This window comes from Pieris napi, chromosome 21 (assembly GCF_905475465.1).
Source record: "Pieris napi chromosome 21, ilPieNapi1.2, whole genome shotgun sequence".
Taxonomy (NCBI): Eukaryota; Metazoa; Arthropoda; class Insecta; order Lepidoptera; family Pieridae; genus Pieris; species Pieris napi.
Window position 1 is genome coordinate 4,856,329 of NC_062254.1, and position 123,388 is coordinate 4,979,716.

Below are 123,388 nucleotides of genomic sequence, written 5' to 3' on the forward strand. Positions count from 1 at the left end.
ATAATCGTATTATCATTATCATAATAACGTAATAGTATTACATTACATAATATATAGTTTGGTGAAGAAGAAGAAAAATTTTATATTACACTATTTTAATAATTTCCTCATAATACATACGAGTACATTATAACCTACAAACAGGTATTTGTTGTATTCGTATGTATTATTAATCTGTTAATAGGTAATATTCTTCCTTAAAGGGAAACAGTGCACCGAACTACGATATAAAGACTCAAGATTTGACGGCGCGCTTGAGACACATATTATAAAGAAAATAACACACAGAAACAGAAATCTAAAGCCAAGACAGACTAGCGGTTAAAGCGTCACTATTTTTTACATAAAGTTTCGAATACGACAACTGCATTCAAATTATTTAAAATATTCAATAGCTTGGAGATGTAAATCCTTCAAAACATCAAAGGATGCGAATTAATTATCATTCGGAACTCGCATTTTACTAACTGTGAATTAAGGCTGAATATTCAATCTCAATTATAATTGCTAAAACGTAATTTATTTTTCATGAAGCGAGGAACGATGGGTAAAAAAGAGAACATTAATCAAGGAAATAAACAAAAAGATTTCTTTAAAGAGAATACGAATTAATAAAAATGTCTACGTAAAATCAGGAAAAGCCCAAAGTTTTTCTGTTAAAATGCTCCATTTATAAAGAGCAGCAGGTTTGGTTCCTGGGAAAATGATTGTTACTGCATATTGGAATTGGGAAATTGGACTTTTAAAATTCTAAGTTATCGACAAAAAGTAATGGTAATGAAAAACGTTCAAAACTAAAAAATATTTATCGATCTATTCAAATAAAAATGCTTATTTCAATTAAAGTAAATAATTAAAATATCTTTGAAATATTGAAGACATATAATTTTCTTAAAATTCAAAACGAATTTTAACTTTATCGCGTTTTATGTCGAAGCTACAATTACGTAGCACTCAGAATATTACTCTTAAGCACTCCCAGCATCATTAAATATTATGTTGCACCGTGTCTAGACAGTTATTATGGAAGAGAATATTAAAATATCGAGTTTTCAATATCAGAAGTAATATGAAACCGATCAAAATTAAATTTTTTGAAATTGAAAGGTAGTCATACATTTAAAACTTTTTTATCTTAATCATCGTCAATGGCTTTACAGCCTCTTATGGGACTTAGCCTCCGCAAGTATCTTACGTCATCATAATCTGTCGTGCTTCTTGCGTCCATCTTTGAACACCTATTGTTTCAAGGTCCTTGATAACTGCATCCCACGCAGCCTCGGTCTACTATGTTTTCACTTACCAGAAGGTTCAAAATGGACTTTGGCGTTCTCTCACCATTCGCTGCACATATCCCTACCATTGCACCCATATCCCTGTTGCATTTCATCTTTATTAAAAAGTTTTTTTAAGAGGCAGATGGGCACTCGCACTGCCAGAAGGCTTGCAAGCGCGCTGCCGGCCTTTTAAGAATTGGTACGCTCTTTTCTTGAAGGACCCTAAGTCGAATTGGTTCGACTAATTTTATCAATTATTTTTATAATATTTAAACGATTCGATCCCCGGCTGTGAACCAATGGAGTTTCTTTCGATGTGCGCATTAAACATTTGCTCAAACGGTGAAGGAAAACATCGTGAGGAAACCGACATGTCTTAGACCCAAAAAGTCAACGGCGTGTGCTAAGCACTGGAGGCTGATCACCTACTTGTCTATTAGATTTAAAAATGGTCATACAGATTCAGAAATCTGAGGCCAAGACTTAAAGAGGTAGTAGCGCTACTGATTTATTTATTTAATTGTAACAAACAAAGAAAACATTCTTCCTGTATTTCCAGAATCACTCAATAACTTAAGTTACTAAATATACCTGAGATTCTTAGAACTGTTGCTAGCTTTAAGCCTAGGAGATTTAAACTCTTGTACAAAGCGCAGCTTGCATCAATATAAATATTCAATAACTGCTAAAAGCTTTCTATCCAATATTTAAAGGAAAAATGCATCGAGCACTTGTGAGAGCTTCAGAAGTTTCAAGATGTAGTGCAATATATAACACTTTCCCTTTGAAATGTTCATTTCATGTATTACATTAGAATACATTTATTTATAATACGATACCAACAATCAGTATTATTACGTAATACCCTGAATCGCGATATTGAAATATTTCCCGCCGCATATATATGAAATCTCTCGATATCATCCTCTGGCCTTCCGGATAAAGGCCCAACATATACTAACGGATCCGGATGACATCATCACGATAGCTAATCATAAATAAAGTAGTCCGTAAAAAGTACACATGTCAGAAGTGAAACTTCTTTGTAAATTAATTATTGCTAAGGTAAAATACATGAAGTCGCTCCATGCGACGTTCGCTCTATCTCACTCTCTCTCGATCTTTCTCACTCGCTTGCTGCCTACTCTCGCTCCATGGGTTGAATTCATGCTACTTTCGCCCTTTCTCACTCTCTCTCAATCGGTCTCAATCGCTCTCTCCCTTTTCTTCGACAATAACGCTGCACATCTTCGTGACGCTAATAATTATGCGCCTAAAGAAGTTTCACTTCAAAAGCGTAGCGCCTCTTCAGACTAGAGCAAACAACATAAAGACCGTTTCCGGCAGAACCACGCCAAAACAGCCCGAGCTGAGCTGTCAAGGCTCTGTAGGACAAGATATCCCATTAAAAAAACTGCCACAGTCACTTTTTGGCCACCTAGTCAGTATTTAAACTGGTCGAGTAATCTCCTGCTTAGATTAGAGGCACAGCACATACTTTATTTCCACTAATACCAATATCACATAACAGTTAAATATAAAAGAAGACAAGGAATGTCAACGGGCTGTAAAGAGCAGTTTCTTCCAGACAACCCAGACCTAAACTAAACTTAAACTTACACTTAATAAAAAATATATCCGGAATTCGTTACATTTCATATAATATGAAGTACAAGTATACCTTATTACACAAGTATAGTATACTATAGTACATGTATTACGAGTAATACGAGTACAACGTTATACTAATTATTTTCCCTTTCATGGTACATAAAAGTGAGTTCGCTTTTCGGGTAATTAATTTTGACAACACATAAGTGGGTAAACGGTTTACTTTTATCTTTATTCTACATAAAGACTGTATTAATTGCGTTAATAAGTCTTGATCGTTTTTTATTTCTAAATGTTGAACGCTTTTTATTTTACCTATGGTCGTCCAAACCACCTTAATTCTCGCGAGTGCGTTAAGCTGCGTATAAATTAAGCGCGGCAGCCGCGCGAGCCAATGTTTGACCAGAGTTGACCTTCATTTGCCGCGCGAGCCAATATGAAGATATAAATTTAGTTGGACGTGACTGCCGCGCGCGGCAGGCGATCGATCACAAACAGACCGCGGCAGATAGTCAGACCAGTTCACTCTTGTAAACCTGCGAGTATGGACGCGCGTGGTCGGGCGGCTGCCGCTTTCATTGTGATTCACCATCTTATTTGTAAAAAAAATAAATATTTATTTATTTAATTTTTCAAATGTAAACTGAACTTTATTGACTATAATGACTCCTCTTCCAGTCTTTGATTATTTAATTGTATGTAATTAATTATTTGCATGCAATCAAAAACTATTTTTAATAATGCCATACCGTGTACATAAGTACACGCACCCATTTTTTTGTATGTAATTAATATATAATTGTTATATTAGTTACTTTATAAGTTATAGCTTTGTCATCAATATTTAAATCCAACTTTATATATGTACAACTGTATATGTACGCACCCTTTTTTACGTATTCGCCGCGCGAGCCAAATCACCAAAACTATAACCGTCCCAACTGCGCGCGAGCCAACGACTGAAGCTCCTTTGATGCGGTCTCAAAAACCGACATCGAGCGGATCGACCCGCGGCACGTTCGAGCGCGGCAATGTTCGAGTCGCCGCCCGCGGCGATCCCGTCTACATAGAGCGCGGCCGCCGCGCGCGCCAATGTTCGATGGTTTGCCGCGCTTAATTTGTACGCAGCTTTAGCGTCTTTAATAAATTGACACGCTCTTTTCTTGAAACCGTTTACATACATAAATGGTAGTGTGTGGCAGAATGTTCTTAAAGAAAGGCACAGTCGTGTAAATACTCCATAAATACTGATTATAATAATAAACCCGCTTCTAGTGGCGGGATGACGGAGAGTGGTGACCCCGGGGGCTAAATTCTTAACCTCCGCCCCTCCGCCTCTTCCATGCCTTAACTGGCTGTACAGAGTGAGTAGATCTAAACGTTCGGAGGTGTAATAGAGGCGAAACCGACTCCGGTCTTCTCTAAGGCCGCGTTGGTGAAACCGGTACCTCAGCCCTTATCCGATTCAGCTGAGCTACCCTCTGTTAACATATCTGGCAACCGTTTCGAGTACATACCTAAATGGCGAGTCACCGTCTGCAAAATTTTATTTTTCCTACTACCATAGTAAAAAGGTAGTTCCCAATAAGCCCTAATTCCAGTCCACCAAACCCGCATCCCAATAGACCGAATAATTAATTTTACGTGTTTTAATTGGATGCAATAATTACTACATCGAGCGTGAACTGTCAAAGGTTGTATCTACATAGTGCAGTCATGCGGCAGGATGGTGTTCCAATACACATTAAAAAGTGTGAGTCTCGAAACGACCTATGTCCCCACGAAATCCTTCTAAAATACCAGGCACTGCTTGGAAATAATACGAGATACATACACAGCAGGCCTTTCTATTGACCTTTCTATCTGACACGTCGTCGACTATTTGTGTCTAAGGCATGGTGGTATCCTCACGATATTTTTCTTTACCGTACGAGCGAGTGTTAAATGCGCAATAGAAAGTTCGTTGGTGCTCAGCCGAACTTAGGTTTGACAGTCCGACGCTAAAGCCAAAAGGCACAGTCATTGTCATTTGCGACAATAAACATTTGAACCTAGTTTTTAGTTTGCATTTCTCAACCTAACCTTTTTTTTCTTTTTTTTTATGGCTCTGGCACGGTTTGTGCATTAGCCAGCGTCAAGTATGAGATTTTTATCATTCGTGCTTTTTGCCTTAGAAATTCGATCATGTCCTCCATGTACGGCACTCGCCCGGTACCGCACAACCATCCCAAAGGCCGAGAGCAAATTTAAATTAAATTACAACTTGCCCTCGAACCGGGAATCGAACCCGGTACCCCTCACCTAGCTGCCACTTAATAAGACCGCTAGGCTATGAGGCCCCCCCTATGTAACCTTCCTATTGACGAAAATTCGTAACGTTTAATATTAAATTTATACTCAATATAGTATTTGAGTATAGATTTAATATTAAACATGCAAGTTCAGTTCAATTTCCATAATACATTTTGTATTGTAGTGTATTCGGGGTACATTAAAGTTATATCATACGGTTGCGACATCTGCGATCATAAGTTGCGCTTGGGGTTAGTACCGGATTACACGTTCTCGAATATCGCAAATCACGTTAAAAACGTTAACGTCGAAGGTGCATTTATTAAAACTACATTGTTTAGCTTATAATAGTATTTTTGGTGTTAGCAGTTCATTAGACAAAAATCAACAACAGCTTTTCCCATTTAAGTTTATACGACGAAATGTGTTTAGTGTTATTAGTTTGTTACGCGTCACATTTTCGGTTGCTACATAACTACTGTTAAGTTTGTTTATAAATTTGAGTCTATAATATTTGTCTATGATTTAAAAATCAAAGACGATGACCCAATCGTATATTAAAAAGTAGAATTAGTGCAATACTGTGACAATATAATAATGAACTTTTATATTGTAGGTTATCGTTTATTCAAACTCGTGCTAGCCCCACTGAAGTTCAGTTTTACCCCGATCAGACTATCGTTTGAACTGAACTCAATAGTTGGGCCAAACTTTTCGTCGAGATCAGCATTTCCTGAGTATTCGGGTTTGCGCGACTCTGATCTGTTTGAATTTGGAATTCACGGAAAACTATATCTGAGCCATGATTGCTGTCTTTTACTCTTATTTAGAAACGATATCCAGAAATAGATATGTAATAAAACTTTATGTATGATAACCGTAAACAAAATTATAATAATAAATTACATAATAATATATTGTAAGCTCTACAATGTTATAAAGCCTAAAGAGTTTGTTTGTTTGTTAGAACGCGCTAATCTCTAGTTTTTGTGGAAATTTATAATACACATAATATAATTATAACAATACAATTACAATACATATAATTGGCTGTTTGGACAAGATTTTAAAAACCATTTTAGATTACTTATAATTGATTTTAAAACGTATACAAAATGTTATTTTTAATTCTGTTAATTGGCTTTTAAAATTCATAATTTCAATAACCCGCCAATCCGCTTTTCTAGACAAGATGGCGTCGCACCAGTCTCTGTGACGTATAATTCTAAACGCAAATAAACGTCAAAGTATTTACGTGTCAATTAAATAAACATATATTATTTTTCTATCAAAAACGGTCTCCGACGAAATTAAATTCCAATATAGTATTAAGATTAGACAAGCAACAGTATAAAATATTTTTAGTATCGATTTTTTGATTAATTAATTATTATTTCCACATTATTTTAATATAACAATAAAGCTTTTTTTACAGAATACTTTCATCTTACATCACACATTATTTTCCACCGTCAAATAGCATATTCTTAAAATTATTTTAAGAGTAAAATGTAAAATTAATAACTTAACACCAAAGATTTGGTCCAAAGCCGCTTATGCAGTCGCATTAAACTCATCAAAGTTTCAACATTGGGGCGTCGAAGTTGCTAACTAGTAAAGTCTTACCCTAAATAAACGCCCATGAAATGAGGATTTTAATTTGCATTTTATATAAAGCGTGAATTTAATAAAACTGAAGTATGGGAGACGAAAATATATTTATCATCTTTTAATGCTTATGCCGAGGCAGCCGTGGACGCCGAGTATCGCTACTAAGCAATCTCTATTGAATTGGACAAATAACAAATGTGCAATAATTTGTTATTTGAATATGAAGAATGATCTCTTGGTGATAGTGTATGATTTGATCCAGTGGGAAAGTCTGTATAATGGCGTATTGCTCTTTAAACGTGCTGTAATAAATGTAATTACATTATTTTATGGGACATGAGGCACACTTTAAATTAAGTTTTAACCGCTGTCCGTGGATTCTAGCCATGCCGGGGCACTTGCGGGTGTGTTGCCGACCTATGAGTGAATGGTACGGTGTTTTCTTAAAGGCTCCTAACTCATATCGGTTCCAAAAACCTACTGGCACGTGGTTCCACAAAGATGTACGACAGAAGTTGCTTTAAAAAGCGAGGTGTTATGAGGCGTCTAAGTGAAAAGGGTGGAATTTCGCGTTTCAGATTATCTTTATATATATAATTCTTCTGTGAGTGTGTATGTCACTGAACTTCTCTTAAACGACTTTGATGAAATTTTTTGTGTGCGTTCAAGGGGATCTGGGAATGGTTTAGATTCACAAATCAGCCCGCCAGATGGCGCTGCAGTCGGTTCTTTCATACTTTGCTTTACTAATCGTTTGAAATATCATGCAGGACAACGTCTGTCGGGTCCACTAGTATGTATTTAAAATGGCAACGCATAACATAACCATGAAACTTATTTGTTTGTCTATTATTTAGGAAGACAAGCAAAAATAAATTATAAGCTATTTGTATTATTTCCGTTTCCATCGCGATAGTCATTTCCCAAGGACAATATATTTATAATCTTAGGAATATATTAGGAAAGAATTTGTAAAATACAAAAATTTTGTGCTACGTAGTTATAATATTGTGTGAATGGTAAAAAAATTCTAAATTTCTTTCTTGAATCGGTATTCGAAGGTAATACCAAGTTTATGAATAATGAAAACCTGTGGCGCTACAACCTTTGAGGTCTGAGCCTCAAATATCTGTTTGGTGATCATTTATTTTTCTTAATAGCTTTATGTGCCTGACACACGCTGTCGACTATTTAGGTCTAAGGAATGCCTTCTTCCCCGTTCGAGTATACTTAGAAAATATCGATTAGTGCCCAGCCGTGATTCGAACACACAACCTCAGGGCAGTAAGGCGCACGCTCAAGCCACTATACCAACACTGTTTATGTTTTTTTTTGTATGATTAATAAAGTATGTATCTAATTACTTTATTTGGCCAAATGGAAGTTCAACTTAATGTTAAATTATAAAGTCCATAGAACCTTAGCATAGATTTAATCTACGTTGAAATGTTTACGGTCTGTAACGTTGCTATAAGCGCCAAGTCGTAAAGTGACACGCATTGACCGTCGGATTAATGTACGGGATTATTGCGATTGCAGGTCAAAGGGCGCTAATAAATCCTAGCAGTCTCCGTCATAAGGTTCAATAACCTAAGAAATCATATACTATATTGTCTTTAATATGTTATTTATTTTATAACAGGGGGAAAGGTGCAGAAGGATCATCTGATGTTAAGTGATAACATGGATACTCACATTGCCTTAAGAAACGTTCTGTTTTGAACGACGGACGTCGAGGTGATACGGGTGGAATTTCATATTCTGCCTTGATGTCCGATGATGAGTCTCAGCTGCAGGATAATAGACTTATGGGTAATGTTATTAATAAAAATTACACGATATAATTATTATTATATATACAGTGTAACCGCTTTATAACCAAAAACTCTTTACAAGGCAATAGCAACGCATTCTCTATTACGAAGTAATATTTTCATATTTAGACATCAACAACATACGAAAATGTAACTGTTTTTATAATCAGCTTACAAAACTAAACTATTTAGATGCCTAAATTTCTAAGAAAGACACCTAAAGTCATGAACAGCCGTGTCGCCTTTGTTATTGTTAATTGCATTAACCCGTGTGCCATTATTCTTATTGCCTGTAGGAAATTTTGGTCGCAGTTACTAAACGTACCATCATCACACATACACTATCGTGTATTATCAGTCGTAAACGAGCTTTGAAACTGTCAAGATGGCTAATAAAAGAAAAGCGTTATGTGTTAACGAAAAGTAACGAGTATAATTAGAAATTATTGTAATTGGTTAAATTTGATTTTTTTTTCTCCTACCTCAAAAAAATTCGTTATAAATAGTTTACACTGTATATATATTTCGATTCATCAAATTGTTTCAAACTAAGAGGTGATCAGCATTCATTGTTTTATCGGAAATCAAACCGGGTACACGATACGCGTTAATCAAAAAGGGGATTCTAAAAGCGAAAATCTTAACTGAATCTTATTATTCAAAGTTATTTTCAACAAAACCGTTGTCAAAACCCTCATCATGTCTGGAGCAATTTACACTAACATAACAATACGCCTAACATATCTCAAATTCTCTCAGTGTTTAAACAAATTGTTTTTAATTTACACTTTCTTAGCGTTGCAACGTCAGGCGTTGAACTCGTATTAAAATGTATGAATTCCGTCAGGGTTATTCATATAAAGAAATGGAAAGAAAAATAAATTAACATGAAGTTATTTAGTAAATACAATTATCTATCTATAGTTAGATAGAACCTAGAACTTTTAAATAAAACTATTACTAAACGAACGAGTTGCCCACATTAAACTCATAAAGAGCATAAGGATTCTAAAGATTACTGTCCATGGGCGGTGGTATGCCTTAGGGTGGACCTTCTAATTTACCCCCTGTTGTATGGCAGTCAAGGTTTATAATAATGTACCAAAAACGTTCAGAGATCTTCCTACTAGAGTTATTTAAGATCGACTTAATAATTTAACTTTTTGAAAAAAAATATTATTATATTAATAATTATTAGCGTGATCCTTTATAACTAATTTGATAATGTTAATTTTAACTTCTATTCTACCTTTGAAGACAAATTGGCAAGCCATTATGTGTGGCAGGATATGCGAACTTTAGATTGTACCACCATAACATTTTTGTACCATATTCTTGAAAATAAATAATTATTATTATATTAACAAACTAGTTAAAGAGAGACTTTTCTCTTTAGCTAGAATAAGGCAACTGTTTGCATTTCACACTTTTGAGTGCACGCTCTTTTCAGCTGAAATTATTTCTTTAGACGTTATTTTTGTTGATGAGACCTTTGTTTCTCTTAGAAGTTTCCGAGAAGATTTTCCTTTAAAATTATGACACAAATTGCAGTCAAAAGTAACAAAGTCTGGTTGATTAAATATAAAGCTATTTACTTTTGCAAGAGAACTGAGTGTCAAAATTTTAGATTAAATCGTTTTGTACTTTTGTCTCATTTGCTCTAAAACTTGTTTATGTTTTATAGAAAGAGACAGAACATTGTTACAGCTATAATTTAAATTCGTTTTCCTTAGTAGGATTGAGGGTGAATAAAAACATTTAAAAGCTAACCTACAGGTTACTTCATGAATACTATTAATATTATTATCATAAATATTAAATCTAAAATATGAATTCCTATGTCGTGTACGAAAGCAGGACATAATTAGCTCGTAACTTCTATTAATTATAGAAATATTAAGGTCATTTGCATAAACTATGGAGAATAATGTGTTTCTAGGACTTGCTTTAAATAGTGGATTTCTGTCAGCCATAAAAAATTTATAAGGACGATAAGGAACACTTTACTATGTCTGAAAAGCTGTGCGTGTCAACAATCGGTACTAATTAAGTTCGCTGTAATTAATTTGTAGTAGCTTATGCCCGCTTACGAAAATTGAAAACGAAATTTATGACCAATAATTTACGAGGTACAAAATAAAGTTTAAGGAGGCTTAAAAATGGAAGAAACATTTTTTACAATTTGTATTAAAAAATGTTAATACTATTTCTATATATTTGTTATAAAAAAAACTTTCTAAAATTCTATCGTAATACTTCTTTTATACCTAAACCTCTCATTACATAATTTAATACCTTTTTAAAATAAGTTTAAAAACCTTATATTTCTTTCAGCCCTAAATATTAACTGTCTTATCGATTCATACATAATGCCTAAATATTAAAAACATAAACATAAACTTTAAAAACCTAATAAACAATATTTTATATTTCCTTGATAAACATAATTGAGAGTGATCGGACCCATCCTATTGTGCGTGTTAGGTACACGCACAATAGGATTGAGAAACAAAAACATTTACCTATTGTACTATCAGCTATTTAGATTTTTTGTAAAAAAGATTACATAAAAATCGTGTTGGTTGAGTAAGGAACTATCGGTAAAGACGCTAGTCTACGCCACGCCGTAAGTAATAAAGTCTATTGCGCTTTGATTACTAAACATTGTACATGCATTGTTAAAAAAAACAGCTTTAAAATATAAACTAACATTCACTAGATTTTCTCTAAAGCGATACTATCTTGAGCTTTGATCCTGCAATCCAATATGTTTCAATCACATTACGCTGCTTGCTAAGAGTCACATTAGCCTTTTGATCCCACAGAGATCACATCATAAAGGATCTAATTCAGATTAGTTCCATGTTATAGATAACATCTTCAATTGTGTTCACTATTCAGTATCCAAATGGGAATCAATTACTTTCTTGACTTATTCATGTGGATAGATGTCAATAGAGAATATATAGTTCAGAATGTAGTATTCAGTAAATAAATGAGGCCCTTACCCCGTTTTACCAAAGAATGTTTTCTAATGGGGTCTACCGCATCCCATAGACATCTTAGTAATGATAACCTTTTGAAGTTGGAGTTGATGTTCTGATTTTTAAAATAATTTTACTAATAGAAGTAATTATTTTATATTTTGAATTAATTCTTGTATCACTCACCCGTAATTTTAAACTTTAACATAAATATCCATTCAAACATACTTTTGTTTAATATTTTACTTTTATTATTGTTTCTAAAAAGAATCTTTCAAATAAAATGTTACTGGCTGGATGTAACCTAGCTATAATTAATAAACATATTATATAGTTTTATTAAGCGATTAACCTCAAAAGTTAACGGTCGTCTTAACTTCCATCTGTAACCAATTAATTCAAAGGTCAGGTTTGAATGAATTTTAGATTTTCATAATTTCATAAATTATAAGATAACATACCCGTTCCTATATAGTATACATACTATATATGCCAACATCAATTATATTACTTATAGGTAACACCTGTGTCACCTAGTTTTAAGAACCGATAAATATTATAAGTATTTTGTTACTCCAGCGTCGTAACGCCACTAATTTTATGTTACTTATAAGCTCTTGTTCCATTAAAGACAGTTGGGCTTAGCTTGGCTTAGCTTCGAACAAAGTGTTTCATTTATTTGAGCATCCAACCGAACTCTGTTAAAGTCCAGTAATATTTTAATGCTACAATGATTTAATGTTTTAACCTGTGAGGTAAGGTAATACAATATTCAATGAGCAAACATTTCCCTGATAACCCCATCGCAAAAACACCCAGTTTTAATATTAACGTCCATTGTCTGCGCATTGCACGATACGATGTGAGCGGAAAATCCTAATAATATCCTATTAATCATTGCAACCAAAAAATTACTGTTTTCTTAAATGAAATTGAAGAAAACATAAAGTCTATTTGTGACGGAGAAGAACACGGAGTATCTACTATAATTTCTATCTCATAGACTTTTTACAAACAGTTTAATTTTACGTGGAATATATTTTTACTGGGAATATAACCGTCCAACTGGACGTAGGTTCAAACGTAACCTAACGTAGGTATGTAAATTAGGTAAAAAATCATTTAATCACATAGGTATCATAATGTACACTTATGACTTGTCAATAAATAATATTGCTTGATAAATAATAATAAATATTAATGCTTCTAATTTTACATTTACTGTCAGTTCTCAAATCAAGGGCGTAGGACAGGAGAGAAGAACTAGCAATAAACTCTCCGCCACTCTTTTTAATCGCCATTTTTTTTTTGTTTTACAAAATGTTTGTAAGGAGCTGCAACCATTACACCATGTCCCATGTGACATTTTAAGTAATTAATAATAATAACATAAATTAAATACAAAGATTTGTCCTCTATCAGCAGGAGGCATGGTGAAATAGGAGCATGCACTTACATTCTCGTGGGAACAACCCGCAAACACATAGTCGAAATAATCAACATCACCGCATACACGAATTCAAGTACGACCAGTCACCACAAGCAGCACCCGTTCACGAGCATGACGCATGGCCAGCCATCGGCCCCCTCGCCATATTTTAGGGAGCGAGACAACCCGACGCATGGACGCCGCCACAAGCAATGACATTTAATCGAGCATGACGATCCTTGAAATGTGAACTTGGCTACATAAGAAAATAATAATAATACTGAAATAATTGGATACCACATGGATCACGGTTTGTTCCCACTTTACATTAAAACAGTCGTGGATGTTGACGATCGCCCCAAATATATACATAATGTAACAAATATATACATAACTGTTCCTTTCACGAGTAATATTTCTTAAAATATGTTTTTCAAAAGCGAATTAATAACTCATCACCACGCCTCGGAAACTTAATAAAGCAACGTGTAGCTACGCAATCTGTACGAAAACGATTTTCTCATTAATTTTGCATTCTTCTTATCTCATAAAAAGCTTCACATTCAGCCTAAATAAAACATTTCCAGGGCAGGAACGTCAGAATACATTATGTAATGATGCGGCATTACACAGGATTGCTTCGTTTTATCCGTGAGGTATAAACCTTCTTATATCTTTTCATAACTGAATTGTTTTAATTTACACAGGCTAAGCCTCGATTTCATTATACTGTGAATACTTATTATATACTACTATATTACTTATAATGTCTTGGGATCTATTTTTGGTCAAATACCTGTTTTGGATTTACTGACGGATGTGACAGAAATGTCCTAGAGTCTGGGTAATGAAAGAAGATAATTGAGTTATTTGAAAACTTACGGATGGCAACAGAATGTTATTGAATTTCTTAGGTTAGTATGATTTATTGTCATGATACTTCATGCAATTACTCATTTTTATATCGACACATTATATATTTTTTCCGAATTGTTAACAGGTATAATAGCCTAAACTTTGTTTTATAGATTTTTTGGATTCTGATTTTGATTATTCCGAATAATGTTGTGTTTTTTAATAAATATAGGTTTAGTTTTCCATGCAATGCTTATTATTGTAAGTATCAATAGTAAGAGAATTAATACGTATAGTATTTAAATTCATAGAAATACAGTTACTATCAATGTAAAAATAATAAAATAAAATCAAGTAAGTTTAATCCACAAAATATATCGAAATTTTAGGGATACCATACTAAATTGTTTTGAATTGGCCGCGCTTTTTCGTTATCTTCTTTCATTAGCCAGACTCTATTATGGTACAATCCCCATCATTAAAGATAAGTTTTATTAAAAAATGAATAAGGAAATTCAGAAGATATGAAATTCATCAAAGTAATGATGAAATTAGACATGTCGATACGTATTGTTACATAAATTACATTATTATTACCTATTACCTATTTCTATGTTTTAGATAAATTCTCATTTGTTTAAATATAATTCATTATGTTAGTGTTTAATTACTTTACATTATATTTATTGCTAGATGAAAATTACGTTAAACCAAATAACAACAAAAGATACAAATTTAACAGCTAATTAAAAGCTGACTAGGTTGGGATAAAAAAAATTCTAAAGGGATATATTACATATGTAAATAAATTACTTCAAGTTTATATAGATGTCTAAAGGGATAGAAAGGCAAACGGTTCGTTAGATACTCTCATCGTTTTGGAAGGCAACGTTGTGAGGTATGCGAGGGTTAAGCCTAAAAAGAATGTTCTGGTAAAGAAAACAAATTGCTACAAGCGCACGATCGTGTGGGATATTAAATTCTTTCTCTTCGGTGTACACATTATTTCAAGTCAAATACGATATTGAAATGTTTTCTCTTTAATTGTAAATTGAACATTAAATTTTTCAGAAGTTTTAATTAAAATCGGAACGGAAGCAATTAAGATAAGTGGGGTAACTTATTTTTAATTAAACCCCTATCTTCGGTATCTCTTGGAATATTTTGTTTTGAATATTTTATATCTAAAGCTCTAATTGGCTTTTAAAAATGGAATGCTTTACGCTTCACTTCGCAGAGACAGTAATTAAATAGTCTCTGTTTACCTGACGTCTGGGCTCTCTACAAAATGTCAACATTTATATATTTGCATTTTAATAATTAGTAACTTAACGAATTTTTATTCTTGTTCAGTTCTAATTAATTTTAAGTGCATTCATTTTCTATTCTAACCATGTTTAGAAGAATATTTCTATTTAAATTACTGTGATTAATTTTAATTTAGATAGCGTTATCTATACCGTTGGACAGTCGTGAAATAAAAATTTTCCCTTATAAGATTTCCCCTGAGTAAAAGTACATTGTTCAATGACGGTTGAGAATCCGACAATTTTCGCGAAGTTTGGTTTTACCTGCTGAGAATATTAACGGCCATTCCAAATAAGATAAAATCAAGTAACGGTTCTTCACCTTTAGTTATTCTTCTCATTTCATAAAATGTTTAAGATATGGCAAAAATTCAGCATATAAACTTTTGTTTTAAGTTACATTTAATTAAAATTGCGTGTGTATATGTATATTTCTTAGACTGACATAGGGAAAAGGTTACGTAAGAGGGATTCGTATTCGTAATCCTGTACGTAACTTAATAATAGGCTTAGATGGTAATAGTAGGGTGGACTAGTCAACGTTATAAAAAAAGAAATTTTCTGACAAGACATGTGTAGCAGAGTAGTAAGATATGATTATATGAAGAAACGTTTATATTTTTTTTAAATTTAGATGAAATCTTGTTGATGGTAGAAACTGATGTACTTAAGAGAACTAAGTATATATTGTCATTATCAAATTACACTAAAATGTAAAACATAATAAATTCCTACACAAAACCGGGAGAACCTTTAAAAAATATAACCTCATCTTCTGAATACTGTAGACCGAGAACTCTTTTGCATTAAGAATTCCTCAGATTTCCTCAGCACACGAACCGTAATTGAAAACATTTTTCTGAGAAACTCAACTCATTTTTTATCGTCCCCTAAAGGTACTTGTCCTTGCTATAACTTGCGAAGGTTACAAGTGCTGTCAACGTAGAACTTGTTAGATTTAGAGAGGTTCCACTGTTCCATCTAGCCGCACGCCACTTAACACAACTTTCCTTCGTATTTTCAGACCATAAGTCACTGGAGGGTTCGATACTCCATTGGACTGTTTTTTCAATACTTTTGCGAAGTTAAAGTACGTTAATGGGTAACTTTGTTTGGATAGGAACGATTTACTTTGCCAAGTACATGTTTCCCTCTTTTTAATAAACATTGAAGTCACTTCAATGCCAAGGACTAATATTGTTTATACTTCTATCTCGGTGTAAATCAGCCAGTTAATTAATTATATTCTTATCTATATTTTCAATATTTTTCACCAAGTGAAACCATAAAATATTTAACATTTGTTATTGTCTATGACTTTATATACCAAAAGTTTAATCGCGACAAAGAGGAAAATTTTAATGACAGCACGTAGCAGGTACATGATTTAACAGATATATATTAATTTGCAACACTGTACTTTTATAATATTATTCCTAGAATGTCTAAGTTAGCCAATAAATTTTACCCTAAAATAATATTCCACCTCCCTTTTTTCGAATTATCATTTATATCTCTCGCTGTTAAAATCACATATTTATAGTTAAGATTCTGTTAATTAGCAATAGTTAGTTATTAAGTAAAGCATGCTGTGTTTGACTGTTAAAGGCGTTAAACCACTTTTTTTTTATTTGTTTGATTCTTGATCTATTATTGCAATGGGGTTGGCAAACATTTTTTAAATAATTATTGTCGTCAATAAATATAATTACTTTGCACACACGTCCTAGTTGTGTAATTACTCGTAGCGTTTACACAGTAGATTGCACAATACTCGTTCAGTCTTATCTCACTTACAGCGACGAACACTTTACGACACTTTGCAAGAAGGCTTTGAAACAAACCTTTGAATCCTAGTACTAAAACCACAAGATGAAGACGAAACATTCACACACTGATAATATTCAAATAGAAGCACATTTAGATACCATTGTATAAACATTATACATATTGCATACAATGCATTTGCACTCACTAATACTGTCATTACCTGTAATAATTCCTACTTATATTTTGATTTTATTTAAAAAAAATTAATTCGTTATGAAAAAGGTAACATATGTTGTCAAGGAGGTGTTGATTTTCATAGCTATAGAAACACATAATTTTCATTTTTTTCTCTGATTACTGTTTTTTTAGAAACGTTTTCTTTTAATAATTTGTTTTCTTTATGAATACTACATATTTTGTAAATTGATTGACGTTAAAAGAACACGAAGAAAATATGAGGTGGCTGTCTTTAAAGTACCAAGTATGTGAGGTGAGATTCCTTTGTTATTTATGAACTAGAAAAGCAGGTCAGGGTAATAAAATAAAATGTAGTAAGCAACAAACCGTCAGTTCGCGCGGTCGCAGCTATGTGGAGTATCCTAGAGGTGTCAAGAGGCTTGGCGAGGTGCCAGGGATTGCCTCCTTGAGACCCTCACATCATCTAAATATAACCTAACTACGTATGCATTGTTAAAAAGGTGAATAGTGGTATTAACGTTTAAGAGCCCATTAATCATTAACCTCATTTTTAAGGCTTGGAGGCTCACGTCGCTTCAAAGAAAAGTAGACTAGACGGTTCGTGCGAGTAATATACATTTAAACGACGGCTGCAATTTCCCCGTAATAGACTATCAAATGTTAGTAATTATTTTTTGGCAAAAGGGATACTCTTCTTTAATAAAATCCCAGTGGCCTTATCGCTGCCTTTTAATAAATTTGAAAAATGTATTAAAGAAAAGCTGTGTAAAAAGACTTACTATAAAGTTAACGATTATCTAGTTGATAAAAGGGCCTGGGACTAGTGCTAGACAGGCTACTTCCAATTAATTTGCGATATTTGTTTTAAAATAAGTGTTGTTTGATGATTTGCTATTTTAAAAGAGTACCGAGAGTTTTCTACGCCGGCTTTATCTCTCGGCCTACACCCTCTGTCTTCTTTGCCGATGAGTAGGGATGCCTACAGATTCAAATTTAATGACGTGGCGTTTAATGTTAAATAATAAACATATTTTTTATTTCTTTATAAGAATAAATCAGACTTGAACAATGATCTGTCGTATTCATTTCTCGCTTCCTTAAAAAGTGATGGAGAATCCTTCAAGCCCTTAATTATCGTGGTGCTTTGAGCTTTGAGAAAACGGCACCACTTTGAACTTCTGATTCTACCCTCAGGGCTCCTTCTTCCTTTACACACAAGATTTGCTACACAAACTCCTTGATCTTAATATATGAAACAAAGTTTTTTTCGAACACATAACACGTTTTATTGATGGTTTTTTATTTGTTGTATTTTCCGTCCCGAATAGAAGAATAACTAAAAACGTTTTTTTGAGGAGGAAAAAGAAAGGAAAAAAATCCAATACAAAATGTTCATGGGTTTAGTAACTGTCAAACATTTAATGATCACTCCGTCGATACGGTAAACTCTCCCCTCAAATTAAAAAACGTATTTAAATTAAGGTTTTAAATCGACGAGATACTTCCACATTATTCGGATAATTGCATATTTTAAGTTTTTAAAATGTAGAAGAATAATGTCAGTAATTAAAAAGGATTTTAAAAGGCAGGCAACGCACTCGCGAGCCCTCTGGCATAGTATTTTTTTTATAGAACAGGGTGCAAACGGGCAGGAGGCTCACCTGATGTTAAGTGATACCGCCGCCCATGGACACTCTAAATGCCAGAGGGCTTGCAAGTGCGTTGCCGGCCTTTTAAGAATTGGTACGCTCTTTTCTTGAAGGACCCTAAGTCGAATTGGTTCGGAAATACTTCAGTGGCAGCTGGTTCCACAAAGTGGTGGTGCGCGGCAAAAACTGCCTTGAAAAACGCTCAGTTGTGGAACGGCGGACGTCGAGGTGATACGGGTGGAATTTCATATGCTGCCTCGATGTCCGATGATGAAACTCAGCTGCAGGTATTAATCCGAGTGTCCGTGTGCGGCGGTATCACTTAACATCAGGTCAGCATGCTTGCGTTCAGAAATTTATTTTGTGTAAACTAAGAAAAATATATCAAGCTATTGAAATAAACGACAATTTTTATTCATTTATGAACTTAATATTTATTTTGAATTACTTTGATAACATCATAAATTAAGTTCAGCTAATCTGTAATTTGATTCATTGATTTGTAGGCAGTACAAAGTTTGCCGAATCAGCTAGTTACATATAACTTTAAATACACATTTCACTTGCTGGCAAGCTATACATTATTGATAACACAAATACTTAGTCAATGTAAGTGGATTAGTGTATTGCTATCTCATGTTCCATAATAATGAAGTTTATTACATCAGTATTGTACTTATTAAATTTTCCATGTCACTTAGCAGTAGAGTAGAAATTCATCAGCATACATCAAGGAGATTATTTATAATTACCGAAGTATGCCGAACTAATTAGATACCGAAATTTGCTCTCAAGTATCACCTCTTTGATTGATTATAATAAATGAAGCGTAACTCGGAATATTTTAGATGGAAAATAATTTGATTTAAACTTATTTGATTGAAAACCTTCTTTCGCAGAGAATTTCAGGTAAATTGAAATTTTGTCGCTGATTAAAAATTAATGTTATTTGAAACTCTAATGTTGCTATGGTTTATTAGAATAAATAATTAATAGTGATTGCCGATCCACTTCCGTGGCTAAGTAGTTCATTCCGGTGGTCGTATACAAAAAGAGAAATTAATTTTCCAATTTAAGGGAATATAACAATACTTTACTATAAAATCGACAAAATGTATTTCCTGCAAAAAATCGGAAATCGAACCAGAACAACAGGGATGAACCCCACATACGTTAACTCAATACCGTCTTCACCATAAGGGCACACGGGGCCCGTGCCCTGGGCCCCATTCTCAGGTGGCCCCGAAGGACCGACAATTTCTCTCCCACATTTATTCTCAAAACATTTTTGTCGGGCACATTACACTTTTTTCACAAATCAGTAATCAAAAAAGTTATCAGAAGATATTCATAAGGCATATACTACGCCATTATATCGATAACTGCGCCTATTTCTACTGTACTAATTAATAAGGATATAATAGAAGACTCAACAGAAATCTCGAAAGAAACCGTTATCGTAATCGTAACCAAAAAACCAGCAGCATTGTAATATCATTAATGACATAATATATCATACTGTATTTGATGACCTAAATGGTCATACTTAGTCAAATTTTTTTACTATAATTTTGTTTACTTTCCAAAAGGGCCCCAAATTCTTGTGTGCCCAATGGCCTATAGCCTAGTTTAAGACGGCCTTGGGTTTTTTTTTTTTTTTTTTTTTTTTTAATATATCACTTCTCTACTCCCCTGCCATTGTGTCCAGGGACCTTTGCACATCACACGTCTCGCGAAAGACGCCCCGGCTACATCTGTAATATTTTTGTTAACAATATTCATGGGCGAGCCGGGACGCAATTCCTCGCGAGACCCGTTCTTGGGGTTTTGTTTGCCGCCTTTATATATTCCACAATTTTTTCGCAGAACCTTTCCAGGCACGATCTGTGCTTTATTAACATGTCCTGTAGGCCGTTACGGTCTACAGTCATCTGCATTTGTTGCTCCAGGTCGTGCCTGGACGATGCGAAAATAGGGCAATGTATGAGCACATGTTCTACTGTTTGTTCTTCATCGCCGCAGTCACATGCTGGGCTTGTCCTAATTTTAAACCTATGAAGGTAATGTGCAAAGGCTCCGTGCCCTGTAAGAATTTGCGCCATCTGGGGTGTGAAACGCTTCTCTTTTATTAATTTGTACGCAGTTCTAACATTTGCGATAAATAATTTTGTAGTTCCAGCTGTTTCACCCCCCAGGTAGCGTTCATTCCATACATCTAGAGTCTTTTGCCTTATCTGATGTTTTACATATGACAGGGGGTATGCGGCGTATTCAGGTTTTGACCTTAGTCTTTCCGCCGCTTCTTTTGCTAACGTGTCCGCCCTCTCGTTCCCTGGTGTACCAACGTGCGCCTTTACCCAGAAGAGGCTTATATGAGTTCCTCTTTTGCGGCACTCTTCCAGGCTCCGGCGGATCTCGGCTACCTGGGGATCGAGAGATCGTCCACTCACAATAGCATCTAATGCTGACCTAGAATCACTGTATATTTTAGCGTCACGCTTATTTTTATTTATGTGGCTAGTCGCGTTTCGTAGTGCCGTCAATTCAGCTTGAAAAACTGTGCAGTGGGGCGCCATCTTAATCATTTTGCTATTTATTTCCATTCCATCTTTCCATTCCGTCCAAGCGGCACCCACTCCTATACTTGTTTTGCTGCCATCCGTATAGATTTGTGTGCCGCCGTGTCCTTCGATTTCTTCCGGATTGGTGAGCATCTTGTAGTCCAGTTTTGTTTGTTTCGCCGGGTGTGGGAGATCTACGTATTTCACTCTCCTCTCTAATTCTTCGCCCTCCAGTATTTCCGTGCTGACCCCCCTTCTTATCTCGTATAAGGCAGCGGCTTCTTGAATACGGAGGTCTAGTGGAAGTATCCCGGCCAGTAGGGTTGCTGCGTGTAATGATGTCGTCCTATAAGTTTTTGCTACTTTTTGGGCAAAGCCCCTTTGAAGATGATTTAGTTTTCTGCGTACACAGATTTTATTTGTCGCGGGAGCCCACACCGCGGCCGCATACATTACGATTGGTTCAATAACGGCAGTGTACGCGGTCGCGATAACTTGCTGGTTTAGTCCCCATTCGATCTTCGCGGCTTTGGCCAGCTGCTTATATATCTGGATGGCCTTCCGGCATACCCTCTCCACATGTCTGTTAAACGTGAGTCTAGCATCCACATCAACTCCGAGAATTCGAATGTGGTTATCCATCTGTATCGGTACATTATTCATATTTAGCCGTGGGGTATCATACTTCAGTTTGCGCGTCACCACCATGGCTTTGGTCTTGTGTGGCGCAAACTTCAGTTTGTTTAGGATACCCCATCTATGTATCCGGTTCAATGTTAGGTTGAGGTTCTGCTGGATCTCACTACCGGTCTCTCCTTCCGCTATCAAAACGACGTCATCCGCAAAAGCCTGGACGTACTCACCACCATTTCGCAAGTCCTGTAGGAGCGGGTCCAATATTAGATTCCACATTGTTGGTCCCCCTATTGAACCCTGAACGCAGCCTTTGTTAGTTACTTTTTCAACCGTTTGTCCAGCGTAGGTTAATTTTATTTGTCTTTCGTGTAAGTAACTATCCATTACTTTCCTTAGTTTTAATGGGCATTGTTCTTCTGCCAGTCGGACTCTAATTTGCGGCCACCAAGCGCTGTCAAATGCGCCCTCTATATCGAGTGATACGATTGTTAGTATCTTCTTTTGTTTCAGCTTTGCGCGTATATGTGTGACTGCGTCATATAGGGCGTCTTCAGTGCTCCGCTGGGGCATGAATCCGTATTGGATTTTCGAGGTTTTCGGGACTAGATGCCACTTTAGCCGAGCGATTATCATTTTTTCGTATACTTTGCCTAGAAGAGGTAGTAAGCCTATGGGTCTGTAAGACTTCGGGTTTGTATAATCTGTCTTACCAGGTTTGCGCAATACAATTATTGTAGCCTTTTTCCACAATTTGGGGAAGTACCCTAGCTCCAGGCATTTATTTAGGACGGTGAGGAATAAGTTAGGCGCCGCGTTTATCGCGTGCCAACTTATGTCCGCCGTTATGCCATCTTCTCCGGGGGCCTTCCTCGGGTTGAAACTGAGAGCGGCGGTTTCGAGTTCAGTCATTGTAAAAGGGGGATCATAGACTAAGTTATGTCCCTCTTTATTTACTGTGTTTGCTCTTCTTCTTATCAATTTGTGGTCTTCAGTTTCATCCTCACTAGTGTCTTCCGGGAAGAAGGTTCTTGCCAAGGTCTCCGCTGACTCCCTTTCGCTAATGTATCTACCGTCCCTGCGAAGTGGTAAATCCTGGACTCTGGTCTCTGTCCCTCTTATCACTCTATATATACCTTCCCACATTGTCTCTCTTTCCTGTTTCTCGCAGAACTTTTTCCAACTCTCAGTTTGGGCTTGTTTGATCCGGTTTTCATACTCTTGTTTTAATGCAAGGTATTCACCTACAACCTCTTGCCTTCTGCGTGCTGCGGCACATCTTATCCTTCTCTTTCTAGTCTCAACCTGTTTCTTGAGCACCTGTAGTTCTTCGGTCCACCAAACCATTTTTGTTTTCTTCCCGGTTTTAATTTTTGGAATTGCTATTTCACTTGATTTAATTACTACATCTGTGAATTTTTCTACAATTTGTTCCAAGTCTTCAATTTTATCTATCTTTGTTACGACGTCCTCTGTTAACTGAGAATTTTCTATATTTCCTAACATTTCTTCCTTGAATTTTACCCAATCAGCTTTTTTACTGTTGTAAATTTTTGTTTTACTCTTTCTCTGGATTCCTTGATGCATTTTTGCATTAATTTTGAATAATATGGCATTGTGATCCGATGAAACCATTCCTATGTCTACTCTCCAATCTTCAATCTTTCCCAGTAGGTCACTCGTGCACACTGTTACGTCTAAGTGGCTGACTATTCTGGTTCCTCTCCTTATAACCTCAAATGTTGGTTGCTTCCCATCATTGACGGCCTTGGGTTAACTACTCATTCTCAAAGGTTTTGTTGAACCAGTTTACAATTAGTCAGAAAAAATTTTTGGTTGATTGGGACAATCCGACCGAAGCATAAGTACACCTTATAGTGTCGCAGACAAATACCTACAAAATATATATTTGAATAATAGAAGCTTCTAAATAGGATGTTAGTCACTGGTTATTCCAAAATAGGTGCGAGGCTAAAACATTATCGATTTTACACATGAAAGCCTTCCAAATGGAAATTCGTAATACACTGATTGAAAATAGATTGGCTGTTTATTTGATAATTGGCTATTTAAGTTAATTGATGATGAAATTCTTATATTTAGGTCCCATTATATGTAATTTGAATGTTTTATAATTAAATATTCCCTACTCGTAACATTACGACATAATAACAGAGTGTTATTTAATACGAGTTTAATCTTCGAATATGTTATTTGTCTTTGAATTGTCCTTCAAGCCTTTTCTAAGACTTATGGAACGAGCGTTGCTCTGTACGATTCATGTACTTTAAGGGTCTCTTTCACAATGTATGGATAACGTACCCAATAGCTATGCAACACATAAATTATTTTGAAGATAAATTGTGCTATTTGACATTCATCGGACTCATAACTTATGATGGACTTTATGTGACGAATAGCGCTATCTGACAGTCGTGAAACGCAACAAAAGTGTTTATCCTACCAATAAGTAATAAATAGCTAATATGAAACTTATATAGAACTTATCCGTACATTGTGAAACACGCCCTAAATATTCTCTTACAATTTTATGTTTATTATTCGTTCGCTATTATGAATGTTAATGAAAAGTTGCGATGTTAGGACTTCATCAATTCAACTTGATTTATTCGTCTGCGTTATGAACCTACTGAAACTATACCATTAATTATAATAGCATTTTTATTACACAGTTTTAAGATTTAATTTACAATGCACAAATTGGTAACGATCACTATATCATCGATTTAACTATTAAATTCAGTCGGTGGATCACTATAACTGGCAGTACTGTGAACCGACTAAGGTTTGGCAATATCTCAACTTTTTACTAGTCGTTTTTTGGATGTCAAATGCCCTCTTTATAGACAAATTGACGCCCTAGCAATTACGAGTCGTATTTTGAATATGAAATAGGCTCCAAAACTAGCACTAGTTTATTTTCTGGTTTAATATTTTAAACAATAGGTTAGAGTGTAACCGTTACACGAAAAGAGTTGTTACTTATTCTTCAATGTCTGAGGCGGTTAAACAATGCTTTGTTTTAATTATCTAAGAAATAGAGTCTAAATTTAAAAATTAGTTCCTAAAGATTTCATTAGTATGGCCTTTTTAGGGTAAAACAAACTCCAAAGAACTTATAGTAACACAACTAATACTTATATTAAGAGCTGTAAAACAATTGCTAAACAATTATTGTATGGTTTAATTAAAAAAGCTTTAACAATAGTAATAAAAAGCTTCCAGGCCGTATTACCTTTATGTTTCAGTTCTCTGAACTGGATTTGAGGCCGAGACCTAAAAATTTTTAGGGGAAGAAATGAAGTTTTTTTTATATAACAGGCGGAAAACGGGCAAGAGACTTACCTGATGTTAAATGATTCCATCGCCCATAGACGCACACACACGCTCACATTTCGAGAGAGTTCGCAAATGCGATGCCTTTTAAGAATTGGTACAGTCTTTTCTTGAAGGACCCTAAGTAGGATTAGTTCGGAAATACATCGGTGGGCAGCTGGTTCCACATAGTGATGGGGCGCGGCAAAACTGCCTTAAAAAATAGCTCTTTTTAAAGTTTATATATACAATTAATACAGATACTTATGTAACCTTTGTTATATTTATCTATTATATTTGACGTCAAACTATAAATTAATAATCGGCAGATATAGATTTTTCTACATACTTACTACATCGAAAAGAAGTTTGTTCAATAAAAAAATATATTTTAAACATTGTGCGTCGCCTCGAGTATACAATAAATCTATTATCTCTTACCTAAATATAGAATACGTTAACATTGTTTATCCGTAAATTTTCTAGTCGAAGGAGCACATTCTCATCACGCCCTAAGTAGCTTATCTTTAGTAAACAGCTTTTCGTAGACGGTGCGCCGAAATCACCAATTTCTTACTTGATTGGACGGCTTGATGGCTTTTCTAACAAAGAACTCCATCTAAATGATAACAAAACATGCTTATAAATCCTGGTAGCATTATTAGGTAGCAGTTAAGATGCGCAATTTTATATAATACTTTTTTCGACGAGTTTAATTGAATTGAAATTTTTAAAATTACGTATATCTTGCAAGGCTCAAAATGGGATTTAGTACATTTAGTATCTCAGTTCATATACTGATACATTGAATAGAAATATAATTTCAAAACCCGTACTACAAACTACAAGAAAAGAGCGAACCAATTCTTAAGGCCCATTGAGATGGAGAGAATTTCTCGTCTCGAAGGTACGATTATCGAAAGAATAGAAAAAAAGTTTCTTCGTTTAAACAGTAATAACAATTGCTCTTCCACTTTGGCGACAATTGCCTCGCAATGGAATATTTATTGTGTCCGTGTAAACAGATTTCCAAAAGCAATAATCGTATTTCGAGGTTTTGTGGCAGTTGCTACCATGAGTGTAGTGTGTGAGGGTGTTTCAATTATTAATACAACGTTATTTATATAGATAATAATAATTAACAAAATTTAAGTAAACGGAAACGGAAAAAAGATTTTGGGTTAAAAAATGGGTTTTTATAATTTATTTTTTCCGTGTTCCACAAACACTCGTAAGTTCTAAAAAGTTTTATTAACTTAATATTATTGGCAGCCCCAAAATTAAAAGGATTTTTATGTAATTTTTGAGACAAAAATCTTATACAATACCCTTGTAATCACTAAACTCGAATGAAACATCTCGCAATAAAAACGGTTCAAACCGATCTGTACGATACTTGTATGAATATAAAAAAATGTCATACGAGATCGTGTTTATACTAGTCGAGATTCTCGTAAGTAAAAATCTTCTTACTAAAATGTCGATGTGATGTTCCTGCGTCTGGAAATTATCGCCCAGCGATAAATCACTGGCGGATCTCGTATAACATAAACGTAGGTGAGAATTAAGTTCTTGCCTGTATGTAAACATTTTGATACGATAATAGACATAGATTAGATAAGATAGACATAATGCTAAGGAGATTTTTGCTGGTGATAGTCGCGTACGATTTCTCGCACCAAAACGTGCGAGAAACTCTCTCAATCTAACGCCCGAACCCAATAATCAATCCACAACCTCAGATTACAAACAATCTGAGATCAGACCGTGACTGTCGTTCGATCTCCTATCTGTATCCCAATAACCAAACCCTACGAAGACAATCCATTTTACGGAGTTTTCAGTCATATTTGATAATCAATGTAAACCAAATGAAGTAAAATATAAAATCGTACAAATAACAATAAAATATACATGTGTATGTTTATAAAATAACAAACAGTTTTTTTAATTGTTTAAAAAACTGGTGTAAGTTAAAATAATTTACTGTCATTTTCATACAAAGGTCTATCCACAGACACCGATACGACCTCCCATGGATAGCCTGTATCGACAGATGGCTATTACAATCTGTCGAATGGTTATTGGCACACTAGTTAAAACATTTGGATTAAGATTACTATCTCTGTTGGTGGATTATGGATTGAGATAGGTTATTGGGTTCGGTCGTAAATGGGCCCTTATGGCCGGCAATGTACTCGCAAGCCCTCTGGCATTAAAAGTGTCCATGTACAGGGTGGTATCACTTAATATTAGCTAAACCTCGAACCCATGTTTTCCCATGTTTTATTGCATTGTTTTCGCAGTTTGACATTGGACAGTGATCAAACGAAGATCACTGATATTACATGTATTTATCGATTTATTCGTTCAATCGATGAAATTGTTTTCCTAAGTTTGTTTTGTAAATCATCAATCATCTTTATATAGAAGACTATCATTTCTGAATATGAATAATATATAAAAACAAGTTTCCTCTTCATCCCTTGATTTGATAACGTAAGAATAAGTAGAAAGAATAAAAAACAACGAATTCTGCACTGGCGATCAATATATATTAAGTTCATTATTATCTTTATTAGATGTACTGCATAAGATAACACCCATTCTCTATTATTAAACTAAGCATAGTTGTTAAACAAAAGAAAACACGCCGTTATTCAAGAGCCTTTAATTAACTTACCAACGCGTTTAAAATCTGAAACAGAATCTTCGGTTAGATTGTGAAACTGTGCTGTTAAGTTCGTGACGTCACCAATGATTTTGAATCCCGATGAAATAAAGTATTTTTTGGATTGGCAGGCAGCAGGCTGAGATCACCAACTCTTAAATATTACAATAAAAAAGCGGGAGAATCGGTCTTCAAACACATATTATAGTTACCCAAATATTATTATAATATCATGATTAATAATAATCCTTTATATTGTGTTTGACACAACGGTAATACCGTTTAACCTTTACATGTAGGGTCTTTGACTCAATGTCGAATGACCCCTGGATTTGACAGAGGGCGTCCACATTAACCTCCATCGCGTTCGGTCTTGAGCTTCTCATTTTGTCTTTCCAGCTACCTTTGCCTCATCTTATGGGTTCCTAATTTTAAAAAACCCATGCGAATCCAGATTTCTTCTAATGTGTAGGGGTAATATTGGCGCACTGTGTTAAAAACTCATTACAAATGCTTAATTATTAATTACGATACGCGGTGTATGTTATTAACTGTAACACAACATTCATTTCATAGTTAGCCCATTTATAACGTAGCATAGAGAACGTTAGATTTGGTTTTTATTTGAATTAAAGTTTGTCAATAGTTCAATGTTGGTAAAACAAATTATAATTAAACATAAAAACAGTACACGTAGAACATTGTTGCTGTGGGCAGTATCAGTAACAATATACTTGTGCCTTCAGAACTGTCTTCGAATGGCAACGTGGACGCATTAAAACAGCGCGGCAGTCGCACCAACACTCTAGAAACATATATATAGATAGCATTCAATAAGATAACAAACATTAATAATTAGCTACACGGCGAATTGAACCCAAGAACTTTAGGTATGACACTGCCATCTAAGCTGTTAAAAACCTTTTTTCATTCAATAAAAAACCCGTCTATTTTATGTTTAAATATTAATAGGATTTGTATAACTCATTTCGGTACTGTGTGTAAAGTACAAAAGTAAAACAACGTATTAATTCTATTTCATTGAAAGCCCCAGGCTCTCATATTCTGTTGAGGTTCGTTGACCTCTACAATATACGTTGTATTTTCTGAAGCTCGAGCAATGTTGTGTTTGTCCTATTATAGTTTGTTCATGTAATCAAAATGTTTATCAAACTCCACTTCAACAATGTTTTGTTATTGTTTATTTCATAATGTCTAGAGGATATTTTGATACTATCAAATTGTTCGTAAATTAGTGTTTACACAAAATTTTAAAACAGATCAAAGAGATCGAACCTCATATTACAGCAATGAAACATAAATTTCTGAAGGCATCTATAAATATATGACAACCAAGAGACAATTTTAATTTATAAAAGGACAAAAGACATCGAATATTTCCCACCTAGGAACAGTTTTTAGTGGAAAATTCAAGTATGCATTCCACAGAACATGCCATGAACTTCCTCGAATATTTCAAAATCATAATGAGCCAAATCAGACCAGCCATTCTCAAGTTTTAAATAATTTTCAATCTTAAAAGACAAAGATTTTTTCCAGCTAGGACCAGTTTTTATTAGAATATTAAAAGGATTTTAGTATTTTTCTTTACTTTTTATATTTTATGTTTCCCACTCTTTAAACCCTCCCTGAACTTTGACTTATTTGACTTTGATGTTATTAAATTATAATGACAATGACAGCTGACACTAAGGCCCTTGGTCCGACATTAATAATAATGACTGAAGTTAACTATTACTACAGACTATCAAACGGTATAGTATTAATAATATATATATATATTATTAATATTGACAAATCAAATCAACCACTTAACAGTTTTGAACTAATTTGACTTTGATGTTATCAAATTATTATAATTGCAATGGCAGCCGATACCAGCGACATTGCTTTGACATACTTATATATTGTATAATTACATTCAGCCCCTGTGAAAACGATGAACATCTTTTTTGATAGAAAATTACGTTCCCGGCGTCAATATCGAATACCTACTTTTATTATTAAAAATATAATTATTTTATAATCACAATAAATAAATGGTATAATAATTATTCAATGTATCCAATACAATATCAAATTGAATAGAACTCGAATTCAATCTGCTTGCTACCAAAATATTCTCATCAACGATTTAATTGAAATCAAAGTGCAGTTGCCAACTTGCAAATCAAACCGATCGCCTGCCAATTAACTGTGTTGACCCGCACTTTACTCCATGATTGGTTTGAGCCAAGTGTCTTCCCTTTGACCATGTTATATAGTACTACTATTCTCAATTACTGGCATTAAGGATTTAATTGCTCAAGGTTTTTTAATTTATTTTATAGTACAGAAATCTGTTTATGTACTCGCCTTGTCGAAATATATATTATTTTTAAATTTTTAGCACATATAAAACTAAACTTGGACTAAAAGTTAAGTGGGGACTTATTGCTCATAAGCAATCTTTTCTAGAATTTTTTAATACTAATAAAACATATAATGTATTCTGGAAACACCTATTACAAATCAATGAATGCGTAAAGCTCGTACGTAATATCGAAAAATAAATCAAGTTAGCTTAGTATAACGTTATATACTATCAGATTTTTTCTGGAGAAACAACAATTATTTTGGCTTTAGAGGTAAGACTGATTTATAAGTGTAACCAATCAGAAATTTGTCTGGGCTAGATTATAAAGTCAAATCGCTTTTTTGTTGATTAATAGAAAGAATAAATATATTTTAATAAAAACAATAAAATCCAACTTTAAATAACGAATAAAGATAATTAGCATAGACAGACAACAAAAGTCATTTAGAGTTTAATGCTTAAATTTACTCTGATAGAATCTTAATATTCTAGAGATGGTTCGTACGGTATAAGTATAATAAATTAATGAGCTCAGTGGGCTTCAGTTAGATTCTGGATGTTTATAAATAATTAAAGGCACGTCCGATCTGACCCGAGACAACGTCCCTACGGAGAAACGGAACATTTTACGGAATTATGAAAAATAAGCATAATTTATTATTAAACGAAGACAAACGTATAATTGTCTATATTTATAGCATCAATTTTAATGTTACAAAGGTTTCTAGGCTGCGAACATCTTGTAGATAGAAATCTGTGATGTTGTTAAACCGACTATACACATTTTATTAAATAGAAACTTACATAATTATTTTGACGTGACAACGTCTTATAATTCGATGGAGCCGGCTCCACGCACGAAAAAACATGACGCATGCGGCGTTACCTCGCTTTGAGGCATTACCTCGCTTTGAGGCGTTACCGCGCTTTGAGGCGTTCCATTTAAGGCTTGAAGTGCAAGTGAGAGCGTCCGCGCTCTCACTTGCACTTGTGATTTCCATTTACCTCCTTCACTATATGCATACAAAATATTTATCAAACAAATAAAATTAAAATTTTCTTTTGAAAAATGCAACCATTCCATCAGTATTTTCTCATGACGTTGTCACGATCAACTATCGTCAGTAAACCGACTATACAGACAACAGATTTTTTTGATTCTAGTAAAAAAAGTTTGAACTAAATGCTCAACAAAAAATATAAGACTACCGCCTTGGGTATTTTACGAAGTTCTGCGCACAAAGCACCTCCTTATGCCAATTCTTTATTCAATGAAAATTAAATAATAGCGATCATAAAACTTATAAGCTAAAACAGCACTTACAAAGGCTCCGAAGAATAAAAATTATGAACGAAAGACAAAAAAATTCGTACAAAGGGAAAATTATATTTAATGTCTAACAGCCGTTCGTCCTACTTCAGAGAAAAAGACATTAAGGGCCCTTTGTGACTTCGTTTTTATTATTTTTCTTATTCTGCCTCTAAGTGGGGGTCGTCTATTAAAATATTCGAACCGTAAAATAATAGCGGTGGTAATTTTAGGTCCTCATTAAGCGATGTGACGCTATGTTATTGTAGGAAAAAAGAAAAAATCATTTATAATTTTTCCTCCTAATTATCATGGCCTCGTTATAAGAGCTTTCGTAAAACGTTTCAAGACACGTTTCTCATTTTCTTTTTGTTTTGTTTACGTAGTAATTGTTTTACTTCAGGGATGACTTTCAAGTGTGAATGTCGCGAACTCTTTGGAATAATGGTATTTTTGACGGTACTTAACCGTATGAGAAAAGTTAAAAGGAAATTTTTAAGGGAAATTAGGAAAATAAATAAATTTAACAATATTTTTAATCGTTGTCTTTGATGAAGATATAAGGCTGCCCTTCGCCGATGGAGATTTGTATTAGCGTCTTGTAACCTGTCCTTAACTCCCATAACACGTCTTACAGGCTTGCCTAGAAAGTGTCCTGATATTGAGTGTTTAAACTGATATAATATATTTAAAATTAATAAAATGTAATTTTGTGAATTTGAATACAGCGCCATCTACGCCTTGTATGTATAACTAAAACATGCTTGTAGAGGTGATTCTTTTTACTACCGAATGACTTTCTTGCTTTACTTAGTACACTATACTTCCGATAGATGACCAAATTGACTAAAAAAAATATTTTATTCCTTTCTCAATTTAGTTACTCTCTCGAATCGTTCACGCCATCTTGTTTGTATAAAAAGAAACAGTGGGAAGTAGAATATAGCATATAAAACAACCACACATAAATTACAACCTGAAACATTTGAAACATTCTTATGAACTGATAGATGGCGTTATTTACAAAAAATAAATTTCATGATACGCGCTATCTCTGTCGAAATTGTGAAACTTTCAAGCCAATTATAACAATTGTAAGTAGATTATATTTTTCTTTCATAAAAACACATAGAGGCGCTATTACTTCTTATTTGCATTCAGAATTATAAATAATAATTTCCATAGTTACGGAACTAAAGGGAAGGGATTTACGTGAATTTCATTAATTTTCATTAAATTATTGTTACATTAAGCATTATCGATATAAACAATATTAGAAAACAACATAGATTCAAATAAAGCAAGCAAGCAAAGCAAATCATAGATAGGCTATTTTAAAGACAAAGAAAGAAAAAGATTTTGTAATTTTTTTTTAAAAATAGAACTCAATTAAATATCTTACTAAAAGTTTCCTTAGCCGTAAATCGTTACTAACTCATATGACCCATATAATATGAGGTCATGTACTCCAAATACCTCAGGTACATTATTGAAGTACCATGGAGGAGGTGGTACATAATTGACAAGTCTGCAGTATTTTAGATTTGAGTCGGCGTCATACTTGTATAGCTAAGATATATCTAAGTGCTTAGCTCTGTTTGTAATACTCGTACTATACATTCATTTTAGATTATTAGTATGAAGTCTTGTAAGCTTTGGACGTGGAGCAGATATATTTCTACATCACATAAGGTTTTAACTTTTAACTATGCCTAAAAAAATGTTTTATTTTTCTTTTTTTTAAGTATATAAAAGCGTGTTAGTCAAAGCATCGAGATATTAAGATTACGATAGCCGTAACTTTATGTATCTAGTCCGTAAGGATCTTGAAATGTATGGCGCTGTGTCTACGAGTGTGTGCTGTGTGTGTGTGTGAGTAGGCATAATAAGAGAGCCGTAGACCGCATTATGTTTGCATCGCCCCTGGCTCGCCGCAATTGCGTCTGATAGGATTACCTTCAGCTCTTTGTTAAATCAGTGGTAGTTATACAGCTTGACTCTGACTATTCTAAGCTTAAAAACATTTTTCATAAAATACTATTCAAGATAATTTCCAAATATTTATTGTAAAGAATATTTTCAATAGCTTTTCACAGTCGATGTAATTTAGAAAGAGATAGAGATACATTAGTTTGAGAGAGACTTTTTTTGTTGTCGAATTAGAGATTCATGAGTCGAAAATATTTATATGAAACCTATATTAATGTCAATAAAATTAAATGGGTTAAATGTTTAGTTAAAACAAAGTCTTCATAGATGCATTCTCATTTCAACTTCAAAAGGGTATTATAATGTCCTACAATCGACTATTTATATATATCGGTAATATAATTACTACAAAGAGTCGACGACGTGTGTGATTGCTATTAGAAAGAACAAAATGATTACGAAACAGATACAGAAATTTAAAACCCAGACCAAGAAGGTTGTAGCGCCAATGCTTTTATTTTGTCTAATATTCAGTTGCATCCTTCCTTAGATATATAATATACCATTTTGTTATTATAGCTTAGCTATTTTTTCTTTTTTTAATTTATCATTAAATACTTGCACTATTATTAAATCGTCACATTAAAATTTCTAAAATCATAGTTTCTTTTTGTATTGAACTATTTGTAATGCCTTAATAAATACCGTAAGAGATGAATGGAAGAATTTTAAATTAAACACATAATTTCATTCTCGAACACGTTATCCCGCATTCTTATCCAAACATTTCGCCTGTGAATAAGCCAACGGACCTAAGGCGTCGACGATTTTCGTCAATCGCAACAAACAAAAGAACGTGTGAATATTAAAGAGATGGCAACACTCGACGTGGTTTTCCATCAGACGAGACCAATGCGCTTTTCATACTACCCCTTTTTAGATCCCGTTTAAGATTAGGCACTACTTCTTGGCCTGTTCCGGGCTTAGGGCGGAAATAAAACATCGATGTTTTGGTAAGAGCTAACAAATTCTCTTAGGTTAATAAGGCAATCTATATTAAAAATGAAATACAAATTTAATAACACTGTTAAGTTCGTGTTGGGTTTAAGTAAATAGGGTTAATACAACTGTATTGTTGTACTCAACCTAGTCAGTATAAATACCAAATATATTGTGATGTAGTTATAATTGGTGTAAATAGTTCCCATCCCTGTTTCCCTTTATCTTATCATTGGTAGGTATTATCGAATTGACGTTAAAAACACATAGATAGATTTTATTATATAATTCGAATTAATAACCCCACTTTTTGACAAGTTAAAAAAAGCCGCGAATTTCAGTTTTCACGCAGCCAGTAACAATTTTTAGTCGCCAGTGTTAAACGTGTTTTTTTTTTTAAATTTAAGGTTTTAATGTAATTTTCTTATAACTCGAGCATCAACTATAGTGTAAAATTAATTTTGTAAGATTTGTGAGTGAATTTAAAACAATACATAAGACATTCTTAGCATAATTTGTTAGAAGAACTATTTTTTATCTACTTAAGGCAAAGTATATTACCAAAGTAAATACTGTATATTACCTAAAAAATTTATCGACAGCATTACATCCTTAGCTCGTTATTGCACGTCAACGCTTGTAACTTGTGATGTGAAACTAGATACACTTCAACGCGATGATTCAGCATTTTCAATACGCCATGACGACTGCACTCTTTCATCCTCAGATCCTGTCACGACCTCATGCCGTAACAAAGAAATACTATTTCTGAAAAAAAAATACATAGAACAAAAATAAAACAACGTTTTTTAATAACTATTTCTTTCAAATGAATTATCATTTCAACACTATTATAAAGTTTGTTAAACTTGCAAACGAATTGGTCCAGGCTATTTATGAATAAAAACATTAGTATACATTCCGTAATTTGAAAAACAACGAATATAAATAATCTTGAATTTTAAAAATATATTTTTTACGTCAGTCACGTGACAATAAACGGTCACAGTTAAGTCGAAACGACGATGATGTAGTATGCTTGTAAATAATGATTTCATCAAAGATACGAAGACAATTTTTTTTTCATATATTTATATTATGACATTTTAACACCTGTCACAAAACGATATACGTAAAACTTGACGTTTGTTTAAGTGTTTACAAGCATGGTTCGTCACAGGGACTTGGCATATTGCCAAGAGAAGCGTTTCTTAAAATTATCAATGTTTAATTTGAATTTTTAAGTCCTTGAGATACTTAGCAGAATCAAAAATAGCAAATTGTATGGGTTTTATGGTCACTAAAAAAATATCTGATTTGGTTTTAAAAACATGTTAAATAACGTAATATGTAATTAGTTATATGAATAACATGCACACAGGATTTTCTAATTATAATCTTTTTTTTATTTTTAGAAGTAATAATGGCTCTGAAAACAATACATATTTATGTAATTTTTATGCTGTAAATCTTCGATATCAGTTTTAAGGGCGTTAAGTTTTTATGCAATTTATTCGGCGTCACAGGGCCTATATCCTTTATATTGTGTGAGTAGGTTCGTGAAATAGACCATTAAATATCGACCATATAGTATTTTTTTTCCTATATAGAACAATTTAAAAACATGAAAATACTTAAGTAAGAAAATTCCATTCAAAATTTTTTTAACGAAAATTCAGTTTTTTTTTTACACGCTTTATATTAGCTTCACCTGTATGTTTGTATGTATGTATGTAACCGACCCCTTCGGACTCGATTTTGAACCACTTTAAACGGACAGACTTAATTCAAACTTTGTACTCTTATAAAGAATCAGCGACAATATAATAATTTAATAGGTTTATCTCGAAAAAACAATGAATTTTTTTTTAAGTCCACAAAGTAATACGATTAAATTGAGACAACACGTATTGCTGCTACTTGCTAGGACTAAAAAGTGGAAAATAAATATAGTTAAAAAAAACTATAAAACACGCTTTTAAAGCACATCAAACTAAAAAGTGAAAAATAATTCCTAATTTAGTCTGAAAATGGTAATGAACAAAAAATACTGGTATTATTGTGAAAAAGCGTGGGGCCCTTTTTCAGGAATTATTTTTCACTTTTTAGTTTGATGTGCTTTAAAAGCGTGTTTTATAGTTTTTTTAAACTATATTTATCATCTAAAACACCTTTCTAGTAAAGTGATACCACCGCCTGTATTATTAATAACATCTAGCACAAATACAATAGAATACATTCAATTTCCATTTCCATAATGTTAAAAAACCTAAAGCCGCGATTCAAAAGGAATCGAAGTTAAAAAGTGAAACGAGAAAATTGAGACAGTTTCGTAGTATGCGCCGAACTTGGTACATTACAGAAGTTTAACCCGGCAAGCAATTTAAGTTCCGATGGACGTTTAACATAGTTCCCGCTTGTTAAATCGCTCAAATCTGCTATATGTTGGCTTTTATTCAATTTTCGTGTATTACACAACGTCGGCATTTATAGCGTGCATACACATCCAGGGGTCTCCTCCACTAGTCCTTAGCGAGTTTTCGCCAATATATAAGGGTTTTCATTATTCTTAAATCCATATACATATCGCTTGCCGGGAAACAAAGTCGTAAAGCATTATTACGACTGTTTTACATTTTTGACTTCCTTTGGTGATGTAGGTAATATAACTGTATTTTTTTTTAGCAAAATATTTTTTCGTAAACAACACGAAAAAGACGTCATCTTCATACTACGGAAATTATTTTGTGCCCAATGTTAGTAATACTCGTTTATCTAATTTTACTTTCCTGAAATAGATAGCAACAACCACAACGATAGTTTTAGAACAGATTGTAATTCTACCAAATAATCATAAAAGTTAATGCGACAGTTTAAAAATAAGTAAAGTGTGGTAATGTAATCTCTGTTTTACCAACGTCATATTGCCGCGAAAAGAGTGGTAATAAATTATTACGTTCTAGACATTCGTCAAAATGTGCCGTCTTAATATGCGGTTACTGTGTTGACCGTAATTATGTTTAAACAGTGAAATAATCGTAAAACGCTTTTGCTCTTCAGTCTAAATAGATACGTTACTGTAATAAACATTTTGTTATTTTTAAACTATTTACACTAAATATATAACAACAATTTTTTTATTCGTCAAATAGGAAAAAACCACCTTTCATTTGATACATATATATATATATACATATATATATATATTTGTATCTTATATATAATGTACTCAGTACTTATCCTAATAATAGATTTTACTTTTACGACTGTTCACCAGGGCAAGCGATATTATAGCAATATTTTGTAACACTTAACAAGTCTGAAGCTGTGATGTCTTCGACGTGCGACTGTTATGCGCAAGGTCGTAGGTTCGAATCCCAGCTGTGCACCGATGGGCTTTCTGTATATGTGCGCATTAAATCACTCGTAGGGTGAAGGAAGACATTATAAAGAAACTGGCATGCCTTGGACCCAAAAAGTAGACGCCGTTTGTCTGGCGCAGAAGGCTGATCACCTACTTGCCTATTAGAAAAAAAAATATGCTTTTATTTTATTTTAGATACATTAAAGGTTGTAACGCCACTGTTTTTTTAAGTATAAGGTAAACTATCGGAGGTACCTAACTAAACTTATTTTATTTTCTTATTAAATTATATGTAAAACTGATACAATAATATATCGACAATTTGTAACTAAACAGAACTGGGTAATGGAATGAATAAAAGTAAGCCTCTTAAATATGGAAAGAAGGTTGAATCTGATAAATTTCTTACAAATAGGACCTTATTCTAGTTAATTTCTTGTCAATGGTACATTAATTAGAATAATATGCTTCTTTCAAGGCAGAAATTGTGCTTTTGAAAAATGCGAGCAAGGGAAAACTTAAAATATCGAAGACTTATCGACTATAAGAACAGTAACTTGAGTGCGTATTTAGCATACTGCCCGTACGGTGAAGAAAAACATATAGTCCGAATAGTCGACGGCACGTGTAACCAAGGCTAATATCGCCACAATTTTTTTTATTCACTATATTACCAAAGGTTACCCTTAACGAAATAACTATTGCTGAGTGTCCTACAAACATCAGACTACACTTTAACATACCCGTTTAAAAATATCACCCAAAGATGTTATCTATAAAAGAGGGTAAAAAATCTTAATAAATCACAACATCAATCAACAGTGAACCAGCGATGGAAAAATGTACGCAGAATTACAGTGGCGCACGCGACGTACTGTGCAATTACGACGTTTATCATCAATCATCTTTCTAGGGTTTTTCTATCAATATTAAAGTGTATGGTGTTACTACAATCAACCCGCTATTTTATTATTATGCCATATAGGTTAATTAAAGTACAGTGACCTCTGCATCAATGCTTTTGATATTGTAAGGAGAAAAATAAATGTTAGAAAAATATTGATAACTAAATGAGTAGCTAATGGAAATTCGTTAGTGTTTTAAACAGCGTACATATCCATGAACAATGGCTAGTGGCATGATGGCTGACAGTTTTCCACATTCCGCTTCATTTGACTTTTTTTTTCGAACTAGCGAAATGTGGAATCGACTCCCGTTGGGTGTCTTCCCTGGGAGATACGATCTCAAACTGTTTAAAAAAGCCTTCCTCAAAGATTGGCAAAGCACCCACTAAAATTTAGAGAACAATACAATGAAATACAATGGGTGCAAAATCAATTCACTTGTCAACATTGTATATATCCATAAATTTCATTTCAACAGTCGAAAAAGTAATTATTTCATAGTCTGTTTAAGTTAAGAATAAAGAAATGTGTAAACACAAACTTAAAATAGAATTATTTTATACCGAGAAACTTTTTATAATAAGCATACAGGCAACACGTTACTTATATATACATAGTTATAGCATATATAGTTAATACAATTAAAATATGCGAAACGTCTTGTGTTAAATATGATCATATAATCACCTTCGATCCCACGAGACATTCTTGTTGAGTTGAACATGTCTCATCCGCATCAAGTGCTGAATAACTAGAACAAAGTTTTGAGTTAAGCGTTAATATTCAGTGGAAAATGCCTGAGCTCGCGATCTACACCTAATCAGGTGTATGCACTTTGCTTCATTGCATAATGCTTTGAACATCGGAATTCAAAGTGCTCAAGCAATTAGTTTGAAATTAAAATCGGTAATTTTTTTTATTAAGAAATCGGATACATTTCTTTGAACATTATTTTATAAAAAGTTGCCTCTGTTGTTTCACTTGCGGTATAGTAGAATCTAAAGAGACATCTTTTAAAAAAATGTTTAAAAGAAGTAATTGGGAGATAGACAAGTAAATAAAAAAATCTTGCGGTCCAAGAAAGAAAGAATGTTGGTTCTGTACGGTTTGGTCTTACTACAAATAAAAAAACTTACAAACTGTGCCTGTATAATATAAGTATTAACAATGTCTACACGGGCAGTAAATAACAATAATAGTTTCAAATCCGATTCTAATTTCGACGGTTTTAAGACTTTTATACACATTCTAACTGCGCAATTAAAACTTTATGCTTATAGTTAAAGCAAACATCGTGAGGAAACCGGCATGTCCTAAACCCAAAAAATCTATGATGCAAGATCAGATCAGAACACTAAGAGTCAACCCAAGCTAATACTATAATAGTAAAACATACACGAATTAAGCCAGTGAAACCAAAGGCCAAAGCTCGTAAATAATATATTTATTTCCTTTCCATTCAAGCCATTAACAAACGCCAGGTAAAGGGAAATAGATTGGCTGTATTAGTGCCCTTAGGTAGTGTTTCCCTTTGACGCTAGAGCGTGATTTGAAGGCATTCCCCAATTTCCTTCAACCGCGGTTAAAGCAGTTAGATCAAGCTACCATTTGAAGAAAATATTAGAGAGGTTGCCAACCGGGTGTTTAAACATTTATTTGAAAAAAGTTATTATATGAGATTTACGTTTGTTAAACTAACTTTTAGTTAAGAAAATTGAATCTTTCGGAGACCATTTTTACATACTGAGGAATTATAAAATTCATAAATAAATGTTTTCTTGACTACGTTCAGCCATGCTTGTGATGCGGTGCTTAGATCATTCTTAAATTTAGATTGCCTGGTTTCGATTCCCGACGAAATAATATAGTTTTGGTTTAATATATAGTCTGGGAATATAGAAAATTATGACAGATACATTGGAGAGTTACCTGTTTTGATTACCATGTTAAATATATTTATATAAATGGTTAAACTATATAGAAACCACAAACACGTCAAATAGGTTTTATATTGTTTAAAATATTCGTATAAAACACCGCTATGAACAGAAACAAAGCCTGCGTTGGTTGTTAATTCTTTGCGCCGGTTATGATTTTGCAAAAGGATTTCCACTTTTTAGAATTTACCAGGCTCCGAGCTGAATGCGTCAATAGGAAATGTACATGCAACGCGACGTCTACTTTATCGCATAGTAATTTATGAGAATCATGTGTTCTATTGAAATGTTTTAAAATGTATAAACAATCTAAAACCGATGAGTTACAGCAAATCTAGCGTTATACATAAAGTAACTTTATTTATATAATAAAGGGCAAAAAAAACATGCAATATCGGAAACTATGCGTAGTCTATATTCCAGTAAAAAAACCGCTATTCAATGGAATAAAAAAATAATTACCAGAAGAAACGATTATATGATTTAATTTCGTGTTATTTTTCCATTCCCTATTTTGTATTTATATCAATTATACACAACCTATTAGGATGTGGTCATAAACCTTAGAAAACAGTTTCACTTACCTAAGTTTATTAATGGATTAACATTAAATTTTAACATTTAGTTTGTTTTCTCGATTTAAAACGTCACACATCTTTCCCGTCATAGTTTCCCGCCAATTATTTTTTTAAGTTATAATTTAATACTATTTATATAATAGAAACAGATTTAAGATCTTACAATATATAAAATTTGCACAGTTATATATTTTTTATAATTATCAGAATATTTATATTACTGCACACATTTTAGTATAAATAATATTTACACGAACAAATCGAAAACAAAAATACATCACGCAACTTTTCTGCCATAGATTCCCGGGAATTCTTTCTTTTTTCAATTATATTGGTGACTGACATTTGACCGTTGTCACATTGTTAATATTTATGCTCTATCATATTTAGCCACTATCTTAAGTAGTTTATTACTTCAATATTTGTTTAGATGAGTTTAAGATTTTTTAGAAATAGATTTTACTAAACATAAAATTTGCGCTGTTCCGTTCATATCCATATTTTTAATAATTATCAGAATATTTATAATTCTTAACACATTTTTGTTTAAATAATATTTACACAAAGAAATCGAAAACAAAAACACATCACGCAACTTTCCCGCCATAGATTCCCGGGATATCTTTTTTTTTTCAATTATATTGGTGACTGACATTTGACAGTTGTCACATTGTTAATATTTATGCTCTATCATATTTAGCCACTATCTTAAGTAGTTTATTACTTCAATATTTGTTTAGATGAGTTTAATATTTTTTTTGATATAGATTTTACTAAACATAAAATTTGCGCTGTTCCGTTCTATCCATATTTTTAATAATTATCAGAATATTTCCATTCCCACACACATTTATTGTGCTAAAAAGCTCTCTTACCAATTTGTTACAGTCTTACAAAGGAACCTCTTTTAATAATATTTCACAAGCTGCCTCTTAAATTAAACGTTACAATGTCTGCGGTTTTATATCAAAATTTTGAAGATTAATTATCCTATCTTTGTATTTTTTAATAAATTTTTAAGATGTTTTCCTAGAACAGATGCTTAAAGTGTCTTAAAATTTATAAGTAAAATATAAAGAAATTTAATGACGCGAACAGATAAATTGATTTATACATAAATTAAAATATGAACAGAATTTATGTTCAAAATGTCGAATTGCACTTGACATGATGAAAGGCCTTATTTATCAAGTAATCAATCAAACACACATGCGCCCAGGATCACGAAAGAATGGCTTTATCCAAATATGTAAAGTATTCCTTTGTTATTGTCATAGGTATTGTCGTAAGTATTTTTCAACAGCATAAGATGTTTACAGTTCTTATAAAAATAATAAAGCATTCAAAAAAACTTAAATTATCGAATATGTGTAATGGGGTAATTTAAGTAAATATTAAATGCGATCAAATATGGAATCCATAAACAAAATTTGATATTTTCCCTGTCAATTACTATTACTTCGCGGGACAAAAATGTTCTAAATTTAAATCGAGTTTTTTCTTTTTTTTTGCCTCGGGCACGGTCTGTGCATTAGCCATTTATTCTGGTTAATGAATTTAACTCAATAAAAACAATATTGTTACCATAAAAGAAACTTAGTAATAATATGGTAAATTTACCATTATGCTTATATCGAAAACCTTTTGTTTATAATAATTCCAGAAAATATTAACCTTAATAATTCAGGTTAATTGTACCATTTCCGTAAAAAGCTTTTCAAAACTATAAGTTTCCAGTGATGTTGACATCCCACCTGACGCTCACGCTCACGCTCGCGTGAAAAAGACTCTCTTGACCACATTTTAAAGTGGGACGTATTTATGTGCTCGACTATAGAGGTACTAGAAAATTGCTACACAGATGAGGGGACCGGCCTTTTGTTTACGCCCTTCTTGTGTTTAAAATAATTGCTTAAATTTTACCACTTTAAAATAATATTGGTAATCCTATAAATCTTAACCTTGGTGCTGTTTAAAGTATTTAACTTTACTCGCCAAGCTGGCGAACGGAAACAATTTTGTATATTTTTTATTTATGGTATATAGAGTCCTATAGAAACGACAACGTCATTCCACTCTTACTTATACATGTCACGGTTATATCAATGACTTATGTAGATATGTCTATGGTCTATGGTCAGCTGTATTGCTTAGTCTGTGGTATTCGATTTTACACGTGTAGTAAAACCGCGCGCTAGTAACAAAATATCGCATATTGGCACACGAATTAAAACACGACAGGCAACATTGCACGAAACTGAACCGCGCAATAAAGTTTTCGATCGAAATGCCCAAGTTGGATATAACTTGCGAATCCTGTAGTCCACTTCGTATTGCATGCACTCGATGGAGCACGTCCCGTGATGGTCACGTTATCCGACTTTATCCGGGTAAGCCTGGATAACCAGAAAATCGATTTCTGTTGGGAATAAGCGATATCTATGTCAGAATTTAGTTACAGTTGAAGGTTGGGTTCAATTGTCAAAAGATACCTTATAAAAGTAAGGCGAGTGAGTTGTGGCTGAAGTTTAGACAAAGGCCGTTGTTATTTTAGCTGTTTGTAAGTAATAAACAAAACTTCTTAATGTTGGTTTTGTATTCATATAAATGCCAAACAGTCAATTAAAAAACTTTTTCTTTCAGTGTAGGAATATTTTTTTTCAATTACTGAATTACTGAAACAATGTAGGTATACATGGAGTTTGTGTGTAAGGTCAGTTACAAAAATATTGCATATTACTTTTATAATGAAGTATTATAAAAGCTATAAAAACTAACGATATACTTTCTCAATATTTTTTATTGTCATACAGAAAATGACCTTACCATAAGAACTGAAAATATAAATTCGGTGTCCTAAAGGTACGAAGGATAGTCAAATTTCAAAACCACAATTGGTATCAAACTCGATCTCACTAACCAAGTTTAGTGCAATCAAACGTCACTATTACTAGCGTAACTCATGAACAACCACAACATTTGTACAATAGTCGTAACTCGGTTTGCGATACGGAATTTTGGTGGCAATATCTGGCTACAATAACACTTGCTCCATTAACCCTTGTACCCACAATGGACGTCAAATGAGGGAAACTGACTAGAACGTAATGACGATGGGGGTTTAAAAATATTAGCGTCGTAAGAGGTAAAACAAATTTTCTCGATTATACCATTTTTTTATAGAAATTTTAGACAAATGACGATCAGTAATGGCGCCAAGACTCATATGTAAAATCACTTAAATGAACATTTTAGCTCTAAGTAGTAGTATATTAATTAGAAGACGTTTATCGTTTGTTTAGGACCAAGATGTTCACTACGGCGGTGATCACTTACCATCGCGTGACAATCTGTCTTGGTACTCCATACTGGAAAACTAGTCGATATTAAAATACCAATCAATAGATGATGATCTATCTACCGTCACTGAACACTTAGACAATTTGCTACTCAAGTAGGTCACCGTCCTTTTTTTCGATCAATACTACTCTTATTTATGTATAAAAAAATATTTTATTACCTTTCCATTGCTATTCAGTGAGTGAGTTAAAATTACTCGCAGTTATGTTAATGTTCAGTATCTTAATATTCTACAGTTGTTGCTAAAATTTAAAATATTACACTTAAATAATATTCCTATTAGTACAACCATTGCTGTTATTTTTACAACGCTTTATATGTATTAAGCACGTTTTTATGTATGTACATATAAACGTGACGTGTATTATATAATAAAAAGGTATATATGCGACACCTCTTATATAAAACCGCGGCACTTCTTATATATAACAGCCCTATTGGCCTAGTGGCTACAGCTTGCACATCTCATCCCTGCGGTCGTAGGGTTCGTTGCTGTGGACCAATCGATTTTTCTATTATTACTTAAATCTTTATCTAACAAATACTAAACAAAATGATATAGGAAATTTAATGCTTTGCGAATAGCCTTATAATAAACGGTTATATTGTGTCGATAGCCATTAAACTATAAAATCCCTTTGTTTACGTTCTTCTGGACATATTTTACGAGCCATTATATGTCGTATAGACCAGTGCCGATAATTTTTGAAACCAAAAAAAATTACAGTAGGATGAAATCCATTAGAAAAGCAGGGGAATATGATCAAAATGAAAGGAAAAATAAATTACGGTCGATCTGAGGTCGGGAAGGGGAAGGGGGGGAGGTTTAAGGGTAAAAAACGGTTTATCTCGATTTCCGGCAAAACTAAAAGTCCTATCGAAGAAAACTAAATGGCAAAGTTGTAGGTCATAAAAAGATCTACAACTTTTGTATTCACACATTTTTCACATAACCTCAAAATTTATGTGAAAAATTCAAAAAACCAACTTTTTGGTTTTTTATTTCTATCTTTTTCAAAAATTTATTTTTTTAAACGAAATTTGGTGAAAACTTACCTTATTATGTCCCAAATATACTGTAATTTATTTGATTAAAAATATTTCTTTTTTCACCTTATTTTGAATTAATATCGAAAAAACACCCTAATTTTCAATCGAAAATTCTGACGTCAAAATTTCAGCTTTTTTCATAAAGTTGGTGTGCTTTCAGTTCGTTGAAATCTCTACTTTTCTATGGTAAAAAATATACATATATTACCATAGTAAATTTTCTCAGAAAACGCAAAAATCGTATGCAGTAACGCCCAGACCTGTCATCCCCTTCCTTACTTCTCTATGAAATACGAAAATTTTAGCCCATCTAAAGGCTAATTTTTTTTTAGGTCACTCAGGTATATATAAGTTATCTTAAAATAGTAATAAATAGGCATCTGATTATAATTTAAAGGAGATTCATAGAGAAATGAAAAATTCTGGGCGTTACTGCATACGATTTTTTGCATTTTCTGAGAAGATTTACTATGGTAATATATATTTATTTTTTTACCATAGGAAAGTAGAGATTTCAACGAACTGAAAGCACACCAACTTTTTGAAAAAAGCTGAAATTTTGACGTCAGAATTTTCGATTGAAAATTAGGGTGTTATTTCGATATTAATTCAAAATAAGGTGAAAAAAGAAATATTTTTAATCAAATAAATTACAGTATATTTGGGACATAATAAGGTAAGTTTTCACCAAATTTCGTTTAAAAAAATAAATTTTTGTAAAAGATAGAAATAAAAAATCAAAAAGTTGGTTTGTTGAATTTTTCACATAAATTTTGAGGTTATGTGAAAAATGTGTGAATATAAAAGTTTTAGATCTTTTTATGACCTACAACTTTGCCATTTAGTTTTCTTCGATAGGACTTTTAGTTTTGCCGGAAATCGAGATAAACCGTTTTTTACCCTTAAACCTCTCCCCCTACCCCTTCCCGACCTCAGATCGACCGTAATTTATTTTTCCTTTCATTTTGATCATATTCCCCTGCTTTTCTAATGGGTTTCATCCTACTGTAATTTTTTTCACTTTTTATTATTTTTAAAGGCTATCTGCACTGGTCTAGTAGGCGCACGAGGTGTTTGAACATATTTTATAATGCTCTCGATATTTTCATTATACATTTTATGTCACCTTTCTGTTTTAATATTCGAATAACTAAATAAGAAAGGTTTTGAAGCGTAATTATGATTGAGTACCTACATATTATAACGATATTTAGAATTATATATAATTATACATACAACTTTGTAAGATTAAAGCACGTCAAAGACTGAACAACTAAAATATTATTCATCCTGATACGCCGTATCTTTATATATTAATAACTAGCTGACCTGGCAAACGTCGTTTTGTCATGTATATCATTTATAATAAAAAATAGGGGTTAATCGTAGAGGGATGAAAATTAGGGGTTGTATGTATTTTTTAATGCTGTAGATATCATAAAAAAATATATCTAAAAATTAAAAAAATAATAATTTAGAAGTGGACTACCCTTAACACTTAGGGGGATTAAAAATAGATTTTGTCCGATTCTCAGACATACCCAATATGCACACAAAATTTCATGAGAATCGGTCAAGCCGTTTCGGAGGAGTTGAAAGAGAGAATTTTATATATTAGATAATAAATGTTTTTGTATGCAATGCAATAAATGATACATTTTACGATACTAATATAAATCGTACTTAAAAAATCGCAGTTGCAGTAATAACTTTTCTCTAGGAAAACTGTAGACTGTCGTGAGCAATTTGAGCACAAATTATTTTCTTCCCGCCACTTGTTAGTACGGCTGCCATTTAAGTATCGAATGTCGTGTTCTAAACAAAGGTTAACTTTACTCACCTCTTTATGTACTCGAGTTTAAGCGTCCTTTAACCATTATTCTCACTCAGCATTTTGAAATCATCACCTCTATGCATTATTTCAAACTTCACTTGCCTAGCAAATTATTGCGATTTGAAATCCTTGCTCTTATATCCGAAATGACAAATTTTAATATACTTTTTTACACGCTTTATATTAGCTTCACCTGTATGTATGTATGTAACCGATTCCTTCGGACTCGATTTTGATCCACTTTAAACGGACAGATTTAATTCAAACTTTGTACACTTATAAAGAATCAGCGACAATATAATAATTTCATAGGTTTATCTTGAAGAAACAATGAAATTTTTTTTAGTCCACAAAGCAATACGATTAAATTGAGACAACACGTATTGCTGCTAGGACTAAAAAGTCGAAAATAAAAATAGTTAAAAAAACTAAAAAGTGAAAAATAATTCCTAATTTAGGCTGAAAATGGTAATGAACAAAAAATACTGGTTTTATTGTGAAAAAGCGTGGGTTGCTCGATAGACGAAAAATATGGCACAGAGCGCCCCACGCTTTTTCACAATTATAAACCAGTATTTTTTGTTCATTACCATTTTCAGCCTAAATTAGGAATTATTTAATACTATAACATTCACTAGTGATTTACTTATCTTTTTGGCCTCATCAGTAAAGTTAAGTGTATTTTAGAACGTGATATTGGCATTTCCTTTTTAATTTGATCTTATATTGAGGAGCGTACCAGACTTCAAGGCCGCTCCCCTGCTCTCTGGATGGATCAAATAACGTCCCTTACATATGTTAACATCACCCAGGTGCTGACGCTTGCTAAAGACAGGGGAGGAAATAGTGCAGCGACAGTTATATACGTTTCAGAAATGAGAGGCGCGATTGAAGAAGAATATTAACTTAATTTAATTTGTGATTTAAGTAAATAACTTCGACTATACACAACTACCATCTACTGTCTAAAATTATATACAATGTGTGGGACCTTTTTAAGTAAGGTCTACTTGTGCCCAGCATGTACGAATATTACACTGTGTGTGCGTTTGTACTGACTTCACTGAAATGTCTGGAGGTAAGGTAAAGGCTAGTAATAATGATAACAAAACCTGTCGTCTAACAAGAATGCAATAGATAAAAAAAATGATGTAGAGCTTTGATTGATAATAAATTTTTAAACTGAAGATTACAGAAACATGCTATTTTTATTCATTCAGAGTATAATAGAAATATACATTCCTCGACATTTGGTGACATAGATCACTAATTAAATAACACAGTGCATAATATACTGGAACACTCACCGCTTCATATATGCCAGAATTCTATAACTAAATTATTTGGTTAGCAAAATTATTCAATTGTCAACAAATGTAATGCTTTCTGGTGTAGCAATTTCATACAATTTAAACACTAAATTCGCTTATTTAAGTATATTTATCTTACTAATTATGATGATTTAATTTGCCTAACATTGTGTAATTGGAAAGCATCTTTACACACGCAAATAATTATTTAACATAAGTGATTGATATATAGTAGTAGATAGTAATTTATATCTATATTTTTATAAGCTGTAATAAACGCTAATTTCATACCTTTTAATTCGTTATTGTGTTGTGCAATGAACTGTGAATAAATAAATATACATCAGCTAAACCTTATAACATTTTGTAAAGTTGTAAAACAGACTTGTAAAGTTCTAGATTATACAATTTAGTATAATAATGAATTACAGATTTAAATTAGGTTCCTGTTTAGCATATTGTAAATGAAAACTGGCCACAGTTCACTGCACAACGTGCATTGGCTCAATATCAAATTAACATAGTGGATTATTTTCATTTCGATCAACCCATTGAAGTTAGATGAAATGAAGCGGATGCTTGATCACATTAGGTTTATTGAATGCAATTAAAAATTCTGAATTGCGCGTACAGTATTTTTATTGCAAAAAAGACCTTTAATACTACACCGTCTAGGGTCTTATCATCGAAATGAATACTATGAAATATTTCATCTTTTTAATTCAATGAAAATCTTTTAATGCACACGTATTTAATTATTGTTTCGGGTCGGTAGTCATAGCCTTAAAAATAACATACTTTATATTTACGTTTTACTGGACTTTGTCAATATGAAAAAAAAATGTTGCTTGTAGCACCCACTTTAGTTCAGCCGTACAAGCACTTAGTTTCATTCAATGCGTTATACCCGAATTCCATACAATTTCATTTCCGACAAAAGAATACACAAAAGACACACACTTGCCTCAAAAGTGCAAAGAAGTTAGGTGACATTTTTTTAATGCATTTTTGTGAAAACTTGAGAACATCTAGTGCACGACTCATTAACTATTAAAACTTAATAGGAGTTGAGGTCGCTATTCTGTTGAGAAAAAGTTAAACGAAGCAAAATCAACTGTAATTTTCATTGCATAAATTAATTGTAAATACGAAGGAAGGAATTATATTTTTCAATTTCTTGTTGTATAATTTTACCGTCTCCTATGCTTCTAAATTTTAATTAGAAGCCGGTGCTCTTGCTAGTCACCTGACGGTCTTCAGGTAATTCAAATAAGTGTTTAGAAGGTAAGTATCCAATTTGTAGGAGGAACTTGGGAAATGAACACTTTGTCGACTTGATAAAGTCAGCACGAGGCAGGTAGGTACAAAGGCGCCTTATTGAAACCGGATAAACGGTTATTATCTAATACCTAGACTAGCGATGGATAAAATACTGATTATATTATTAGTATGCAAATGGAATGTCTAGTTAATATTTTATATTTAAAAGTGTTTCTACTTGAAGCGAACGAGCTTTACTACGTGATAGACTGTTATTATGGAGATCCTCTGTGTATGTCGTAAAAGTATTGTAAGTAATTACAATTGTAGAATGGCTTGGGTTTGGTAGTATGACTCTTTTTTATATATTTTTCTTTAAAACTTTTATCACCAAACACAATCCAAATTGATTAACAGTTAATAAATTTAGATTGTAACTTTAGTACACACATTTCTCAGTACATTTTGATTACTTAATCTTCGTTCGAGGCTCATTCAAGACTTTGAAATTGAAGTAATTATTTCTTGATAATTTCTGAATACATTGCGAGAACATCACAGACATAATATTCATTAAAACGTATATTAATGCTGCATTATTATACAAAGTATACATAATTAAAAGTGCCGGGAACAGCTATCCCAATTACCCACACCATTAATAATACTTTCATCAAACCGCAATAAAAACATATAATGTTTTATAATTCTGTATTTATTTTAACTTTAATATAGAAAATAGGAATAGGAATGGGGTGCTGATAAACTAGTGACCTACTTGTTAGCTAAAAAGAACTTTTTATTCAATATTATCTTTAATTTAACGTGCCGTAGTTCTATTTAAATTAACAAGATCTAATGATGTTATACAAATTACTTCCACTTAACAACTGTAATCACTAAAGATGTTTTTAAATTCAAAAGAAGGGACTCTTTATAATTAAAATATCATAAATTTATTTGATACCATCTATTTTTAATAAGGTAGTCGGACTCAATGCAAACGTATAATCTGGTTTCGCTGATCCTACAGCGGAATATTTTAAGCTTAAATCAGATATTTTAAAAATTATTCAAAGGTACCAAGATAAGTCGTTAGCGAACAAATCAAAGTGAATTCCTGCTTCAAATAATACGTGGTTAGTTCCGGGGTTTTCCATTGCATCGTCAAAATATTCTATAACTCGTTCTATTTTATAACATTGAATGTGGGCCGAACTATAAAAGAAATTGTAAAGTCGAAACGATTTATTGAATACTGCGCTGCGGTATTGTTATCGAGTGAACTTTATTTCATCTTTAACTAGATAGTATCGTAGTTAAATAGTTATGGGAAGAAATTTAATTCGTTTTGAACATGACACAATTTTATATTTTAATGTGCAAAATTATTATCAACTTTTTACAACCTTTTTTATATCAGCATATAAAGATCCTGGGACAAAGACATCCACTGAAGGGTTTATTTATGCCCAAGGACCAAAATATACAAGAGGCAAGAGTGATTTTGCTAACTTTTTAATTTTTTTTTATAGAACAGGGGGCAAACGGGCAGGAGGCTCTTCTGATGTTAAGTGATACCGCCGCCCATGGACACACTCAATGCCAGAGGACTCGCGACATTCCACTAACCTCCCAAGGTTTTTTCACCGTACGAGCATGTATTAATTGCATAAAAATATAATTTGTAAACGGACACTATGCTGATATATATGTTTTAACTAAAGAAGTTAACATTATATTTAAATTCAATGTAAATAATAAAGCTATTTTTATCTGTGATTCTGTATATGTTAGGTCAATTGTGTTACACATCATTCTCACAATAATTGATATTCATGTAAAATATCTTTCGCAAATGGTCAACAGCACTCCGCCATTAGCAAATTATCTATTTATTAAATCTGCTAATCCAGCGGGTAGCACTTTGATACGGCAATAATCGCGCGAAACCCCAAAATAAATCCTCTGAAAGCCTATAACGTTTTCATTAAGATGAAAATTCCCTTTTCTTATCTACATTTAAGTCTACTTTGATTATTGTAATTTATAGTTCGATATTCGAAATTCATTTATCACAAAAGGTAGGCTACGATAAATTAGCGTAAAAAATCTATTGTCTTTCTCTACTTAAGTCCCTGACACGAGTCTAGTATTTTTGAGAAATTAGTTTGCATATCCCAATTTTTCGTAGAACCATTAAATCCAAATATTCGTCTAAAGTTTAGGGATGAATAAAATACATTAATCTCGTTATTTTCGAGTCACATCCCATATCCTAACCCGATTTTAGAACGTTCATTTATAATCGTATTATTCGAGTTGCATGAACGATGTAGCCCGTAGCATTACCGCGCGTAGCATTTCGTAGCAACAGTTGCTCGCTGAGCCCGCTACGTTGCACTCGCTTGGAGTGCTATAATAATTTTAAAACGCAATGACATTATAATGCGCTAAATTAAGCAAATTAATTAGAAATGTGAATTTTAACTGAGAGAAAATGATGTTCAGAATCGTGTGTTTATGTTTCCTTGTGTTTCATCTAAAAGGTATACAAGTTTTATTTTACTCATTCTATGAAGTTAATGCATTTTTTATGTTTATAATTATTTTTGTAATTTTCATTTGCGTTTTATATTTTCATATTAGATTTTATATTTTAAATACTTTGTACTTCCTCCAATTAATTTCGTATCTTTCTCAATAGTCGTTATGAAAGACGTTACACCGTTACACTCGACGAATTCTATTATTTTAAGTGCAATTACGTGTTAATTAAATAATAAACTAACCTTTTACTAAAATTGGGGCTCTTAAAAACCTCCTATATGTATTCATATTACGTAGTACACTTGTATGTACTAGACTTGTAATTATGTTATAATTTAGAATTTTGATTATATATGATTATCAATAAACTGTATAATTAATAAATACATTTGTAATTGTTTATGTGTTTATACAAAAAATTTCTTGAAAGGTTAAACCAAAAGACAAATCTAGATGATTTCAATTTAAGCAACAGTCTAAGTTTTATTAAAATCAGTTCAGAATTATTTGAGCTATAGCTAAGTATTTCTGGATAGAACTTATAGAAAACCAAGCAACAAACCTTAATAATTCATAAAATTTATCGTTCTATAATTTCCAGTGTCACACACCCTTCAAATCATTGCTATATCCGTACCAAGTATGAAACAACGTGGGGAATCCGTCACTCTAACTTGTGACTACGATTTGGAAGGAGGGAAGTTATACTCAGTTAAGTGGTATAGGGATAATGAGGAGTTCTACAGATATATGCCGCGTTTGAGGCCTCCACAACACGCGCATAGATTGGAGGGTGTTAAAGTTGATGTATGTATGATCGTTGTTTTACCTAAAATTGTAATATCTTGAAAAATATTCATTAAAAATTACAAGTTTTAATTTAATATCGTTAATAACTTCTTGGAACTTTAAGTATTTATATTTAATGCATTTGCTTACTTGGTAAGACATAATTCGTGTGTACAGAAGAACTTGGGTTCGATTCCCGACAAAGCAATAGTTATTTTGTTGGACAGTATTCGTGTAGATTATAATAATGTTCGAGATTTCAGACGGCATTGCTAATAATGAAACCATTATTCACAGTATGATCTAAATAAAGTTACAGAAATGACATAAACAAATTAACTTTCACAAAATATACTGTAGTAAAAAATGCGAATCACGCGAATACTACACATGTAAAACTTTTTTATTAATCGAATTTACGACATTAAAACCGCCAATCATTGGTTAGTTAATATTAATTTAGAGTTAATAATGTATTATTTTCAGCCAGTCAACTTGCTCATACATAATTAACTAATATAAAAAATAGTTATTGAATATTCCGGTCCTAGTCAATATTTAATATAGATATTAAATATTGATTAGCCTACATATAACTTTGCTATGTGGACATACGTGAGTTCACCTTTATATAGTATTCTTACCTGTGTACTAAAACTGTAATATGTGGCTAATGTAACTTCTGCTTATTATATTAGAAATACTGTGTAAAGTTAGCATTGTTTATATTAATAGCTTAGCATTAATATAAACATTGAACTTTAGATTTCGTCGAGCCTATACGAATATCCTACTTATACGAATACTTAGTATATACGTTAGTTTTACCATCTTGTCATATCTTGTTTATATGATCATTTGTTTTTTGTCTAATAGGCTAGTGTCTCACGATGTTTTCCTTTACTGTACGAGTATTAATTGCGTATATAAAAAAAATCCATTGTTTCACCGAGTTCGAATCAACGACCACAGAGATAAGAGTCGTACGATGAAACTATTAGGCCAACACTGTTCTCGTCTTTATTCTTTACGTTTGGTTTAAAAAGTTATTTAAAAACGCGTAAATAAGTGAAACGCAAACTATACATAAATTTATTATTACCAATCATCCAACAATTCGTTTACCTATTGATGTCTAAAACCACGATCATTCTTATAATCTTTTTTTTTATTTTTTATAAAGACAATTCACACCAATTGACCTAGTCCCATGCTAAGCTGGTGAAGCTTGTGTTATGGGTACTAGGCAACGGATATACATACATATCATAGATAGATAGACATATAAATACATATTTAAACACCCAAGACCTAAGCACAACACCAAATGCTCATTACATCGATGTTCGTCTCAGCCGGGGATCGAACCCGGGACCCATGGATTCGCAGTCAGGGGTACTAACCACTAGACCAATGAATATATTATTATGAGAGTTTAATCTTATAGTGTACATAGTCTATCTAGTTATTATGAGATAAATTAAGGAAGTAATTATAAAAACTAATAAAAACCTCAACAGCTGGAGAGGTCAAGCGCTCGCCGCGTGCACCTTCGGGACCTGACGTTAAAATCCCGAGGCCTCTACCGCTGCGAAGTGTCTGAAGAGGCGCCCTCTTTTCACTCCGCACAATCTGAGGCATTCATGGAAGTTTATTGTGAGTCAACTTACGCTTTTAGGCGTGTTTAAAACTGAATACCTTAATGCGGTATAAACATAATTTGGTTGAAATGTTTAGTCATGATAAAAGTTCATGTAGGTAAAAATGTAACCTACTTTCCAAAGTTTATTTGTATCCAATTAAAGGTTAGTAAAACCCAATTCTCTATAGGAACGATGACCTGGTAAGTTCTGAGTTAGCCGTCGATTAATAATGGCGCGTTCCACTGCGAGCGGAACGGACCCATTACGGACTCCGCTATACTCGTAACGATGATTTTCATACATGTGCTTCCACCAAAGCGGAGACGAGCGCAGCGGAGAGAGCGAGTTGAAAGTGTCAGATATGAGGTTAGCGAGTTGACCGAGTTTCACACGGAAATGAAAATGTATGAAAATCATCGTTACGAGTATAGCGGAGTCCGTAATGGGTCCGTTCCGCTCGCAGTGGATGGCGGGCGTAATTGTTAATGTCCCTGTTTGGCACTACCTCTAAAGGGGGCAGGGATATGTTTACCAACGTTCACTGTTATTTTTTCGTTTGAGCTACGGAGGTTTGAGATACACCAGTGCGTAAACCAGTCTGATTGACGCCTATTGATGTTATGAATCCCATAAATTTTTCAGATTTCTCGCGCGAAAACCCACGCATAGTTGGCCATGAACGAATATATGAATTACATGAGCCACTGGACGTCAATTGCACATCGGCTAAAGCATTTCCAGCACCGGCTTTAGAATGGCACATGGATGGACATATGGTAAATATTTTAATAAATTAAATAAATAGTTTTCTATGTATCTGTATTTAAAGACATAATTATTGCTAAGAGGCTGTGTTGGACCTGGTTCGAAATAGCCAAAGCCCAAGGCGCTGTAATATGTTGATGACACACTAAATTCATCCATATTGTTGCTCATCGTAAATTTGCGTGTATAAAAAAACTAGTAGTATTATAATTTCGTCTGAGGAAAAAAGATTATCCTGAATGATTTTTTTTTAAATTGTTTGTAATAGTAGAATTTGAATCAGAAGTTTCTTGCAGTATGAACTTTCTACTAAACTTCCACTTAAATCAATATCCTTGTACTAACAATTTTCAAGTCACTTTTGCTATATCGTAATTTCTTAACAAAAAAGAAACGCTCTCAATCTGAATTGATTTTGAAGCTATCTCATATCGAATGGAATGTCGTTGAATGGAGCTAACCGAAAACAAAAAGGGTTTTCAGCTTGAGCTCTTCAGTTGGGTATTTTTAAAATCTGAAAAACGTCGAATTTCCAGCTTTCATAAGTATTTGAATGAAAACTTTTTCCGTTGTACTTATTTTAAAATATATAAAACTCTACCACTTTCAACTGCCGCATTCGGTTTTGAGAGGAACTTTAATTGTGGAATACAATACTTTAGTTAAAACAGCTTGGTGCTAATTAAAATATAACAGGTTAATCTCGATCCGATACAATATTATAAATATAATTGTTGCCATCGTATAGTTAATCTTTTAAGATTACGTTTTTAAGGTTCGTTAACAAGTGATCTATACGTAGGTTTTATCGTATTAATAGATACTGGGTGCTAAGATCGTATTATGAGTCAAAAGATTTGTCGAGTATTTTTTGGTTGTTCCTTCAATAACAAAAAAGGTTATCACATCCTACGCCTGTCACATGATCGAAAATATTCAAAGATTGAGGGTCATATTTGCGGTAAAAAATTCGCAAACTTAATAAACCCAAATAAGTATTGAAACTTTTCTTTGTCAATTTATAAATAAGTAAAAGTGCTGAAAGTTGCCTTAATTATTTCTCGGCCGTACTGAAAGTCGACCAATAATTTATCGCTATTGGTTTACCATAAGCTTAGCTTATGAAAAATTAAAATGATTGTTTTGATGTTGTTTTACTTTCCTCTTATATATTATATATATGCATTTATTGGTATTATTGTAACTATTATTTAAATTTGTATTTACGTTTTTCAGGTAACGGATAGATCGATGCTGATAGAATACGATCCTGAACCAGTACCACAAGGCTTTTATATTTCAACTTTGGGTCTTCGAGCGCAGGCCAGGCCTCATATGCGGGTGCGATGCATTGCTAGCATAGGAAATCATAAGCGAGAGAGAACAGTTATAATAGGTAATTCATTAAAGCTACGGTTTCCTAGAAAAGCGGTGCCGTTAACTAACGGCCATCATTTTAAGGTTGTTAATAACGGCCGTCTTTGCGGTGGCCAAGCTGTGGTTTCCTAAAATGTAGTGCGATCGTATTTTTGAAGTGTTATTCCAATTTCTTTCCACAAATTTTGCTTCATCTGAGCTTGTCTGTACTCTTTGGATTCGATATTGTACAAAGCTTCATGATTTTTAACAAAATCAATTAATTGTTCATTCAACAAAATATCAAAATCAATTAAATATGCGCACCGCTACACGCGAAAAACGTTGAACTACTGTTTAACCGCTATGACGGCCATCATGCAAATGATAGCACCGCTATTTGACGTTACGGTGACACTCAACTCTAGAAAACGTTACATTACGGCCATTAGTTAACGGCACCGCTTTTCTAGGAAACCGTAGCTTAACGATGGAGTTGTTATTAACATAAACTTTGTAGCGACACCTACAATCAAACCCTGAAACGCGATAAAGGGGTTCCTTTCGTCCGCTAAAGATATACAACTTCTCGACATCAGCCACTGGGACTAGTCGACGATCCTTCCTTTAAGTCGAAGTAAATAGCAACTTCCTTTCTCCTCAACTTTAACCAAGTAGTCGCGTAAATATTATACCAAAAGGTGAATAACAATATACGAACTTTTCATATCTCCCTATGTAGACATCTAAAATAGCAAGTAAATAAAATACACCTACATAATGTTGATAATAGCGTAACCTTACCTACGGCCAATAAAATGCAGGGGTGGAGAGTATTAATATCTAATTATGGGGGTTGATGATTGAAATGTAACGGCAAAAAATCTTTAGGATATACAAAGACGAATTTCATTTAGGGAAGTCTTTCAAGGCCTGTTTATTGCCTTTAATAAAAGTTGCTTACCTTAAGTCGTACTTTTTACATTGAATTTTATTATTAAATTATCGTTAAAAACACCATGATTTTTTGGGTTAGATTATAAATACTTTATGTATAATCAATCTCGACTCGAGTGCGTCATCGAATTGCGAATTGAGTTTAAACAATGTAGTCGATTTCCCTAGAGTGGAACCATACAATGTTCTAAATCTATGAAATATGTTTGTCTATTCCCGTAATCTTAACTTTAGAGATAGGCGTAACCTCCGATTGTAATTCTATTGAGTAATTTTGCTAAAAAGGCAAGTAAAATTTATAAGTATGCACTTTTTAACATCGTCGATTATAGTGTCTAGACTCTAGAACATGACGCTTTCAAGGATTTCATATGATTCTTTTCTTATATGGTTCAAGCTAATTAGCCACAAGGCTAACATTGATATTACACTAAATCCAAAGTTATTAACACTTTATTATTTTTATTACAGAAACCAATTCATCGAATCGCCAGATAGAAACGAGCTTTAGTGCAATAATTATTATCATCAGTAATGTATTTTTATATCAAAGTTTATCATGATAAGTATATAAAAAATGTAAATAAATTTTTTTGACAGAAAATCTTTACTAAAGTTAGTATTATGAATTTTATTTTTATAACCGCACCATGAATATTTAAAAAAATTGTTTTAATATACGAAACTCAGTTATTAAGTTTAATTAACTACCTACCTACTAAATTACAAGATACATACTTTTTTCATGTCAATATGCCAATGACTGTGTTCTGTAAATATATTATAGAATTCACATTTATTTTTCCATAATTTTTAAACATACCGCTATTTACTTTTTATTTTGTCTGACATGGAAACTGCAACGGTTATCTATCTCCGTCGCTAAATCGCTCTTCACAACGTGGGTTCATAACATTGCCGCCGCCATGGTCACACACGCGAATGCGGCAAATCGTAGAGGAAGGTGAAGTGAGTTCTGGTAGAAATCGAAATCACAGAACCATCCTATAGCATAATATAAACTTTCCCAAATAATTTGTGTATTGCTGCAATTATATTTTAATGTATGCACTACCTGAACCACGTGTATGGGACGAGGGAGCATTATAGATTTTATTTTAAAAAAATCAAGAGGATATAGACATAAAACGCCCACAATTATTAAACGCCATGGTGAATTATTGACCCTTTTTATGAGGAGAAACTCCAATAATCTTTCAAATCAAATATTTATTATCATATTTTAATAAAAATAAAGGAAATTACCTCTATGTTAAGATACAATTGAGAAAAAATTAAGAAATACATTAAATTATATCCAATTACAGCAAAATATTTTGAATACCTAACATTTGAAATTTAATCAAAATGCTTTTATAACAAATATACTATGCCGTTATCATCAAATATAATTTTATTAAATTTAATTACTCATACACATCTATAAGATGATATAACTCAGTTATATAAAATTATCCTCTATGAAATCTCTCAATTCCAACATTGGTCTTCAAATTGAAACATAAATTCATACTTAATAAAATCACAATTTTAATTATATATTGTTGTTGTAACTACTAGAACATAATAATAGAATTTCTTTAATATATAAATTAGTACATACACCCTACGTTTTGAATTTTTTGATTCTTGAAACTTAATAACTAACTATGAATCTACTTGTAAGGCTTAGCTCAATCTTCAAATATTATGCAATATTAAATATAAGTTGTAACATTGCAAATTTAATTATAGCAATAATTGTTGGTTTACATATTATGCTAGCAAAGGTTAATTCCTTTAGAAAAGATTGGCTATGAAATGCCAAATCTATAAAAAATATACAACTTGAAGAAGATGCAGCCGTTTTTTTTATATAAATTAAAAACTTTCATGAATTCTTCTATCTATTTAAGCATAATGGTTTTATAAAAATCTCAAGATGTATTTCATTAAACAATCTTTTTTATAGGCCTTTTATCCCAAGAAATTAGAATTGCAAAAAAACTTACATTATGAAAGTAAGTAGCATGCTATACAAATATAAGCTCAGTGCTTTATAAGATTTATAACAATTATTAATATTAACCTTCCTGACCAAAGTCTTCCATGAACTTCTTCAACTTGATCATATCTTCATCATTTACAGTTGGCTTGGATGTTGCAAGGGAACGTAACATATCGGACATTGAAACTGGTGGCTCAGCTAATTTGTCACCTGGCACATCCATCCAAGTCATTTCCATAGCCCCAGGATCGCCAGGGGAACATGGGGTTAATAAATCATTAGCAATAATATTGGGATCTGTAGGGCTAGGTCCAGTCACTTTTTTGAAGTGTGTTGCAGACTGCACCTTACGTACGGGTTGCATTAAAGCGTCTCTAACTACAATACTTATATCAGCTCCTGAATATCCATCTGTTTTAGATGCTAACACTTTCATATCTTGTTCTGTTAGCACGTGTCGGGTATTTCCTAAATGAAGTTTGAACATATCAAGTCTAGCATGTTCTTCAGGCAATGTAATGTAAATTCGTTTTTCAAATCGCCTCCTTATAGCTGCATCAAGAACCCAAGGTATATTTGTAGCGCCAAGTACAAGAATGCCATCCATGTCATTACCAACACCTTGCATTTGCACAAGAAACTCTGTTTTAATTCTCCGGGCTGATTCTGATTCATTGTCAGATCTTGATGAACATAAAGAATCAACTTCATCAATGAAGATGATACTTGGTTTATGTTGCCTGGCCAGTTCAAAGAGATTCTTAACAAGTTTCTCAGACTCACCAAGCCATTTTGATACAAGATCAGATGAAGAGACTGAAAAAAATGTTGAATTGTTAGCTTCAGTAGCCACTGCTTTAGCAAGATATGATTTACCAGTACCAGGAGGACCAAACAAAAGGATACCCTTCCATGGTATTCTTTTCCCTGTAAATAGGTGCGGAAATTTAATAGGTAAGATAACAGCCTCTTTAAGGGCTTCTTTGGCTCCCTCAAGGCCAGCCACATCACTCCACTTGACATGTGGCTTTTCAACCACAATGGCACCTTCTAATTTTCCTTGTAATTTTTTCTTTTCTGGATCATCAGAATCACTATCACTGTCACTTTTTTTCTCATCACTTTTAGAGTTTGACTCTCCAGCCTTCATGGGCTTTTTCTTTTTATCTTTTTTAAGATACTCTTTTAGTTTTTCAGCTCTGTCTAAATATTGTAAACATTTTGCTCTAATGCTCTCTTTAGCCCTTTCACCTTGAGCTTCATATTTAACAGCATGAAGGAAATATTCTACACCATGTTCATAAAGCCTCAATGCCTCTTCATAGTTTTTGTTTTTATCTTCTTCTGTAGCTTTAGTGACAAGATCGATTGCCTTTTGTAAAGTATTTGATGAGGCCATTTTTTGCTTAATTTATTAACTGTAATACAAAAGTCAAATTATTTCACTAAATTTGTCAAAAAGCACACACATTTTTAAAAAATTCACAAGCTTTCCCGCTGTATCTCCTATCTTCATGAGTCAATGAGTCATGTATGAATAAAACTATTTTTTCATGATTAGAAACATTACTTGCCAAGGTAACAGGTAAAACTTTTTGATACTGACAATATTCTTTGATCGTATATTGTCAAAAGGCAGCATTATTTATATTGCAAGAATGTTGTGTTTTCATTTCATAAACTAAGAAGACTGGTAAAAAATAGCCATGACAAGACGGGAAGACTATGGATGAGTTAATAGAATTCATACATATACAACTTACCTACTTGAACTGGGCAATAAACTACTATTACACATTAGATTACGTATTAAATCCAAAATTAATCTACCTTAAACGGGCTAAAACTTTAAAACAAATATTTTATAATTACTAAGAAATTCAGAATTAGAATTAATTCTTAACTAGTTGTCGGTCAAAAGTCAAATTTCAAAACTGATTTGACATTAGTAGTGATGTCACTGAATCCGAATAAGTCGGTTTGCGGATAGGTTCTAATCGTGGATCGATTGAAGTGGTTAAATATCGAATTGCAATACAAACATTTTGGTTTGGACACAATGTAAAGGTATTTTATTATAGAGGAGTCAATCAAAGAACAATCTAAATCTTTTTTATTAATCTCGGAATTCCTAATGATTATTTGAGTCTGTAGTATACTCTTATCTGTATTTACAGTGTGTCCAAGATTTAGTGTTTATCGATATTACTTACCCAATACATATTTAAAAAAATATTAATATTTGAGTATTAATGACCCTTTGAAAATCGGATAAGGCTGAAAAGAACCAAGGTGACTAAATATAGATAACGCTTTTTAAATTATTCCTGCGCACAAAATATGTTTAAATTTTAAATGTTAAACGTATTAAACGCTTGTTTATTTTAGATTGTTTAGTTAATAGTATTACAACATACAGCGCTAGACGGCATTAAGGATAAATTTTTCTCGGGACAATAACAGTAGTGTTAAGTGTAGATAGGCGCGCCAGGAGATATTCGGCGCTTACAATGTTTCAACATTTCAACATCCGACGTATTTTGTTCTATTGCGTACCATAGAAGCCACATAAAACAAATGATACAGTTTACGAGACTTACATACACGGCTATGTTCTCAGAACATTGTTCAATGTTCTGTGAATAAGTGCTGGCCAAGCAAAGATATTGCAGAATGCAGGTCCACCTAAAAGTATTTCACTTGCCACGAGGTGGATCATTGTAAACGCTGTTGTAGAAAATGGCTTTGAACCAAATTGTTGTGTGGTAAATGATTATTATATTGATAAAAAATGTTAAACTCGCGTCAGGACAAATTCGTAAGACGGATGTTTTCTTAAAGGATTATGAACCTTCGTGCTATATAGTTACGGTTTTAATTCATTTGTCTCTTTCCTCAGATACATTGATGCATGGGGAATTGGACCTTAAGTCAATACTCAAGGTTTCATTTTGCGAAACGTCTAAAGCTTTATTATTAACGATTTGGTCACACTGACGAGTTGACGACGGATGGAGAGTAGACAGCTCACAGCTGGCGCAGCGTATTATATCTAATATAAATTGTCATGTTTGTGTACGATAGTGCAATAATTAAATATTGTATTCTACCACATAAATGATAGCACTTTTATACTGATAATTAAAGCAATTCGTGCAAAATTATTCCCTAACCATTCCAAAATATGAAAAATGCGCAACGTTAATATTCAAGTTTTCGCGTCTGCCGGCACTCTCGGAGTGCAACCCGTAGTTTTGGAGGAGGAGCTCCTTCAACTAATCATACAAGGCAAAGTGGCAGGTAGAAGGAGACCTGGCCGCAGACGCACGTCCTGGTTGAAAAACTTAAGACAATGGTTTGGTCAAAGCACCAAGTCATTGTTTAAAAGTGCGGCATCCAAAATGAAACTAGCCATGATGATCACCAACCTTCGCAAGGAGATGGCACTATAAGAAGAAGATATAATTTGATAATGGGTAGCTATTAAAATGATAATTCACAAAATTAGATACAACTTCACTTGTATTAAGTTTACAATGTCATATCATTTGTTTTGTACTACATAGTTATGAACCTACAAACTTTTGTAATAACAATCAAGCGTGATATTAAATAACTAAACTTACATTGTTAGTATTTTAAACATACGCTTTGCAGAAACAATAGAGTGGAGTAAAAATGAAATATTTTCAATAATAAAAAAATCTACTTGTTTAGATAAAATCATTATAGCCTTAGCATATTACAGTGGTTCTGTATAACTTTAGTTTTCCAACATATTTTTTTACTTCTTCTTTGGGATATGGTTTCAAAGCTAAGCAAGTGGGTATGTTTTCTGGATGTTCAATCCACAGTTTATGGTCAATTGAATTTTCACTGAGCTCTTCTGCTTTCTGATTTAGTGCTTCTCCATTAGGTACCTGAATAAACATTTTGGTTATTGTAAAAAGAAAAATAAATTCACTATCTGTAATACTAAGATGCAGATAGTAAATATTGTTTTAACTTTTCTTTAAGAAATGACCAACTATGATATCAAAGATAATTTACAGTACCATATGAAAGTTAAATAATACATAATATATTACAGTAATATATCAAAAAATCTTTTTGTTTGGAAATTTTTATTTTCACATAATAGTGTTGAAGGAAAATATGTTATCTTATGAAACTTACTTCCAATACTACTTTGTGCATGTTGTCTAAATCTGATAAGTATTTTTTAGTATAATCATCATCTTTATAAAGATGCAAAGCAGCTGTTGATGCATGACATGCTTGTGCTACAACGGAGCCTACTGACCATGCCATATCCCGTAATAAGTCGGTACGTACTAAGATGTATTGGACTATAGCATTTGACATTGTTACTAGATGTAGTTGTATATACCTTTTTCCTGTGTTTCTGGTTTCTGAAACAATATTTTTATTTTATTATATTATTAGTAATATGTTTTTTAATGTAGTTATAAAAATTACATTTATAACTTTGAGATACTTTCCTCCCTATTTTTTTAAATTAAAAATGTTAGAGTAAACCAGGATACCTCAGATGTAGCTGTCGCATGCGATTCAAATGCGATGAACGATACAATAAGTTATCAGAAATAAAAAAATTGTAAATAAACAATTTGTTCAGGGACAACCACAATTATTTATTGATTATTCTTGAAAATGTACAGTCTGAACTCTGAATATAACGTCCACAGATACCAAATACCAATATAGTTTATGCATATATATATGAGTGTGTAACGATAGGAAGGAAATCTGTGCTTTTTAGTCATAGTATAAGGACAAAGAAAAGAAACATTGATAGAGCATTATCAACTGTCGTCTGTCACGTCTTGGAGCCTGGACTCTGGACTCTGGAGGCTGTTTGTGTAAACTGTAAATCTAGTCTGTGCGTTATGCCGAATGCTTATCGCTTAAATTATTATATGTTAACTTTTTGTGGACTTTTAACATTTCATTATTAATTAATTATTAGTTTGAATATAACACGTACACGTGCTTTTTTACTATGGCGTCAGGACTGGAAAATTATATTAACCAAACAGTGTCAGTAATTACCGCCGATGGACGAAATTTTATCGGCACACTCAAAGGTTTTGACCAAACTATAAATATAATTCTGGATGAATCTCACGAACGAGTATTTTCCTCATCTTCTGGTATCGCACAAGTTGTTCTTGGATTACATATAATACGAGGAGATAATATTGCTATAGTGGGCCAAATTGACGAATCTATAGATAGTAGATTAGATCTAGGTAATATTAAAGCAGAACCCTTAGGACCTATTGTACATTAGTAAACTATTATACGTGTAATTAATAAGAATAATAATAAACTTTGTTATCAATTTTATTTGTGTTTTCCATTGTCACAAGATCTTATTACACCAATGTTTGAAAATATGAATACTATGCCCCAAGTTAATGCCATTTTCCAATGAGTTAAAAATAAAACATTTTTTTTTACTTTCTAAGGTATATTTTTAACTAAAAGTTTGTCTATGTAGATTTTTAATATTTAGTACATAATTATGATAATAACACTGCCAATAGTCATGTCAAAGACATAATAATGAAACAAATTTAATGCAATATTTTGCTTCGAATATACAATATAATATATTATAACCATATACAAATAACATTCTTTTGTAAAAGCAACTAAAACTTTTAATACAATAAATTATTTTTTACATTACAATTTCTATGTAATTACTACATAACATTTGTTCCTGTACACCTACTTATAATAAATCTAATATACTTTGCTTTATATTATTTTTAAGAATATTTTACAGCCATTAAAGTTTTTGTTTTCGATGTCCATTTGCTAAGAGTAATCATTTCCACCTGAACTTTGACTCACTATTATTATATCCTTGTGGTGTCTGTAATAACAAAGCATATAATATATTGTTAATACAGAATTAACAGATGTATGACTTATAAAAGTCAACATGAAATAGTACCATAATCAACCCATAGTTTTAAAAAAATACTGCTATTGGCTACATACTATAAGGCAGTACTTTTTAAATGTTTAAAATACTTATTAAGGAATGCCTTGATACATTTGTAAAACATGACTCCACCTCCATATTTGTTAAAAGTTACACTATGTGAAAAATAAAAATAATTATACCTAAATACCACATAAGCTTTAAGCTTAACTCATGTTTTGAAGACTATTCACTTTTAATAATTGTAAGATCTACACCTTGTCTGAAATAAAAACTGGATTAAGGAATGTTGTAATGGATTAAGGAATAGCCAACTAAAGTAGGAAGAGGCCGAAAAATCATAATTTAGTAAAAAAGGATCATGTTGTAAGCTGCATTTATATGAAATCAAGGATATATAATGACATAGATTGACATAACAAATTCTTTTAATATATCAAAGATTTTATTTACCGTTGCATCATTTCCTTATATTGCTGGGAGTTGTACTTCTGGAAGAATTGTTTTCCATATTCAAATGTTGCAATCATAATAGCACAAGCTGGTGCTACTTTGAATATACGAGGTAGGAAACCAGTAAATAAACCTTTGATACCATGATTCCTATAAATAGTCTTGGCTATATCATTCATGTTTGATGCTCTTTGTCGTGTTTTTCCATCTAAAAGCAGAATACTTTCTATTTATGTCTATTAATAGGTAAGTAGTCATTATGTAAGGCGGAAAATTGGTAATTTTTAACTTTAACATCATTGTCAATAAACTGCAAATCTAACCATTAACTAACCAGTATAGATTTCTTTTTCACCTAATTCAATTTGCTGGTGTGTTTTAATTACATCAAATGGTAGAGTTACAAAAGCTGCCACCTAAAAAAAGAAAGAGGTTTATTGTTGGTAACATTAGAATAGTTTATCTAATACATTTTACAAACTTAGAGAGCTACTGAGGACATTAGTCAAAAACTTTACAACAGATGTGACCTGCAAAGACCAGTTGATTACGTATAAGATTTTGTCTTTTTGAACTCTAGGAATTCATTTATGGAATTAAACAAAGCTTGCTAGCTAACAGCTATTTTAAAAAACAACATGTGGAATTTAAAATTTCTGTTGAAATTCTTATTAAATTGACTGTAAAATTAAATATTTTTGTGTATCAAATAACTTAAATATTTTATATTCTTATAATATTATAGCCTATTATACTTACACTTCCAGCAACTGAACCACAGAAAAAATTAAATAGAAATGTATTTTTTTCTGAGTCAGGTTTATCAAAAATTCTCTTTGTTTTTTCATATGTTGTCCAATAAATTCCTGAAAAGAAATATGTTAAATACTTTAGACAATATTAATGGGGTGTGTTCATTAAAAACATTATTTTAAGTAAAAAATACACATTTGAGGTAGTTCTTTAAAACTTTCTCCCAAGTAGTGGCAGTCTGGAATAGGCTTCCGGAAAGTGTAATAAGTGCACCATCTCTGAACTCCTTTAAAAATAGATTGGATAGTTTCTCCAAATCTCAAAATACGCGCGCATCAGCTTATTAAACTGCTAGTGTGTTTATATACATAATAATAATAACTATAATTAATAATTATTGTATATATAATATGTATATATATATATATATATAATAGATATTGAAACCAAATACCTGAAAATGGCACATCTCTCAAGAGTGTTGAGCTAAGTCCTCGAAACAGTCCTTTAAATCCTTCATATTTTAAAACTTGTTGTAAAGCTATAGATATCTCTAAAAAATAATTGAATTTTAAAACATAATACTTTGCTCATAACTCAATTTATTTAGTATTAATAAGCTTATTCTCCATTCTTTAAGGGTAAACTTTACAATGACATACAAAAAATTTCTGTTTAATTGGTATCGGAGTAAAGTTCCTAACATTAGAACTTTATGATATATACCTGAATAAGTCAATTTCTGAGATTGCATTTTGGTCCTAATAAGTTCTACTGGGCTAACAAGTGTTACAGCAGTCATTCTAGCAGTCGCACCGGCAATTAATGGTATCCACATTGGTTGGCCCACTGAAAGTTAAAAAGATAGTGTGTTAATTAATTTTATTAAAATGGCCAAGAAAATCATAATTAAGAACTAACTAACATTAATATCAGAAAATTAAACCTTGAAAGCAAGGTTATATTTATTATGTTATATGTCACCTAACAAGGTTATAAGACTATCAAATAACATAAGTTATTAAATAAGAAAGAAATTAATATACAAGAAAAAAAAATTGTTGTAACAAACCATTTTTACTTAACAATACTCAGATATAAATGTGGCTGTTAGTATTATATACATTAAACAAAGCTTATTTGCTACATTGTACTTAAGTTCCTACCAAACAGTAAATACTAATCTAGAAAACTAAATTGATTAGAAAAATGCTTAGAAAAGAACAGGTTTTTTTCCCAATTCTATTGAGATCTCTCCTACAAATCTTTTCACCTGAAGCTTAATATAAACAACTGTCTTGGAAAGATTGAGTTTATATTATTTTATTTATCTAATGAAGAATACTATTCTTGTTATTATTAACTAATGGTTTACAAATAGATATTTCTAGATTTTAAAAAATTACTTACTGTTTCCAGTTATCGTATTGTATGTTGTTTTCATTTTGTATCTTAGCTGTTCATATGACACAAAATAGATAACAGTACAAGGAAGAGCTAAAGCTAGAGTAGGACTCAAGCCAGACCATAATGCAGTAACACCTTCTATTTTTGATATTTTGTAGAAAGCATCCTGGAAACAAATATAAATTATATTATGTAACTGAAAACTGGGATTCTTTGTTATTTGGATTATGCAAAAAGTTGACTTGTGTATATGGTATAATCTATGAAGTTATTGCAAGAAGTTGCTGGTATCAACTACTAATACTAAATAAATAATATTAAAAAATACCATTGTTCCGTGAAAATGAACACGTCGTGGTATCCATGCTGCTTCACCACAAGGACATAAATGTTCCATAAGTCCATTACAATATAAATAACATTTGTTAGAAAGCAGTGCTTTCTGTTGAGCTTGTAATCTTATTTTCACTACATCTAATGGTGTCACTGAAATTATAAATGAAGTCCGTGTTGTTTACTTAAATGTGTTGTTATATTTTTGTTGTGAAAATAAAGGAATTACTCACTAAATAGCGAGGTTATCAGGGCACCGGAACATGCCGATGCCATTTGTTGGACAGGTGTTATCCGAAATTGAGGATCGTCTTCGCGAATCATTTTTATATATGAGCAAAGTTACTAAGCAAGATGTTACTTCCATAAAAAATTAATCCAAGCCCTCTGCTATAATTAGTTCAAAATTGTAAGAAATTTCCATTCTATCACTGTTTAACTTTAATACTACCCAATATTGTTTTTAATTTTTATGATTGACAACTTTTTGACAAAATCAAAATTGACATTCTGTTATAGTCAAGCACTGAGCACAGCTCAAGACCAACTAGTTACTAGAGTCTAGAACAAAAGTCAAGAACTAAGGGTATGTTCCGATATACACTGCGACCACTGTACAGAGTACCGTCAATTTAGTATACTGTGAAACCGTTTCTCTATAGCCAGCTATACTGGTTACAATTTAAAACGGAACGCAGTCCAGTATACTAGTCAGCTTCGTTTTTCGACACAGTTTTCAAATGAGTGCATCAAAGTTTTTCAATTCAACAAGAAAAACTATTATTGGAGTATTATCGCATTAAAAAAATCTATATTAATATTAACTGTCAATAGAATTAATACTACAAAGAAAGTAAGTTAGAATTTTAAATGTTTGTTATTAAACTGTAAGTTATATCAGCCGTTAGGCATTCAAGTGGTTTTGATTGATCACGTGATCAAAGCACTGCGAGTACCTTACCTCGAAAACGCCAGTGCTCGCAGTAGAAGTATAGCGGGGATTTGTGACGTCATATATTTCCTAGGACGCTGCGGCTGTATACTGCAGTCCATAGCGGAACAAATTTTTGAACAGTGGGAGCACTATACAGTACTCGCAGTGTATATCGGAACATACCCTAAACCATAAATGCCATAAAATGACGTAAAAAATGGTAAACGAAGGAAAAGGTTTATTATTTTAAAATCTAACGTTATGGTTAAAAATTAAGTTTTACGCATATAAAATTTCGTAATATTTTATTTCATGTAAGTTAACTGTAGTTTCTTTCGGGCTAATATTGCTCTTTTTCGACAAATACATTTTATTGAAAAATAACTAATAAATATTTTTTTAATATAAGCATTATTCTATAAATTACATTTGTGAAGTAGGTTCCTTAGTTGGATCTTGGGTCGCGCGGTTTTAATTATTATTGTATTTAAATGTCGGTAAAGGATGACATTAGCCCCGAACAAATACTACATAAAGAAGCCTAAGTAAATTAAAACATAACACCATTATTGAAACAACGTATAGAACGATATTTCATCGTTTGCTATTTTGGTGCGGTTTTAATGCTAGTACTTATTCTAAATTGTTATCTATTAGGGGGTCTAGTCATATTAATACCGAAAAGTATTCTACATACACTACCGCGTAATTGTACATATATTGTCGAATACGCTTCGTTCGCAACCAAGATACACGTTACTACAGTCTACACTATCGCAGTCGACAGCGTAGCTCCTAAGTGCTCTTCGTTGCACCTTATTCCGTCATATTGTCTCTGGATTCCTAATGTCACATTTCTAAATCAAATAAAAGTAAAAACTTTACAACATTAATGTACATTTGCAATAGGAAGCTGCAAAATGGACATAAGAATGCGAGCAAAGTCGGAACAATTTTCGATTTAAGTGAAATTTATGGAAAGATGCAAAGTGGCATAATATATGAATTTAAATTGCATGTTAAAATTAACTATGGTTTGTTTCATGTTCTCTCAAAAATTTCGCAATATACAATATTAGTAGTACTCATACTTTATATTTATAGGATTTGATATCACAACAACTATATAATCTGCAAAATGAGATGCATCATATTTTGTTACCGCTTTGAACAAATTTGAACAAATACATGGTTTTAATAATAAATGTCTCATTCACATTAAAATAAAATATTAAAACTCTTTATTTTATTCTAAACTTAAAAATATACTTAATTTGTCACTTTGCTGCTTATTGTCAAGTTTTTAATAACCAAACAATGTCAGTAATTCCTAAGAGACTTGAACTCAAACTTCTGATTCATTAACAATATTATAATATTCTTCTCTATATGAACTTAGTAATAAATAATTAAAGAAAATGTCTGCTTACTTATTGTTCACTAGATTTTATATTTCCGAAATTCATGAAGCATAAGGAAATCCACTTGTTTTGATAAATTTAAATCAATATTACATCATTAGCTTCTAATATAATTACAATAATATATTTAAAACTTCTAATTATGTTCATTAGTGTCTGCTTTCACATCTGAAATATACAAATAAAATGTACTATCATGTTACTTTATGATTATAAGCAATATTAAATGGTATAAAGTTTACAACAAACAAGTATCTTTAACTTACAAGCTACATAATGTATTTTTTAAATTAAAGAACAATTTAATTAACTTACATGCATATCAATTAAAGATATCCAATATAACTAGGATGTTCGAATTTCAGAAAACTATGGCTTATAGGAAAAGTAAGAAATATTTACCTGTTCTAATTAGCTGATATTTTTGATATTTTCATATTTATCTGCGTCTTGATTCATTGAATTTTTTTATTATAATTATCCTCGCATTGATTCATTAAAAAACTAAAACTCTTAACTAAATAAAACGAACGAAACGAAGAGCGTTAAAACGTCCAAAATATAACATGTTTTAAAACGGTAGCCATTAAAGATGGCGACAGCTGTACTGAATTATTGCAAACTGCAGCTTTTGAGATTTTCTACACTGCGGAAACATTAAGTGGCCGCTGACCACCGAAAAGCGTGAGCGTTAATGTGTGTCTTTTCATAGCAATGTTATGGCGACACTTATTGTATCCCAACTCACGCCTATTGGGCCTAGACTACCGACTGTCAACACGTTACATGAGCTATCATTTTCATACAAATTTAGTTTTCGACTTTATACATACACTACTGTTAAGCCATCTTGTCTAAGCCCCCTGTGAACGACATGAATCTTTGGATTCTTTATTGTGGCAGACTTTACTCTATTCTCTATGGAATTTAGAGGTTTACAATAATTATTAATTTTATAATCTATGGGAAGCCGAACTTCCTACCGTGCTACACATGGAGGACGATAAAATATTTTAAAATAAAAATTGTAAAACAGTGAGCGATATTTCTGTGCTTTTGTTAAATTATAAATGAAAAAGAATCTCTGAAAATGTTTTCTAATATCTCCAAATCCTTGCTGTGAGTATAGCTTCTCGTTTATTTTTGGAGTTTACATAACGTGACACCTTTATTTTGCCCAATTTGTAATTAGTTTTTTTATGAACTCTAGGTTGCCATGGATTAGTATAATATTCTTCGGATTTTTAATTTATACAATATTCATATCGCACATTCATTAGCCTTTGGATTAGACTCATTAGACTAAATAAAATATATTAATTTTATTGAAAAAATATATTTATAACATTTATGTATTTTTCGCGAATGCTTGTAAAAAAAAAAATTGTACTTTATTCTTGAATTTTTTTTTAAAACCTTAAGTTTGAAATTATTGATCTTATACATAATATATCTTTAGTTTTCGAAACTTATATTTATTTATAAATAATTTGAATGTATTGATGTGTGTGTATTGTAAGTGTACAAATATATTTATCATTTCTTAAATTTTATGTAATACATAGGAGTTATCCATTTCCTTAAATGAAAATGTATTTAAATTATTAATATTGTTTATATGTCTATATGTTGGCATTATCATCACTTTCACAAAAATACTGCAAAATTAGCTGGATGTTATTATTCTTAATACATATATAATATTGTTGTGTTCTTTACATACATACATGATATTTATCCTATTATAAAATTTTGTAAGCTAATCTTCTTATTTTTGGCTAGTGCTATTTATTCATTCTTGGCAACAGCACTGGACATGTAACTCAAAATATATAATATTTGTAGTTACAGAAATAGACTGTGTTTCATTGTTTACTAATATTAATATTAACACAATAATAAATATCTATAATTTTATGTAGTATTTGCCCATCATAGGTATTTTTTTCTGGTGCTGATGATTATAAACTACAGCATAGCAAATAATATTATTACAATTTTATTAAATTTGCTAGCTGTTGATTTATTACTTACTTTTGTTTATATTTTTATGTTAATCTATAGCTTTTTTCGGTATCTAATAGAAAACAATTTCAATCAGTTTTTTAATGTATTCTACTAAAGTTAATGGTAAAGTTTTTAACTGTTATACAAAATAAATATTTTGAAATAATATTATTTAGCTTAAGTTTAAGTTTTCTATTATTCTAATATCGCCCAAAAATGTCTAATTGTATTTAAAACTGCCTTCAAAAGTAATAGTGTCTAATTACACTACGAAATGCATGAAATTTCAACCCAGCTAAGTTTCTGGACATCATATTGTAGAACAATAATATATATAAATATAGGTTTTTAGAACCTTAATTTTGTTGATAATGTTTTTATCAAAATTTCAATTACTATTAATGCACAAATACAGGCGTGGTAATTTTTTGTAATGATAATAATTATTGTGAGATATTTAATGGGAAATCCCTATTATGTTTCGAAAAGTCATTGATTATTCATAATGGATTCTATGATGTACCGCTATATGAGTCACAATTCAATAAATAATTTATATGTTTATTGATGACGTGTTTACTAGTGATGACGAAATTGTAATTTGTGTGTAGTGGATATAACCTTAATGTTCCGAATCGTGTATGCATAGTAATGCATCCATAAGGAAAAATCCAGCAGAACCCAGCAGGGGTTCAAACGTTCCATTCTAGTAGTAATCCCAAGCTTAATGAATTGGTTGACCTTAAAAAATTAACGCGTTGACTACAATTTTATAATTATTAAATCTGGAATAAAATAACTGTCCAGAAGTCAAATTCATGAAACTATAAAGCGCGAAACATTTAATACATAATTTTTATAATTTCAAACTCAAGTTAAACAGTTACAATTGAGATGAACCCGTTTTAATGCAGTCAAAACCGAAAGTTATTCAAATATGTAACACAGTTAAAAAATATATATAAAACTAAATGTACAAAAACGTACTGATTTTATAAGGCATTTTGTCTTCATTAAGGTGAATGAGAAAAGCGGTCATATGTGTGTGCTTATATATCTTTGTATCGGTAACCGAAACGAGTTTTAATCAATTAAAATTATTTTAACAATAGTTTAGCTTTAGTTGTTATCGTTATTTTATTTTTTATCTTTTTAGTTTTAGTTATTATTGTTTTTATTTTATGGTTGTTTGTTTAATTTTTTCCCTTGAGAGATTGCTTAAGTTCTAATTTAATTGAGGTGTATTTGTGATGTCATATTTTCTTGTATTTTTTACACATTTATGTTAGAACGTAAAATAAATAAATCATATTGAATTGTTAGTTTAGGTGTTTTACTACATGTATAGATAAATTTATGTTAAATAGTTCCTCAGTATTTGAAATACCGTAACGAACACTAGACAAATATTCACGAGATTATGAGACAAGAAAAATAAGTGGAAATTTTGATTTTGATTTCAAACTCAGAGCGGGATAATAAAAAAAAATCCAATAAATAAATGTTTCGTTTTATTTCTAAATAACACCAGGAAACTAATCATTAGAGTCGTTAGAATCCATTAAAATCCATAAATGTAGTTTACAAAATTAGGTCATTCCTTGTGTTTTTACATATACATTAAAATTATACTAGCCATTTTAAAGCAAGGTTTTGTATCTTATTTTTTTGTGATTATTTATTTTATTAGAAATGAATAGGATATTATAAACCAATCATAATATGAATATAGTTTAATCAAAAAAAAATACAACCGTAAATATGAAAATTGACAGTTTTTCAAACTTTAAATTTAATACTAGTCCGATTTAGACATTCGAAGGTACATAAAGTCCCAACGTGGGACTGGTGAAAAACCATACACGGGAATGATGTGGAACTTTTAAATATTATTTACAATTTTACTGATTTTCAGCTTGTTGGGACTTTATGTATCTTCACTCTCATTTTTGGTCTAGATTGACCGGACTACGCATAACTGAACCTTACTTGATATAATTTTTAATCTGATAGACAATTTAATCCTCGATTGTTTTAGATGCTGCACAAACGCTATAGGCCCGAATCGGGCTCTTGCGTACGCACTGACCAAGTGTCCAGTGTTCCTAGAACCACCTCTATCACAATGCCGGAACTATCACGAAGTAACTGGCGACATTGTCTGTCCGAACATGATTCGAGGCATCGACCATCTAAGAGACCCTCGGCTCAACAAGGTAAGGTTCAATAGGATATACTGTTTAAAAGACCTTATTGACTCTGGAAAGCCCTAGTTGGGTGGAAAGGGAGCATATTTATTTATGCGTGCGGGTTCGGACTCATTTATGCCTTCCGACCCAAAACAGATCTTTCTAGATGATTCTCGCGAGTTCCTGATTGTGATTTTAAAGATTTTATGTAATACATTGAAAGTTATTTTGAATGTCCGGTACATTGAAACTGGAATTGAACTGGTTACCAAGAATTGAAAAGAGAGATATTACCCTGATTAAGACCTATAAAATCTGGAATTTGCTTATTTCAACGTTTACTGGGCCAATTAATTTTTATACGAGGTTGGCAAAGTTTCAATTAGTAATTTCGTTAACAGCTTCATTTGTTCATAAATTTTCTGCTTCACTGAAATGTAGAAGTGTTATGTCATGGCTGTATGTTACTATAACAGTGCAAGTCATTTTGTACTTGCGGCTTTCTAAAAGTTCCTTATATTTAATACAAGAGAAACGGCAGGAGAATACCAATCCACCATGCTTTTTTGGTGGTTATGCCATTAAATTGTAGCTTATGTGAAACGTTGGTATTTATTTTGATAAGGATCAATACCTAGGTACGAATAAAGAGCCTTTTCTAGAGGTGGTATTTTAATAAAAAAATAATAATAAAAGGACGCTTATTGTGACGTAACTATAAAAGATGCTGTCGCGACATTTTTTATAGATAGTGATGTGTCCTGAAAAATTGTAATACGTCATTTTGTTCTATCAGTAATAGTTTTCACAGCGCACGCGATTGAAGGAAGTTTTTTGTTAATTTTTTACACCTTGGGTTAAATTATTCAAGTTTTAGTAAGCATCCCTAATTTTTTTGAAAACTAAACATAGCCTATGTCACTCGGGAATAGTGTAGATTGCCAACGGTGAAATCGGTCCAGTAGTTTCGGAGCCTATTCATTTCAAACAAACAAAAAATTAAATCTTTCCTCTTTATAATATTAGTATAGATACTTCCAGTAATACGTCAATAATTATTACTAGTACTGTACTAGTAATGTATTAATCACACTTTTTTGGGATATCATCAAAGTAGAAGAGTAATGATACTATTAAAAATTTTCGTGTAGTAATAAGATAAACAAATAAAACTAGCATTTTGCATGACAAAGTGATAAATCAATTTACACGACGATTCCATATTATGTAGTCCTTCCTTTTTAAGATTTCTGAGATAGATTTTATTGGAACATCTTTTAGGGTCTTGCATTTACTTTAGAGGAGCGTCAAGCCCTCGGAATCCACGGTCTTTTAGCAGCCAAGTTCAAAACGCAAGAAGAACAGCTGGATATTTGCAGGATATCTATTGACCGATACGAGGACAACCTCAACAAATACCTCTACCTCGTTGAGTTACAGGTGATTAGACGTCGTAAAGGTACCAGTTATTAATTATTTACATTGGCCGATTACTCAAGCATTTAAAGTTAAATTAATTCTTCTTTTAATTGTACACATAGTATAGATTTTAGTACTAGACACGCCCAGTCGGTTCGTAAACTGTCTATGTTTTAGTACTGCACATAAAGAGTATACGCAAGAGAGTGCACGTACGGTTAGGTTATTTGTTTGTTCTCACACAGTCTTTAAGTCATCTTTACACTGTGTCATATTATTGTCTAAGAATAATTTACTTCTTAAATTAAATTTGATTCTTTTTTTATCTTAGAACACACTAAGGAAACTAAAGTACCGAACAAAATCGAAGAATTGTAATCGTTGAGTAAAGACTTTAAAGACGTTTTTTCTGTCTTCCACACAATTAAACATTTTTGTGCGTCCAAACTATCAAGCAAGGATTACATTTAATACTATTCTGTTATACGATATTTCGGAAAGAAGTATTTCTATACTTCAGACTTATATAGGTTACTGCTCTGGTTCTGCTTCCCAAAATGTATGTTCTGTACCTGCGAAACGGTACCGTCTCGTAAAATTACAGATTCTTTGATATGTTTTAGTGTATTTAGATTTTTTATATGCTTAAGTAATCGACTAGGCTACGGGGATAGTATGCATGTTATTTTGCGTGAAATATTTTACATATTAAGTATGTTAATCTTGAACGTTTAATATTTCAAATTGCGCAATAATTAAATTGTGAAATATTTGGTAATATGATTTAATTATTACAGGATCGAAATGAGAAATTGTTTTTCCGTCTTCTGTCGGAGAATGTGGAGAAGTATCTTCCAATTGTGTACACTCCGACTGTCGGACTCGCTTGCCAACGGTTCGGTCTCATCTATAGAAGACCTAGAGGCCTCTTTATTACCATAAACGATAAGGGGCACGTATTTAATATACTTAAAAACTGGTGAGTGCCTCTTTATATGGTAATACTGGCTTGTGCCAGCGATTAGGTCAAACTTATTTCTTTTGTGTATATTTGTACTAAAAGTATTATTATCTGGTTGGTTTAAGCCGAATCTGTGTTTTGATTATTATTTCTACTAGCTATTATTTATTTGGATATCAATAATACTTTGCGAGCAGTGTTGGCCAATGGCTTCAGCCACTCTCATCCCTAAGGTTGTAGGTTCGATCCCCGACTGTGCACCAATGGATTTTCTTTATATTTGCGCATTAAACATGGTGAAGGAAAACATCGTGAGGAAACCGGCTTGCCTTAGACCCAAAAAGTCGACGGCATGTTCTTGCCTATTAGGTTGACAAAGGATCATGAAACAGATACAGAAACCTAAAAAGCTTGTAGTGCCACTGATTTATCAATAATACTTTAACACATGAAGCTGATATATTTCTGATTTCTGATATATATATCTCTTAGGCCAGAGCCAGACGTAAGAGCCATCGTATTTACGGACGGCGAGCGTATATTGGGTCTTGGTGATCTGGGCGCGTATGGTATGGGCATTCCCGTGGGAAAGTTGTCCTTGTACACCGCCTTAGCTGGAATTAAGCCTCACCAGTGCCTACCCATCACATTGGATGTGGGAACAGATAACCAGGTAATTGGAATCTCATTTTTAATAATTGTTTTTGGATGTTCGTTTTAAGTCATGAGAAATTCCTCCTCTAATTCTGGAAATTTATTTTGGGTCACTTTCATATTATTTATTCATACTTTGTTGCTTTATCATATACAAATTTAACATGTAAAGGAATGGCAACTGGCGGCCTTATCGCTTTCGAGCGGTCTCTTCCAGGCAACCAATGTGAGAAAAGAAAAAAAAATGTATTAAATTACATAATTATATTAATATCTGTAATGGACTATTTTTAGCGTCCATAATTTGAATCCTGGTCTTGAATATTGTAAATTTTCGTAGTGATTCTTCGTGAATTGTTTAATATGTAAATAATATAAAAAGTAGACTTGATCATCACTTCATAAAATGCAGATAATATAGAGGGATTAAAGATAATAATTATCTGCGTACTTTGGTAATAATACGTTCTATTTTAGTTTTGTTTCTAGAGAAACAAGTTGTATATATGTATGTGTCGACTGTGTATCAACTCTTAATGGTATTAATCTATAAAGGGCTTGCCCACCGATAAATTTTCAATGTTTGCAAATGCAAGCTGTTTCATATCGATCGAGTTTGTATTTTGTTACGATGACCCTGTTATTTTTGGCAAGAATTCAAAGCTAATAAGCAAAATAAACAGTATTTTATATTTTTTCGCAATTGTATTTATGAATTACTAGCTGGCCTGGCGAACATCGTACCGTCTAACACTCGATTCTTAATTTTTTTTAAATACTTATTCTGCTATTCGGGACACCCGGTCTAGCTAGTAAGATAAAAAAAGAAAGTTGATAATACAACAAATACATTATGTCAAAAAATAAAAAAAATTTACCTTCCCGGAACCCCTCCACTAACACTTGAACTTTATGATATGGTATTAAAGTTCAAATTGCCTTTAAATATTATTACGAATATTTTGTATGGGAATATAGAAAAGTGTTGTTTTTAGACTTTTTCCACTCAATTTTTTTTTTAATTTTTCTCTCCGTAAGAACCATCCTCGTACTTCAAGGAATATTATAAAAAAAGAATCAGACAAATCGGTCAAGCCGTTTTCATGTTATGTCGTGACAACGAAAAACGGGTTTCATTTTTATATATATAAACAGCTTATACCTATGCTATTACGACGTATAATATTAGATAGATAACAGATTGATAACGCGTATAGATTTACGCGTGCGTACTGGTACTCTGTAACGTTCAATATCGATATTGATTGAGATCCCGTCATAAATGTTGTATCACTTGAACCAAAGGTGATATATGCGCTGATCTAACTACATCGAAATTACACATAAATTAAGCACCGGCGCTGAACAGAGAACTTAATGCGCCATGTGTGGCTACTTAAAATTCCTAATAGGTTTTTTTAATTTTATACACAATTTAGTATTTAAATAAAAAAATCAGATATATTTCAAAAAAAATTAAGTTATGACGAAAAATGGTTTAATAATTCGCTTTATTCAGAAAATAAAGTCTAATTTGAGCTTGACTATTATGATATATTGATATTGTTACGTAATAATTCGACAGTAGGTACTCGTACGAATGAATAATAATAGGCTATTTTATTTACTATACTAACTCTACTTACTTTACTAAAATTTGACAGTATATGTTAGTAGTTTTAAAATCTGACTATTAACTTAATAATAATGTTAAATTGTTTTTATAGTAAACCCCACCCCATCTTGGGTAATCTTCCATCTTTCCAATTAAGTTTTTTTTTGTTTGGTACAGCCACATTCTTCAACATCATGGAAATCATCCGCCCACCTTTGCCACAAACTGCCAACGCATTACCCAAACTTGGGCCGTTCCGTAGATACTGAATGTAAAAAAATTTAATTTCACTGTACATCAATTATTTATATATAAAATGATGCGCAGTTAATAAGAATAAGACTAGACGCTGTTACTATTTCATATAATCTGGTTCTATTTCCGCTCTATTTATAGTATATAATTGGTAAACATATGTCACAGGATCTATTAGAAGACCCACTATACATCGGGCTTCGTCAGAGGCGCGTGCGAGGCAAGGAGTACGATGAATTCATTGATGAGTTCATGGAGGCGTGCGTACAGAGATATGGACAGAACACATTACTCCAGGTCAGTTTTATATGAGTTTTATAGTCTGTGAATATTTTATTACACTCCTAAAACCTTTTGGTGTACTTTTAAAAGAAATTATTTATTTATACGAGATTGGTCGCATTCGTGCTATTGTAATTAGGACTTTTTGTATTCTTCCAGCTTGTTATAATAATATGTAGCTATATACTACATAATAGCCAAATATATACAGGTAAAAAGATTTATTATTTAATAAAACTGCGCAATAATACCTATACCTGGATAATTCTATCATTAAATATACAATAAAAATAATATATACCTAATACCTAATACCTTAATAATAAAACAAGCAAGAACTCCACCACCAGCCACAATACAAATTTCTACCTCCATTGAAATAAATTAAATACAAGATAATAATTTAAAATAAATCATTAGACAAAATACAGGTCTACTAACATTATTTTATTTACTAGAAATAACGAGAGGCTTCAATAAAATTGACATGTATACGATGCATTGTTCATTATAAATATTCTTATTTTTTTATGGCTCTGGCAAGATTTGTGCATTAAGTATAGGTTTTTTATAATTCGTGCTTATCTTTAGAAATTCGACCGTGTCCTCCATGTACGGTTTAGGCACTCGCCCGGTACCACAAAACCCTCAGAACAACAAATTTAAATTAAATACAGGTACAGAACAAATTTAACTTAAATTAAAACTTGTCCTCGAACCGGGAATCGAACCCGGTACCCCTCACCTAGCTGCCACTTAATAACACCGCTAGGCTATGAGGCCCCTAGTAGTATTATCTTTATTTAAGTCATGCAGAGAAAATACGGCATTTAAATTTACGCTGGGCTGAAATTTAATAAAGTCAAACAGAAACAGATAACTGTAAAAGTATAGTTACCTACTTTGTTTGTCATGAACGAATTATTTAACCTAACGAGTTTGAAAATTTGCAATATAATATCATGTTACTGATTAACTTTTAAATGTAATGTTTTGGAGTCAAATAAAGTAATTTTTATTTATTTATACTGACTATACTGTATAAGTCTAGATCAGAGTTCCCCAAACTTTTTTGTGTCGTAGACCCCTTGCCATGTTTTTCCGTGTTGGGTAGACCCCCTACTTACTGATATTGATTTCCAGTAAATTTCAAAATGTATTGCGACCACAAAGCGAATACCAACATCCTACAATGTACACAATTTTATAAACATATATAATAGTTTTTTTACTTCATAGGTACTTTTATAAATAACGTATATGTTTTGTTTTTATAAGATAGTATGATGTAAGTAAATAGGTTCTATCAGTGTATGTGTTGAGAACCACTATCGTGGATTTCTATAATTTTATAATATATATAGTAATATTTATAAACACCATTTTCATTTCATGGACCCCCAAATTTTTTTCGCTAATTTTTTTTCGCTGACGTAGACATCTTGCAGGTTGTCATAGACCCCTAGGGGTCGAAATAGACCACTTTGGGAATCACTGGTCTAGATTGTCTCTCGCTATTTCGTATTCCAAATACTACACGGTAAATTGAATCCAATTTTATCGCTTCGTCCAGACAGTAGACGTGAGTAAGCACGTTTATTAAGAAGCTTTTTGAGTACGACTCGATCTTTTATTGCTCGTATTATTTTATTGAAGTGCCCCGAGTTTGAACATGAACAGAGTTTTATTTGTGTACAATGCATAATAACAATAGTTATGTATGATTGGTTATTTCAGGTAAGTTAGGTAGGTATACAAATACCTAACGCTCTTACCTCTTATAAACTTATATTCAAAACATAATGTTTACCTAATCGACTTCGAAATTCGACATAGACTTTTTTACTGTTTGCGTATAAAACGTATATAAATTAACTATGTTCCACATGTGTAAGAAACATGCAAAATTAAATTGTATAGTGGGTGTAATCTCATTTATTGCAATGTCAATAGCCATGCAAGGCGCCTAAGAAGGGCCTATAAGTAGGTGTAAAGCGATTCGATCTAAAAGTATCATTTTATGAATACGAAACGAAAAGGTTTTTTTTTCATACAGGTGAACTATGCAACATTTCATTGTTACTGGTGGTCCTCAAAAAAAAGATTTTTAAACAAATACTAGGCTGACCGGGCAAACGTCGTTTTGCCATGTATATCACTTATAATAAAAAATAGGGGTTGATCGTAGAGGGGTGAAAATTAGGTGTTGTATGTATTTTTTAATGCTGTATCATAAAAATAAAAAAAATTAGGGGTGGATTACCCTTAACATTTAGGGGGATGAAAAATAGATGTCCGATTCTCAGACCTACCCAATATGCACACAAAATTTCATGAGAATCGGGTAAGCCGTTTCGGAGGAGTTTAACTACAAACACTGCGACACGAGAATTTTATATATTAGATTTGAGGTACGACATTACATCAATAATGCTTTCCAGTGGTTAGTTCTTTTCTTAAACCGTTCTCGATGTATTGGTGCGGAAATGCGTCGATAGGCATCAGAATTGTTCAAAGAATTTTAACTACGATGTATCTGTTTATAAACAAAGTAATAAAGTTGCTTTACAATACGGTATTGCGTATTACGTGGTAACAACTCCAATATGTATTGTCTGCGTATATTGATATTAGAGGCATATATACCTCTAATAACTGGGCTTTGAAATGATCACGCTGATTGTATGGAATTTATTTATGTAATATTGATAATGTTTGCAATCTTATATCAGCTGTTGGCTTATCAGTTTTGATACGACAGTATTAAATCAAAATTATCAAGAAATTGTAATGATTGTGATTTTCCCTAACCCTAACCAAACGATTTTTTTCTTCATCGATATTTTAATTATCATCATCGAGTCATCTATACTAATATTATAAAGAGGAAAGATTTGTATGTAAGTATGTTTTTAACGGATTGGCGCAAAAAGTACTGGACCGATTTACACATTCTTTTACCATTTGAATGCTATTATGCAAGATAAAAATTAGGATCCCTACTAAAATTACAATAATGTCACCCAAGGTGTTAAAAAAAATGCCTATAAAATATATTTCATCGCATGCGCTGCGAAAACGATTTATGATAGGACAAAAAATATTCCACAATATTAAAGAACAGAAAATGAATCCGTGTGAAGTCGGGACGCGCCGCTAGTCAGGAATAAAGGCAATAAGCAAACCTAGACTTCTCACAGTTACAATATTATGTATTTTATCCTTAATAATAAATCGTCATTAGGCATACAACAAATTATAAAATTACACAAATATTTAATGTACCAACGATGGTTTAAACATTTAATTAAAAAAACTTGTTATGTTTGTTTTCATGTTTAGTACTCCTGATGTTTCGCAATTAAAGTTAGTAAGGTTGTTATTCTAAATTCAAATTATGATAAAATTATGCCTATACATCCCAAGTTTTTAACTGAAAATTTGTGTAATCTCTTTGATTTTAAAATTAATAAAATTTTAGACAACATATGTATATATTACATGTTACATTGACTATGATTTTATTATTTTTTTCCTTCTATTTGTAAGACCAAATATAAGGAATTTAATAAAACATAAATGCTTCTGTGACCTTGTGATTATTCATAATAAGAAGCTATATCCGGTTACTTTTCTAATTTATATTTAAATATACAATGTGACATATCTATTATCGTAAATGAGTCTAACCTTGAATTTAATATTACAATTGCATTTTACCTTTAGTTCAAAATAACTAGTCACGGACATCGTACTTTATTTATTAGACCTATTATTAATTAGACCCAGTATTTATAATTTTCAATTTCGTACATACACCAAATATTTTTTATAAACAAATTTTATTGACATTATTAACCTATATTTCTATAAAAAGTAATGATATTGGCTACTTCATAAATGAAAAAACCGTCTAAATAAAGTATCCTTTCGTCTATTTTTGCCAAATACTGGGATTTCATTGATTTTGTTTTTATGACTATAGTCATGAAAACTAAAGGTTAGTCATATAAAGCTTTGAAAGAGGTTGCTCATTATAATGTCTACATTTAAACCTGTGGATTGCTACCAGCCCACACTCGCGCATAATGTATATTTTACCATATTGTCTTATGGGACACACGAATTTGAGATGTGAAAAATAATATCGTAATATTCACGTGCACTACAATAAGAGTAAGGTATTGAGTAGTGTCTGTTTAGAACAGAGTTCCCCAAACTTTTTTGTGTCTTAGACCTCTTGCCATGTTTTTCCGTGTTGGGTAGACCCCTACTTACCTGATATTGATTTCCTGTAAATTTCTAACTGTAGTGAAGTTAAGTGTTAAAAACTTAAAGTAAAAACATATGTTAATTTATACATTTATTAATTGAATTTAAATTAAAACTACTCAAAATAAAATTTTGTATCTGTTATGTAAAATATACGTAGCATTAAATATACATAAAATAAACTATAAATAAAAAAACATAAGCAATAAGTCAGTATAATGTATATGTTTTGATATTATAAGATAGTATGATGTAAGTAAATAGCTACTATCAGTGTATGTGTTGAGATCCACTATCGTGGACCCCCATTTTCATTTCATGGACCCCCAAATTTTTTTTCGCTGACGTAGACCCCTTGCAGGTTGTCATAGACCCCTAGGGGTCGATATAGACCACTTTGGGAATCACTGGTTTAGAATATGACTGAACCATATATAGACAATACTGGAAAAATCATATTTATTTTACTTGAATTAGATTATAATATTATAATACAAGCTGTACTATGGATAACTGCATACACCTGCATTTACGTATGATTTATGATACTTGATCCCATTAAGGACCCTAACTAAAGCGAGGGAGAGATATTTATACAATGACCATGAAAATGGAACCACTGTGAATTGAGATTCATCCTTTCAAATTTATAAAAACACGAATTTCACTTTGATACAAAATTGTCTTTTCTGTGTGACGGTGTGTGAACGTTGTTATATGAAATAACATTATCAACGTTTTTCATACTACATATATGTATTTACATTTCTTTGCATAAATACTTCTGATTTCAAGCAAAGTAAAAGTCAATCTGAAACTAAAAACAATTTTCACTGTACAGAGGTATTTAAATCAATAATGCAATGGAAGCAAGCTATTAATTGTTAACATAAAATAATATAGATTAAAATTAGGGCGTTGTTTTAGTTTTGCCTAGTCTAAAGCCAACGATGTGTAGCCATATATTTATTCAAATATGTGGCTACACATCATTGCCGACTATATCTCGAAAATATAAAAAACATTTTAATGCAGCACATGGCTGAAAAATGTATATCTCTGCAATATTTCAGCTAAATTTGGCTTATTATTTTGTCTTTACACGGTCTACATACATGGCTTGGCTATACCTATGGCTGCTATGGCAAACGCTGCTGCAACGTTTTAAAAGCATAGGCAAAACAAAAACCTAAGAAAAATGTTGTTTCGACCTTATTTCAATAGGCGTGATACATTAGATATTATAAGTCTGGAAATAAGACTCGATGAACGATTATTTAAAAGCTACACGAATTTCAAACAATGACCGAGTATTGCATAGTCTAGCCATAAATGCTGGCTTATGCTACCAGCCACACACTTGCAGCTATACATATTCGTAAATAAATGGCCCGTCTAAAAGTCACTTTACGCCTTGCTATAGAATGCAATAAATATCACTTCCATTTCTTAAAATAGATGTCTCTGGCCGAGTACGTATTGTGGTAGGTCTAGACTGGACCTACGCTAGATTATATGCAGTTTTTCCAACCAATAACGCAATTTTCTTATTCTAAATACATATGTATTATTTTGTCTTACTGTATTAACGTAAACCGTCATTTATATTATACTCTTTCTCCAAGAATTGAGTGTCGATAAGTATTAATTATTTTTGATAAAGACCTATTATTGTATATTTTCTAATTATAAAGTCTGTAGCCTTCGCTTTGTGTCATTAATTTTGTTTTGTTGAATAGCATTTCCTAAGAAGATCTTCCTACACATACTACATTTATCATCGTCATGAACAACATGGCTGTACAGCCGCTTTATAGGCCTTAGTGATCCAAACATACCTATCTTTCGCCATCGCAATCTATCTCGTTATTCTTGCTTCCAAATTTGAACACCTATTGTTTCGAAGTCTTTCACAATTCCCTCCCAGAAACACAGCCTCGGTCAGTTCTCTTGCCACCAGGTTGTGAGTTTTATTTTTGCTTTAAAACGACTATGAAATAGGAAATTTCAGCGTGGTACTTTCTTTCTGTACTATATATTAAATTGCATATATCCTGCTAATAGCCATAATAGTAAATGTAAAATTAGAAGCATTTTTTTGACGTTCATAAATGTACATTCTTATTACCTATTACATGAATAAATGATTTTGATTTGAATAGGCTAGGCTCACTGACGTCTCATTTAAAATTCCTGTTTATTATTCTAGATCCGTAATTTACTATTCCTACCTGTTGACATTGAACCGTTATCGATCTGCGCTATCGTTGAGGGATTTAGATAATATTCAAGTTTAATACTGACGAAAAATAATAGCTATGGTTTACGTAAGCAAGCTTGGTAGGTGGTTAATTAACCAAGTCTTACATTGTATTACAATGTAAACAATTACTTTTATAATTATGCGTAACTTATCTCTGGTTAGAAATAACTTACGCTTGTTTTAATATTAGGTCTTTCTTATATGATTTAATATTTCCTCTTTGGTTAGGAATTCCAACACATAGATATTTGCAGAGCCTTGATCTAACAGATTTATACCATTTTTTTTTAAATTTGGATAACCTCTTGCAAGGTATAAAATTCGACTCTGATGGGGCACTCGAAACCACCTTCAACGATTTTATTGATTCGCGTCCGAATGTTTTTTTTAGTAAAGAGATCAATGAACTATGAACTACGCAATGGTACATACTTTGATTAATTAAATATATTCTATTTAAAAAAATATACTTTTTGTTCCTCCCATACAAAACGCCAATTTTATATGTAAGGACCTAATATATACCTATATTAAGATCCCATTTTCTATGTTTAGTAATATGTGTTAGAAAAACAGTGATCGTCAAATAAGGATTGAATAAACATTAATTTAAAATTATGTACACCATAATACATATTGTTACGTCTTCAGAACTCTTTCTATTATCACACTTAAATATATGATTGTTTATACATAATTGATTAGTCTTGACTGATTCTAAGAATAACGTTCGATTTGGTCGATAATTCCAGTAAGTTTTAGTAATTTAAGTAGTTAAGCCAAATTGTACGTAATTGTCGGAATACAGTAAAGCGAAATCAGTGTGAACCAGATACGAGTTGCTATGCGTCACGGTCAAGGATTTGATTATATAAGAACTATGACGTTATTCACGATATACATCACATCACCTTTTTGTTTTGTGTTTAGATTTTTTTTGATAAAATTATATTTTCTTATCTTCTCCAGAAATATGTTTTGACGACGCTGTTCCAAGATTAATACATGATTGCAATGAATACCAAATTATAGATATCATATGGCATAGTTCTTTATTGTCTATATTAATAATTTGTTATTATCATAAATCACAACGATTTTCAACGAAGGTCACAAAAGAGAGTGCGACTTTACATGAATTACAATCTAGCCTATACAATAGTTATGGGTAATAAGTAATATTATTTTGACTTAATTTTCTACAATGCTAGCGAATAGTTTTAACTAAAGTAATGTTCATTAACAGTCTTAGTGTTCTATAATGTTTTGACATTATGTTCGTGTGTCCGTGATACCGCACTTGCACTAATTATCACTACACGAGTTCTTTTTAAGCGTCTTATTCCTGTTGTATCAAGAAGGCAAACCATTTTAGCGTATTTAAGACTGTATTAAGATCCTTGTACCATACTTTAATTTTTTATATACCACTGTGCATTGACAATGTTCCGAATCACTTTGTTCTGGAACCGTTGTATTATTTCTAAATTGCTCTGTGCTGTAGAGTGTAGAGCCCCAAACTGCTATTAGCAATACATAAATTAGATTTACATATATCTTTCATCTAATACCTTTTACAGTTCGAGGACTTTGCGCTTGGCAACGCTGGTCGTTTGCTAGCGAAGTACCGCAACAAGTACTGCACCTTCAATGATGACATCCAGGGTACGGCTAGTGTGGCCGTCGCCGGTTTGATGGCCGCCATTAGGGTGACAAAGCGGAAACTCAGTGAAAATATCTATTTCTTCCTTGGTGCTGGATCTGTGAGTGATTTGCCAAAGTAATCTTAAATATACAGAAATAATTCTTTGTTTGTTGTCTTTAAATGTTGACACGCATAAAATTAAATAAATATGATAATGGTGTACGATTTTAATTATTAACTAGTATTTTGCATGTAAGAACCAAAAAAATTGTCTAATGAAAAGGAAGGTCCTGAATAAGGCCCTTTTTTATCTATTTATAAACTGCAGTTATAATATGTGAGATTTTTTTTCTCAATTTTAGGCTGCCAATGGTATTGCAAATTTGACAGTTGCTGCAATGGTCGCCGAAGGTCTTACCAAGGAACAAGCCCAGGACAGAGTTTATATGTTTGATGTCGACGGTCTGCTATCGACAAGAAGGGAAGGAGGCGTACCTGAACACGCCAAGGCATTTGGAAAGAACATTGCGCCTGAGACGAGCTTTGAGGCTTGTATAGCGAAGATCAAACCTAGCTGTCTTATTGGTTAGTCGATTATTTCTTTCTATTTTTAAATACTACTAAGGTTTTGTTGGTTATTGTTGTCCGGTGTTGTCATAATTCAAAATATGATAACGAAAGTAACTTTGTTTAGGTGCTTAATTTAACGCCAGGATTCAAAATATCAGATTTATTAGGATTCGTTGTTTACCTTAACTTATCGACTATATGCAATTGTATGTATTGTTCTATATGTAATATGGCATGCAATTATATTGTATGGAAATAAATATTTCTATTACGTGGATACAGTAAAAAAATTTGTAATTCAAACTATCATTTAACACTGACTTGAGAGCAATATAGGCAAGTAAGCATATAATTCAAACGACTGCTAAATTGTTTAAATAATAAAACTTTGAAACGATAATGTTTTGCGAAAAGAAACATTTAAAAAAGGAACTCTCGTTGAACAATAGACAGCGTGCTGACAGCGTAATCCATAGACTCTATGGCATAGAGACTTACGCTGTCAGATTTAATAGAGTTCTAGGTCATATTAAAACACGGTTCAGTCATATTCATCTGTGGTAGAGACAGTTGGACACAACAACCTAGAAACCCGACGGGAGTTATAGGTTTCCTGCTACGTTGTTAATATTGTACCGGGAATTATTAGTTTTTTTTTTGCTTGGGGAATGGCATTGCGCATACCCTACCCCGGTTCGACTGCTTAGTGCGGGAGGGTTATGTGGGACTCGCGATAATCTCGCCAAGGCGCCACCAACAATCGCCTTAGGCGGGATGCGGTAACAGCAGAGCCTTATCCGCTTCCCGACATGCGATGCGGCGGTTGCGTCCGCCTCTCCACGCCCATTGTTGATTTGTGAAGATACTTGACACAGCAAGTATCCTTCACAGACCATTCGCCTTAGTAACAGCTAGGGGAGATCGGGTCCAGTGCTTGCAGGGATGAATCACCATTCTTTCTTTTGAACGGGAATTATTAGTAATCCAAGTGTTCTGCAATAACTCAGTTTATTTGTACCAAACCGCTTTCTGAGACGGTGGAAATGAAAGTTATTTGCAGTCCCTAGGTAGAACGAATTTGTGGCACCTGGCGTTGTGAGTGCTTAATACTGTCTCGGAAAGGATCGATATTTTTATACGTTGTCAGACGAATTCGCAAAAACGACGTAAATATGTTTCAGTTATTAAGTAACACGACTATCACATTGGCTATTAGCTGTTAAGGTAGATATATGTATATACTACAATGTATACTCTTTATAACGTCATTCATTATAGCAGAAACTTCCTTTAACGTAAAAAATGCATTTTGGAACGAAGTTCCTTATTTTTTAATTTCTTTATAATAAGTTACATTAGAAAACCGCTGTGGTTTATATTGAACGCAAAGCCATTCTCTATAACTAAGAGATATTTTTATATTTAGATATCAACAACATACTTAAGATTCTTAGATTACATTGCCTGTAGGAAATTTTGGTCTCAGTTACTAAACGCACCATCGTCACCTATCTATTATATATATATATATAAAAATTATTGTAATTGGTTAAATTTGGTTATTTTCTCTTCCCTCCTTATGGATCCTCTCTATAACGAAAGGAAAGGCTCGGTCCCTTGAAATTCGTTATAAAGAGTTTACACAGTATATATAACTAAATATTTAGGGAGTCTTATTTTCCGTTGAATTTTGGTCTAACCCAGTGTGATTGTTTCAGGGTGTTCGACGGTAGGTGGCGCTTTCAATGAAAATGTGTTGAGGCAGATGGCCCAGAACATTGAGCGCCCAGTTATCTTCGCGTTGTCCAACCCCACTAGTAAAGCGGAATGTACCGCCCAGGATGCATACAACTTTACTGATGTAAGTTAGCTTTAGATTTAAAGTTATTTTCTGCTAACTGTATAAAATTATCCTTAATTGTATAAAAACTTTTTATAATACTTTTTTTTTGCGACAATGTTGGCCTAGTGGCTTCAGCCTGCAAATCTCACCCCTGAGATCGTAGGTTCGATCCCCGGCTGTGCACTAATAGACTTTCTTTGTATGTGCGCATGTAACATTCGCTCGAACGGTGAAAGAAAACATCGTGAGGAAACCGACGTGTCTTAGACCCAAAAAGTCGACGGCGTGTGTCAGGCACTGGAGGCTGATTACCTACATGCCTATTAGATTGAAAAATGATCATGAAACAGATTCAGAAATCTGAGGCACAGACCTAAAGCGGTCAATCAGTGGCGCTACTAATTATTATTATAATACTTTTTTGCTGTAAATAAATAAGTCAGTATTGGTGCAATAAAAAATATATAAGGTTTTTATTTTTATAAACATTTATTAAGAATAAGCGACAACCTTGCAAACTGTGTTTTGTTCTATGCCTTTCTTCCTCTGCATGAGTTTATCGTCTTGCTTAAGAATTCTCAGTTCCATATCTACGTATAGTAGATTTCAATAAAAAATACTAATTTCAATCTTGTTCAGATTTGTCATGATACCTTAGAAATTATTAGGTAAAAAAATAAAATATGTTTATTATGGAACATAAGATACAGGGTGTCACTTATTCCACGTCATTAAATTATTATTAACTCATCGGCTAAGGAGACAGAGGGTGTAGGCCGAGAGAAGAAGCCGGCGAAAAAAACTCGGTACTCTTTAATATAGCAAATCATCAAACAACACTTAAAACAAATATCGCAAATTAATTAGAAGTAGCCTGTCTAGCACTAGTCCCAGGCCCTTGTATCAACTAGATAATCGTTAACTTTATAGTAAGCCTTTTTACACAGCTTTTTATTTTATTTTATTTTTTATTTTATTTCTCAGGTATCATGACAAATCTGAACAAGATTGAAATTAGTATTTTTTATTGAAATCTACTATACGTAGATATGGAACTGAGAATTCTTAAGCAAGACGGTAAACTCAAGCAGAGGAAGAAAGGCATAGAACAAAACACAGTTTGCAAGATTGTTCCTTATAAAAATAAAATGTATGAAATACCAATATTTCCAGGGTCGTTGTATCTTCGCATCTGGATCTCCCTTCCCCCCTGTACAATACGACGGTAAGGAGTTCCTTACAGGTCAAGGAAATAACTCGTACATTTTCCCCGGAATCGCGTTAGGTGTTATCGCGACTGCTACCCATCACATACCCGAGACTATGTTCCTTACTGCTGCAAGGGTAAGTTGAAGATTTTTTATCCCAAAATTGTATTGCTACTTGTGTTACCCAACATAATTTTACTTGTTTAATTATAAAAAATCGGCAAATACTTTCTATTTTTGTGCTTGTGCGACATTACTATTCCCTCATATTGTGAGATATTGTAACCACAGATATATGCGATTATTATAATTCTTTCGTTTTTACAACAAACTCCCAAGCGAAATTAGAGAATTATCACTAAATAAATTCAAAGTTTAACGAGTAAACGAAAAGTAATCAATAAAGCTTTTTATAAATTTGAGGAATACTTAAATGATCCTAATCCTTGGGATTGATTTGATCCAGTTCAAACAATTTGTATGATAATGGCGATTAAAAAGAGTGGCGGAATGTTTCTTGCCAGTTCTTCTTACCCGCTCTTATTCGAACCCCAAATTAAAAGCGAGATTAAACAATCAAACTTTTTAGATATTATGTCAATCAAAGCGGCAATACTGCTTTTTAGTATAGATTTCGAGTTAGTCGAATATATTTATTTTTGTTTGATAAGAATGTTATGCCAATTTAAATTGTATTTCGCCATTTCTAATACTTTTAATCACCAGAGACATTACTTTTTCTAACACTATTTTATCGTCAAGTTAAGGAGTGAGTAAGTGAATGAGCATAGGGTGTATGCTATTTAACTATATAATAATAAAAATCAGTTGCTTAAAATTTTTATATCTTACACTTGTTTAAGCTAATATTTACTATTTAGTTCGCATAATATCAGTTATCAAATATATTTTTATCAGTCAATCTTGTCATTGATAAGAAGCTATTTTTAGATTTATTTGAAATAATACAAAACACTTTATTTGATTTTGAATATTATCAACAGTTTATTGGTCGTTCTTTTAAAAGTTATCTTAAACTTGTTACATTCGATCAAAAATTTATTCTACTCCTTATATTTACTATAATAATTTGCCCCTTAGTATAAGTAATAGTATAATAACAAGCCTCGAACAGTTGCTATGTTACTATGTTCTGTATACTTTAATTTGTTTTGGGAAAAGGCACTTAAAGTACAAACTATACACAGGCTTTTTAACTGACTTCAAAAAAAGAAGAATACCAGTTTGAACTGTCCCCATTTTTGGAAACTAAGTGATATGATGGTTTAAATAGTTTATATTTAAGTAAACAGTGGCAAGTGTCATCAAAATCGCTTTAGTAGTTTAGAGATATGAGTACGCAGTTTCCTTTTTAGTTGACATCGTTTTTTTTTTTAATTATGGTAATTTATGGTTAAATGTTTGGCAATATGTGCGTTTCAGACTCTAGCAAATTACGTGAGCGAATCGGACTTAGCGCTTGGACGCATCTATCCCTCTCTCTCGGAAGTCAAGGAGGTTTCTCTCGCTATTGCAATTGAAGTCGCTAAGATGGCGTATGATGAAGGTATGTAGTTTATGTTTAAAGTTTTATCGTAAAAGTTTTAATAATAAATTAAAATATAAAAATGTAAATTACTTTTCTTTACGGTACAGGTTTATTAGTGTAAGAGGGTTCCCAAATCAAACTTGTTGTAAATTTGTTTTATATTTACGAGTTTAATTTAAAATTAAATTACATTTAAAAAAAGGCACTGTAAGATTTAGGAAAGAGACTTAGAGCGCGGCCACACGATGCGTTGCGCCGCCGCACGGCGTCGCACCCCAAGCGCGAGACGAGGCGGGAAGGGGTAAAATATATTGCCACACCGCAACGCGCCCGTGTGGCACCCTATAGCTCGAAGTAATTGCGGTGCGGCGGCGTACCGTACCGTTACGGCATCGTGTGGCCGCGCTCTTAGCGCGATCTCCCGTGCGTTAAAATCTAATACGTTTTTCTAATAATGAAATATTTTGTATTTCGGGTTAAAAAAAATAAGATTATCAGATTTTAGATGTTGTTCTTCATCGAAGCGGTGATAGCTGAAAAATATAATACAGTAAAAAATATTACATTAAGTATCACTTTGATGAAAAATTATATTGAGTACTAGATGACCCGGTGAACTTTGTGTAACCTACATATGTTCCTATGAATGTTGTCTTTTTTTGCGGAGTCTATAATAGCATTGTAAAGATTTTTCCAAGTCGAGAACACGCGACGTATAATTGCCTCTGGACAAAACAGGAACACTCCAAGTTTATTCCGCTAGCGATCTTGCGATTTGTATTAAGTATTTATCAAAAAAATAGGTTTAGAATAAAGAAAAATTCCTCAGACTTATCTCCTTGTATTTACTCAGAGTGCGCATGCGCCTACCCAAAGCCGGTCGATTTCAAACGACATATACAAATACGTCAATACAACTGCCATTACGAGCCCCAGGTACCGGACATATACAAATGGCCAGATTATTCCAAACCAGATTATACAGATTGCGAAGGCAGACAATTTCCGAGCCACTAACATTTTTGTTGCTAGAACAGGTTTCTAAGTCCGTACTACGATTAATAGTTAGTCATGCTAGACATATTAATAGATTCGTATTTAGAAGTACAGAAATAATCTATGTATCTGCTCTTGTAGTTTTTAATATTTGTGAAATACCACGTAATATCGTAGCGAAACTTAATAGATATTTAGAGAAATGTCAATATTGAAGTAATGTATCGTTTTTAGAAAATAAATGGATGTTTAATTAAAAGAGTTTTGATAGGTTTGTATTACTTTGTAAATTGTAGGAAAAATTAAACTAATAGTTTTTGTCACATTATAATTATACAATCTTAATATATATAAATTACGCGTCACGTTGTTTGTCCGCTATGGACTCTTAAACTACTTAACCGATTTCAATCAAATTTGCACACCGTGTGCAGTTTGATCTAACTTAAAAGATAGGATAGCTTAAATCTCAATTTATACTCGCAATATTACTTTATTGCAAATTTTTGACAGTCACAATTCTAACAGATGGCGTGTGTTGAAAGTACCAAAGTTTCACATAAGCTACAATCTAATGGCATAACCACCAAAAAGCATGGTGGTCCCCATTACTGGTGTTCACATACCGTTTCTCTTGAATAGCTTACTACTATGTAATATAACAACCATAGCCACAGCAACGCTTGGCCGAGTCTGCTAGTATAATAATAAAATATTCACGTATTTAAACTATAGATATTAAAACGATAACTAATTTTATACAGAATATCGGAATTAGTGACTCGATTGGCTCATTTAGTTTGTATTTACACGGTTGACATAAAGTTTATACTACGCACATTTTCAATAACAACAACGCTGCGATTTCGTGGCAATGTGAATGGACTCGTAAATTTATGACGCCATAGCTAAACAAACTAAGGATATATTTTATATACATTACAGGACTCGCCTCCGTATACCCCGAGCCGAAGGACCTTTCAAAACATGTCTCAAGTCAGATGTACAGCTTCCACTACGAGAGCTCCATGCCCGTAGTGTGGGATTGGAAGCCCGAAGAGAAATTCAACGTAAGACCCGTTCAACCTGTGCCCAAAAATATTTAATGCTACTTAATTTATAAATCTGTGTCAGGACTATGGGATTTTGTTAAAAAAAAGATTAATTTTTGCATGAACATGCGAGTCAAAGAGGCCACTTTTACACAGTTTAGTATTCGAATTCTAGCCCTTCCAATTATTTTTTAATTTAATTAACCCGAAATATTACTAATAATTACATAGAAAAATTGTTAGTTATTCCTGATTATAGTAAAAATCATATTAAAATTTAATGTATTTAGTAAATTTGCGCCTGGATTTTTGTTAGCTATGAATTTTTAAAAATCGTAAATTTGTCTAATAATAAATTAAATTCAAACACTAAAATGTTGAAATCAAAAGTTTTTATCTTGAGTATAAACTAGACAATAATATGCCCCAATAATTAATTAAAATCCCTAGTACGAACACAGATTAATATGACAAATAAAATTTAAAGACATTGATGTTCCGCGCCTCTAACGGGGCGTTTTGTGTCCATTTTTAACAGTATACACAAAGTATTATATACCTCTAACGTAGAAAATACTGTAATCTTTTTAAATTAGCTCGACAGCTATGGGCGGTATTACACTTGCGAAATAGGTTTAAAAAAATACGATTGTATTGATTCTCTCTGCCCTAAAGATTATAAATCAATTGTAGGATATTTTCTTTTTAATGGTACCCCAACTTATTTAATGCGGCTTTATGAATTGACGATGAAAAGAAAGATAAGAAGACCATAGAGCATTATGCTAGAATACGGTCGAGAGAAATTGCCATGTTCCCAGTGATTTTTTTATAATTTCTTTAAGTTTCCTGAAAGTGTATTACCGCTCAAATATTCAAGTTAAAGAAAAACTAGCCGAATCATATAAAATTCAATAATTTATTACAATGCATTTACAATATTTTTTTCTCTGTCCAACTATTTATTTTACTTCAGAATCTATACAATAAACTTATTTATTCATAATGCGTCATTCGATTAAAAATATTTGAGTAATGTCTGAACTCTTGTTTTAAAAATGCAAGAAATTTATTTCTTATTTCACGTAATAATGGGTATACAAACAACTTATTTAATTTTACTTGAAATAATCGTAACTATAGTCGAATTTTTAATTGGACGAAGTCAACTGCCGTTAACGTTTTTTTCAGTTTTTAATGAAATAAAAATAGTGTTGTGACAAAGTAAAAACCCCTGAATTAATGATCGGTGATGGCACTAGTCGTCGCGCCGCGCTTTGTAATAAGACATCAAAAAACTGATTGTAGTTACATAGTACTAGTACCTAACTTATATCAGAGCACTTTTATACAATTTTGAAATAGAAATAATATTCTTTTATTGTTTGAAATGATTGACTATTCACACTCATTGTTCATTCATCTGATTGAACAAGAACTGAACGCATCACTATTACTTTAAATATGGCAACATTATTTTACAAAGTGACATTAGCTACTGTCAGTTGGCTTCGTCTAATTAAAAATACGACTATAAAAGTAAAATGAATACTTGGTCAGTCTACAAGTCTGAATATGCGATAGTTCGCTAGCATTTCTCATATCCGAGTTTATCATGGCATAGTTTTACTAATTTGAATAGCTGTTTGAGAATTGACTTAAAATGTATTCACAAATACATATGTAGTATTAGTTGTCACGTGTTTGTAGCTTCATGTTCAAATCAATGTTAGTATTAAAACGTGGCCTTGTTTTAGCTTATTCGCGATCTTCATTATCCTTGTTTTGTGTGTTTCTGGTAAACAAAGGTTGTAACAGCGTTGACGCTTTTCTAACTGTATTTTAATGTTTGTTAATCATTTACAATACTTGCAAGTATTATTTTTCTTTTTATCTGTTTTATTTTAAGTAAAAATGTTTGAAGTATTATTTATTATCATACAAAAATGTATTAAATCAATGTCTAGTCACTGCAGCATTATATTAATTTATGCCTATATACGGAAAAACAAAATTATAGTGAAATTTTGATTGTCAAAACTCCAAGAGTTGTTTAAACTCTACCTCTTATTTATAATGGGAAACATGATTGCGAATATTATATATTTCGACTTGAAATAGTATTTAATTGTGTTCAGTATTTTACGACGTATCGCTGCGAGAGCGAGGGTTGACTATGTTTCATGCTGGACAGCTGGAAACCATAATGAATCACGTGGTAACTAGCATGATCTTTTTAATTAATTTAATAATTAAAAAAAAAATTCAAGCACTCCTTATTGGTACAGTCAGTTTTCAACTGTTGACTTAACTTGCATCGCTTGAGTCTAATTGGTCAACGTTTATTGACCAATGACAATTAAGCGAAACGATTATTGGATTCGTGTCTCGTTATTTCATACTATAGTCCTAAACTTTGATCTTATATTAGTAAGTTGTTGAATAACTTTTATCACTACATCATAGAACCTCACAGTACTGCCAATATTTTGACATGAATGAAATATTTTCATTATTCTATGACGTTAACGAGTAATTGATTTGCAGTTGTTCAGTATTAATCAAGGTTTGTTATGTTAACTTGTATCTATAGATACGAAGTGATTATGTTGCTGTGACGATAGATAATACGGTTTTGAACTAACATGAAAATATTTTATTTGAATGTTTTAATTGTTTACTAATATTACGTCGCTTTTCTGTATTTGTTTCGTTACCAGGGTTTACTTTTAAGTACATTAGGTCAATTATATGTTCATTCTCATTGTTGTCACTTGTCTGGAATGAAAGTTGTATGTTCTTAATATTAATTGTTAAATACGAATGGATGTTATTAAAATGTTCTAAACGTATATCGTTTGTTTTGTTATCCTCATTTCGACGGATTATTTTCCTTGAGCTAAGCCTAGCAATTGCAGTGCAGTGTGACGTTGTTTTAGTTTTCAGTGAGCCCATAGGAAATTTTACTACTGAACTGCATTTTGCTTATACATTCGTTTAGGTCTCTTCTGGCCTCAATGGTAATAATTTTACGTAGTTACATACGTTTACTGTATCCAACTAAACAATGGATCTCTTAACTGTTACGTAGATTTTTACTAAATAAATGCTGTCAAATGTTCAAGGTGTTAAACAAATTATCACTATTATCATTTTTGAAAACTAGTTTATATGCTAAACTAGTGTTAGGGCCTTATTCCCTACATTAAATTATGCCACTGCATTTGTTACATTAAGGGGTCTGTTTTATTTATTAGTAACAATCAAACCAAAATATTACCTAGTGTAAATAAATCTCTGTTTAATTTCTTGAAGGTTTTAGGAATATTAAATATTAAAATTTAAAAATGTATACCGCATGTTGCAAGTTATATAATCTATAGATATTAAATTCTCTTAATCGTGCACTCTTCAGAGAGGTCGTGGTCGGTTTCTGGTCCACATCGTTGTTTCGTCCCGGAACCGCTGCTTGCTTCACTATAGAATTCCATTTTTGTTTATCCTTCGTAACTCGACAGCACTGTTGCAGTGTGGATCCAGTTGTTGCACTAATTAAATAGGTCCAACGCGTTGGAGATCGGCTACGTGCACATTTCCCCTCCACAAGAGAAGACAAGCCTCTAAAGAATTTTATTTCCTTGACATATACCCAAAAATCTTTAATATACGTATCTGTGCAAGCGACGAATTCTTCTGTATTTTAAGTTCTTTGCGGATGGAACTGTTGGTTTGGAAAGCCGTTCATGGTATATTTGGAACCGTCTCCAGCACCACATTTCTAGCACATCAACCTTTCGCCGGTCTTCTAATTTTACCGACCAAGTTTCCGCGGGATATAGAAAATACAGGAAAGTTATTCGGCTGTCTTTTCAAACTTTACGCAAGTGCTCAATTGTGCTCCTTATTGCACAATGTCTCCGTTTTTCGTCATCACACCCTCCTGTGTTTGGGATAGTAGCTCCAAGGTATATGTAGTTTTCCATTGCTAGGCGAGACAGTAATCCTTCTAAACTCTTCTTAGTCTGGACAAGAAGTGTTGTGTGTGTTGTTGTCGTCTTCATACAACATTTTAATGAGGGAGATAAGATGTCACGGTACCGCCTTTTTAATTATATTACAGATAATAAAAAAGAAATGTCATAATTTCCTTCTTTTTTACCGACAGCAGTAATTTACCATGGTGCCATGTCTATATACATGTCAAAAAAATCAGATGCATTGTTTGATATATTTATATATTTTTTAAAGAAATGTTTTCTTTTAGAAACGTATTGTGAGTACATTTTTTGTTACTTTATTATACTTTGTACAGCGGTTAAATATTTTCATAACTTTTAGTTCCTTTATGTCAATCAGACAAAATAAAATTCGTCTGGATGTGAAACAATGTCGTAATTACGATGTACTCAGCGTTTCGCAGAATTTAATAAGAGGTTTGGATCACTTGCGGGACCCGAGGCTGAATAAGGTGTGTACTTACATAAATGATTTCGTACGTTTAGTAGTGATATAATATAAATGATAACAATAATATTATTAGATTTCCGTTTAGACTTTTCGTTTTAACGACATTGCACCCGATGTTCCCTTCGATCATACGTCGCCTTTTGTTGTTTGCCTTATAACTTTGTTAATTTTTTTTAAATGGCTAAACCAAACAAATTTGTTCCGCCGAGCTTCATTGTCTCGGTTATCTGTTCTTTGATAGCTTATCCTTAATAGGCAAGTGTGTCAGCCTTCTATCCTGATACGCGATATTTTGGGTCGATGGCGATTTTTCTTCACCTACACGAGAGTCAAATCAGATGATGAGAGTCGCACGTTCAACCCATCACTCAAAAACGTTAAAACATCTAAACAGATGACAAAGTGTTTCGCTTAATTATTCTTATTTCTGTAGTGTCTTGCATTTACATTAGAAGAAAGACAGGCGCTTGGCATTCAAGGTTTATTAGCTCCGCTTTATAAAACGCAAGAGGAACAATTGAACGTCTGTCGGGTATCGTTAGACCAATACAAAAACGATTTAAACAAGTATTTGTACTTAGCTGAATTGCTGGTAAGTTCATAGCATGTGAATAAAAAGATTTTTCATTATTGAATAAGACATATTTTTTTTATATTTCGAAAAAAACGGGAACTGCAGTATATATATTTGACGACTCATTGGTCTAGTGGTTAGTACCCCTGACTGCGAATCCATGGGTCCCGGGTTCGATCCCCGGCTGAGACGAACATCGATGTGATGAGCATTTGGTGTTGAGCTTAGGTCTTGGGTGTTTAAATATGTATTTATATGTCTATCTATCTATAATATGTATGTATATCCGTTGCCTAGTACCCATAACACAAGCTTCACCAGCTTAGTATGGGACTAGGTCAATTGGTGTGAATTGTCTTTAAAAAATATATATATATATAGAGATAGCATTGTACTTTGTACACACACCAGTGCCGGTTAGTTGACTACAGATTACAGGGATATTGGTAAATGCTAGTTTAATGCCTAAATTTAGTAATTGGGATTTACGGAGAAGCCTTTTTATTTGGTGGAACAGCCGTATACTCTGAGTAGGTCAATACAATTAGAGATGATTTAATATATTTTAACGAATGATTTATTATCTTAATCATTCATTTACTGCTTAATTAGTTAACGACGGATTTTAAGAAGTATAGGCAAGTGAAAGATTTTGTATCTACCTGAATCTATGCTCAACGTATAAAATGGACTCAGTGTCCGATAAAATATATTTCTGAACTAGCAGACTGGCCAAGCGTTGCTGTGGCTAAGGTTTTTGTTATATTACATAGTAGCAAACTATTCAAGGGAAACGGTAGGAGAACACCAGTCATGGGGACCACCATGCTTTTTTGGTTGTTATGCCATTAAATTGTAGCTTATGTGAAACGTTGGTACTTTCAACACAGCGCCATCTGTTACAATTGTGACTTTCAAATAATAAACAAATATTTTGCAATAAAATAATATTGCGGGTATAAATTGAGATGTAAGCTATCCTATCTTTTAAGTTGGATCAAACTATACACGGTGTGCAAATTTGATTGATATCGGTTCGGTAGTTTGGGAGTCCATAGCGGACAAACAACGTGACACGTAATTTATATATATTAAGATATTACTGTTAACGAACCACTTTGATTATGGTTGTAGTGTGCCTTACAGCGTGGAAGCTTACAAAAAAATTAAATACCAATTTTATAACATATCCTGTTGTTGTTTACTTTCAGGATACAAATGAGAAGTTATTCTTTAGTTTGATTTCACAAAACATTGAAACGTTTTTGCCTATCGTTTACACGCCAACAGTGGGGCTAGCATGTCAAAAGTTCGGCCTTGTTTACAAGCGACCGCGTGGGTTATTCATTACAATTAATGACCGAGGACAGATATCAAGAGTCATACGTAATTGGTAAAGCATAATTTAACACAAATTCATATTTCCAATTGGTTAGATTGTATAATCGCACATTTTCCCATGACAGTTATTTATAGTGGACATTTTATAATAGACAATACCTATTCAGTGCGAAATATTAGTATCGCTTTTTATATAACAATAGCTTTCTTAAAATAATAGTATGATCATCTTATGTAACGATGGGCCTTATTCCTTCTAAAATATCGTTAGCATTTCGTTAGGTTTATCAATTTACGTAAATCTAAAAATATTTCTACGTGAAGAAAACTGTAAATTATTACACCATACTTAATATTTTTTAAGTAAGTACCTTCTTAAAACGAAGTCCTTAATTGCTAAACTTTAGTCTAAAGGCAAATTATTTCCCTAGTCCCTAGTCACAGTACACAGTTGAGGGAATAGTTCACGAGCGATAGTGATCCCGATTTCAATATTAAGTTTTCGTACGATGTAGCTCAGTTTGCGACAACAGCGCTACGGATATTGAAAGAACTATATCGAACTTGGGTATTGTCGTTGGTTGACGTCATCAAGGCTCTTTGCTTCGACGTCAATGCCAGCAAATTATTATCTAGATATTAAATTCGGTGCTATCAAAGGTTTCACGTACAGACTATTATGCTTTCAGGCCAGAACAAGATGTAAGAGCGATAGTATTTACTGACGGCGAAAGAATCCTTGGTCTTGGTGACTTAGGGGCTTATGGCATGGGCATTCCTGTTGGCAAGTTGGCGTTGTATACGGCATTGGCAGGTATCAAGCCTCATCAGTGTCTGCCTGTAACATTGGATGTGGGCACGGATAATGCGGTATATTTATTAAATGTGTATAATTATAGAATTATAATATTGTTAGCGGACTAACGCCATCTTGTAGCAGAAACCTATATAACGCGAAGCAATACCGGCGTTGACTCACTCTTATTTCGAGACTTCGTGCGGAACGGACGTGTTACTAACCTACCCTCAGTAAATTTTAAAAGTGTAAAGTACCTACATGTTCTAATCTTTTGTGTTAACTAATAATATATAAATTATAGAATTACCTATAGAGGTATTTCATGTTTTGAAGTCGGAAACCTCAATGGTGTATGAGACAGACATATTTATGCGTCTACTTCGCAGTTAATTATTATGAGACATAATCAATGGATGAATCTGTAAATGTTAATTCACGCTGTGGAATGCACAGATTTTCGAAGTTGAGTAATATTCCGTTATAATATTCCGTTATAATCTAAAATTTTCGAATAGATTCATTCTTAAATGGTAATAAATACTCATACCTTATACTAATAAAACTTAAGTTATGTCTAGAGATTACTAGAAACATTCGTAAACACATTTCTACATTGGTGAATAATTTCAAAGTAATCACAAAATTTTAAATGTGCGAAATTCAAATTAAGTTAGACAGTGAAGCGTGCTCGGCCCGCTTCCATGCATTTAAATTGTCAGAAAGGAGACAAACGAATTCCATTTTACTGCGTTATGTTAAACGAAATAGCGGTATCAATATTATCTAACCGTTATTGTTTTTATTAACTTTTGGACCAAGTGCTAACGAAGCCGTGGTTTTGTTTTTGGTATATAAATGTGCTGATGCTCACGGTTTTTTGACGTATCAGTAGGTTTACCAAATTGCGATTTGATTAATTATTATTGTAGCTAGTACGAATATCATATATGTTTCAGCCACCCTTGCGATAGGTATTAATTGTTAATTTTGATTCCCTTGCTGTCTTATAATGTCTAAGGCTTTGAAATGCTCTTTATCTTTATATATATAATACTACTATATGTGTGTATGTCACTGAAATCTGAAGCGGCTGGACCGATTTGAATGAATTTTTTTGTAAACGTTTGGGTTGCGCCCTGGATGGTTTAGAATCACAAATCAGCCCGGCAGATGGCTCTGCAGCCGGTACTTTCATACATCTTCAATACACTCAATAAACAACTATAAATAGTATGTCTAACGCAAGAACTCACCAATACCAATCTAGAGGATATTATGAAAAATATACAGGATGTAGATATCTATCTATTTCGAATTTTAATAAGAATTAGTAAAAAAAAGTAAATTTTCATATAAAAACGCAAAATAAATATAACTCTGCAGGGGTTGAGCTTTGAGACCTACCGTAGAACATTTTTTTGCAGCTGATGACCTCATCTATCCCCTATTTGCGCTTGATCCTTTTGACCAACCTGTATATTGAAGGTCATTTAGTTACTAATCGGAAATGTTAAATGGTTTTTAACATCTTGTCAAATAGCATATTAAACTTCAAATTTTAATACGATACAACTACGACGCGCTCATAAATTTTTGTTGAACACATGTCATGAAGCACACAATTAAAAATGAGAACCCCAAATCAAATGACTATCGATTCCTTTTGCAATGTTCGTCCGTGTGGTGAATAACTTTGAAGAGAATAATTGGACTGTATCCTAAGTTCCTAAAGTTATTCTAGTTGACGTTTGTCTTGCTGCTCCTTTGACTGGGTTAGTTCTCAGAAATGCTAGTTTGTATACAATGTATAATAGAGTCCATGTTTAGTTTGCCTTTCCATGTTTTAGCTGATCTGCGTGTATAATAATGTTTCATCAAAATTTTGCGGTTTACAAAAGCAAAGTCATTTTTTCTATTTTTATATATATATATATATTTTTTAATTATAAATTATTTATTGTTCGTTTTTAAAAGTTGTATTAGCAATACTTTTTGCCACTATGTCCAAGAGGGACTGGTGACTTTTAATAACAGGTTTTCCCAACCTTTTTCAAGCACCAGTCTCTCACAATAATAGATAATATTAAGTTTAATGTACACTTATGAACGTCAAATATACATATAAAGCGTTAAAAAAAAAACTTATGTTTTCGATCTATGTTTTTTGAACTCGATTAAAAATTACATTAATTTTAAACATTGGTTACTAAGTAATAAGAAATACGAAAACCTCGATTATGAGCGCATTTGCAAAATGTACTTGTTTTCATAATTGCCTCGTCGGATGAAATGAAACAAGTTTTTATAGTAATAGATGTATTTTCCAGACCCTTCTGGAAGACCCACTTTACATTGGATTACGTCAAAAACGGGTACGAGGAAAAGATTACGATGATTTTGTACAAGAATTTATGGAGGCTTGCGTTAAGAGATTTGGTGCGAATATTCTTCTGCAGGTATAGGTTTCTATAAGATTTAACTTATATTTTGTCTATGTATAGAATATAGATTTAGGTAGGTAACATAATTTTTGGGTTTCATCATTCTTGTTCGTTTCGGGTAGGTATACGTATAGATGGTTTTAAATTCGTCTTATTATAAATTATTTATTTTGCCACTATGATAACTAACCACAGTAAATATAATAAAAGCATGAGCTTTTTAAGTTAGTATCCAAATACCAAATAATTATTGTATAGTTTTTCTACTTTATTCAGTTTGACAAACCTCGCAATCTTATGTTTTCCACAGTTTGAAGATTTTGCATTAGCGAATGCAACACGTCTTCTACAGAAATATAGAAACGATTTCTGTACTTTCAACGATGATATTCAGGGCACCGCAAGCGTAGCAGTGGCTGGGTTATTGGCCACCGGCAGAATAACTAAGAAAAAGCTTACGGAGTACACATACATGTTCTTGGGAGCTGGGTCTGTGAGTACCTGCTCATGATACTGCGGTCTTATCGGACATGAAAATCATGTTATCAATCATCATTAAATTGGGTCTCAACGCATACACTTGTACACGAACATCTAAAATCTAATATCTCTTGAGACACAAGCCTGGAGAACATTATCATATTGTATCAGTAGAAAACTATAGAGCGCCCTCTTTTGAAAAAAAAGGACTAGCAACATAATATCGTTGTTCATTTTACTTTTCGTGACCTTGAACTCTTTTAATTGGTTCAACGGTTCAAGGCCAAGGACGCGCGCGTCTATTATTTTACGATTGTGTTATTAGTCAATGTTTGTCTAATTGCCTATGGGAATAGAGATTGCAACGTTCATAGCTTCTCGCTAACTCTGATTGTTGACCTAGTGGCTTCAGCGTGTGACCCTGAGGCTGTACGATCCCCGGCTGTGCACCAATGGTGGCTGTGCGCATCTTACACTTGCCCGTACGGTGAAGGAAAACATCACGAGGAAACCGTCATGTATCAAATCGAACACGTGTCAGACAGACGGCTGATCACTACTACTTGTCTATGAAATAAAAATCACCAAAGAAATGAGACGAAACCCAAATAACACTGGATTATTACTATTATTTTAAATTAATTATTACTTACGCGTAATAATTAATTTATAGTCCTCTACTTTTCATTCTCACATCCCCCTTCATATTTTATTATATTTGTTTTAGTGTTCTCCCTTTACCGTACTTAATCGCTAGGTTTTTTTATGAGTCTGATAAGGTTTTGACCGAGCCAACTATTGCTGTCCGATTTATCTACATATATTTAATTAATAGAGTATTTGTTAAGACAAATTTATAAAATAAATGTAAAGACATCTAGGGGATATTGATTCCCAATTTACTAAATTATACTCAGAGTAATAACTCTATGAACGTAGCAATCTCTCAATATTTTTCTTAACCTTGTAGACCGATTAGCGTCAATCTCACCTAAATATATCCAGAATCTCGTTAAAAATAGATTGACAATATGGAACACAGTGTTGCTTAAATAAAGACTAATAAGTATTTATACAAATTTCACACAAATTATTTTTTATATAAAAAAAATATATACCACAGAAAAATACAAACGCATGTATAGCAAAGCAAACGTGTAACTTAATGTAAATAGCTTAAATGATTTAAGGCATAATAAGTACTTTATCTCTGTAAAATATTTGTTAACTCATCATTCTTGTATATATACTAATTTCATAATTAAGATATATGTACTACAATATTCATATGAATAACACTTAAAGCTACTCAAGAGCTTTAGGCGTCAAGTAGGTATTACGCACAGTTAATTAGAATATAATCATCAATTATAGACGTTGCTGTGATTAGCATAGTACTGGATTGACTCGCAATTGTGATCTTAGTTAATTTGATTGCATAAACAATAATTGTCTTTAACATAAGGCGTTTTATTCTGTGTATATTAGGGATAATTTAAGTGTTCTTCTTTCAAATTTGATTACTTATGCAATAATTTGTTAGTAGTTGAACTTGTTTGTAAATTTGCATGAAAAGAACACTGACTTCAGAAGCTGCTTGGGGGACATAGTGCTTACTACTTACTAGTAGGCTTTGCACAATAGAAGTATAGTAAATTGTACCATATGTAATACACAATTTTGTTTGATATTTTAAATAGTTAAACAAATGAGCATAGATATTTGTATGGGCAGTGGTGGCCTAGTGGCTTCAGCGTGCGACTCTCATCAAACAAAAGACAGGTCGTGGATTCGATAGCTCTACCAATGGACTATCTATGTGCGCATCTAATACTCGCTCGTACAGTGACGGGAAACTTCGTAAACAAACCGGCATATCTCAAATACAAAAAATCACGATATATGCGAGACAGAAGGCTGATCGCCTACATAGTAAAAAATATCAAAGAACGTGTGCCATCTGCGGTTAAGAACTATATAGAGTTGGCTCTTATACAGGGTGGTCAAAAAGTCATGGATCAAACGCAAATAGGGCATAGGCAAAAATTTGTTTGAATTGTAAAATTGTAAAACGAGAAATAATTGTTTTAATACAATTATTTCTCAATCGTTGTTTGTAATTCTTCCTAAAACTATATTAGAGCGACTCATGGCCATGTGTAATACCTTTTCAGAATCCCTATTAAATGCGCCAAAATTTGTTATACAGGGTCACTTTTCGGTAGAGTAATTTTTTTTCACGGTGGGGTTTTCCAAAGTAAAGAAAAAGTTATGATTTGAAAAAAAATTATATCGTTTAACTTAATATTATATTCAATACACTCAATATACAAATATAACGCAAGAACTCATCAGTACCAATCTAATGGATATTATGAAAAAGATACAGGATGTAGATTTTTTCGAATTTTAATAAGAATTAGTAAAAAAATGTCAATTTTTTACCACCCTGTAACGTCGATTCCGGCAGTTTGTATGAAAAAATGGACAGGTAATTTTTTTTTTCCACAATTAAAACTACTCTTATATTAACAATGTTACTCAGGCCGCTACGGGTATTGCAAACCTGACATGCGAGGCGATGGTCGAAGACGGAATGCAGTTAAAGGATGCTCAAAACCGTATCTATCTCTTCGATATAAACGGACTCTTGAGTTCGAAAAGAGAGAGCGGTTTGCCCGAACACTGCAAACATTTTGCCAAAGACGTGGAGCCTGAAAAGAACTTCGAAGCCTGCGTGGCGAAATATAAACCTACCTGTCTTATTGGTATGTAATAGCATTTACAAAGACTGTGTAATTTAGGTTTGATTAATTATATATTACGTATCAAGAGAGGGTTCAGTGGCTATCGAGAAACGTTTTTTAAATTATTTTAAATTAGCTTTCGCCCGTAGGAACGCCCGCGAGGTTTTTGTGTATTTAGGCATCTTCTAGAACTAGCCTTTATATTTATGTCAATTCCTTCGGCAGGAATCACACTGTCTAATGCTGAATAGAAAACCGTTTGATAGTTTTAGTTTATCGCGTATGCTTCATAGGTTGTCGATCCACACTTCAAGAAAGCACACGTTTTGCTATACCAATCTTTATTGATACAGGGATGGGAGCGGTTGCTTGCTTTCCTCATTTAGATACACTTAACCGAGAGTCAGACCTTACTATTAGGTGCGCTTAGAACCACGATGATTTATATACAAAAAATATAGATAAATATGTTACAATATCCTATCCATATTTGTCTGTTTGAACGATATAAACTAAAACTATGCAACGGTTTTCTATTCACCAATATATATATAACAAAGTGTGATTCCTGCCGAAGGGATTGACAGAAATATAAAAGCTAGTTCTATAGGTTGCGATTGTTTTTGCCTAAATACACGATAACCACGCGGGCGTTCCTACGTGCGAAAGCTAATTGAAAATAATATAAAAAACGTGGTCTGTAAAGTTGGTAAGCATGATGTTAAACTGAGGATTATCGATAGCCAACGAACTCGTATGATACGTAATAATAGAAGAAGTATCTTATTGTTGAGTATTTTTATAACTTTACATTGCGTGGAAGTAGAAAAGCATCTTAATAAATTGGGGAAGTAATTTGTCTGTACTATGTGAACATTCTTACGCTTTAAATCTTTCTCATTGTCTTTGGACGAATTCGAATGAAATTCAATGTTGCGTAATTTAAAAGATATAATACAGCGGGAGGAGTCTTTGTTTTTGTCTATGAATAGATTTTTAAATGCATCTATTTTGCTTTGTGAAATCAACAAACTCAAAGGATTGCAAAGCACATATTTCAAAGAAACATCTGGATAATTGAATAACCAGTTCATTCGCTTGTTATAAATATAATTAGTGCATTATTTGTATGTTTCAGGTTGTTCTACAGTAAAAGGGGCATTCAATGAGAAAATACTGAAGTTAATGGCGCAAAATACGGAACGGCCGGTTATTTTCGCTCTCTCTAATCCCACCAGTAGAGCGGAGTGTTCCGCTCAGGAGGCATATGACCATACTGATGTACGTATAGGTTTTATTCTGTATCTGTGTGTGTACACACATTTACAAAGAAACACTTATTATTCAATTAAAATGATTAAAAGCGGATCAAGCGGCTTTATGGCTAATAAACGATCTCCTAGGGATGGGGAAATCAGACCGAGTTCAGAATTACTCAGAGTTTGATATACGCCAGTCAGATTTTATTTAAAGGAATGATAAATATGTGTTCTGGGGCGCTATTAAATTTATAAAATAAATTGCGATTTTTATTTCCTTTGAATTTTGTAATCATTGGTTCTAATTATTTCTAAATTTACAATTATCGTCTGTGGTTATTAGTATTGAAAAAGATTAATGGAAAACAATTTAAATCAGTGGCCAACATTGCTACTTGGGTCTTGGTTTCAGCTTTTTGCATTTGATCCACGAGATTTATTGCTAAAGTAAAGATGTATAGTGGAGTTTAAGTATTTATCTACATTCCCTTTAATTTTTTGTTTGTCAATATGTTTTGGCAGTATATTTGTATTAAATTTTCTTATCTTTTATTCGTGTTTTTGTAGATTTAATTACTTGTAGCTTTAGGGTCTCCTGTAACGACGATATGTATTTTTTGTATTAAAATAAATATTTACAGGGTAAATGTATATTCGCATCTGGTTCCCCGTTTCCCCCAGTGAAGTTCAAGGATAAACAATATATTACGGGACAAGGGAATAATTCGTACATATTTCCCGGCCTGGCATTGGGAGTGATTGCAGTACGCGCTCGTATCATACCGGAAAGCATGTTTTTGAGGGCAGCCAGGGTATATTACTTATTATATAAAGTAATCCGCTTATGTGCTGATATATATTTTGTTGACACTTGACGAATATCTTTTTACTTGATTTGCAGCAATTCTGACTAAATACTTCATTGGAATTTATTATTTCTTTAAATGTTCCAAATAAGTATTTGAATTTGTTTATTCAAACTTAGTACAGTGCCACATACTTTTCCGGTAAGAGCGTCGTTGTCATGGATATTGCCAGTAAATAACAATTAACCATTTTAAGTGGAATATTTTGAAATCATGCAGGCTAACTTAATAATTTATTGATATGTATTAATTAAACAATCTATACTAGTATCTAGAAAATACCGTTCTAGGCTTAAATAAATGTGACACAAACTTAGGAACAACTGATATAGTCTGGCTAATGAAAGAAGATAGCGACAAATTCAAAATTTTTTAAGTATTGGTATCCCTAAAAGTTTGATATATTTTGTGGATTAAACTTACTTGATACTTGATTTTATTTTAATATTTTTTACATTGATAGTAACTGTGTTTCTATGAAATTGAATACTATACGTATTTAGTCTTTTACTATTGATACTTAAAATTACTAGCATTGCATGGAAAACTAAAACTATATTTATTATAAAACACAACTTTATTCGGAATAATCAAAATCAGAATCCAAAAAATCAATAGGCATGGATTCATCAGAGTCATTGCTGTTATCACTGTCTCTCACATTGATTAATAATAGAAATGAAAAATATATAATAGAAATAAAAATGAGTAATTGCATGAAGTATCAAGACAATAAATCATACTATCTGTGTTGCCATCCGAAAGTTTTTAAATAATTAAATTATCTTCTTTCATTAGCCAGACTCTATGATAGGTTTTGTTCCTGTACTATTAACATAAAATCTTTTAAGATACCTAGCAATCAGAGCCGTTCAATAATTAAAACTTTGGCATTGTAATTAATAATGCAAGGAATAAAAATAAAAATACATTTTAGTTGGATTTTTATTAGATGTTGGTAGATAGTAAACAAAAAGGACTCCGCACTTTGTAATTGAGAGCTAACTGACAATGTCAGTTTGACATTTCAAAATGGCGACGGTAGTACCAATTTCAATCGCCAATAAAACTATGTGGCACTATACGTAATTTTTCAATTGTATGCTATTGGACGTTGTCATAATAGATATAAAATATAATTAAAAATATATATTGTATAGAAACTGTACGTTTGAAATTAAAAGTTATTTCTATCCCATATTTTGGTATATCTCAGTCTATTTTTAAGATACATTGTAACTATTTAGTTAGTTAAAATAACTAATTTTCAGAGCTTAGCGAACTTCGTCAGTGAAGAAGATCTTAATCTAGGTAGAATATATCCTCCTCTTTCCGATATTAAAAAAATCTCATACGTTATGGCCGCAGATCTGGCAGCACTGGCATACGAAAAAGGTGACATTAAACATATTTCTTTAACACTTACTATTAATGTCATGCGGCGGAAGGATGGCAACCTTTCCTTCAACCTAAAGGGTTTCTCGATTTGTCATACCGTAGGCTCCCATGGACAAGGTTGAGAAGTTGTATATGGCCGAAATAACTTTGTTAGAGCGTTTCATTGAAGCCGTAAAATTATTTACTTCTCGATTTGGTTTTTGACAATGTTCATTATAGGATAAGCTACTTTTTGTCCTTTATAGTGTAGCTGGCTTTTTGAAGTACTATTCCTTATATCTGAGTATGACTATCTGTTTACTCTTCCAAGATCGTGTGCCTAGTTTCGTAAGTGTATGTATGTTTGTCCACAAATATCTCTGAAAATGAGACATATAGAGGAGGAATCCGTTTGGTTTAGGGATCAGGTTAAGTTTCACTAAAATAGGTTCAGAAGTTTTTAAGATATGGATATTACGCATTTTTGGCCAGGACTTTTTTGAAGTTATACTTCTTTTGGCGCGTTAGGGAAAAATGATGAGAGTAAATTTTTACGATGCGTGCACACCGTTATAAAAAACCGACACCCTGAAGTTAGCTATAGTTAAAATTTTAGTTTTTTCTATTGTTAGTGTCGTTTTTTCTACAAACGTAGAATAAATTTTTTGAAAAGATTTTTATCTTTTTACGCCAAAGAAGTTTAACTTCTAACGCGTTTACATAAGTACAGACACGTTTTTTAAAAGTCCTTAACTCTTGTTTATTCTTATTTTCTAGAGAAGCAAAATTAAAATCATAATTATTATATACATTCTATTATGTACTAAGTGAATAATTCTATTATAAACAAGGTATCGCAACAGTACATCCGCCTCCAAAGGATTTCAAGAAATTCCTCGATGGACACATATACAACCTGTCGTATCACAGTTGTCTACCCAACTTCTTTAAATACCCAAAGCCACCAGATATCAAAGTGAAGTCTGTTGAAGAAGTTCACGGTGTACCTAAAGTATGTTTTGTAATAGAAGTCCCTCACTTACGATAGAATTATTGTGAAATGTGCCTTTAGACTAAACATTACTTAGAAAACTGTAACTTTTGTTGAAATTAATATATAGTCAGGTGGGGTAAATGCATGAACGGGGCAAATGTAATACCATAACTTTAACTGTTTACACTCAAACTAAACTAGTCTTGGCATCTTAACACGTAAAGTACTTCTTGCACTACACTCTGACAACTTATTGAATCTGATGGATTGACAGATTTTTACCAATCTCGTTGCAATAAAAACCAAAGTATATTTCAATTTGCGTATTTTATTGCTATTTACCCCAGATTAGTAACTATCTACACTATTAGAATTTCAACATATTTTTTACATTTACCCCTTTAAACCGGGAAAATGCAATAGAGAGTTAATCTGTAATCACCCATAATTAAATATAAGTAATTACATCAAACAAAAGCATAAAACATGTTAAATATTCACAGTACAAATTATTTGTAAATTGTAAAAGACCACAAAATAACAAGTAAATCTAGTTATAGTACTCGCATTTACCCCACCTGACCCTACTAATTTTTTACAGTTATTTTTAAAACTAAAAACTAATTATGTTCCTTTGTTAATCATGTCTTTAAAAAATCAATATTTAGACATAACGTCGTCCGTTAACTAGCCGATGTTATTTAGCATTTAACCACTAGTTGGAGGCTTTAGAATACGTGCGATGATTCAATGCCGTCGCTTTTGGTTTAGAAATCGTGCGTTCAAGGAAAAATGAATCGCCCTGATTTTTTTCCCTTTTCGAGTCTCACGTGATTAATGGACGATCCCTTAGTATGACTCCCGTATGACAAAAACTTATTGGATTGAGAAAATACAGATTCAGAGACATATCTTAATTAACACTTCCATTTGTCCAAATCTAATGACCATCTGGCATCGTATTTACAAGGCTTGAATAATTTTTATATAAGCAAATCAAATTATTTAAAGAAAACACTTTTTTACCGGATTGAAGTTATGTATTATTATAAATTTACAATTATTTTACATAATTTTAAATTTAACCGACGTTTCGCGTGCTTTATAGCGTGCGTAGTCAATCCGTTAAAAAAGTGTTTTCTTTAAATGTGTAAAGGTTATGTCAATAAAAGACAATGCTATAAATCAAATTATATTGGCAAATTTAGAAGATCGTTCGTTTAATTAATTACTTTTGCAGATGGGTGGCAAGAAAAACTGATTGAATGTTAATGAAAAAATTGAGACAGAACTGGGAGAGCCGTCTATTTGTTTAAAAACTTTTTTTTATTCAGAAAAGAAAATGGCCTTGATGAAGATTAAATCTATATGTAGTTAAATGGTGAATTAAGTTTTATTACTTATACAATAAAGTTTAGTTGTTTAATCATATGCATTTTTATTTTGAAAACATTTAAAGGCAAACTCAAGGTACAGACGTGTTTGATGATGTTCCTTTATGTGTGTACAAAAAAGTAATGTACTGTAAAAATATTACTCATTTGACGAGTCATGTGTCATGTATGAATATCGCACACTTTATATAAAAATAAACTATTTAGTGGTAGTATTCAATTGTGTTAAAAATATTATTAATATTACACCCAGTTTTCGATAAGTCTTTGGAACAGGCCCGACACAAAACATGTATGCAATTCAAACATGGTAGAAATGAAACTTTCAAAAATTTTGGTTTCAAGATAATGAGACGAATGTTATTTAAATTTTTCAATTTTAAATAACAGTCTTTAATTTTGATAAAGATTAAAAAAAAACGCGTGCGTACAAATAGTCTAGTCGACAAGTTGAAAATGGTACAAAATAGAGATACTGCTCTTAAAATTATGTGCGATAGCTCATTGGATCCGGAATGACGTCTAGAAAAATGTGCCAAAAGCGTGTATTAGCACATAAAAAATTGCAAAAGTTATAAACAATTAAAGATGAAAAAAAAATGGCATTTCGTTTTTTGACAATATTTAATAAATTATTAATATTTAAGAAATTTCAAAAAAAGATTCTGAAAGAGGAGGAAAATTCCAATAAAAAACTCTGAGCTCCCGGAAATCTATCTCCATTATTTATAATTTTAATTTAACGCTGTCACACGCTTTTGGCACATTTTTCTAGACGTCATTCCGGATCCAATGAGCTATAGCACATAATTTTAAGAGCAGTATCTCTATTTTGTACCATTTTCAACTTGTCGACTAGACTAAAAGTACACATGTCAGAAGTGAAACTTCTTTGGCTACAAATAATAAATTACATTTTTTTAATTTATTTCTTCGATGATAAAAACACGTGGCATTTTAATTTACAATTCGTCATTTGAGATTTCAATAAATTATTTTGCATAAAATATAAAGTACTAATACTTATAAATAATATTTCATAAATTCTTTTTACGAAATTTTAATTTTAAAAATAGAATTTCTGTAATGTAATTCACCCTTCTCACTCTCTCTCAATGGGTCTCAATCGGTCTCTCTCTTTTCTTCGACAAAAACGCTGCATATCTTTGAGACTGACCGACCCTCATGCGCCTAAAGAAGTTTCACTTCAATAATTAATGTTTGAAAGTCGATAAAACGAAAAACAGACATACATAATATCTCTATTCATTAGAAACAACTCGGGTTCCACCATCCATTCTATTCAAGCCCAAAACTCCATTTTACCTTAAAAAATATCAAGTTACAATTAAGTTTTACGCTCCGCAGAAGGTCATATACTTGAAGTCCCGTCCCAGAATACAAACTTTGTTAGCAAATCTTTCGCTGTTTCGGCTTTGGAATTCCCTTCCTGAATATATTCGTTCGGCTTCTTCACTATGGTCCTTGAAAACTCTTCCATATAAGCACTTCTTGTGTAATTTGGTGTCACTGTGGTCATTTTTAATAATAATGTTTTCTTGATGATCTTTACATTTGGTTTTCTTTTTTTTCTCTGTTTTATAAGTTATAAGTGACTTGTTGTATTTAATATGAAGATTTGATTGATGTGTATTATTATTTTTTGTATGATATATTCGGTCACACTTTTGCGAAGTTCACAATTCTTTTTTTACAGTATTTTTAATTAACCTAATTTAATTAAATTGCCTGGCTCTTCCAGACTTAGTATAAGCAATATAGCAAAGCCGCCCGTTATTCCAAGTTATTAAAAGTGTTTTGCATATTATTATTTAGTTTATGTGTAAATAAAGAAATAAAATAAAAATAGATGCGATACAAAAATTCTTTTAGATGGTCGGTTATTTGCAGCAGATATTACAAAATAAAAGTTCGTGGGTTTGTTGAAATCTAAACTACTAATCACTAAAATTGATGATTGGTTTAGAGAGGCTATTGGCTAATCACAATCCAGCAAAGCGATCCTTTTTAAATTGCATCGCAAACCCTAACATAGGTTTTTTTCTAAAAGTAGGTAGCTGGGTAATCTATACTGTCTCATATTTGAAAAAACTAATTAAAAGTGCATATGACAGATATCGCTTAATATAATGCAAATCTTCAAATCTCCCAGTAACAGTTTGCACCTTGTGTCTCAGGATGTATCGCTAGAATGTTGGCACAATATCATGCTATCACGTTAGACAACAGATGTTTCATCCCGGATAAAGCTTACAGCTCATCTATGTATTACTGTACTAGCTTTTGCCAGTGGGTATGAATCATAATAAAACTGAAGAGTGTGTTTGTAATAGGGAAAATAAAACAAGCATTCATTTATCAAAACTAACAGAACCATTTAATATCGTCATCAACAAATCTTTACATATTTTGAATCTTAGTTAATTTAAAGTTAATTTTGTTGAGAAAAAAATATTTTTTTATGATTGTAAGAATATCTAGGCAAGCCCACTAAGTAAGTTTGATACGTATACTCTTTAAGATGTGAAATTGCTACAGATATTTCAGCATTGTTTTTTTATAGGCTCACCTCATGTTAAATGAAAACGCCCATGGATACTAGCGTTGTGGTTCGCGGTTAAAAGTGCTTTAAAAACTCTCGGTTGTGGAACAAATGCAACAGTTTCGGGTATTCTAACAGAACCAGAAAATGTACTTCTACCGATACAATTACATATTGCTTGTAACAATAATGTTTCTAATTTAAATATAATGTTGATGGACAGTTGCTCTTGCGTACGAAAAATAATTTATAATATAATATGTTAATATTCGTCTAGTTGTGTATCGCATGGGTTAATCTTTAATCAGATTTCATGACGGCAATTAATTAAATTGTATCATTCCAGTCAAGGTGCCTTATAGTAAAATTATATGGGCGGTCAACCTTACTCGGTCGTTGCCACAAATACAATTCGTACAACGCTTGTTTAGTACATATGAAAACAAAATTGTCTGGATAGTTTTATGTGAGAAGTTAAACTCTTTCCATTAAACGAAAACACTGTTAGCGAGTTATTTCGTTAATTGAGCGCAATGGTTATCTTTATAGCTATCAAATTTATTTTATAGTTGAATATATCGTTTGGCTTTGTTTTGCATTCAATTTTATTCGTATCTCTAAGTATTCACAGTATATCAGACTGCAAATCAAAGTTTCTAAGCGATTGTGTATGTGATTCTGAATTAATAAACGAATAAATATAAATAACAACAAATCGTTGAAATATATGTACCAACACTACTTCGTTATTATCAGCACAAGGTTTTTTATATAAAATATAAATGAGATTTTCATTTATCTTTTAATAATCAAATGAGGAAACCTTGAACTGTGTACGCGGCTACAGAAAAAATAAATATTATCAGTGAGTGAATGAGGCTGAGAGATCTTAATTACATTGCAGTAAATATTTACTAGAACTAGTGGTTCAAATGATTTTTATCTTAGGTGAATTTCCTAATAAAATATATCGAGGAATGGCGCTATACGTATATATTTCATCGTGTTACAAACAAATCAATAGGAGTGAAACCGCAAATATTATAAATTACTAGCTGACCCGGCAAGCGTTGTTTTGCCATGTATATTATTTCTAGGAAACATTTCATTAGTTCAATAAAAATAATTATCTACTATAATAAAAATAGGGGTTGATCGTAGAGGGGTGAAAATTAGGGGTTTTTTGTATTTTTGGATAATAAAAACATAAAAACAAAAAAAATGTCTAAAAAATAAAATTTTGGGGTATACACTCATTATCACTTAGAGGTTAGGAAGATATATAATATTATACTAGCTGATCCGGCAAACGTCGTTTCGCCATGTATATCATTTATAATAAAAAAATAGGTGTTGATCGTAGAGGGGTGAAAGTTAGGGGTTGTATGTATTTTTTAATGCTGTATCATAAAAAAATAGAAATTAAAAATTTTGTCTAAAAAATAAAAATAAAAATTTAGGGGTGGACTACCCTTAACATCTGGCGGGCTGATTTGTGAATCTAAACCATTCCCAGATCCCCTTGAAGACACACAAAAAATTTCATCAAAATTGGTCCAGTCGTTTAGGAGGAGTTCAGTCACATACACACGCACACAAGAAATATATATATTAAGATAGTAGCCGATTCTCAGACTTACTGAATATGCATAAAAAATTTCATAAGAATCGGTCGAGCCGTTTCGGAGGAGTATGGGAACGAACATTGTGACGCGAGAAATTTATATATCAGATTTTCATTTTTTACGACTTCATGTACTATTTCTTTTTTTGACTTCATTTCGGATCAACCTTGCTAGGCATGAAATTGTTTAAAGTATAAAATAAAAGTACTAAGAAACATTTATTGACTGAGCAAAATTCTTACTAAAAATACATAGTAAGTGTTCTTTAGATTGGCAGGATAACAAAATTCACCTCCGCGTTTTGAATTCACAAGAGGAATGCTAGTTGGAAAATTGAATCCGGAATTTCCGCGATTCCTGTACAAAGAGCATGTAAAAGTCATACATCAGCCTGCACCTGTCTCACTACCTTCACAATCAGTCTGAATACAAAGCAACACAGCCTTTTGGGGAGATAAGTGTATTACATAAGTAACCACGGACCGCTGAGTGCCGTGTGCTGTCACGAAGTAGGATTTAATTGTATCTTGTGTCGCTTTGTCGTGGTATTATTGAATTACGTTGTTGAACTATACAAAACAGTATACTTTTAAAAACAGAAACTAAATATAACTAATCAAATATAAGCTAGGTCATTATGAATAATATGTATTTCGTAGCATTGTGTAGTCGTTTCGTAGCATGCGTAGACACGCGTAGACGTGTAGTAATAGTAGTGTGGACTGTAGTCTCAATTTCCCCACTTAGACGCTCAATTGGTCCGTTGTGCGTAGGCGTGTACCGTATATATGTGCTTCGAGTATCGAGGTTGGTTTGTGGCCCTCTTTTAGAACAATTATTCGTCGTTTATACATATATACTAATTATTGGAACGAAGTTCCTTATCGCGCGTTGTGAAAGGGGGCTAGACGGAAAAAATTCTTACGAAAAGTTGTCACGACACTTTTTTTGTCTATTGTAATACACCGGTTCTCGTCCGATCACCGAAGTTAAGCAACGTCGGGCGAGGTCAGTACTTGGATGGGTGACCGCCTGAGAACACCTCGTGATGTTGGCTTTTTTTTTTTTTTTCGTCGTAAGATTGGTGTCGAGAAAATCTATCATACTGTTATGATACCAATTAACATATAAATTAATCGAAAGGAATTTCGTTCCATCCGGGTGTCCCTTGACACCTCTAAAGTTTTTTTTTAGTATATAGTTATAAACCTATATACCTTCCTAGTCTCCCAACAGCCCTGAACTTCACTTCGCGTCATAGAAGGATGGTCTCAAACAGCCGGGATTAGTTTCAAAACTCATATTTATTTTTCATCATTTGATTCATGCAAGGACAGAATAGAATACATTAACTATTCTCTTTATACATTCTGATTATAACATTGACAGAATCAGAACGTGGAAGGAAATTGATATCTTAATCCAAACTAAGAATGAAGAATATGAATTCAGAAAGTAAAACCTACTGTTTGTAGGCAGTGAACAATGTTCGAATGAGCTAGTGGATTGAGCGTGCGACCCGCATCCCTGAGCTTTGTAGATTATAAATTTAGCTCTGCACCAATGGACCTTTCTTTCTATGTGCTATTCAACACTCGCTTTCTAAAGAAAAACATCGTGATGAAATCAGCATGTGCTTAGACTCCAAAAATCGATAGTGTATATCAGGCATAAACTTACACTATCGATAATACACAATAATTGTAACACTTTTTCCTTTTGTAAATGTTTCAACCTTTTAGTAAATATTATGTATTCCATCTTTTGCTATATTTTTAGTGTAATTGTTTGTTTATATATATATTTTGTTAGCTGTAGGATTAAGAAATAAATAAATAAATTTGTTGTCTCTTGTTCAATATACTTGATACAGTATAGACGTAATATAACACTTATTTTAAAATTTTATATGAAACCTTTTACTAAACGCTGTAAAATTTAATTGTTGTCCTCAACACGACAGCGTTTAGTTGACCTAAATTTCTAAAAGCAGATTCGCTAATGGATTTTAAACAGGGCTATATCAAAATGCCAAGTTATATCAATACAGATATGTATATAACACAAACCTTACCCCAAAATAGGACAGCCGTGTTTCAACGTTTTTGTTTTGATATTAATGCTGTTAATGGCTTTTGTAAGCAGTGTTGGCCTAGTGGCTTCAGCGTGCCACTCTCATCCCTGAGGTCGTTGGTTCAATCCCCAGCTGTGCACTAATGGACTTTCTTTCTATGTGCGCATTTAACATTCGCTCGAATGGTGAAGGAAACCATCGTGACTTGCCTATTAGATTACCAAATGATCATGAAACAGGTACAGAAATATGAGGCCGAGACCTAAAAAGGGTGTAGCTCTATTGATTTATTTATTTTATTAATGGCTTTTATATCAACACAAATTTTTTTTTTTAACGCCAGTTAAACTAGCGTATTCTATCAACCATTGTGATTCATGATTCTTAACTTTTAGCTCTTACTAATTTTTAATAATACATTTTAGCACTTTACCCTCAGTATTTATATTTTTCCTTTTTATGGTTGTTAGCGATAAGGCCGCACGTTTGCTCTTTAATAATTTTAGTTATCTGATTGTATATGTATTATCAATGCAGGAAAGTCAATAAATAATAAAAAAACACTAAAAAGTAATCCGCTCTTAACTTGTCAACCCACACGAAGTTTACTAGCTCTTATATAACCTGCATAACCCATATTTTGTCACGAGGTAGTGCAAAACATCCATCATATGCCGGATTTAGGAGCTTTGAAATCTTATTTTCTTTTAGGCGCGCTGTTTGCTCTATCTCGCTATAAATGTTTATACGGGCTTTCGTATTTTTAAGATTATGCGTTCGCAATATGACGAAATTTTAACTGCAAAAGTATATTTGATTTCATTAAATTATTTTAGAAGAGCAGTCTTGGCCTCAGCGGCTTCAGCGTGAGTCTCTCAACCCTAAGGTGGTAGGTTCGATGGCTGTGCACCAATGGATCATTGGACTTTCTTTCTATGTGCGCATTTAACATTCGCTCGAACGGTGAAGGAATACATCGTGAGGAAACCGCTTTAGACCGATAACGTCGACAGCGTGTCAGGCATAGGAGGCTGATGAACTAAAGAAAGACTACTTACCTATTAGATTGACAAATGATCATGAAACAGATACAGAAATCTGAGGCCCAGACCTAAAAAGGTTGTAGCCCTACAGATTTTATTTTAAAATTCTAAGAGAAAATCGTAAATTAACTAATAATATTTAATTTAATATGATATATAATTTATAAACAGCTCTATAATAAATAATAATGGCATCATTATCTTGAATAGACACAGCGGCTTATTTATCCTTAACGACTGCCAAACAATATTATGAATAAGAAATGAACAAAATATTTTTTTTATTATATGTCGTAAATTTATTAACAACGTTGATTTAAGCCATGTGACATAGTTTAATAACATATACAGTTTATATGCCGCTATTGCCAAGAAATTATTATATTAAATTAATTTGTTGTTGATGACATAATTTTGTCTTCGACATTATATATTTACCCCCTTCCTAGAGAAACTACTATCTCCTTCTGCCCTACATCATGCTTTAATATTCTACTACTCAAATCATTTTAATTTGTTAATTAATTCTATTAAATAATTACAAGGATAAATATGACTTAATAAATACAATAACTTCTTAACGGCAAAAAGGCTTTGAATTTTTAACAAAGTACAAATTTGCTATTTTGCACGTGATATGTAAATTGGAACAAGTTTTGTTCGGAGTCGGCCGACAATTTCATGTAAATTTTCATAGCGACTCGCATTGCGATGCCGTATAATTTGTGCGAAGTTCTTTTATTTCATTGTAGTCAGCCTCAAGGAATCGGAGCTGGCCACTTTTTGTAATAATTGTGGGTTTGTTCAATCGTATGACTTTTGAATGAAAAGTAAAAAAGAATTTTGTTGCATTCTTCAAACCTACTTCAATTGTGACGCGTGCGAATAAACCTATGGCTAATTATATAATACAATATACAAATTTAATAATTAGATAACACGTCATCAAGCAGTTCCCGGATTCACCCTTTCCCATTAAGAGTCTAGAACTAAGTTTCTATTAAACAT

At 32.5% G+C, this 123,388-nt stretch overlaps 7 protein-coding genes and 1 pseudogene across 10 annotated transcripts; 5 read left to right on the plus strand and 3 right to left on the minus strand.

Moving 5' to 3' along the window:
* Positions 1-52,598: 52,598 nt before the first annotated feature.
* LOC125060264 lies at positions 52,599-60,263 on the plus strand. The gene is made up of 6 exons (XM_047665075.1): positions 52,599-52,759; positions 53,362-53,567; positions 55,070-55,205; positions 55,835-55,968; positions 57,194-57,353; positions 58,742-60,263. The coding sequence occupies exons 1-6, from the start codon at positions 52,711-52,713 to the stop codon at positions 58,831-58,833; spliced, it is 777 nt and encodes a 258-aa protein (XP_047521031.1). The 5' UTR covers positions 52,599-52,710; the 3' UTR covers positions 58,834-60,263.
* Positions 59,483-62,199, minus strand: LOC125060263 (vacuolar protein sorting-associated protein 4). 2 transcript variants are annotated; one of them, XM_047665074.1, is made up of 2 exons: positions 62,046-62,199; positions 59,483-61,696 (listed from the first exon to the last, which is right to left on the minus strand). In XM_047665074.1, exon 2 carries the CDS (start codon positions 61,675-61,677, stop codon positions 60,355-60,357), a length of 1,323 nt encoding a protein of 440 aa, XP_047521030.1. In that variant the 5' UTR covers positions 61,678-61,696; positions 62,046-62,199; the 3' UTR covers positions 59,483-60,354. The 2 variants fall into 2 exon arrangements, with proteins under 2 accessions (XP_047521030.1, XP_047521029.1); XM_047665073.1 differs by having other exon boundaries at positions 62,042-62,199.
* A 1,583-nt stretch (positions 62,200-63,782) lies between these two features.
* Positions 63,783-64,990, minus strand: LOC125060286 (putative peptidyl-tRNA hydrolase PTRHD1). Its single transcript, XM_047665106.1, has 3 exons — positions 64,826-64,990; positions 64,455-64,690; positions 63,783-64,198 (listed from the first exon to the last, which is right to left on the minus strand). Exons 2-3 carry the CDS (start codon positions 64,641-64,643, stop codon positions 64,013-64,015), a joined length of 375 nt encoding a protein of 124 aa, XP_047521062.1. The 5' UTR covers positions 64,644-64,690; positions 64,826-64,990; the 3' UTR covers positions 63,783-64,012.
* Positions 64,991-65,169: 179 nt separating this feature from the next.
* On the plus strand, positions 65,170-65,648 carry LOC125060287 (U6 snRNA-associated Sm-like protein LSm8). The gene has a single exon (XM_047665107.1). It carries the CDS (start codon positions 65,302-65,304, stop codon positions 65,590-65,592), a length of 291 nt encoding a protein of 96 aa, XP_047521063.1. The 5' UTR covers positions 65,170-65,301; the 3' UTR covers positions 65,593-65,648.
* A 465-nt stretch (positions 65,649-66,113) lies between these two features.
* LOC125060285 (probable mitochondrial glutathione transporter SLC25A40) lies at positions 66,114-69,751 on the minus strand. Of its 3 annotated transcripts, XM_047665104.1 has the most exons (10): positions 69,435-69,751; positions 69,197-69,354; positions 68,872-69,034; positions 68,188-68,310; positions 67,916-68,014; positions 67,468-67,574; positions 67,043-67,124; positions 66,709-66,916; positions 66,438-66,517; positions 66,114-66,183 (listed from the first exon to the last, which is right to left on the minus strand). In XM_047665104.1, exons 1-9 carry the CDS (start codon positions 69,523-69,525, stop codon positions 66,481-66,483), a joined length of 1,068 nt encoding a protein of 355 aa, XP_047521060.1. In that variant the 5' UTR covers positions 69,526-69,751; the 3' UTR covers positions 66,114-66,183; positions 66,438-66,480. The 3 variants fall into 3 exon arrangements, with proteins under 3 accessions (XP_047521060.1, XP_047521061.1, XP_047521059.1); XM_047665105.1 differs by lacking the exon at positions 66,438-66,517 and having other exon boundaries at positions 67,064-67,124; XM_047665103.1 differs by lacking the exon at positions 66,438-66,517 and having other exon boundaries at positions 69,435-69,750.
* A 2,747-nt stretch (positions 69,752-72,498) lies between these two features.
* On the plus strand, positions 72,499-96,961 carry LOC125060340 (NADP-dependent malic enzyme). The gene is made up of 12 exons (XM_047665214.1): positions 72,499-72,675; positions 75,602-75,779; positions 77,034-77,192; positions 77,969-78,150; positions 78,625-78,805; positions 80,825-80,953; positions 89,054-89,236; positions 89,481-89,703; positions 91,407-91,549; positions 92,705-92,875; positions 94,183-94,306; positions 96,230-96,961. Exons 1-12 carry the CDS (start codon positions 72,647-72,649, stop codon positions 96,388-96,390), a joined length of 1,863 nt encoding a protein of 620 aa, XP_047521170.1. The 5' UTR covers positions 72,499-72,646; the 3' UTR covers positions 96,391-96,961.
* Positions 96,962-100,492: 3,531 nt separating this feature from the next.
* Positions 100,493-115,085, plus strand: LOC125060545 (NADP-dependent malic enzyme-like). The gene is made up of 13 exons (XM_047665508.1): positions 100,493-100,609; positions 100,675-100,804; positions 101,237-101,395; positions 102,589-102,770; positions 103,408-103,588; positions 105,845-105,973; positions 106,269-106,451; positions 108,984-109,206; positions 110,324-110,466; positions 111,086-111,256; positions 112,582-112,705; positions 113,539-113,699; positions 114,922-115,085. Exons 1-13 carry the CDS (start codon positions 100,587-100,589, stop codon positions 114,940-114,942), a joined length of 1,830 nt encoding a protein of 609 aa, XP_047521464.1. The 5' UTR covers positions 100,493-100,586; the 3' UTR covers positions 114,943-115,085.
* Positions 115,086-120,201: 5,116 nt separating this feature from the next.
* On the plus strand, positions 120,202-120,320 carry LOC125060561 (annotated as a pseudogene).
* The last annotated feature ends 3,068 nt before the right edge of the window (positions 120,321-123,388 follow it).

What these genes read in the sequence shown, in the direction of transcription:
- LOC125060264 (XM_047665075.1), top strand. Translation starts at nt 52,711, where the DNA reads ATGATGTTCAGAATCGTGTGTTTATGTTTCCTTGTGTTTCATCTAAAA. An exon ending in CCTTGTGTTTCATCTAAAAG is followed by an intron (nt 52,760 to 53,361) that starts GTATACAAGTTT and finishes TATAATTTCCAG; the next exon opens with TGTCACACACCCTTCAAATC. An exon ending in AGAGAGAACAGTTATAATAG is followed by an intron (nt 57,354 to 58,741) that starts GTAATTCATTAA and finishes TTTTTATTACAG; the next exon opens with AAACCAATTCATCGAATCGC.
- LOC125060263 (XM_047665074.1), bottom strand. Translation starts at nt 61,677, where the DNA reads ATGGCCTCATCAAATACTTTACAAAAGGCAATCGATCTTGTCACTAAA.
- LOC125060286 (XM_047665106.1), bottom strand. Translation starts at nt 64,643, where the DNA reads ATGTCAAATGCTATAGTCCAATACATCTTAGTACGTACCGACTTATTA. An exon ending in TGCACAAAGTAGTATTGGAA is followed by an intron (nt 64,199 to 64,454) that starts GTAAGTTTCATA and finishes ATGTTTATTCAG; the next exon opens with GTACCTAATGGAGAAGCACT.
- LOC125060287 (XM_047665107.1), top strand. Translation starts at nt 65,302, where the DNA reads ATGGCGTCAGGACTGGAAAATTATATTAACCAAACAGTGTCAGTAATT.
- LOC125060285 (XM_047665103.1), bottom strand. Translation starts at nt 69,525, where the DNA reads ATGATTCGCGAAGACGATCCTCAATTTCGGATAACACCTGTCCAACAA. An exon ending in TTCATTTTCACGGAACAATG is followed by an intron (nt 69,035 to 69,196) that starts GTATTTTTTAAT and finishes ATTTGTTTCCAG; the next exon opens with GATGCTTTCTACAAAATATC. An exon ending in GAGAGATGTGCCATTTTCAG is followed by an intron (nt 67,575 to 67,915) that starts GTATTTGGTTTC and finishes ATTTCTTTTCAG; the next exon opens with GAATTTATTGGACAACATAT.
- LOC125060340 (XM_047665214.1), top strand. Translation starts at nt 72,647, where the DNA reads ATGTTTTCTAATATCTCCAAATCCTTGCT. An exon ending in TCTACCTCGTTGAGTTACAG is followed by an intron (nt 77,193 to 77,968) that starts GTGATTAGACGT and finishes TAATTATTACAG; the next exon opens with GATCGAAATGAGAAATTGTT. An exon ending in TAAGATGGCGTATGATGAAG is followed by an intron (nt 94,307 to 96,229) that starts GTATGTAGTTTA and finishes TATACATTACAG; the next exon opens with GACTCGCCTCCGTATACCCC.
- LOC125060545 (XM_047665508.1), top strand. Translation starts at nt 100,587, where the DNA reads ATGTTTTCTTTTAGAAACGTATT. An exon ending in TGTACTTAGCTGAATTGCTG is followed by an intron (nt 101,396 to 102,588) that starts GTAAGTTCATAG and finishes GTTTACTTTCAG; the next exon opens with GATACAAATGAGAAGTTATT. An exon ending in TCAAGAGTCATACGTAATTG is followed by an intron (nt 102,771 to 103,407) that starts GTAAAGCATAAT and finishes TTATGCTTTCAG; the next exon opens with GCCAGAACAAGATGTAAGAG.